At 45.9% G+C, this 140,186-nt stretch overlaps 5 protein-coding genes, 1 long non-coding RNA gene and 4 other non-coding genes across 20 annotated transcripts; 2 read left to right on the top strand and 8 right to left on the bottom strand.

Annotated features, from left to right (window-relative positions):
- The first annotated feature begins 12,857 nt into the window (after positions 1-12,857).
- RFC4 (replication factor C subunit 4) lies at positions 12,858-33,552 on the top strand. Of its 3 annotated transcripts, none has more exons than XM_002716452.5 (11): positions 12,858-13,011; positions 14,653-14,803; positions 16,549-16,627; positions 22,975-23,054; positions 26,890-27,009; positions 30,951-31,094; positions 31,510-31,630; positions 32,163-32,288; positions 33,052-33,132; positions 33,210-33,326; positions 33,406-33,552. In XM_002716452.5, the coding sequence occupies exons 2-11, from the start codon at positions 14,673-14,675 to the stop codon at positions 33,499-33,501; spliced, it is 1,095 nt and encodes a 364-aa protein (XP_002716498.1). In that variant the 5' UTR covers positions 12,858-13,011; positions 14,653-14,672; the 3' UTR covers positions 33,502-33,552. The 3 variants fall into 3 exon arrangements, with proteins under 3 accessions (XP_002716498.1, XP_051715131.1, XP_008264794.1); XM_008266572.4 differs by having other exon boundaries at positions 12,922-13,135; XM_051859171.2 differs by lacking the exon at positions 33,052-33,132 and having other exon boundaries at positions 12,883-13,011.
- EIF4A2 (eukaryotic translation initiation factor 4A2) lies at positions 33,548-40,052 on the bottom strand. 7 transcript variants are annotated; one of them, XR_518467.4, is made up of 12 exons: positions 39,625-39,967; positions 38,823-38,868; positions 38,600-38,732; positions 38,175-38,314; positions 37,226-37,394; positions 37,035-37,144; positions 36,645-36,788; positions 36,212-36,349; positions 35,894-35,983; positions 35,588-35,667; positions 35,052-35,164; positions 33,548-34,331 (listed from the first exon to the last, which is right to left on the bottom strand). XR_518467.4 is itself a non-coding variant. In XM_002716453.5 (11 exons), exons 1-11 carry the CDS (start codon positions 39,651-39,653, stop codon positions 34,187-34,189), a joined length of 1,224 nt encoding a protein of 407 aa, XP_002716499.1. In that variant the 5' UTR covers positions 39,654-40,052; the 3' UTR covers positions 33,548-34,186. The 7 variants fall into 7 exon arrangements, 3 of the variants coding, with proteins under 3 accessions (XP_002716499.1, XP_051715130.1, XP_069928557.1); XR_001794674.3 differs by having other exon boundaries at positions 35,056-35,164; XR_011388026.1 differs by having other exon boundaries at positions 39,561-39,688.
- On the bottom strand, positions 35,722-35,865 carry LOC127483075 (small nucleolar RNA SNORA4). The gene has a single exon (XR_007909041.1). It is a non-coding gene; the product is annotated as a small nucleolar RNA SNORA4 (small nucleolar RNA).
- SNORA63 (small nucleolar RNA, H/ACA box 63) lies at positions 36,041-36,174 on the bottom strand. The gene has a single exon (NR_033236.1). It is a non-coding gene; the product is annotated as a small nucleolar RNA, H/ACA box 63 (small nucleolar RNA).
- On the bottom strand, positions 36,431-36,608 carry LOC127483097 (small nucleolar RNA SNORA81). Its single transcript, XR_007909060.1, has one exon. It is a non-coding gene; the product is annotated as a small nucleolar RNA SNORA81 (small nucleolar RNA).
- Positions 38,416-38,483, bottom strand: LOC127483100 (small nucleolar RNA SNORD2). Its single transcript, XR_007909063.1, has one exon. It is a non-coding gene; the product is annotated as a small nucleolar RNA SNORD2 (small nucleolar RNA).
- A 26,326-nt stretch (positions 40,053-66,378) lies between the features above and the next one.
- On the bottom strand, positions 66,379-90,610 carry KNG1 (kininogen 1). 2 transcript variants are annotated; one of them, XM_008266577.4, is made up of 11 exons: positions 90,416-90,610; positions 87,396-87,506; positions 85,632-85,716; positions 81,908-82,080; positions 79,118-79,225; positions 75,960-76,044; positions 74,943-75,115; positions 71,921-72,028; positions 71,717-71,803; positions 68,632-68,709; positions 66,379-66,622 (listed from the first exon to the last, which is right to left on the bottom strand). In XM_008266577.4, exons 1-11 carry the CDS (start codon positions 90,608-90,610, stop codon positions 66,542-66,544), a joined length of 1,284 nt encoding a protein of 427 aa, XP_008264799.2. In that variant the 3' UTR covers positions 66,379-66,541. The 2 variants fall into 2 exon arrangements, with proteins under 2 accessions (XP_008264799.2, XP_002716500.2); XM_002716454.5 differs by lacking the exon at positions 66,379-66,622 and having other exon boundaries at positions 66,705-68,709.
- Positions 83,826-90,417, top strand: LOC103350456 (uncharacterized). The gene is made up of 3 exons (XR_007924628.2): positions 83,826-84,105; positions 86,696-86,795; positions 88,916-90,417. It is a non-coding gene; the product is annotated as an uncharacterized lncRNA (long non-coding RNA).
- Positions 90,611-96,584: 5,974 nt separating the features above from the next.
- HRG (histidine rich glycoprotein) lies at positions 96,585-107,678 on the bottom strand. Its single transcript, XM_008266576.4, has 7 exons — positions 107,426-107,678; positions 105,652-105,768; positions 104,461-104,551; positions 103,213-103,379; positions 101,894-101,971; positions 100,420-100,521; positions 96,585-97,574 (listed from the first exon to the last, which is right to left on the bottom strand). The coding sequence occupies exons 1-7, from the start codon at positions 107,606-107,608 to the stop codon at positions 96,666-96,668; spliced, it is 1,647 nt and encodes a 548-aa protein (XP_008264798.3). The 5' UTR covers positions 107,609-107,678; the 3' UTR covers positions 96,585-96,665.
- A 9,984-nt stretch (positions 107,679-117,662) lies between these two features.
- FETUB (fetuin B) lies at positions 117,663-136,613 on the bottom strand. Of its 2 annotated transcripts, XM_051859169.2 has the most exons (8): positions 136,493-136,613; positions 136,161-136,387; positions 135,715-135,825; positions 133,846-133,933; positions 131,755-131,924; positions 130,925-131,023; positions 118,947-119,030; positions 117,663-118,159 (listed from the first exon to the last, which is right to left on the bottom strand). In XM_051859169.2, the coding sequence occupies exons 2-8, from the start codon at positions 136,383-136,385 to the stop codon at positions 117,782-117,784; spliced, it is 1,155 nt and encodes a 384-aa protein (XP_051715129.2). In that variant the 5' UTR covers positions 136,386-136,387; positions 136,493-136,613; the 3' UTR covers positions 117,663-117,781. The 2 variants fall into 2 exon arrangements, with proteins under 2 accessions (XP_051715129.2, XP_008264796.3); XM_008266574.4 differs by lacking the exon at positions 136,493-136,613 and having other exon boundaries at positions 136,161-136,485.
- Positions 136,614-140,186: the final 3,573 nt, after the last annotated feature.

Genomic DNA, 140,186 nt, shown 5'->3' with positions numbered 1-140,186 from the left:
AACCCTGGCAGTCCCCGCCGCAGCTCTCCGCCGCTCTCCTCGCCTCCACTGCCCTCTGCCGACATCACCTGCGCTTCACAGCTGGCTGGTCCCAACCCTCACCCTCTACAGCTGCTGCTAACGCTGGAATCGGAAGGCGAAGGAGGGAGGGACTCAACTCCAACAGACTAGCGAAAACAGGGGTGGGAGCACAGAGCCAGGGAGGAGTGAGTTCCCACAGATGTGAGCTTCGCAGGGAGCAGCACTGTCAGGAGAAGCGCAGGACGCGGAGGTCGCTGGCTGCCATCTTGCAGGGTCGCGGTGGGGACCCCAGGAGGCGGGGTCAGGGTTGCGTCGGTGCCTGTCTGAGCCCCGCGGCCAGCAGCCCCCGCCAGGCACGGCTGCTCCGTGTCCCCGAGCCTGAGCACGTGCAGTCCCTCCCGCTAGGATGCCACCCTCCCTTCTGTCCACCTGCACGGCCGCTCGGGTGTCACCCTTCCCTGCCTGCACCAGGAAGGCTGCGTGGATCTGACTGGGGAAGGTTCCAGGTGTGAAGCAGCCAGCAACAGGAGGAGCTCCAGTGGCTGCAGCAAATTTCAGCCCAGCAATGCTGGAGGATATCACACTAACATCAGCAGGGTTTCACGGCAACAATGGCACGAGCCCCCCACGGAAGCTTCTCCCAGGCCCTCTGCAGATTGATGACATAGAGGCCATCACTTTTCCTTCTGTAGATGTCTTGTTCCATTTGGAAGTCAAGGTTGGTGCCACCTGGGTGGGCTCCTGCTGTGAGGAATTTGAGGACATCCTGCTCCTTCATTTGTAGACATCAAGGGCTCCGGACATTGTGACAGCATCCTTTAAGTTACACTGGGAATCAAGAACAATGCTGTATGGACCCCTTGGTAGGAAGTGCAGAAGGCTGGGCAGAATTTGTACTGTGCAAAGAAGAACTGCTATAGTCTACAAATTTGAAACACACGGTATCTACCAGGAAAGATAATTTGTCCTCCAGACAGAATGTGAGCATGGAAGGGTGGCCCTGCACTGTAACTCTAGGAAAGAGTCTGGATCCATTTTTGTTTGATTACTGACAGCTTCTCAAGCCCACCTCCCCAGATCTGGGACAGTTGACAAGAAGCGCACACTCGGCCCTCGGCACCAGAGAGGGAGTCCAAGCCACAGAAACTCCAGCCCTTGCAGGGCGCCCTCACCTTAAGCACAGCAAAAAACCAAAGCCCGGGGCCGAGGACGGTGCTGTGGCATAGCAGGTAAAACCTGCAGTGCTGGCATCCCATATGGGTGCCGGTTCTAGTCCCAGCTGCTCCTCTTCTGATCCAGCTCTCTGCTAAGACCTGGGAAAGCAGTAGAAGATGGCCCAAGTCCTTGGGCCCCTGTACCCACGTGGGAGACCTGGAAGAAGCTCCTGGCTCCTGGCTTCAGATCAGTGCAGCTCCTGCTGTTGTGTGTTTTTAAAAAAGTTTCTTCTTTTTTCACCTCTTCCTCCTCCTCCTCCTCCTCTTCCTTCTTCTTCTTCAAATTTATTATTTGAAGGGGAGAAAGAAAGAGAGAAGGAGAGATTTTCCATCCACTGATTCACTCCCCAAATGGCCACAATAGCCAGGGCTGGGCTGGGCCAAAGCCAGGAGCCAGGAGCTTCTTCTGGGTCTCCCATGTGGGTGGGAGGGGTCCAAGTACCTAGGCCATCCTCTGCTGTTTCTCAGGCACATTAAAAGGGAGCTGGGCCGGCGCTGCGGCTCAATAGGCTAATCCTCCGCCTGTGGCACCGGCACACCGGGTTCTAGTCCTAGTCGGGGTGCCGGATTCTGCCGCAGTTGCTCCTCTTCCAGGCCAGCTCTCTGCTGTGGCCTGGGAGTACAGTGGAGGATGGCCCAATACCTTGGGCCCTGTACCCGCATGGGAGACCAGGAGAAGCACCTGGCTCCTGGCTGCAGCCAGTGGCCATTGGAGGGTGAACCAACGGCAAAGGGAGACCTTTCTCTCTATCTCTCTCTCACTGTCCACTCTGCCTGTCAAAAAAAAAAAAAAAAAAAAAGAAGGGAGCTGGATCAGAAGTGGAAGAGCCGGGACTCAAACTGGTGCTCATAAAGGCTGTGGGTGTCACAGGTGGCAGCCTAGCTCACTGTACCACAATGCTGCCCCCCTCCCCCAAGGTCTTCTTTATGAACAAAGTAAAAAACACTTTTTATTTTCTCTAATTAAAAAAATTAAAATTTATCTGAATTTGAAAAGCAGAGAGATAGACAGAGATTTTCCATCCTCTGGTAGGCTCCACCAATGCTGCAATCGCAGGGCTGAGCCAGGCGTCTGTGTCTCCCATTTGGGTGGTAGGTACCCAGCTATTTGAGTCACCACCGCTGGTGTGTATAACCTGGAGGCTGGACTCATGCGTGGAGCTGGGACTCAAACCCCAGCAGTCCAGTATGGATGCAGGTGTCTCAAGCAGGAGCTTAACCACTGTGCCAACACCTGCTCCTGCTTTCTAATTCTAAAGTGATGTCCTTCAGTGGGATGGAAGGGAATCCTCTCAGGTGCTTGTCGGCCCTCACCATCCCAGAAACAAATTAGCAGACAGACAGCAGGCTCAGCCACATCTGTGGTGAGCAAAAATTTATAATCAGATCACCCGTAACATTTCCAAAATGAATTAAATCCAATATCAACTCTGAAGCAGAGTAACTCCAAAGCTAAGTGTGTTTGTTAGTAAGCCTTGATTTCTCAGCTTCCAGCCTACTCTTGAAACTGAGTCCCTATCCCCAGTGCCCCAGATGGAGACTTTGTCAGGCCTCAGTCTCTCTCCCTTGGCTTGCAGGTTCTCTGCTTCTGCTTTGATAGTTACAAGTCAACACCTTAGTAAAGACCTACTCACTAAATTAGGGCAAGGGTCAGGCCATCCTCATGAGACCCCAAAGACTCAATTCAGTCATCACCTCTATAGTTAGCATCCTATAACTAGACTCTATTTTGAGACGCTCCATGGGAATCCCAGATCCTGCAAAGTAATTACCAGTCTACCCAGTAAACCCCAGATGGACTAATGCCTGCATTGCCATTACAGCATCTTCAGAAGAACATGCTGGGCTCTTATCGCTAACCCACCAAAAGAGGGCCACATGCAAGCTTACTCTGCACTGCTCTGTGAGATTCACCACCCTCCCTGCCTAAGGAACCTTGGGAAGTGAGTGATAGCTGCCCGTCTCCTTGCTCTGCATTGTATAATAATCACTGACTTTGTTCCACCAGCTCAGTGTCGGTGATTTCCTTGCTGTGGGACAGGTGAGCAGACCCAGGTTTGGGGATCTAAATGCTTTTCTATGTCTACCTTGTCGTGCAGCCACACGAGTCCTTGGCCGGGTTAATGGAGGCTGGAGAAGACAGAGACATGCTTGTGTTACACTTCCTTGTGACAGAGACACACTTCCTTGTGTGCCTGGTCCCAGGGGAGCACTTCTCCAGCCACAGTTGGTTCCAGTGATGGCAGTGGGTTCTGATTTGCCATTTTCACAACACCCCCTTAACCAGCCTCATCAGGTCCCTTCACAGACACCAGCACCAGCTGGTCACGTTCCCTCCTCAGAGTTCTGCACCCATGATTCCGCATCTGGACCCCAGCCTCCAAGACCGAGTCCCCTATATCATCAGCAGTGCTTCCTCCAAGGACTCTCCCCAGCTGCAGAAGCCACCCCCAAGCTTCTGAGTGTGTGTTAATTCCAGTCTTTTCCCCTGTTCCCTTTGCTCCTGGGGCAGTAACTGGTTCTTGCAGTTGAAATCTTTGTGGTATTGCAATATCATTTGTTATTGGATTTTTAGTTCTCTAATAACTAGGTAAACATTCTTCATATTACTATCTCTGGAAAAATAATCAGCATGGTGTCTCTGCCAGTGACCGGATCCTGACAGATGGTGCCATCAGGCCTCTATATTCATGGGTTCTGCATCCATGGGTTCAACCAACCATGGATAGAAAACATTTGAGAAATAAATTGCATCTGCACTGAATGTGTATAGATTTTTTTGGTCATTATTCCCTAAATAATACAATATAACAACTAAATAGCATTTATGTGGTACTGGGTATTTCAGGTCATCTAGAAATTATATCAATTGTCTAGGAGGATGTGAAGGCTGGCTACAAATGTGATGTGATTTTATAGACGGACTTGAGCATCTGCTGACTTTGTTATCTTAGCAGGGGACCTGGAATCAGTCGCCTACAGATACTGCAGGACGACTGTGATTCTCAAACTCAGCAATCTGAAAACAAATAAAACCAACAACGAAATAAGTAAAAGTACAGGAAAATTTTTAAAAGAATTGTAAATAAATACCTCTGAAAAGAATTCAAAAATGTACAGCAAAAAAAAAAAAAGTTTCTGAAACAAATTCCTGCACATAGTGAGCAGGTGTTTGGTGCAGTGGTTAAATCCCTGCTTGGGGCACTCACATCCAGTGTTGGAGTGCCTGGTTGGATCCAACTCCCTGCTAAGCCAAACCAGGGAAGATGCTGTTTCAAGTATTTGAGTCTCTGCCTCACATGTGGGAGACCTGGAGGCAGTTTAGATCTTCTGGCTTCAGTATGGCCCAGCCCTGGCTGTTGGAGGTATTTGGGGGGAATGACCCAGCAAGATGAAAGATCTCTGTCTCTGTCTTTTGCCTTTCGATTAAAATGAAAAATAGCTTTTCTGAAAATAAAAGGCTCAATACTATTGTGTAGGTATGGCTTGAATGTGCTTTCCAGGGGTTCATGTGTTGAAATTTAATCCCTGCTGAGAAAGGCAAAGAACCTTCTTGGAGAGTAAAACCTTTACTCTGGTCTCCTCAGCTCTTGGTGGCCTGGGTGAGGGTTAGGACTCCTGGAGGCACCGTGGACCTTCCTCTGTTAAGTGTGTAGCAGGGTTTTCCTAATGTCTTGAAGTAAGATATAAATGCTAAGTCTTGACCCAGAGCACACACACATGCAGACACACATCTGAAGACAAGTTTATACAACAGTTGTAACTGTTTATTTGAACCCTGGGAACTTAATGAATGAGCAGATGAGAAGGCGATTAGCAAAGAATTTTATGGACACAAGTGAAGAGACAGAAATTGCTACACCTGATAGAGCAGGCAGGTGTCTCAGGGAAGCCTGAGAGCGCACTCCGCATTCAGACTGGGTCTTTATGGCCCCCTGCTTCTTCTCCCCTCCCTGCTCTTCTGGGGAAGTCTGGGTGGGGGACTTTTGGACGTGGAGTTCCCCTGAACAAACCCCTCCACACAACTCTGGCTATCAAAGTTCTTATCTACTGCAGAAGCAAATGACTCCTGCAGTCCAGTCGGGCCAGCTGCATCCCTCCCTCAATTCAGCGAAGTCCTTCTGATATAGGACAGGTGAGGACACCTTGGGCAGGGAAGACAGCCAAGAGGCTGGGTCCTGCTCTCAGGACCTGTTTCCTCATTCCACTGCACATGAATTCATTTTCTTTAAAACTTCACATTTTCTCCAACCCCTCGTTCACACGTAGACTAATACCTAGCTGCCTTAACACAATACCTGCCTTTGTGTTCTAGTTCATTGTTTTCAATGCTGATACAGACCCACCAACTTGCTAAAGTGTTACAGCCCACAGTTAGAAAAGCACCGTTTCAGCGCAGGGCAGGGGGAGAAAGAAGAGGAAGCGTAGCAGAGGGGAAGTGGGAAGAGCAAGGGTGAGAATGAAGGCAGGGGCAGAGTGGGAGGAGCGTCTTGTGGGAGATGGTGGGAGGTTTTGCAAATGCCTTTGAGGCATCTCCTATGACATAAACCACATTCCGCTCTGTGTGGCCTGAATCTGTGTTCTCTACTGGACTCGGAGCTACATGGCAACAGGGACAATATTTCCTACCTCTTTCTGTACACATTTCCAGCACAGGAAGTCTCAGAATCAGGCAATACTTGGAGAACATCCCTCCATGAAGACAGCTTCACTTTGCAGGGGGACTCAGTCAAATTGTTCACCACCAGTCAGAATTTGCTGATGCAGGGTCACAGGCATCAGTCTCTTATTTCCTTTCTAAAATTTTTTAAATTAATTTTTATTCTATTTTATTTACATATTTATTTGGGAGGTGGAGTTACATACAGAGAGAGGCAGAGACAGAGAGAGAAAATCTTCTGTCTGGTGGTTCACTCCCCAAATGACCCCTGATCTGAAGCCAGGAGCCAGGAGCTTCTAGGTCTCCCACATGGGTACTTGGGCCATCTTTTACTGCTTTCCCAGGCCATAACAGAGAACTGGATCGGAAGTGGAGCAGCCAGAACTCGAACTGGCGCCCATTTGTGTTGCTGGCACCACAGATGATTTTTAAATTTATAATATGTAAATATAAATGTTTTGGGAAATCTAGTGCTTAATATTTACAATACTGGGTTGTTGTTTTTCCTTACCAAGATTAGTGAATCTGTTAATAAGTGAACTTAGTACAGAGTTTAATCTTATACAGTCAGGGGACTGGCGCTGTGGTATAGTGGGTAAAGTCACCGCCTGCAGTGCCGGCATCCCACACAGACGCCAATTCAAGTTCCTGCAGCTCCTCTTCCAATCCAGTTCTTTGCTATGGCCTGGGAAAGCAGTAGAAGATGGCCCAAGTTTCTGGGCTCCTGCATCCATGTAGAGGACCTGGAAAAAGCTCCTGGCTCCTGGCTTCAGATCAGCCCAGCTCCAGCTGTTGCGGCCTTCTGGAGAGTGAACCAGAAGATGGAAGATATCTCTCTCTCTCTGCCTCTGCTTCTCTGTAGCTTTCAAATAAATAAGTAAATCTTTTAAGAGAGAAAATATTTGTTAAAAAATTATACAGTCAGGGACTGGTGCTGTGGCTTAACGGGTAAAGCTGCTGCCTGTAGTGCTGGCATCCCATGTGGGCACCAGTTGGAGCCCCAGATGCTCCTCTTCCGATCCAGCTCTCTGCTATGGCCTGGGAGAGCAGTAGAAGATGGCCCAAGTCCTTGGGCCCCTGCACCCGTGTGGGAGGCCTGGAAGAAGCTCCTGGTCCCTGGCTTCGGATAGGCACAGCTCTGGCCATTGCAGCCAATTGGGGAGTGAACCAGTAGTTGGAAGATCTCTCTCTCTCTCTTTCTCTCTCTGCCTCTCCTTCTCTCTGTATGTAATTCTGACTTTCAAATAAATAAATAAATCTTTAAAAAATTATAGTCAGAAAGAACTTTTTTGGTTATTGACAGCAAGTCATGACAAAATCATTTGCTGTAAATGTGGCTTTTTCGCTCCCTGTCCACTAGAAGGCAGAACGGAGCCACTCTAGAGGGTGCTAGGAAGTGTCGCTCCCCCTCTTCGTGGAGGAACGACACAGGACCCTGCGTTGTTCTTTTGTCTGCTCGGCCCTCCCCGGGTTTGCTGCTGGTTCTTCCCGGGTTGGCTACCGTCCCTTCCACCTCCGTGGAAGGGCGGTTCCCCCTGCCACTTTCCCCACTTCCGCGGGGGAGCGGCACACCGCCGGCCGGCTCTCTCGGGGGCTGCACAGGTGTTCCTTCAGATAGATGTTCCCCTTAGATGTTCCTGGTGCATGTTGTCTCTCTCCTCCTTTATAGTCCTCTTCCACCAATCCCAACTCTGCTACCCACATGCCGAGTACGCTGCTCTCCTCCAATCAGGAGCAGGTCCTACAGTTTATTGGTTGAACTGGAGGCATCTGTGTAGAAGCTGTTTCCTCCTCTCCCAGCGCCATATTGTGGGAGAGCAGATGCATAGAATAAGTCTTTTTTTTTTTTTTTTTTGACAGGCAGAGTGGACAGTGAGAGAGAGAGACAGAGAGAAAGGTCTTCCTTTGCCGTTGGTTCACCCTCCAATGGCCGCCGCGGCCGGCGCGCTGCGGCCGGCGCACCGCGCTGATCCGATGGCAGGAGCCAGGAGCCAGGTGCTTTTCCTGGTCTCCCATGGGGTGCAGGGCCCAAGCACCTGGGCCATCCTCCACTGCACTCCCTGGCCACAGCAGAGGGCTGGCCTGGAAGAGGGGCAACCGGGACAGAATCCGGCGCCCCGACCGGGACTAGAACCTGGTGTGCCGGCGCCGCTAGGCGGAGGATTAGCCTAGTGAGCCGCGGCGCCGGCCTAGAATAAGTCTTAATTCCAGTAACTTAGTCTAGTCCGAGTTGCTCCCAGTTGCTCCCCACAGGAAGACGAGTTTTTCTTCCAGCAGATTTAGTCAAAGTATATTTTTGGTTAAGTCCCTTCTAGACTTTTCTCTCATCTAATGGAAAGTAAAGGTAAAATTGTATATGCAAATTTCAGAGCCATTTCTAGAATGCCAACAGAGTCAGTTAGACTGGAGATTTGGAGCTCTGCTCGAAAGACTAGCACCTCGTCCATCTGAGGGCTGAATCTGGGCTGCTTCTGTTGCTTTGGAGGAACAGTGGGCCACACCACGGTGCTAACAGGAGTGAAAGGTTAATCTGGGCCAGGGCCATGCCTGGAGCACCATCTCATTTAATCCTCACAGGGAGACTCCATGGTGCTGTCTCCGTTCTGTAAAATGAAAGATTAAAAGAGCGGCCAGCACTGTGGCACAGCTGGTTAAAGCCCTAGCCTGAAACACTGGCATCGCATATGGGCACCAGTTCTAGTCCCAGCTGCTCCTCTTCCAATCCAGCTCTCTGCTATGGCCTGGGAAAGCAGTAGAAGATGGCCCAAGTCCTTGGGCCCCTGCACCCACATAGGAGACTCAAAGGAAGCTCTTGGCTTTGGATTGACACAGCTTCGGCCATTGTAGCCATCTGAGGAGTAAATCAGCAGATGGAAGACCTCTCTCTCTGTCTCTACCTCTCTCTATAACTCTTTCAAATAAACAAAATAAATCTTACTGCAGTAAGAAACAACGAAATCCAGTCATTTGCAACAAAATGGAGGAATCTGGAACACATCATGCTGAGTGAAATAAGCCAGTCCCAAAGGGACAAATACCATATGTTCTCCCTGATCGGTGACAACTGACTGAACACCAAAAAGGAAACTTGTTGAAGTGAAAGGGACACTATGGGAAACGGTGACTTGATCAGCATAGCCCTGACTGTTAATGAACAACTTAATACATTATCCCTCTTAGTAGTTTTTTTGTCTGTTCTACTTAATATGACTGATTTAATTCTGTAATTAATACACAGTTATTCTTAAGTGTTGAAATTTAACTGAAATGTGATCCCTGTTAAACATAAGAGTGGGAATAAGAGAGGGAAGAGATATATAATTTGGGACATGCTCAAGCTGACTTGCCCCAAATGGTAGAGTTAGAAACATACCAGGGGACTCCAATTTAATCCCATCAAGGTGGCATGTACCAATGCCATCTCACTAGTCCAAGTGATCAATTTCAGTTCGCAATTGATCATAATGAAAGGACTAAGAGTCAAAGGGAGCACATAAGCAAGTCTAGTACCTGCTAACACTAACCGATAGAATAAATAAAGGGGAGAGTGATCCAACATGGGAAGTGAGATACTCAGCAGACTCATAGAATGGCAGATGCCCTAAATAGCACTCTGGCCTCAGAATCAGCCCTAATGGCATTCGGATCTGGCTGAAAAGCCCATGAGAGTATTTCAGGCATGGAAAGCCAAGACACTCTGGCAAAAGATCTCTGTGAGTGAGATCTCAGTGGAAAGAACAGGTCTTCAAAGAAGGAGGTACCTTTCTCTGAAGGGAGGAGAGAACCTCCACTTTGACTATGACCTTGTCTAAACAAGATAAGAGTCGGAGAACTCAAGGGGCTTCCATAGCCTTGGAAACTCATGACTGGAGCATAGGGAGATTACTGATGCCATAGACAGGAGTGTCAATTGGTAAAGTCAACAACAGGAGTCACTGTGCACTTACTCCTCATGTAGGATCTCTGTCCTTAATGTGCTGTGCATTGAGATTTAATGCTATAACGAGTACTCAAATAATATATTTCACTTTGTGTTTCTATGGGGGTGCAAACTGTTGAAATCTTTACTTAATGCATACTAAACTGATCCTCTGTAAAAAAAAAAAAAAAAGAAACTATCAACTCCCAACTTGACTCTCACTGGGATTAAACATGACAATAGGTCTGATCTGATTTCATCATCATTAAAAAAAATCATCTATTATTTTTCACTTTATGTTTCTGTGTGGGAGCAAACTGTTGAAATCCTTACTTAATGTATACTAAGCTGATCTTCTGTATATTAAGATAATCGAAAATGAATCTTGATGTGAATGGAAGGGGAGAGGGAGTGGGAAAGGGGAGGGTTGTGGGTGGGAGGGACGGTATGGGGGGGAAGCCATAGTAATCCATTATTCGTACTTTGGAAACGTATATTCATTAAATAAAAGTTAAAAAAAAAATAAAAAAAAAATCAAGAGGAGCAGGCCTTCGACCCAGTGATTAAGCTGCCTCTCACATCAGAGTACTGGATTTGAGTTCCAGCTCTGGCTCCTGATGCCAACTTCCTGCTACGGCAGACCCTGCAAGGTGGCAGTGATGGCTCACGTAGTTGAGCTGTTGCCACCCATGTGGCAGATCTGTATTGTATTTCTGGTTCCCACCCTTGGCCCTGGCTCAGCCGCAGATGTTGCAGGCATTTGGAGAGTGAACCAGTAATGGGAGCTCTGTCTGTCTCTGCCTCTCAAATAAATATTTAAAAACAAAACAAGGGGCTGGTGCTGTGGTAAAGAGGGTTAACACCCCGGCCTGAAGCACTGGCATACCATATGGGCGCCAGTTCGACACCTGGCCACTCCACTTCCAATCCAGCTCTCTGCTATGGCCTGGAAAAGCTGGAAAAGCAGCATCAGATGGCTCAATTCCTTGGGCCCCTGCACCCATGTGGGAGACCTGGAAGAAGCTCCTGGCTCCTGGCCTTGGATCAGCTCAATTTCAGCCATTGTGGCCATTTGGGGAGTGAACCAGCAGATGGAAGATATCTCTCTCTCTCTCTAACTCTGCCTTTCAAATAAATGGAAAAAATAATTTAAAAAAGTATTTAAAAATAAAAATACTATTATTATTTGAAAGACAGAGAAAGAGAAACAGAGAGACCTTCCATCCACTGGTTCACTCCCCAAATGCCCACAACAGACAGGGTTGGGCTTGGCAAAAGCCAGGAGCCTGGAACTCAATCGGGATCTCCCTAGTGGGCGGCAGGGGCCCAAATACTAGAGCCATAACCTGCTGCTTCCAGGGTGCACACTAGCAAAAAGCTGGAATTGGAAGAGAGCTGGAATTTTTTTTTTTAAGGTTTATTTATTTATTTGAAAGTCAGAGTTACACAGAGAGGGGAGAGGTAGGGAGAGAGAGGTCTTCCATCCGATGGTTTACTCCCCAATTGGCTACAACAGCCGGAGCTGCGCTGATCTGAAGCCAGGAGCCTGGAGCCTCTTCCAGGTCTCCCACACTAGTGCAGAGGCCCAAGGACTTGGGCCATCAACCTCTGCTTTCCCAGGCCAAAGCAGAGAGCTAAATCGGAAGTGGAGCAGCTGAGTCTCGAACCGGCGCCCATATGGGATGCCAGCGTTTCAGGCCAGGGCGTTAACCCGCTGCACCACAGCGCTGGCCCCAGGAGAGCTGGAATTCTGAACCCAGGCATCCATATGGGATGCAGAAGTCCCAAGCAGATTCTTACTGCTGCACCAAACACCCGGGCCTCCACAAACTTTTTGAAGTACCTTGTATGTTCTCACACTCCGCTACTTCCTCTGCCTAACACAGATCACATTGCAGAGGGGATCTTCAAGTCTGTTCCTTGTTGTATTACAGCAGCTAGCACAGTTTGTGGGAATCCCTTAAATACTTGTTGCAAGGCAAATGAATAAATGTGAATTTGACCACGAATGAATGTCATGCTGAGTCAAAAAAAAAAAAAAAAAAAAAAGCTTGTTTTTCTTTGGAGAAGACCCAGATCAACACAAAGGACTGTGGAGGTCAAATTAAGGAAGGGTTAGGTTTATTTATTTTTTTCCCCCAAGATTTATGTATTTATTTATTTGAAAGGCAGAGTTACAGAGAGGCAGAGGCAGAGAGAGAGAGAGAGAGTCTTCCATCTGATGGGTCACTCCCCAGATGGCTGTAATGGCCAGAGCAGCGCCCATCTGAAGCCAGGAGCCAGGAGCTTCCTTCAGTCTTCCACGCGGGTGCAGGGGCCCAAGCACTTGGGCCATCTGCTACTGCTTTCCCAGGCCACAGCAAAGCGCTGGATCGGAAGTGGAGTAGCCAGGTCTCAAGCCAGCACCCATATGGGATGCTGGCACTGCAGGCAGAGGCTCTACCCGCCATGCCAGAGCATCAGCCCCAAGCGTTAGGGTTAATACGACTAAAGAACAAACCAGAGCTAAACCAAGCATGCGGGGAAGATCAAAGGGATGACCAAGTCCACAACACAACAGCTGACACTGCTAGAGGTGTGAGCCCCGTTCTACAAGAGGGCAAGGTAGGGCCTTAAAGCACACAGGAAGCACGGGGACCAGCAGGGTGCCCTCTTCTGGCCAAAGATCGAGCCCACTCTGCCTGCCCCAAGTCTTCCCGGCCGAAGCCGGTTGCAAGCCGAGCAACTGGGTCGCCATAGCAACGCCCGTGAGACGCCTCAGAGCGACAACTTAAGTTCACAGTGACGTAAGCATCCGGCACGCCGGACCTCACAACAGTGGATTTCCGAAACCTTCGGTGGCCTGCCGGGCTGCCCAGGCTCGCGCCGCGGGCCACGCATGCCGCCGGTGCCCAAGCACCCTGTCCGCTAGACCCCCATTCCGTCGGGGACGGTCGTGCTCAGGTGCCTCGCCCTACAGTCTCGAGTGGGAGCAGAGCCCAAAGCCAGGGCGACGACTCTCCAGTCCACGCATTTCTAAAAGCTCGCACGTCTGCTCTCACGTTTAAATCTACCACCGCACGCCCGGAAACCAGGGCCTCCGCGGGCGGCGCGCGCCCTGGCCGGAAGTGACGCGTTTCGTGCCCGCGGATTCCCGCGCTGCACTTCGCGGCAGTTCCGTGGCGGGAACCGAGGCTGCTCTGGGCACGGCGTTGGCTGTAAGTCTCCAGGGCTCGTTACTTTCGGGTTGCGGGGCGGAGCTGAGCCATCGCGAGCATCTCCTCTCTCGCTCCCGGATACCCCAGGAACGAGCCGGCGGCTGAGAGGCCCAGGCTGCGCCAGGTACCGGCACTGGGAAGCTGGGCTCACGTTGCGTGCTTGCCTTCGCCCTCCCCACGCCTGCCGTCGGTGCCCCAGTGCGGTCCCGGCTGGCCACCGCCTCTTCCCGCGCCTGCAGCCTGGGGAAGCGGGACTCCAGGGCGCCCTGCTGCGGGCCGTGCTCTGTTTAACAGCCCGCGGCAAGATGCAGTAGCCCAGTAAGGTTAGAAAGCTGGGCTGCTCGCGGGTCTGAGCAGTTTGCTTCGTTTTACGAGTATTTACTCATCTGCCACGCCCCGAACTACGTGTTTACCCACCTTCTTTTATTTAATTTAACTTGCCTTATGTAGTAAGCCTTAGCTTTATTTGCAGGTAGGGAAACAGACTCATGGATGCCCTGTTCATTCACCAAATACTATGAACCAGGCACTATTGTAGGCACTGGGATGGAACAGCAGTGAAATTAGAATTGCTAATGCAATAGCTAATGCTAGAGGTTTTCAGGCAAGTTATTTTGTTGTTGTTGTTGTTTGTAAAGATTTATTTGAAAGTCAGAGTTACACACACACAGAGAGAGAGAGAGGTCTGCCTTCCGCTGGTTCACTCCCCAATTGGCTGCAGGGCCGGTGCTGTGCAGATTGAAACCAGCAGCCAGGAGCTTCTTCCGGGTCTCCCACACGGGTGCTGGAGCCCAAGGACTTGGGCCGTCTTCTGCTGCTTTCCCAGGCCATAGCAGAGAGCTGGATGGGAAGAGGAGCAGACAGGTCTCACACTGGCACCCTTATGGGATGCCAGCGCTTCAGGCCAGGGCGTTAACCCGCTGCACCACAGCGCCCTGGTTTGTTTTTGTTTTTAATCCCTAAAACAGTCTGAAAGAATGTTTACCTAAATGTTAGTGGTAGTTAACCTGGGTGGGATGAATTTGTTAAACTCCCCTCACTTTCTACACTGGTGCTTTGATTTCTTCAAATGAGCAGGCTATCAGAAAAACAGCTGTTTCCATTTTAGCTCCACCCTCCCTTCCCCACAAGAAAGTCTCCGAAGGCAAGCGTTGGCTCAGCCAGTGAACTGAATGGGCCTTGAATGGGGCTGTCACACACAGAGAAATGGGCCTTCACAACCATGGCCCAAGCACTCCTAAGGGCTGGGTTCATTTCAGGGTTTGAGCTAGAGTGGGACCCAGGACTGAAATGGAAGAGAACGTAGAAGCTCAATACAGTTTGATTGTTAGTGATGTCATGTTTAATTTGCTTAAAATTCTTACAAAGTTTTTCTTGCAACTTGACTTTGGAAATTTTGCTGACTTACAAGTGGGCTTTGTTTTCTAACTGCTTCACTGTAAATAGAGTCTAAGTTCCTTAAGGATTTTGCCCTGCTGTATGTCCTGTAGTCCACAGGACAACACATTCAGAGCGTCGGGAGGTCTGGGGTGCTGTCGTTTGGTAAGTGGTTCTTGACTGCCTTTGTGCAGAATGGTTGTGCATTTAGGCTGCGCTTTCTTATGATGTTTCAGAAACGTTTTTTCCTCTTCTACCCTGCAGCTGGTCAGAGTGAAGTAGCCATGCAGGCGTTTCTCAAAGGCACATCTGCCAGTACTAAGCTGCCACCGACCAAGGATCGAGGAGTAGCTGCTAGTGCAGGAAGCAGTGCAGAGACCAAGAAAGCCAAACCTGTTCCGTGGGTGGAGAAATAGTAAGAGTGCTTACGTTTCTGTTGAAATGACTAATACGTTGCCTCTCTACCCAGTTCTCATCACTCAGTTTTTACTTTGTTTTATTTAAATGTCCTTGAAAATCACCCAGTTAGTGTAAGTCATAGGGTCTTGGAACTCACAGGTACTTGGGAGAGATGTAGTTTAATTCCTTTGTTTTATAGATGAAGTAAGATCTTTTCTACAAATAAGATCTACCATTTTAGGAGTGGGATCAGAAGTGAAGAAATCAAAGTTCCTGTAACCTGGCTGTAAGTCTTGGTCAGGGATTGTCCTTAAATCCAAATAATCTGGTCCCTTTGCAGTACTAATAGGTGGGGATTGTTGAGTTTTATTTTTATTTTTGGCAGGAGCACTTGAAGTGGTGTTTAAATTAGTATCAGCTAAGTGATTTTATGGCAGGTAATTTTATCCACTGGATGTAGCCTCAATTATTCCAAGGGTTTGCAGATAACTTGGCCAAATAAAGCACTCATGTTTTGCTTGGCGCCAGTGGTGCTTATGAATTTTAAATTAAAAAATTATGCAGGGGGTGGGGAAATGGAGATTATTTTTTGTCTTCTCAGGAGATCAGGATCACTAGGTGTTGCTCATTTGGGAAAAGCTAGGTGTCCTCAGTGTGTCACAGTCCGGCTGTCTTCTTATGCCTTACATGCTGCCTTCCTCACTTATTATCTGCCTAATCCCTGCAGCTAGATTTGAATATGAGACCCTGCTTTATAACATACACAGGATTCCCTAGAAAATATCACTGGACATAATTCCTGCCTCTCATGAATTCAGTTAATTGGAAGAATATGGACCAAAGAAAGTTTGATTAAGCTGAAAGCTTAATTTTAGTGCTGAGAGTATAACTTTGGTCTAGCTTCTCCTAAAATCACTAATGACATAAGATGAAAATTATATATTATTAACTTCATATTGGTTAAACTTGTTATTAGCTCTCCATAAAGTAAATAAGCCTTCTTTTAAGTTGGTATTAGCACAATAACAACATATTATGCATACATATTTAACTAATATTAAACAAAATAATTCCCTACCCTTTGGTTATTAAGTTTTTCCTCTTCAGCTTAAGTTTATTCTTAATTGTGTCAGAATATAATATTACTTTCTCAGCAAGTGTTCACTTTATTTAACCAGTTAGCATTTGAAATATCCTTTTGCTTAATTTTTTTAAGCATAACAGATACAGGCAACACAGATAGGAAGTGAAAAATTATTTTATTTCTAATTTTTTTAAAGATTTATTTATTTGAAAATCAGAGTTACACAGAGGGGATGCAGAGAGAGAGGGAGGTCTTCCATCCGATGGTTCACTCCCCAATTGGCTGCAATGGCCAGAGTTGCGCTGATCCGAAGCCAGGAGCTAGGAGCTTCTTCCAGGTCTCCCACACGGGCGCAGGGGCCCAAGGACTTGGGCCATCTTCTACTGCTTTCCAGGCCATAGCAGAGAGCTGGATCGGAAGTGGAGTAGCCAGATCTCAAACTGGCGCCCATATGGGATGCCAGTGCGTTAACCCGCTGTCCCACAGCGCCAGCCCCTATTTTATTTCAATATATATTTGCTTAACATAAATATGAATGCGGTTCCCACCTACTTAAAATTGTGAAAAGTTCTCATTTCATTACCAATATATAAGAATTACCATTGATATTTTAGCAGAAGGGACAGAGACTTCTCTAGCCATTGTATATGCTAAATAACCTCTCTCTGTCTCCCCAGTCGCCCAAAATGTGTGGATGAAGTTGCTTTCCAGGAAGAAGTGGTTTCCGTGCTGAAGAAGTCTTTAGAAGGAGCTGATGTGAGTAGCAGATGGTGTTCGGCATCATGAGAAATTTAAGATGCAATTTATTCACCCTCTTCCTTCTTTGTACCCGCTTGCCTCCAACAAATACCATGCTGTAAGGTCTTTTCTGACTATTCCTACATTGGTGATTAGTTCAACAAATTCTAAGCTTCCTATTCAGTCCTGTGTGGCATCGTTATACAGTATTCAAGTAAAGACCACTGAATAAGATAGACTAGATCCTCCCCTTTCTGCCTTTTTTTTTTTTTTTAAGATTTATTCATTTTTATTTGGAAGACAGAGTTACAGAGAAGGAGAGGCAGAGAGAGAGAATCTCCCATCTACTGGTTCACTTCTCAAATGGCTACAACGGCTGGATCTGGGCCAGTCTGAAGCCAGGAGCCAGAAGCTTGTTCTGGGTCTACCAGGTGGGTGCAGGGGCCCAAGGACTAGGGCCATCTTCTGCTTCTCCAGGCCATAGCAGAGAGCTGGGTTGGAAGTGGAGCAGCCGGGACTAGAACTGGCGCCCATATGTGATGCTGGCACTGCAGGCAGTGGCTTTACCTGCTATGCCATAGCATCAGCCCTACATCTTGGATTTCAGATGAGAGATGCTCATCTGCTGGCTCACTCCCTAACAACCAGACCAAGGCCAGGCTGAAGCCAGAATCCTGGAACTCCAGCTGAGTTTCCCACACGGGTAGCAGGTGTCCAAGCACTTGTGCTATCATATGTTGCCTCCCAGGATGCATTAGCAGGAAGCTGGATTGGAAGTGGAGTAGCTGGAACTGGAACCAACACTCCAGTATCAGATAGGAGTGTCCCAAGCGACAGCTTAACCTATTGTACCATAACACCTGCCCCCTTATCCTGTTTTAAGTAATTTCAATTATATGTGATATTTACCTAGATGAATCATTACAAATGTTGAATTGTTCACAAATCAAAATAATAGTATAACCTTAAAAACCAGGAAGTCTAGGGTATTTTTAAAATAATGAGTCTTATAGTCTTAAACCTTATAGGCTGGCGCCGCGGCTCAATAGGCTAATCCTCCACCTGCGGCGCCAGCATACCGGGTTCTAGTCCCGGTTGGGGCGCCGGATTCTGTCCCGGTTACCCCTCTTCCAGTCCAGCTCTCTGCTGTGGCCCAGGAGGGCAGTGGAGGATGGCCCAAGTGCTTGGGCCCTGCACCCGCATGGGAGACCAGGAGAAGTACCTGGCTCCTGGCTTTGGATCAGCGCGGTGTGCCAGCCGCAGTGGCTGTTGGAGGGTGAACCAACGGTAAAGGAAGACCTTTCTCTCTGTCTCTCTCAGTGTCCGCTCTGCCTGTCAAAAAAAAAAAAAAACCTTAGGTTACCAATGTTAGTAGTCTTCTAATTAACATTTGTCTTTGTTTCGGTTTATTCATTTATTTGGAAAATAACTAATATTCTGAGAATACAGATGCAAATAGAACAAATAAGGCTCCTTCTGGGGCCGACACCGTGACTCACTTGGTTAATCCTTCGCCTGCGGTGCCGGCATCCCATATGGGCGCCAGGTTCTAGTCCCGGTTGCTCCTCTTCCAGTCCAGCTCTCTGTTGAGGCCTGGGAGGGCAGTGGAGGATGGCCCAAGTGCTTGGGCACCTGGCTTCTGGCTTCAGATCGGCGTAGCTCCGGCTGTAGCAGCCATTTGGGGGGTGAACCAACGGAAGGAAGACCTTTCTCTCTGTCTCTCTCACTGTCTGACTCTATCTGTCAAAAAAAAAAAAAAAAGACCAAATAAGGCTCCTGGCCTTTTTGAGTTTATTATGTAATGAGGTAGACATTTTACAATTAAGTCAGCTATTCAATAGCAATAAGTAGATGCTAAATGCAACAAGTACAGCAAAGCCAGATACGAGTATAGGAGAGAAGGTCCACTTTACATTGGATGGTCAGAGAAGGCTTATGACTTGTAGTGCATTAGTTTTGGGATATTTGTGTATATGTAATGAGACAGAAGTTTGTGTATGTGTAGTCACAAGAAAGAAGGGATAGCTTCTAGGTTGAGGAAAGAACATATGCAGAAGCCAGGAAGTACTCAGTTGTTGGAGGCCATTGTAAGCTGGAGTCTAGAAGGTGAAGGAGGTAGTGGGCAGACCACAGAAGTATTCTTAATTTTAAAAAGTTTATTCAGGGGCTGGTGCTGTGGTGTAGTAGGTTAAGCCACTGCCTGTGGCACCAGCAACCCTTTGGGTGCTGGTTCATATCCTGGCTGCTCCTCTTTCAGTCCAGCTCTTTGCTTATGGCCTGGGAAAGCAGCAGCAAATGTTCCAAGATTTCAGGCTCCTGCACCCATGTGGGAGACCTGGAAGAAGCTCCTGCTTCAGATCAGCCCAGTTCTAGCTTTTTGCAGCCATTTAGGAAGTGAACCAGCAGATGGAAGACCTGTCTGTAACTCTGCCTCTCAAATAAGTAAATAAATCTTTTTTTATATATATTTATTTTTTTTTATTTTTTTGACAGGCAGAGTGGACAGTGAGAGAGAGAAAGAGAAGGGTCTTCCTTTTTTCTATTGGTTCACCCTCCAATGCCGCTGCGGCCGGTGTACCGCCCTGATCCGATGGCAGGAGCTAGGTGCTTCTCCTGGTCTCCCATGGGGTGTAGGCCCAAGCACTTGGGCCATCCTCCACTGCACTCCCTGGCCACAGCAGAGAGCTAGACTGGAAGAGGAGCAACTGGGACAGAATCTGGCGCCCCAACCGGGACTAGAACCCGGTGTGCCGGCACCGCAGGCAGAGGATTAGCTTATTGAGCCGCAGCGCTGGCCGTAAATAAATCTTTAAAAAAAAAATGTATTTAAAAGAGAGACACAGAACTTCTGTCTACTGGTTCACTCCCCAAATGCCTACAGTGGCCAGGGGTGGACCAGACCAAAGCAAGGAACCCAGAACTCAATTTGGGTCTCCGACATGGGTGGCAGAGACCCAAGTCCTTCAGCCAGCACCTGCTGCCTTCCAGGGTGTGTATTAACAGGAGGGTGAAGTCCAAAGCAGAGCTGGTACTTGAACCCAAGCAGTGCAGTATGGGGTGCAGGCATCTTCACTACTGAACAAACACCCACCTCCATGAAGTCCTTAAAGGCCATGGTAAGCAATATAGGTTTGATTGTTTTTGCTTTTCTTAGTGGAGTGTGAAACCAATAAATAGTCTTAAATAGCAACAGAGTGGTATCAGACTTGGGAGAACAACAGAGGAAGGTAGATGATTAAAGAGGAGCAAGTACACTCATTGGTTAGTTTCCTGTATGCAATAATTTCCCTCTATGAAAAAACATTTGAAGATGTAGTTTCATAGAATTTGGAGCTTAAGGGATTGATGCTGTGGCACAGTGGGTTAAACTGCCACTTGCAATTCTAGCATCTCCTATCGGAATGCTCTGTTTCTGATACAGCTACCTGCTAATGCACCTGGGAAAGTGGTGAATGAAGACCCAGTACTTGGGTCTCTGCCATCCATGTAGTAGACCCAGATGGAGTTCCAGGCTCCTGGCTTCAGCCCGGCTCAGCCCTGGCTGTTGCAGCCATTTGGAGAGTGAACCAGCAGACAGAAAATCTGTCTGTTCTCTCATGCTGCCTTTCAGATAAATAAATCTTAAAATTTAGAGCTCATTAGTACATTTATTAATCTTCTCCACATATCAATTGCCTCCTTGATGGGAGCCAAGTTGGCTAGTTTTAAGAAATAAAAGAAGGTACTTGCTTAGGCCGGCGCCGCGGCTCAATAGGCTAATCCTCCGCCTTGCGGCGCCGGCACACCGGGTTCTAGTCCTGATCAGGGTGCCGGATTCTATCCCGGTTGCACCTCTTCCAGTCCAGCTCTCTGCTGTAGCCAGGGAGTGCAGTGGAAGATGGCCCAAGTCCTTGGGCCCTGCACCCGCATGGGAGACCAGGAGAAGCACCTGGCTCCTGGCTTTGGATCAGCGTGGTGCGCTGGCCGCAGCTCACCGGCTGCAGCGGCCATTGAGGGGTGAACCAACGGAAAAGGAAGACCTTTCTCTCTGTCTCTCTCTCACTGTCCACTCTGCCTGTCAAAAAAAAAAAATATATATATATATACTTGCTTAATTTTTTCAAGAATCAGTTTTAAGAGCATACACCACAATAAGACATATGAGAGTGTGCTTCGTATATCTTACCCTTTCTGCTTCTATTGAATTCTCCGTGGTACATGCAAGTATCCTTACAGAGCACATAATCATGATGTGGGACTAGGCCTGGTGTTTAATACAAAGGTACTTCAAAAACTTTTTGGAAAATGAAATTAAAAGGTAAGTTTATTTTATTTTTAAATTTTATTTAGCTTTAAAGATGTATTTATTTATTTGAATGAATTAGGACTTCCATCCTCTGATTCACTCCCCTAGATGGCTGCAGCAAAGCCAGGCACTTCATCCTGGTCTCCCAGGTGAGTGACCCGGACCCAAACACTTGGGCCATCTTCTGCTGTTTGTCCCAGGCCTTTAGCAGGGAGTTGGGGGCTGGCGCTATGGCATAGTGGGTAAAGCTGCTGTCTGCCTGCTCCTCTTCCGATCCAGCTCTCTGCTATGGCCTGGGAAAGCAGAAGATGGTCCAAATCCTTAGGCCTCTGCACCCACATGGGAGACCAAGTGGAAGCTCCTGGCTCCTGGCTTTGGATCAGCCCATCTCCGGCTGTTGCAGCCATTTGGGGGAGTGAACCAGTGGATGGAAGACCTCTCTCTGTCTCTCTGCCTTTCTGTAACTCTGCTTTCAAATAAATAAATAAATCTTCAAAAAATAAAAATAAAGAAGTGGAGCAGCCAGGACATGAACTGGCACCCCTGTGGGATGCCGGTGTCACAGACGGTGGCTTAACCCACTATACCACAATGCCAGCCCCCCAGTTTACACCAATTTTATGAAGTACCTTTTTAGATGTTTAGTTTCCTTTTTCAGTATTTCTGTTCTTAGATCTTCAGCTCATTCAGTGTCTTGATTTATCTCCGTCAGTCCTTTTTCCTCAGCATTGTCCAAATCAGTACTGTTTTGGTCTCTTTCCTTCTTGAAACAGCTCACACCTCTGTAGAATATAAAATCTCACCTAGTCTTGAGCAAGGGAGTATGTAGAGAACTGACAGAGGCCTGAGGTTCCCCTCAGAAATAAGATGGTTCTAATTCTAGTTTTGAAAATTTCACTTAAGTAGGTAAGTTATACAAGCAAGCATAACTATTCAGTTTAAGAGATTAGAAAGACATTGTCGGGGCAGGCATTACGGCACAGCAAGTGAAGCAGTGCAGCCTGGGCTGGAGTCCTGCCTCCACTTCCGAGCCATCCTCCTACTGCTGTGCACCTTGTGAGGCAGCAGAGTGCGGCTGGAACACCTGCGTCCTTGCCACCCATGTGGGGGACCTGGATTGAGTCCCCAGCTCCTGGCGTCAGCCTGGCTCAGCCCTGGAATTGCAGGCCTTTGGGGAATGAACCAGTGCATGGAAGATACCTCTCCTCTCTGTCACTAACTAAACTTTTGAAAAAATACTTTGGGAAAAAGTGGGGGTATATGAAAGAGCAATATTTAGAACTGTCAGCCCTATGATATCAATTATATTGGACATCTTAATAAGACATGTACCGGGGCCAGCGCTGTGGCATCGAAGCTTAAGCCTATACCTACAGTGCTGGCATCCCATCTCCAATGTGGGAGACCCAGAAGCAGCTCCTGGCTTCAACCTGGCCCAGCCCTGGTCCTTGCAGCTATTCAGGATAGGTGAACCATCTGATGGAAGATCGATTCTCTCTCTCTCTCTCTCTTTCTCTCTCTCCCACTTCCTTCCTCTCTCCCTCCCTCTCTCTCTCCCTCTGCCCCCCACCCATTTCCCTCTCGTTCTCTCTGTATCCCTGCTTTTCAAATAATCTTAAAAAAAAAAAAAAAAAAAAAAGAGGCTGGTGCTGTGGTGCAGCAAGTTAAAGCCCTGGCCTAAAGCACCAGCATCCCATATGGGCACCAGTTCTAGTCCCAGCTGCTCCTCTTCCAATCAAGATCTCTGCTGTGGCCTGGGAAAGCAGTAGAAGATGACCCAAGTCCTTGGGCCCCTGCACCTGCGTGGGAAACCTGGAAGAGGCTTCTGGCTTCAGTTCGGCATAGCTCCAGCCATTGCGGCCATCTGGGGAGTGAACCAGCAGATGGAAGACCTCTCTCTCTCTCTCTCTCTACCTCTCTGTAACTCTTTCAAATAAATAAAATAAATCTTAAAAAAAGAGAGACACATGTACCCTCTCTATTAGGGAAGTCATTGAAATGTTCTAAAGATACTTTTAGTCATTATTTTCATTTTTGTGCCACAATACAATTTATTTTTTAAAAAATTTAATTTCTACAGCTCCCTAATCTGTTATTTTATGGGCCACCTGGAACTGGGAAAACATCCACTATATTGGCAGCAGCTAGAGAACTCTTTGGGTAAGTTGAAATACTTTCTCTCTCTCTCTCTCTCTCTCAGACCCAACACCACAAAAACTCTGGTCCTAGTGATTTTTCTCTAAAGATTTGAATTTAGCTTCTCTGTGGAATGATTGAATTTGTTTTTATTTCTGAATTTTTGAAATTAGTTCAGTGGGCTCATTTTGTTTCTCTTCCCCAGTAAATTAGCTTGCTGCATCTTTTATGACCTTCCTTCTGAATCTTACTCAGATGTACAGCAAGGGAAGCTGATTTTTTGTGTCTCTGTCTTCATCCTTTTGGAGTCCAAAGGCCCAGGTTTTTTCCAGTCATGCTGATAGTCTCATCACCTCTTCATGATTACGTACACATTGTGTGGCTGCATGACAGAATCTGCTGTTTCTGTTGCTCCTGTCTGCACCACTCCTCTGAGTTCATTCTGCTCTGAACTTGCTAGGCCCTGCCTTGACTGGCCAGGCCAGCGCCTTGCTCTCTAGCCACTCGAGCATAAGCAGACTGGGTAGTTGTCCATGTAGTATGTTTCCAGATACACCAGAAGATCTTCCTGTGAGCCACCTTCTTAGATTCCTCATGACTGTCTTGGCTTAGGCGACCATTCTAGAGCCCTTTACGTAGAAGTAAAAGATAGTGGCCCAGGTCTGATGTCCATGAAACATGCGCCAGTATAACAAAAGCTATCTTGAATTTAGCCGTATTTTTTGTATGAGGCTTACGGCCAGAGTGTATCTTAAAATCCTACACATGAAAACAATTAGATGCCTCGGGGCCAGCGCTGTGGTGCAGCGGGTTAAAGCCTTGGCCCAAAGCGCCGGCATCTCATATGGCCTGGGAAGGCAGTGGAAGATGGCCCAAGTCCTTGGGCCTGACACCAAAATGGGAGACCTGGAAGAAACTCCTGGTTCCTGGCTTCAGATCAGCGCAGCTCTGGTCGTTGTGGCCAACTGGAGAGTGAACTGGCGGATGGAATACCTCTCTCTCTCTCTCCCTCTCTCCCTCTCTCCCTCTCTCCCTCTCTCCCTCTCTCCTTCTCCTCTCTCTGTGTAACTCTGGCTTTAAAATAAATAAATAAAAATCTCAAAAAAAAAAAAAATTAGATGCTTCTAAAAGAACCAAATATGTAAGGAGAATTAGCGGTGCCGTGGCTCACTAGGCTAATCCTCCGCCTGCGGCACTGGCAACCCGGGTTCTAGTTCCGGTTAGGGCGCCAGATTCTGTCCCGGTTGCTCCTCTTCCAGTCCAGCTCTCTGCTGTGGCCTGGGAGGGCAGTGGAGGATGGCCCAAGTGCTTGGGCCCTGCACCCGCATGGGAGACCAGGAGGAAGTACCTGGCTCCTGGCTTTGCATTGGCGCAGCGTGCCGGCCGTAGCAGCCATTTGGGGGGTGAACCAACGGAAGGAAGACCTCTCTCTCTCTCTCTCTCTCTCTCTTTCTCTCTGCCTGTCAAAAAATACAAAGACAAAAGGAAAAACTGCTGTTAGCCTAATATTTTATTTACTTGATAGCAACTTTTTTTTTCTAATTTAAAGTACACAGAACTGCTCATCAGAAAGTTTGTGGTTAATGTATATTCTGGAAAAACTGCATGGATTTCAGATTTTTTGCACCAAAATAAACTTACCTTTGATTTTCCGTAAACTTTTTGCAGTACTTTTGTATACGTAGAAGAAAAGACTTAGAAGGAAGTTTCAAAACAGTGTTTTGAGAATATGGCAGTTATTTTTATCTTCTTTTGATTTCTCAAGCTTGTCTACCATAATATGCATGTTACTTTTAGTAACCTTTAAAAAAACTGATTTTTAAAAAATCTCATGTTCCCATTTATTTCTTTATTTATTTGAGAGACAGAGCTCCCCATCCACTGGCTCACTCCTCAGATGCCACCAGCAGCTGGGGCTGAGCCAAAGCCAGGAGTTGGGACACTCTCCAGGTCTCCCAGGTGGGCTTCAGAAGCCCCATTAATTGAGCCATGCCCACTGCTTCCCAGTGTCTGCATTAGCAGGAAGCTGCAGTCAGGAGACAGAGGCAGGCATCTGTCAAACCTGGACACTCTTGGTACAGGGTGCAGGCATCTTAACCACTGGGCCAAATACCCACTCCCTGTTCATGTTTTAATCTTACAGCTCTCTTTTCCTAAGTTTATGAACAGAGAGAGGGAGAGACAGAGATATCTTTTTTTTTTTTTTTTTTTTTTTTTTTAAGATTTATTCATTTATTTGAAAGGCTGAGAGACAGAGAGAGAGGTCTTCTGTCCGCTGGTTCACTCCCCAGATGGTCACAACAGCTGGAGCTGGGCCAGTAGAAGCCAGGAGCCAGGAGCTTCTTCTGGGTCTCCCACATGGATGCAGGGACCCAAGGACTTGAGCCATCTTCTACTGCTTTCCAGGCCATAGCAGAGAGCTGGATCAGAAGTGGAGCAGCTGGGACTTGAACCAGTGCCCATATGGGATGCCGGCACTGCAGGCGGCAGCTTTACCTGCTACACTACTGCGGGGGCCCCAACAAACTTCTGTCCATTCCCCAAATCTCCACAGCAGCGGGGGCTGGGCCAGGTCCCGGAGCCAGAGACTCCATCTTGGTCTCTCATGAGTGGCAGGAACCCAAGAACTTGGGCCATCATCTGCTGCCTCCCAGGTGCATTAGCAGGGAGCTAGGTCAGAAGCACGGAGTATCTGGGCTTGGAACCCACACTCAGATACGGCATGTGGCATCCCAAACAGCAGCTTTACCCACTGCACTACAGGACCTGGCTCTTGTAATTTTCCTTATAGCAACCAACCTATGGAAGTAATTCAAATTATACTATATTTTAACACATTTGAGCCGGCGCCGTGGCTCAATAGGCTAATCCTCCACCTTGCGGCGCCGGCACACCGGGTTCTAGTCCCGGTTGGGGCGCCGGATTCTGTCCCGGTTGCCCCTCTTCCAGGCCAGCTCTCTGCTATGGCCAGGGAGTGCAGTGGAGGATGGCCCAGGTGCTTGGGCCCTGCACCCCATGGGAGACCAGGAAAAGCACCTGGCTCCTGGCTCCTGCCAGGATCAGCGCCGTGCGCCGGCTGCAGCGGCGGCCATTGGAGGGTGAACCAGCGGCAAAGGAAGACCTTTCTCTCTCTCTCTGTCTCTCTCTCACTGTCCACTCTGCCTGTCAAAAAAAAAAAAAAAAAAAAAAACTATCTAGGGGGCTGGCATTGTGGCATAGCAGGTTAAGCCACCTCCTATATGGCTGCTCCATTTCCAATCCAGCTCCCTGCTAATGTGCCTGTTAAAGCAGCAGCAGGTGGCCAAAATGCTTGGGCCACTACCACACACATGGGAGACCTGGATGAAGTTCTTGGCTCCTGGCTTCAGTCTGGACCACCCTGGCCGTTGTGGCCATCTGGAGAGTAGATGGAAAATTGCTTGCTTGCTTTTGCTCTCACTCTCTATAGCTCTGCCTTTCAAGTAAATAAAATGAATCTTTAAAAAAAAAAAAAAAAACCTACCTAGATATCTAATAGAAGAATAAGTAAATTATGGTTCAGTCATAAGGCGGAATATTATACAGCCATTAAAATGGTTTTGTTAACATGGCAAGATGTTTATTATACAATGCTAAGTGGAAAATTGATTTAAATGTGTATGTTATGTAATAAGTGTGTGTGTGTGTGTGTGTGTGATGCATGGGAAAAAGCCAAAATGTTAACTGCCTGGCTCTGCAAGAGAGAATACAGAAGTGACTGTGTTCTGTCCAGGTTGTACTAGATGGTTTTCAAACTTGCAAATTGCACAAGTGTTAAAATGGTACATGAGCTTGGATTCTTTTTTCTACCATGTTTTATATTTTTTTCTTTTTTACATAGGCCTGAACTTTTCCGGTTAAGGGTTCTTGAGTTAAATGCATCAGATGAACGTGGAATACAAGTAGTTCGAGAGAAAGTGAAAAATTTTGCTCAATTAACTGTGTCAGGAAGTCGTTCAGAGTAAGTAAACTTGCTTTTTCCTCTTCAAAGCATATCATTATATGTTTTAAATGCATACAGTGGTTATTAGAAGACAAACTAGCCCACTGTGGTCGTGTGATGCCTTCCAACATGTTACGAAGAAGGCTGTCACCAGATGTGGCTCCCTGTCTTCCAGAAGCTGTGAAAGATGATTTTTTTTTTCTCTGTAAATTACTCAGTTTCGGGGCCGGCACTGTGGTGTAGTGGGTAAAGCTGCCGCCTGCAGTGCCGGCATCCCATATGGTCGCCAGTTCAAGTCCCGGCTACTCCACTTCCAATCCAGCTCTCTGCTATGGCCTGGGAAAGTAGTGGAAGATGACCCAAGCCCTTGGGCCCCTGCACCCAAGTGGGAGACCAGGAAGAATCTCCTGGCTCCTGGCTTCAGATTGGAGCAGCTCCAGTTGTCGCAGATGGAAGACCTCTCTCGCTGTCTCTCTGCCTTTGCCTCTCTGTAACTCTGCCTTCAAATAAATAAATTTTTTTTAAAAAAATTACCTAGTCTCAGGTACTAATAGAAATAACCATTCTATTATAATAGTGAATTTTAAGTTCTCAAGGGTTTCTACTGATAGTTTGTCTAAGAAGTTACAAGCTGCTTCAAAAAGTTTATGGCAAATAGAATTAGAATGTAAATTTGTTTTGGTGCCAAGAGATTTTGAAATCCATGCATATATGGTATTCTTTAAAAAGTTCATGCAAAGTTTGTATTATGAAAAAAACTGCATGTATTTTAAAAAACTTTTGCACTAAAAATAAACTTTTTTTTTTTTTAAGTCAAGTTACTCACAGAGAGGAGAGGCAATGAGAGAGAGAGAGAGAGAGAGAGAGAGAGATATCTTCCATCTTCTGGTTCACTCCTCAATTGGCCACAGTGGCCGGAGCTGTGCTGATCCGAAGCCAGGAGCCAGGAGCTTCTTCTGGGTCTCCCACGTAGATGCAGGGGCCCAAGGACTTGGGCCATCTACTGCTTTTCCAGGCCATAGCAGAGAGCTGGATCAGAAGAGGAGCAGCCAGGTCTCGAACCAGTGCCTATGTGGGATGCCGGCACTGCAGGCGGCAGCTTTACCTGCTATACCACAGCACCAACCCCTAAAATAAACATTTAATTCTGTTTTCCCACGAACTTCTGGAAGTATCTTTATATTTCTCAAATTTGATTGGTGGTGTGCACTCATAATAAAAATCCTGAGTTTTATAGTTGTGTTAGGAAAAAAGTTACATCTTGTTAGCTATCTCTCAATGGTATTTCGTCATTATAGTGCCCATTTAAGTTCTTACCAAACTGGGCCTCTTAGAATGAAAGGATATAATATTGAAAATTAAAGTAGGACTGTCCTGCCTGAGGTAAACAGGAATTTAGTCAACTACTTGTGCTCGTTAGGTGGCAAAGTTCCAAGATTCAGTGGTTTTTTTGTTTGTTCTTTAAATTTATTTGAAAAGTAGAGTTATACAGAGGGACAAAGAGAGAGAGATCTTCCATTTGCTCGTTTATTCCCAAAACAGCCAGGGCTGGGCCAAAGCTAGGAGCAAGGAGCTTCCTCCTGGTCTGCCAGGTGGGTAACAGGAGACCAAGCCATTGGGCCGTCCTCCGCTGTTTTCCCAGGCACTTTTCTCAGGGATTTATATTGGAAGTGGAGCAGCCAGGGCTGGGACCAGCATTCACATGGGATGCCAGCATCACAGGAAGTGATTTAACCTGCTGCGTCACAACACTGGACCCAAGATTAAGTTTTAAGTACCTGGAAATATATTTAAATTTTACATCAGAGCACATTTCAAAATTTGCAGACAGTGGTTTATTATTTCTTATATCCTCCTTGATTTGAGATAATAACAGCCTCTGCAGCACTCGATTTCCTCTTCTGTGAGTTAACTGTAAGATCTCTGAGAGTCCCTTCTGCCTTTAATATTTAAAAATCCATTTTCTTGATAATATTTTCATTTAGTTGTATTAGTGACATTTTTGGTTGGAGAAAAATTTTAATGGCTGATTATCAAAATCAGTGTACAGAAAGTGAAAGTCCACAAAGTAGGAGAAGGTATTTACAAATCATTGATCTGAAAAAGGACATACATACCCAGAATACATGAAGAGCTCTTAAAACTGATTAACAACCCAATTAAAAGATGGTCAAGGGATTGGAATAAACATTTCTCCAAAGAAGATATACAGGTGGCCAACAGCCCATGAAAAGATCTTCAATCTCATTAGCCATTAGGGAAGTGAAAATCAAAACCATGATAAGATGCCACTTTGCATTCAGTAGTATGGTTATAATTAACCAGACAGAAAACAGCAAATATTGGCAAGGATGTGCAGAAACTGTGACCTTCATACATTGCTGAGTGGAACGTGTAATGGTACAGCTTCTCTGAAAAGTTTGGCAGTTCCTCAAAAAGTTACCCTATGACCCATACTCCGAGGTACATGCCTACAAGAAATAAACGTGTCTGCTTAAAGATTATTATATCATTATTTCTGATAGCCAAAACATGGGAGAACCCAAATGTGTACTTGATGAATGGATGAATAAGATGTGGTGTATTCATTTACCATAGCATTCAGCAATAAAAAGGAATGCAGCCACGACACTCTGTACAACATGGATGAACTCTGAAAAACTTAAGAGGGGCTGGCATTGTGGCATACCAGCTTAACTGCCACCTATGATACCAGCATCCCATACAGGCGTGGGTTCTAGTGCTGCTGCTCCACTTCCAATCTAGCTCCCTGCTATTGGCCTGGGAAAGCAGCAGCAGATCTTCAGGCCCCCACACCCAGGTGGGAGACCTGGAAGAAGCTCCTGGCTCCGGACCAGAGATCAGCCCAACTCTGGCTGTTGAGGCTATTTGGGGAGTGAGCCAATGGATGGAAGATTCCCACCCCCACCCCCCACCCCCCACCTCTCTGTAAACTCTGCCTTTCAATAAATAATAAATCTTTAAAAAAAAAACGTAAGGTGCTAGCCTTATGAGATGTCAGAATAGGTAAATCTTTTGAGACATAAAATAGACTAGAGATAACTTAGAGGTGGGAGAATTGGAGGTGTGACTCCTAATGGGTACAGAGTTCTTAGCTGGAGTAAAAAGTTCTCCCAAAATTAGACTGTGGTGATGGTTACACAACTCTGGGAATTCAGTCATCTCCCTTGTTGCAGTTTGAGTTTTGCTTTTTTTATTTTTAAAGATTTATTTATTTAGAGAGGGAGACAGAGAAATCTGTCCGCTGACTCATTCCATAAATGCCTGCAACAGACATGGCTGGGCCAGGCCGAAGCAGGAGCCAGAAACTCCAGCCAGGTCTCCCACGGGTGGCAGGAACCCAAGTACCTGGGCCATCATCTGCTGCCTTTCTGGTGCATCAGCAGGGAGCTGGATTGGAAGCAGTGACGGGACTCTATCCAGGCACTCTGATATGAGATATCATGCCACAGGGCTCCTCCTGGTTTTGCTTTTTGGGGTTTCAGTAACCCACAGTCATCTAGTCTGAATGTACTACATGGAAAATTCTAGAAACATTTCATAAGCTGTCTTGGTTATCAGGTTGACTGGAGTATCACAGTGCTTATATTCAAGTAACGCTATTTTACTTAATAGTGGCCCCTAAGTGCAAGGGTGGACGCTGGCAATTTTATTACAGTATATTATACCTGTTCTGCTATCATTAGTTGTTAACCATACTCTGCCTGATTTTTAAACTGAACTTTATCATAGGTATGTCTATATATGAAGAAAATAGATTCGGTGTTGTCCAGTTTCTGGCATCCATTAGGGATGCCTGAGGTGAGGGGTTTACTGTATACTAGAAAGCACTGTCTTGTACATATAAAGTGGGTAAACTGCATGTGTATTATATCTAAGCCATGCTGTTAAAAACAACATATATGTTAGTGTTCAATTCCTGTGTTTCTCTGAATTAGTGGGAAGCCATGTCCTCCTTTTAAGATTGTGATCTTGGATGAAGCAGATTCTATGACCTCAGCTGCTCAAGCAGCTTTAAGACGTACCATGGAGAAAGAATCAAAAACCACCCGGTTCTGTCTCATCTGTAACTATGTAAGCCGGTAGGTATATCGCCCAAAAGATAAGTATTAGACAGCCTTATTTTGGTATCTTCAATTTGGAGGAGAAAAAAAATTAAATTTTTGGAGGCTGCACTTTGTCATGCATCAAATCGGGGTTTTGTTTTGTTTTTAAGATTTATTTATTTATTTGAAAGTCAGATAGTGAGAAAAGAGACAAATCTTTCATCCACTGGTTCACTCTGGCTAGGCCAAAGCCAGGAACTTCATCTGGGTCTCCCATGTAGGTGGCAGGGGCCCAAGTACTTGGGCCATCCTCCATTGCTTTTCCCAGGCCATCAGCAGGGAGCTGGATCAGGAGCATATGGGATGCCTGTGACACTGGTGGTAGCTTTACCCACTATGCCACAACGCAGCACAGGTTTGTTCCTGACTCGTTTTTTGTAATCTTTTGCAGAATAATTGAACCCCTGACCTCTAGGTGTTCAAAATTCCGGTTCAAGCCTTTGTCAGATAAAATTCAACAGCAGCGATTACTGGACATTGCTGAGAAGGAAAATGTTATAATTAGCAATGAGGTAAATACTGATTATTATTACAATTACTGATTGCTTTGATGAATGCATGAGACCCTAAAACAGTTAAATGTATTTCCTCAGTCCTGATGCTAATTCTTCAGGAAACCTAAGTTAAATGAGCAACAATAGGAATATCTAGGAATCACACGGTTTAGCTTTTGGTCACTGTTTCGAGATTTCAGAGTCCCAACCCAAAACTGAGGGGGATTTCATACATATAACACAAATTCTGCAACAAATCTCTAGTCTCCTACCTAATACTGTGCTGTCTCAAGTTATAGGAATATATAAGGCCTTAGTCATTATAAGAAAATTTAACTACGATAGAGAAGTTAGAACTGTCTTTTTGTCTCATCCCTAATCCTTCCACTGGACACATGCTTTGTCCATGAACTCAGTTACAATAGGACAACAGGACTGATGGTATTCTTCCATACACAGAAATGATGGCATGCCCCCCCCCCTTTCATTTTATTAAAGGAAAATGCCTTAATTGGCCATCACAGGTTAAAAACAACTCTTTTCTCTTCAGGGAATAGCTTATCTTGTTAAAGTGTCCGAAGGAGACTTGAGAAAAGCCATTACTTTTCTTCAAAGTGCTACTAGACTCACAGGTGGAAAGGAGGTCACGGAAAATGTAATCACAGACATTGCTGGGGTAAGAACATAGGATAATTCTGCAATTTTTAGGTGGCTGTAAGGGGATTTTCACCCAGTTAACACTGTCAAATTATACTTTAAAATTTTACAAGTAAATGTACCTTTGTGGTACTTAAGATTTTTCAGCAGATAGGTTTCACCTATTTTGCCAGAGTTGGTCATTCCTTGTGTATCCAATGAGGATTGGTTTCAGGGACCCACGGGTCCCCAAATCTTACCAATCCCTTTATACATAAAATGCTTTGTTAACTAGTTAATACTGTACTACTTAGTAAATACTGATAAAATTTGTGCATTCAGATCAGTACACACCTTCCCCCTTACTGAGCGGTGATGTAGAAGCCACGGATGAAGAGGCTTGATTTTAAGAGGCACTTCCAATTTACAGAAGTCATTTGAGTACCTGCCATACTACCTTGTACACTGTGAACTTAGCTGGGAAATGACTTGAGTAATCAGTGTTGTCGACTTTCCAGTTCCTTAGTGGCACCTTTCCATGGAGGGAAATTTGGAGAAAAGGGACTTTGTTGATTTTCACTACTGCCATGGAGAATTGTCACTGGAGTACCTCAGGGTCAATAAAAAGGTTGGGCTCCAAGTCCCCCAACCACTGGCTAGAGGAGCTGCTTATTCCTTAGACTATATACAGGAACCCCTGTGACTCAGGCCCATAGGGTTTTCAGGCTAATTCCTGCACAAGCTTCCTATTGAGTACTGCTTCTGCCAGTTAATACTACTTCAGAAACCAATGACTTTTCTAGGTAATACCACCAGAAACAATCAATGGAATATTTGCTGCATGTCAAGGTGGCTCTTTTGACAAACTAGAAGGTGTGGTAAAGGTAAGATTCGGCTCATTAACTCTGGGTAAAGGAAGAAGTGACCCATGCTCCCATCAACTGCTGCCTTTCTGTTGTAGGACCTAATAGATGAGGGTCATGCAGCAACTCAGGTTGTAAATCAACTTCATGATGTGGTTGTGGAAAATGACGACCTCTCTGACAAACAGAAGTCCATTATTACTGAAAAATTGGCTGTAAGTAGGCACTGCTTTTGCACATGCTAAGTTATTTGGGTCTACCTGAAAGAACACTAACATCTTGTTTGTATTACAGGAAGTTGACAAGTGCTTAGCAGATGGCGCTGATGAGCATCTGCAATTGCTCAGCCTTTGTGCCACTGTGATGCAGCAGCTAACTCAGAATTGTTAAATTTTGTAACAGATTTTTTGGAATGTAAATAAAGTGACCAAAAACCTTAAAGTGAATATACAATTTATTTAACATTCAAACTTCATTAAGACATGTGCAATATGGCAATTTTACTGGGAGTTTAACCCTACCTAAGATATGATTGCTTGCTGGGGCTAGCAACAGGGTCCAGTTCACACTTAGCACTAATTAAATACTTTATTGAATAAATACAATACCAAACAAAAACGCATTCAAATGCTTTCTTAAAAAAAATCAATTTCAAAGGCCTTTCTATTCAGGCTAATGACAAACACAATAAAGGCAGATATGCTAGTTTAACATAATTGGCTGATTTTATACAGCACTTATACCTTTTAGTCCACAAGTATATTATTAAATGATAGAGAACATCTAATACAACCATTTCTACAGAACTAGGAAATAAATGTCTAAGAAAGAAAGATTTTACAGACCCCATCTTTTATACCCACCCCAACAGTCTAACTCTAAAGAGGAATAAGCCAATGACTTTCCTCACAAGAGCTCACGACTAATGTCGCTTTGCTATCAAAATCTGTATTTCTGATCCGTTATGAGCATTGAGACAAGATTCAAATATTCCCAAAGAAAGAAGCACAATGCACGTTGTGATCGCCTATTCAGCAACAGCGAGCACTGCATTCAAACTATCTCATCCCAGGAATTAAATAAGGTCAGCCACATTCATGGGCATTTCCTCCACTGTAGTATTGTAGAAAGTCTCAATGTCACGAAGAATCCTCTTGTCTTCTTCAGTAACAAAGTTTATAGCCACACCTTTCCTCCCAAATCGACCCCCTCTGCCAATTCTGTGTAAGAAAAAGAAAGCAGCAATCAGAATACTTCTCATGCACTTGTGAACTATTGAACATGACGATCCACTTGTTAATCATCAGCTGCTGTTTACTTATCAAGGTTATAGTTCGTGCTAATTGGAGCACTACCTGCTAATCAATATCTAGAGAAAAAAATCTTCCTTTGCAGTTAGTGCCAAAAGGATTCAATCAAGGCTTTTCTGGCTGCAAAATGAGATTTTCAGGCATCTTGAGCATTATTATAATAAAGCAGATGACAGTACTGTGTTTGGGGTAGTGAAATTAAAGCCCATACCAAAGTGGGCCAGCCAAGAGCAGGTGTCAGCCTGGGACAGATGTAAACACCAGGGATAAAAAGAACAGTTATGTAATCCATTTCGACGCTCTTCTGGAACTGTAAACTGCAAATACAAATGCTACAAGGTTAACTATTTCCTGAAGTTTACAACTTTCTTCCAGTGGGAAAAGAAAGATTTGGTATGGTGACCCAAACTTATCACTGCTTTTTTGCTCAGTTTCACACGTTGTAACTGAAAATTACTCAAACGTGCTTACCGCCTAAACGGCTCTCTACCTTCCTTCCTGCTAGAAACCGGACAATACAAACCACCTAGCAAATTCTCCCTAATAGAACTGCTCAAGTACAAAATGCCCTGGCTGGAACAACTTAAAAATATCAAATAATCATGACAAAAGAAAAACAAATATAAATACCGACTCGCTCTTTATTCAAACAGTGTGCTGTTTCGCTTATGATTCCACGTCCTAAATTACGTCAACGCCGTTTCTGAGTGCCATCTCGTCTCATCAACTGCTGCTATCGACTCCTGTATTTTTTAAAAAGTCTTTTTTTACATCATATAACAAAGCACAATTCAATTTATTTAGGGATAAAGCCACTATAACTAAACCAGGGATCACTCAAAATGCTACCAGACGACACCAAGAAAATCCCAACTACGGAAGAATCACCAAGAAAAAAAAGCACATGGACACAAGAGCATCACTAAAAATAAGCTCAAACATAAGCTAAGACCAACAGATCTAAAACAACCTCATCTGTATCTATGTCCACAATCTGGCAACAGTTTTCCCACTTTGTTCAAACCAATCTTCCCAACACAATTTTAGATGCGTTCTAAGTTACTGTCCATTTTTACTCCATCTACTCTGATTTGGCATTACCGTTTAAACACAGAAAAAAAAGCAATTTATTAATTTTACCAAGTGTCAAAATGACATCTTCTCACCTGTGAATATAGTTTTCACGATTGGTAGGTAGATCGTAGTTTATAACCAAAGACACTTGTTGTACATCAATCCCACGAGCCTGAAACACAATGATGTATGTTTAAAATTCCCCCCACCCCAAAGACCCAAATGTACTGTAGGCCACAAGATAGTAGTGAACTATACTAAATGGTATAAGCCCACTGTGGAGTGTGGTCTTTTCTTTACTCTCCCAAATAGCCAAAGTTGGTAAAGGTTATTAACAAAACCTTCCCCCCAAAATGTTAACTTTTGGTAGATTTAGGAAGGAAGAAGTTAAGGCATACCAACAAGTCAGTAGTGATCAGAACACGGCTTGATCCTGACCGGAATTCTCTCATGATGACATCTCTTTCCTTCTGGTCCATGTCACCATGCTGCAAATAAAACCAACCTTTATTCAAAAATCACTGCTCAGGTCACTGAATTTATCAGCTTGTATGAGACCAAGCGTCCCTGGCTGCTACAGGGATAGAGCAGACAGGTATAGTAAGAAACAACCTTACTTTGAGCAGGGGGAACGACAACACAGCACTAAACAGCTATATTGTAGTCTGAATCCTGCTTCAATGTAAATACTGATGTTAAGTTAAAACACCTCTTACCAGAGCAGAAACTGTGAAGTCCCTGGCATGCATTTTCTCAGTGAGCCAGTCCACTTTGCGCCTTGTATTGAGAAAAATAACAGCCTGTGTAATGGTCAGTGTTTCATACAAGTCACAAAGTGTATCCAACTTCCATTCCTATGGGATTTCAAAGACAAAAGATTTCAAAGACAGTCAGTTCATTTTCAGTATGATCAGTCATGAAATTTACTCTCAAAAACATATTGCACCAAATTTTAAGACAAAGGACATTGGACATTAAGAAAGAGGTCCACCCCAGTCTTTACAATCTAGTGCAGTTACTCTTCTTCTTGTGTGTACTCTGCTAGCATTATTACAAAAACCAAGACATGGTCCTAGTTTCTGCAATTTTAGCACAGTGCTTATACAAGAAGGTTAAAGTGTACATTTTTATGTTTAACAGATAAATTACCTCTCTTTCAACATTAATATAGAACTGTTTGATTCCTTCAAGGGTCAATTCTTCCTTCTTAACCAGAATTCGAATTGGATCTCTCATGAATTTTTTGGTCACTTCTAACACATCAGTTGGCATCGTGGCAGAAAGCAACACAACCTTCAAAAGACAATGATGGCACTGTCATACCAGCTGGTAGCACAACTTTCACATTTCACATTAAGACACTAGAAAAACAGACCAAGTGTCTGTCCTACTATGAAATGGTAGGTAGACAGATAATTCTGCATCAAATGTTGTATAAGCAGGGGGAACAATAAAACACTTCAGTTATGTTCTAACTGCACCTGTGTTAAATCTAAAACTTTTGGTATCAGACTTAAAAGAACACTTTAGAACACTTACCTGAATACTGGTATTTAGTTTTTGAAAAATCTCATAGATTTGATCCTTAAACCCTCTGCTCAACATTTCATCTGCTTCATCCAAAACGAACATTTTGATCCATTTTGGAGCTATTAAAAAAAAAAGATCATTTGACTTCTTTCCTGCTACAACAGTTAATATGTAAAACTCTCCTAAGGGAGAATACTTACAAAGGTATCTTCTGTTTAACATATCAAATACTCTCCCTGGTGTACCAACAACGATATGTGGTGCTTCTGCCTGCAATTTTTGCATTTCATTCCTAACGTTTGTTCCACCAATGCAGGCATGACAAGTTGCTCCCATATAGTCTCCAAGTGCCAGAATTACCTTTTGGATCTAAAAGCCAAAATCGGTAATTATTATCCTGTAGGGCTGCAGTTTCTATGACTAACTGCCAAAGCATAATGGCAAGTTATCTGGTCTGCCAATAGCTTTTATGCATGCACAGCAAACTACTTCCAAGCTTAAAATGCAGACTAACTGCTTCAAGAATAAAATTCCCTGTCTTTCTTATGCCTCAAACTGATCCTCTTGCCCCAGATTATCTGCTAGGCAACTAAAAAAAAAAAAAAAAGGAAGCACATCCTATCTTATTCTTCATTATGTAGGAAAGGTGTAAATATTGATTAAATTCTGTTAATTACAGCTAGGACAAATGTTGGTCATTTTCCCCACAGGGAACTGTACCTTTTTATGATCTTGACCATAATAAAGCCTGTGGCTTTATTAGGAAGGTTTACTTCAAAGCCAATTTAACAGTAAGCTTTGAAAACATAGCATGCAACAGATGCATCACAAACTACTGAGACAGTCAAATGGTAACATGTCACTGCAGTTTTCATGTTGCACAACTGCACTTGAACGTAAGGAAAATGGATATAGGAATGGGGTATCCTGAACAGAAAGCTTCACAGCCTCAGTCTGGGGAGACAACCCTACACACAGTACCTAGACACCCAGTTCCTATGTAACCTCCAACAAAAACTCCCTGCATGCATGGACAATTAAGAGGGCTCTGACAGGACTAATTTACCCTAAATTTTAAATTCTTCACAGTTGTGAAACCTGAAACCTATGCAACACGCAAGCAGTTTTTTTGAACTACACTATCAATACCTGTTGAGCCAGTTCTCTGGTGGGGGCCAATACTAGTGCTTGGGTCTCCTTGAACTCAATCTCCAACTGTTGCAGGATGGAAATAGCAAATGTGGCTGTCTTGCCAGTACCTGACTGAGCTTGAGCAATCACATCATACCCTAAAAAAAGTAGGATACATATTTACCGATCCCACATCAAATTGTCACTTCTACTTCACACCATGTATTCCATTTGGAACATAAATTATGCCCCAATAATCAAGTGATCAGCAATGAGTATTCTGTCATTTCAGGTCAGTCCCGAAAGATGATTGCCATCATTTCACTTTAAGGAATACAAACAGGTGCTAGTCCCCCACAGGTTCCGCTCCCTTTTATGGTCCAGGTCTATCATTAACAGTGAATTCACTTTCTGTTTTTAAATGCTAGAGAGTTTTCTTTTACCTTTAATGCAAGGAATAATAGCTCTTTGCTGAATAGCTGAAGGCTTCTCAAAACCGTAAGCATAGATGCCCCGAAGAAGAGACTCCTTTAAATTCATATCATCAAAGTTATCAACAATCTCATTCCAGTTGCTCTGTTAAGTTTAAAAAGAAGTTAAATGGGATAAATGAGATGCGCGCGCACACACCTTTGCAAGGCTTCAAAATCCACACCCATTTCTCACCTCGATGACACCATCGGGGTCCATTCCCTCTGGGCCGCCATGTTCTCTGCGGGCAAGTACACAACAGCAGTTAAGACAGCTCCCAAGCCGCCGCCACCCGCCTCGCCTCGGGGCCTGCCCCTACGCTGCCCAGAGAGCAAACGCAGCCCGTGTGCGGGCCACGCAACGTCCCGGCATGTCTCCTGCGGGAGAGCCCCAACGCAGGCCCCGCCAACACCAGCCCCTTCCCCCCGGGCTCTCCCGTTTTGGCGACGAAGATCTCGCGAGAGCTCCACGCGCTGAGCTCCGCCCCTGACACTGCGCAAGCCGGGGTGATTGACGCGGCCGGGGCGGCCCGGCGAGGGCAATGCCAACGGTTCGCCCCCAGCCCCGGTGCCGGTCCAGTCCCGTCTCCTTCCGGGCACGGCGGAGTGGACCCCGCTGCCCCCACTGCCCTCAGGCTGAAGCCCGAGACCAACTCGCGCCGTTGACCGCAAAGAAAGCGTCGGCCCCTACCACCCCGTTCCGAATGCGGATTGGGCCACGGCTTTTATTTAAGATATGTACCGTGTTCCGCACGGCGAGGAGTGAAGGCCGAAATTTCTAGACGTCTTTGAAAGGGGAGACCACTCCAATTCCGTAACTCGCGTCCCCCTGCAGTCCTACCCATCATGGAAGCTTCTCGAAGGACTCGGGGGGGTATTTGTAGCCCACGAAAACACCCGTGAGCCTGTTGCTTCCTGCCCTCACAGCACTCACCACAGCCTCCCTGGGCGCCCTCTGACCTTCACCACAGAACACCACCGCCGAGAGGCCGCCATACCTGTTGTAGTCCGCAGAGCCACCAGACATGTCCGAACAGCCACTCAGCGCCCGACTGAAAAGACAGCAGCGCCGTGCCACCCGTTTTTTATAGGCTCGCGGCCGGAACCCGTTTTCCGCGGAGGAATATCGTCGCCGCGCTTTGGTTAGTCCCAAAATTAGAATCCTGGGGCCGTTCTCTCAGGAAAGATTCCTAAGGAAGTCAGTGGAAAAATTCACATGTCGTAATTTCTCGATATTACAGGGTTGCTGGAAATCCCAAAACCTGGAGGCGAACTAGGGCTCTTTGCGTGGCGGCGGAAGAATATTGCAGCAGCGGCGGCCGCACGCCGCGCTCCCCGCCCGCCCCGCCCGCCTGCTCCTACGGGGTTTCCGCGGCTCTGACGCAGAGGCCGAGCCGGGCGGCGGGCGGCCGGGAGCCGGAAGCCTGCGGCGCGCTGCGCGCTCGGTGGCCGGGCCGCGGTCGGCGGGCGGACTAGCGGCTCCTTGCCGGGGCTCGGCTCCTGCAGGGTCCCGGCGTCTTCGCTCTGCTCCGCAGGGCCAGGGTTCTTCTGCCATGTCCCGCGGTCAAGAGCCGCCCAGCAGTAAGCCCGACCGTTGGACATGCATTCAGATCTTTGGAGAGATTCCGACTAGGGAAAATGTCGGCCACCCAGCACGTCCCAGAAAATCCGGTTGGCCGGTGCATTTTGCAGAGCAAGGAAAAAAATCTTAGTGTCGTCGAGACTAATATCTGTGGTAGTAACTCCGTACTCCATCTCCACTGATCCTCTCTGGTAAAAAATCGTGCTGACGATTCTAACCTAACAGGTGTGAGGATCATTATAAACTTCTTTCAAATGATGAAAAAAAAAAAAAAGCTAAGGAACAGGAATTTTCCTTGCACTGAGGGAATGTAAAGCGGTGCTTCCGGAGGTACCGGTCTATACCTCTTTGGAACTAGATGCGTTTTGATTCCGGTCCGCATTGATCATTTTTAAAATGATTTTGAGTTTTAGTTGCCTGTGTATAGTGAAATGTTGATTTACTGAAATTCAGAGCAATACAGTCCTTGCTGCTGAAATAATCTGCATGATTCCTTAAACTCAAGACAAGTTCTCAACTAGCTGCAACGCAGGCCCCTTGGGTCGAAATAAAAACAATATATTTAATAATTTATTTGTAAAATACAATCCTATCTATAATCAAGATATGACTGCCTAGGAAGATGCTTTCTTGTCATTTCGGATCAACCTAGTCCCCGATTATTGGAGAAACTGACTCAGCTTTCTGTATTTTAGAAGGTACTTGATTCTAAATGCCACTTATTTCTTGTTCAAGACATCATCTATGTATTTGAAGATTATGGTTGTGCCGGGAACTGTGACAAAAATGAAGACTACCAAGGTGACAGCAGACCTGGTGTTCAGTCTGGTGCTGCTGCCACTTACCTGTCCCCCCGCGGTGTTCAGATCCGGAGTTGAAGTGATGCCAAGCATTTTTGGAGAATGATAGCACTTTAGAGACTACTGTAGTCTCATCTAAAAATCTAAAACTACCCTGGGACCTAAGAAACTGAAGAAAATATGAATTTAGAGAAGTGACTTGCCATTTAATTACACTTGAGTCTTAGGGTGAAATTAGTGGATGGTGGGGTGAAATCAATCAACAATTAACACCTAATTGTTGAGCGGCTCCTTCAGGGTTGTTACTATACTAGATGCTGAGGAGAGGAAATCGACAAGGGCTAACTCTATGAGTTAGGTCAGGAGTGCTGAGGGAGTTTCAAGTTAAGAACCCATAACGGAGTCACCATCCACACCTGCGGTGCCTGTAACCTTACAGTATAATTCTTTAAAAAAAAAAAAAAAGAAGATTTATTGATTTGAAAATCAGAGTTACACAGAGAGAGAAGGAGAAGCAGAGAAGTCTTCCATCCACTGGTTCATTCCCGCAGTTGGCTGCAATTGCTGGAGCTGTGCCGATCCGAAGCCAGGAGCCTCCCCGGGTCTCCCACATGGGTGCAAGGTCTTTGGGCCATCTTCTGCTTTTCCCAGGCCATAGCAGAGAGCTGGATTGCAAGTGGAGCAGCTGGGACTTGAACAAATGCCTATATGGGAATGCTGGCACTGCAGATGGCAGTTTTACCCACTACACCATAGCGCCAGCCCCATAAAATTTTTTCTACCCTTGGGGTTGGTACTATGGCACAGCAAGTTAACGCTCTGGCTTGAAGCACCAGCATCCCATATAGGCGCCAGTTTGAGACCTGGCTGCTCCACATCCAATCCAGCTCTCTGCTATGGCCTGGGAGAGCAGTGTAAGATGGCCCAAGTCCTTGGGCCCCTGCACCCACATGGGAGACCCGGAAGAAGCTCCTGGCTCCTGGCTTGGATTGGCGTAGCTCCTACCATTGCAGCCATCTGGGGAGTGAACCAGCAGATAGAAGACCTCTCTCTCTTTCTCCCTGCCTCTCATCTCTCTGTGTAACTCTGACTTGCAAATAAATAAATAAATCTTTAAAAAAATTTTTTTTTCTACCCTTCTGGAGAAAGACTAAAATAAAAGTACATTACCATACTTCAAAGCAGGAAATCTAAAGCTGTGGCATGAGTAAAAATCAGACTGTTTCTGTGTCACTCTGCCTTTCAGTCAGAAAAAAAAAAAAAAGAACTTAAAAAATAGAGGCCGCTTGGGCCCGTGCACCACGTGGGAAGACCTAGAAGAAGCTCCCGGATCCTAGCTTTGGATTGGCACAGCTCCAGCTGTTGTGGCCAACTGGGGAGCTTGTTGAGCAGATGGAAGACCTCTTTGTCTCTCTACCTCTCCTTCTCACTGATTTATCTACCTCTCCTTCTTGCTGACTTTCAAATAAATAAATTAGTAATGCTTTAAAATAAGCAAAAAATAAATAAATAAAGAGGCCGGTGTTTGGCAGAGTGGTTCAGATGCTACTTGGGACGTCTGCTTCCCCTATCCAGTGTCTGGGTTCAAGTCCCTGCTCTGCTCCCCATGCAGCTTCCTGCTGATGAACACCATGGGAGGCAGCAGACGAAGGATTAAGTGACTGGATCCCTATCACTCATGAAGGAGACCTAGATGGAGTTCTAAGTTCTTGGATTAGGCCTGGCCCAGCCCTGACTGTTGTGGATATTTGGGGAGTGAACTAGCAGGTGGGGGCTGGATCTCTCTCTGTCTTTCAAATAATATAAATAAATGATAAATCAATGGGAAGGTCTATTTGAAGTGGAAATACCCATAGTAGACTCTGCATGCCCACCCAGAACCTATTAGAATGAGTTCTCCCATCTAACATGTGATTGTTAGTCTACTGGTTAAAAAAACAATATATTGAGAAAAAAAAAACAACTGAGAGTCACATAACCATACAAAAGTGTACAAGTTTCAATAGAAAAATCACTTGTTATACCAAAAATCATGAAGATCTCAAACTGAATAAAAGACAACAGCTGTTGACTAAGATGACAGAAATGTTAGAATTATCTAATCAAACAGGTAACATAGCCATGACCAAAAAAAAAAAAAAAAATCAAAACTTCAGTGGCCAATTAATGAACATAATTGAGACAAATGGAAAAAATAAGGAAATATTTCCAAATTGGTCTCATTTTCATAATAAAAAAACTTTTTTTTTAACCGATGGCAGGTGCATTTTATTTTTTTTAAGCTTGGTTCATGGAGAGCTTTTAAGATCTTATTTATTTAGAAGAATGAGAGAGATTTTCCATCCCCTGGTTCATTTTCCAGATGCCCACAACATGAAGGAGCAGGGGCTGGGCCAGGTGAAAGCCAGGAGCCCAAAACTGCATCCGGTCTCCCATGCGGGTGGCAGGGACCCAAGCACATGAACCATCACCTGCCGCCCCCTGGGCTGTGCATGTGCAGGAGGCTGAGCTGGGAAGCTAGGCTGGAACCCAAGCACGGCAGCGTGGTGCGCAGGCGTCTTAACCCGCAGGAACGTCCGCCGGGAGGTGGGACACCGCGGACAGGGTAGGGTGCGGTCAGAGACATCGTACCGTCACTGTGTGGCCGGCCGTGCAGCAGACGATGAGCCAGGGAGCAGGCTGGCTGGTAGCTGCCAAGTCCAGCCTTTCCTGCCGGTTGCATCTGCGCAGGGAGCTAGAGATGAGGAAGGAGCCTAGGGCTGGGGAACAGATGAATCAGGAAGGCCAGGTGGCTGGTTGGCACGTTCCATTTGCTCTTCAAGGCCACAGGCCGGGGCTGCAGTTTCGGTGAGCTACAAACAGGCTGTAGCTGAGACAGGAGCCACACTTCGAAGAACACAGTGCTCTGAGCAGCTGTCTGGGCCCGCGGGACGGGATGCTGAGCTGAGCCAAGGGCGCGCGGGGCCATCTGGGCTTTGCCTACGCTCTAGGTTCCCACGAACGCAGCTGCTGAGCCCACGGGGCTCCTGGTCAAGCCCTTGGGAGCCAGATGGCGGTCTGGTCCTGCCCGCCATGCCGGGGCACAGATCGCCTGCTGGTCACTGGGCGCGCCAGGACACCAGCCGCCTGCCAGGAAAACCCTGGCTTTTGAAAGACTCAGACTGGGAGAAAATACTTGCAAACTGACAAAGCTCTAGCGCTGAGCAAGACATTTCACTGAAGTGGGTTATACAGGTGATAAGAAGCACATGAAAGGTATTTAGCATTATTAGCCATCTGAGAAATACAAATTAAAAGCCACAATGAGATAGCACTACAGTTGGACACCTATTAGAGTGGCTACGATGCGATGAGCTGGCATCTCTTCCCAGATATTACTGGCGGCAATGTAAAATGGTGCAACCACTCTGGAAAACATTGGACAGTGTCCCTAAGCATGCAACCACCATCCTATGGGCTCCAGCAGTTTCACTCTTGGGCATTTAGACAAGAGAAATGAAAATTTACGTTCCATAAAGACTTGCACTGAAGCGTTCATAGCGGCTTTATGCATAATAGCCAAAACCTGAGCACAATCCGGACGTCTTTGAACAGGTAAGAGAATGGTGCTAGGGACTATCATGCTAAAGGACAAAAAGCCAACCCCACAAGGTGACATACCGCATGATTCCATTTGAATAATATTTCTGAAATGACAAAAATCATAGAAATGCAAAACAGATTAGTAGTAGCCAGGTTTGAGGAGGGGGCGGGGGCGGGAGAGAAGGGGGCGTGGCTATAAAAAGGCAGCAGGAAGGAGGTTTGTGGGGAATGGAAACGGTTTGCACCTTGTCTCCCAGCTGAAGTCTTATGAGATGCTGCTATTGTTAGAAACTGGGCGAAGAGTACAAGGGCTCTCTCCGCTTTATTTCTTACGACTGCATGTGAACGTGTGATTATCTCAAAATAAATAGTTTAACTTAAAAAAAAAGAACCATCGCTAAATGTAACATAGCATCCGGGATTGGGTGTCGACATGATAAAATGGCAACAATGAGGTCACTGGATCTGTGTGTGCCAATATGGAAAGATGTTTAAGATGTAAACTTAAAAAGCTCCTCGAACAAGATTATATTTAGTAAAATCTTGTTTGTGTTACAAATGGATAGCTACACACTGGGTTTATACAGAGAACCACGTATTACACATAATTATCTCCATCAACGTTTCTAAAAGGAGACAGTGATTTCTTCCAGAAGGAGACTTGCTTTCTACTTGATACTTTCCTGTTTTTATGTTTTTTCATACCATGAGCATATATTACATTTATAAGCTTTAAAATGATAATTACTATAGAGAACATTCTTCGGGTTTAAGCAAATCTAACCATATCTTGCCTAGTACAAAAGGTATGTTAGAGCATGATGCTTTTTTATTACAATACTATTTTCTTTCTCAAATGACTAATATCTAAATTACTTGAAAGTAATTTCTCGAGGCTGGCTCTGTGCCAAGCGGGTAAAGCCGCTGCCTGCAGTGCTGGCATCCCATATGTGCATCAGTTCGAGACCCGTCTGCTCCACTTCCGATCCTGCTCTCAGCTATGGCCTGGGAAAGCAGTAGAAGATGTTTCAAGTCTGTGGGCCCCTGCACCCACGTGGGAGACCCAGAAGAAGCTCCTGGTTCCCGGCTTTGGGTCAGCACAGCTCTGGCAGTTGCGGCCATTTGGGTAGTGAATCAGTGGACAGAAGACCTCTCTCATTCTCTCTCTCTCTCTCTCTCTCTGCCTCTGCTTCTCTGTAACTCTGCCTTTCAAATAAATAAATGAATCTTAAAAAAAAAAAAGTAATTTCCCTCTGATTCAATTTGTGAAAGTGTGATTTTTCCCCCACCCCTCTTATCTCTTGACACTTACTTCCCTTCTTAAAGTTCACTCTAAAACTGCCCCTCCATTACACCCCTCCTAATCACTGTAGACATAAAGCCATTTCTTTCCTTCGGGTTCCCATAACCATTCTGTTGTATTGCACTTACGCTGTTATCATGACACAGCCTGTAGTTTAGTGGGTGTGTTTTATTCTCTACTAAATTGTACACTTCTTGAAAGGAGGGATTATATTTTATTCACTCTTGAGCCTCTCACAATGTTTAGCCCAGAGTCCTGATGCTTGTATTTATTTTCAGTTGCTGCTGTAATTCACAGTAGCTTGGTGACTTCCAGCAACATGAATTGGTTATCTTACTGTTCTGGAGATTGTAGATCTGAAATGGGTCTCACAGGCTTACATCAAACGGAGCTGTGTTCCCTCCAGAGATCTAGGGGGATCCATCCTTGCCCTTTCCAGCCTCCCAAGGCTGCCCCCTCCTTGGCTTGGCCACTCACTATTTCCATGGTTGTCACATCTTTGGTTCTGACCCGCCTACCTCCCTCTTAAAAGGACCGTGTGATCACGTTGGACCCGTTTGGAGAATCTAGTCTACTCTCTCCATCTCAAGCTCTTTAATTTAACCACAATGGCAAATGTCCTTTTGCTGTATGAAATAACATTTTCACAGGTTATGGGGATCAGGACATGGAAATCTTTGGGGTAGGACATTATTGTGCCAACCCACAATATTTGATCAACTGTATTGGGTTTTGCATACAATCAAAACTGAGGGAAGACAGTAAATAAGTGATTAGAACATAACAGAATTGTTCTGGAAAAGCTTCTAAGTTGTGAATATTGATTCCAAATCTTGAAAAACAATTTCTTTGCCTCTTTTATTCTTAAGTCACATTGATGGGAGAAATTCTTTCATTACTAGCAATCATTCCTTTTGCACAGAAGTAAGCACTCAGTAAGTGTTTTTGAACAAGTAGGAATGAGTATTAAGGCTACAAAGGCAAAGAGATATTATCTATTTCCTACACTGACTTGTAAGGTCAACATTATGTTTTACTTTGTTTTAGAGATTCTGCTAATCATGTTTCTAAAAAGTGATATTTTTCTGATGTTCCTTCAGCTCATATGACAGCTTTACTATTTCTAAAAAATTTATTTTTTATTTTCATTATATATAAAAGGACATACACACAGAGAGAAAGAGAGAGATCTTCCCTCTGTTGGTTCACTCCCCAACTGCCTACAACAGCTGGGGCTGGGTCAGGCTGAAGACAGGAGACAGGAACTCAATATGGGTCTCCCCCATGGGTGGCAGAGACCCAAGTACTTGAGCCATTGCTTGCCCCTTCCCAGGGTGTGCATTAGCAGGAAGCTGGATCAGAAGTGGAGCCAGGACTGGAACCCAGGCACTCTAATGTGGGATGTGGGTGCCCCCGGTGGCATCTTAACTGCGCTGCTAAATGTTTGCCCCGTACTTTTATCCCTTTGCTTCATAAACTTTCATCTACTTACTGAAATACTGATGATTTACATACATGTCTTTTTAACAAGGAACTATTTTAAACTAGGCAAAATTTAGAAATTGTTCAGAAATTGTCGTTCTACTTGTAATTTTTAAATCCTACTTTTTATTGCATAAGCAATGTTTAAAAACCAACAAAGGACACTTGAAAAATGAAATTTCTCTTCACCCGGCCACACTAAGGAGAAAAGCTCAGTGTGATAAGACAGCTCCTCCTGCCTATGCCCTCAGGAGTTGCTTTGTGGTTGTTCCTTCTGCAGATGTTGTATGTCAGTTTTTTTTTTTTTTTAAAGATCTACTTGTTTATTTGAAAGGTAGAGTTACAGACAGAGAGAGGGAGAGACAGAGAAGTCTTCCACCCACTGGTTCACTCCCCAAATGATTGCAATGGCTGGAGCTGAGGTGACCCAAAGCCAGGAGCCAGGAGCTTCTTCTGGGTCTCCCATGAGAGTCCAGGGGTCCAAGCACTTGGGCCATCTTCTACTGCTTTCCCAGGCTATAAGCAGAGAGCTGGATCAGAAGAGGCACTCATATGGGATGCCAGTGACACAGGCAGAGACCTAGCCCACTGTGCCACAGCCCTGGCCCTGTATGTCAATTTTGAATGAAGAATTTGCCCAGATTTGAAACTGAGCCTGCCTCTGGGTGAAGGTGTTCCTAGTTCCTGTCCCTGCATGTCAGGTTGTGGTGCAAAACATGTGGAAGTGAAGCAGTTCAGAGACCTTATTTCCTTGCTATAAATCCAGTCATCCTCCAGTTACTCAGACTTCATGATTTATGCCATACCCGAGTACCTTTGGACTTCTTTATCTAATTCTCCTTAACAAATAATTGTGACCACAGGTTATAATTTGCATTTACTTAGCTTCACTGGAATCTCAGGTTTAATTTGTTGTATTTTTCTGATGCTGAATAAAAAAATTATAGCTTTGTTAAAATAAATACTATGTATGGATACAGTGCATCTGAAGTCTTCTGGCTGGGACACCCAGGTACACACTGTAGCCTGTGGGACTCTGAAGTCATTAGCTAGACTGTAACAGCTTAAACATGGTGGAGAAAAGATTACCTCCGTTCTTTGTCTCACATGGAAGAAGAATTTCCTATTGGACAAGGCAGAGAGAAAAGCACGATTTGTTTAAGTCAGAGACCTCCTGGCAGAGTGGCCAGGAGGGGATCCCCAAGACAGACAAAACCTGGAGGGGCTGGTGGTGGTGGTGTTTTAAGCACAGTTTTGGGGAAGAAGAAAACTTGACCAGTAGCTTGACATTCAGTTACAAGGCAAGGACATAACCCATCAGAAGACCTGCTCTGTAATCTTATTTGCCTCTGAAGGGTGGATAGGTGATGTGTTTTCAAAGTAAACTGTGAGCTCAGAAGGATGGAATCACCACTCCCTTGCTATTCTCATAAGATTGGAAGCTCCCTAGGAGTGGGGAAGGCACTTCTGACCTTGCTAAAGAGAACTTCCGGAGGCCAGTGCTGTGGCGCAGCGGGTTAACGCCCTGGCCTGAGGCGCCAGCATCCCAAATGGGCGCTGGTTCTAGTCCTGGCTGCTCCTCTTCCAATCCAGCTCTCTGCTATGGCCTGGGAAAGCAGTAGAAGATGGCTCAAGTCCTTGGGCCCCTGCACCCTCGTGGGAGACCCAGAAGCTCCTGACTCCTGGCTTTGGATCGGTGCAGCTCCGGCCGTTGCAGCCAGTTGGGGAGTGAACCAGCAGATGGAAGACCTCCCTATCTTTCTGCCTCTCCTCTCTCTGTGTAATTCTGACTTCCAAATAAATAAATAAAGATAACTTTTGGGGAAGCAAGCATTTTGCACCCTCAATTTCCTCTGGGAACACGCTGACTGCTTATTTATTTTTTTTAAAGATTTTATTTATTTATTTGAGAGACAGTTACAGTGAGAGGGAGAGACAGAGAAAGGTCTTCCGTCCATTGGTTCACTCTGAGATGGCTGCAACGACTGGAGCTGCGCCGATCCAAAGCCAGGAGCTTCCTCCAGTCTCCCATGCTGGGTACAGGGACCCAAGGACTTGAGCCATCTTCTACTACTTTTCCAGGCCATAGCAGAGAGCTGGGTCAGAAGAGGAGCAGCCAGGACTAGAACCAGCCCCCATATGGGATGCCGGCACAGCAGGTGGAGGATTAACCCACTGCGCCACAGTGCCAGCTCTAACCCCTGACTGCTTATTAACATTCTGACTCCTCGGAAGACCATGTAGATTTTGGTTTCCAATTTTTTTTTAAAGACTTATTTATTTATTTGAAAGGCAGAGTTACAGAGAGGCAGAAGCAGAGGAAGTCTTCCAACTGCTAGTTCACTCTCCAGATGGCCACAATGGCTGGAGCTGTGCCTATCTGAAGCCAGGAGCCAGGAGCTTCTTCTGGGTCTCCCACATGGGTGCAGGGTCCCAAGGACTTGGGCCATCTTCTACTGCTTTCCCAGGCCATAGCAGAGAGCTGGATCGGAAGTGGAGCAGCCGGGACTTGAACCGGCGCCCATATAGGATGCTGGCACTGCAGGTGTCAGCTTTACCTGCTATGCCACAGTGCCGACCCCTGCAATTTTAAATTCTGATTTATGGGCTGAAGTCTGTGACTAGCAGACAAATATTGTCAGCTGTTTCTAGAGCAAATTATTTTTGGTTATGTCAACAGGACTTCAACAAAAATTCCTAGCACTGCCACTCTCCATCTGTCCCCACTGAAATACTGTGGCGCTGGGTAACTCGCTGGTACTTTCCGAGATGTCTCTGGGAAGGCCTTTGAATCTGCCCAGAAAGGAGAAAGAGTGGAGGGGTGGCTTTCATGTTATTTTCCTTTAAAACCCTTTTGGAAAGCAACTTCAGAATTTTGGATTTAGCTTGATTTAAATAAAACAAACCATAAGTAACAGTGTCGTTTAGTAACTGGTGATTCCAACAGATTTCAATCTAAGCACACCTTAAAACCTGGATTTTGGACAAAGTGGTGCTGTGATAAATTCATCTCCCAAATTCCTTTCAGAAAGCAAACTAGACGTCCCAGGCTGAGCTTCCTGAGATGCCAGAAGGTGGATTAATTGAGGGGTGAGGGGGCCTGTTTTTCTGTTTGTCTTCAGCTTGGAGTTAGCTGTTGAATCTAAAGTAGACACTGAAAGGAAAATCTATCAGTTGAACTACGTGAGGGCCCAAGGTGAAAAGGCGGAGTCAAGGGGTGCATTTCTGTATGAATTTATCTTGATCAGATCAAAGACTGTGATAAGACAGTGATTGACAAGCGTTACCTTCCCTCTGCTGTGTGTGCAGACTGAGGAATCACTGAGCGGATGCTCCGCGGGGCACAGACTGAGGCGTAGACACTCAGTCTTCCTTTGGGGCACCTATTTTCTACCTTGGCTGCGGCTTTGCAGTGGCTCTCCTGCCTAGAGGGTAAAAAGCACGGAGAGGGTTGGACAGTACCGGTTGATCTTTCTCAACCGTGCCCGCCTTTACATGCTCTGCCGGGCTGAGCTGCCGGGAGCTGAGCATTGCCTGGGGCAATCCCGTGGGCTGGCCAGTGTGCAGCGAGGTTTCAGAGCTCTCCAGGGAACTTGGAGTAGCTTGTGGGTCTGGGGAGACTTTTTCAGGCTCCTATGCATTTTTACCCTGTGTTGCCCTCCCTGCAAATAGGAACTTTGTCTTTATAGATGAAAGTCTTCATTTTTAGTTAAAATTAGAAGATTTATATTTCTTTTTTTTTATAAGGATATCTTTGATCTTTATTTATTTATTTATTTATTTTGACAGGCAGAGTGGACAGTGAGAGAGAGAGACAGAGAGAAAGGTCTTCCTTTGCCGTTGGTTCACCCTCCACTGGCCGCCGCGGCCGGCGCACCGCACCGATCCGATGGCAGGAGCCAGGTACTTCTCCTGGTCTCCCATGGGGTGCAGGGCCCAAGCACTTGGGCCATCCTCCACTGCACTCCCTGGCCACAGCAGAGAGCTGGCCTGGAAGAGGGGCAACCGGGACAGAATCCGGTGCCCCGACCGGGACTAGAACCCGGGGTGCCGGCGCTGCAAGGCGGAGGATTAGCCTACTGAGCCGCGGCGCCGGCTAAGAAGATTTATATTTCTCTCTCCTGATAGTTCACCAAAGTGCCATACAAAAATCTTATTAAAAGATTTAAACACTAAGGAAAATTAGACAAGAGACAACAGCCACAAAGTTTCTTTAGTTGGAAAGCCAATGGGAAAATGACAAGATTAGCAGACAGGACAAAGTGCAGTCCTATTCTAGGAGAGAGGAAAGCTGGCAGGCGATTTCTCATTCATGCTCAGAACAACCAAGGTTCAGGAATTGGTAGCACCATGTACCTTTGCACATGGAGGTGTGGCAATAAAACAGAAACACTCTCTGCAAATCTGTTGAAAAGCAGTTAGGGAGCCGGCACTGCGGCTCACTAGGCTAATCCTCTGCCTTGCGGCGCTGGCACACCAGGTTCTAGTCCCGGTCGGGGCGCCGGATTCTGTCCCTGTTGCCCCTCTTCCAGGCCAGCTCTCTGCTGTGGCCAGGGAGTGCAGTGGAGGATGGCCCAAGTGCTTGGGCCCTGCACCCCATGGGAGACCAGGATAAGTACCTGGCTCCTGCCATCAGATCAGCGCAGTGTGCCGGCCACAGCGCGCCGGACGCGGCGGCCATTGGAGGGTGAACCAACAGCAAAGGAAGACCTTTCTCTCTGTCTCTCTCTCTCACTGTCCACTCTGCCTGTCAAAAAAAAAAAAAAAAAAAAAAAAAGCAGTTAGGGGGCTGGCGCTGTGGCACAGTGGGTTAAAGCCCTGGCCTGAAGTGCCAGCATCCCATGTGGATGCTAGTTCGAGTCCTGGCTGCCCCACTTCCAATCCAGCTCTCTGCTATGGCCTGGGAAAGCAGAAGTGGAAGATGGTCCAAGTCCTTGGGCCCCTGCACCCACGTGGGAGACCCGGAAGAAGCTCCTGGTTCCTGGCTTCGGATCAGCGCAGCTCCAGCCGTTGCGGCCATCTGGAAGACCTCTCTCTCTGTCTCTACCTCTCTCTGTAACTATGTCTTTCAAATAAATAAAATAATATATATAAAAAAAGAAAAAGAAGTTAGATGTCAGGAATTCCTCCCCTACCTTCTGCAGTCAGGCAGATTTTCTTCCTTCACTATGGTTAGTCCAGAAGTCTCGTCTTCACACATGGGGACTAGCAGAGAAAGGTCTCTTGACCGAGTGCCCTTGTGACGGCGCATTGGAGGTTCGGTGGTCACATTGACGCTGAGAGCCACAGGTTTGCCGCTGCACATTATTCGACTTGGGGAAGGGCCGAGTGCACCCCGGGGTCTACTCTACCTGCTGTCCTACTGGGGGCTTCCAGCCGCAATGCTCTTCTCCTCTGGTCTGTCTGCTGCAACAGTTGGCACCTAACTGAGAGTTCTGTTTGAGCCATATTAAGTTTGACATTCACACTGGGATGTTGTTGTATGTGTGAGTCTAAGACCCAGGAGGGAGAAACCAGCTTGGAGGAGCTCCATCTGGGAGTCGTTGACATATCCATGGCATTCAAAATCACTGGATTAGATGGCATTACTTAAGGTGTTAGTGCAGAACTGAGACTGGGTACTAGACCAAGTCCAGAGGACCCAACATCTGAGGGTCAGCAGAATTGTGGACGTCCATCACGTAAACTGAGGAGAGGCCAATGAAGCTGGGGGGAGGAGAGGAGAGTGCAACAGATCAAAGGGATGGTTTCAAGGAGGAAGGACTCCCCTGCTCCACTGGCTCTGAGAGCTAGACTGTATGACAGGATTGGCCACTGGATTCGTGAGAAGGGTGTTATTGGTAATGTGGGCTGGGGCAGATTCAGTGGTAGGGCCGAAAGCTTGATGATGTGGATAAAGAGAAAGTAGGGAATTAAAGCTCCACGTGTACTGAACCAATGTGACTTGAAAATCCACCAGCAAGAAACTCCCAGAAATGCTAGGTACATCATAACACAAATTGCTTTAGATTCATAGCAGAGCTTCCAAGGAAAAAGGGATATTCCAAATGAAGCAGGAAGTAAAAACAGGACCAGGAGTATATGAGCTGACTACAGTTACCCAGGGGCTGAACTGTCTTTAGCAATATAAAGGTCTTGTTTTGTCTTTTTATTTTGGGATTTTTTTTTTTTTTGAAAGCCAGAGCTACAGAGAGAGAGAGAGACAGAGAACTTCCATCCACTGGTTCACTCCCCAAATGGCTGCAACGGCCAAGACGGGGCCAACCAGAAGCCAGGAGCCAGGAGCTTCATCCAGGTCTCTCACAAGAGTGGCAGGAGTCCAAACACTTGGGCCATCTTCCACTGCCTTCCCAAGTCATTATCGAGGAGCTGGATTAGAAGTAGAGCAGCCAGGACTTGAACTGGTGCCTAGAAGGGATGCTGGCATTGAAGGCATTGGCTTAACCCACTATGCCACAACATTGGCTGGCCCCTATTTTGACATAATTTTAAGCTTGCAGAAGAAGTGTAAGATAATCCACAGAGTTCCTGATAGCTTTATATTTTACTTTTTTAAAGATTTATTTATTTGAAAGAGTTACACAGAGAGAGGAAAGGCAGAGAGAGAGGGGTAGAGGTCTTCCATCCGCTGGTTCACTCCCCAGTTGGCTGCCAGGAGCCAGGAGCTTCTTCCAGGTCTCCCATGCAGGTGCAGGGGCCCAAGCACTTGGGCCATCTTCTACTGCTTTCCCAGGCCACAGTAGAGAGCTGGATCAAAGTGGAGCAGCCGGGTCTCCAACCGGCACCCATATGGGATGCCAGCACTGCAGGCGGCACCGCACCGGCCTCTCCCGATACCTTTCACTCAGTTGCCCCACTGTTAACATCTCAGCTCCTCATAAGGGTTTAGAGCTGGATTTTTTTTTAACCAGTGGAGTCCCCCCAAAATCCAAACTGAGAACCTCACATCAAAATGTGTTCCAGCGCAGTGGCATCTCAAGACAGTTGGCAGAAGTTCCCGGAGAACAGATCTGCCAGGGCTCTTTCTCAGAACACAAAGGATTCTCTCAGCAAAAAGCAGTGGAAATCGTTTCCTGTGCATGAGAGTCGGTGCCAGCAAGGACGGTCATGAACTTAAGAAAATTGAAGGAGCAGCTGAAGGAATAGCGACGCTGAAAATGCCTGAGACATAGAAACACCGAGGATCTAAGAAAAGAATAAAATACTGCGCCAAAAAAAGCCAAACGTGGAGGATGGGTGGGGAACAGAGCTCCTCCTCCTCTCCCCCCTCCTACCCCTCTTCCTCCCCCATCCCCCTCCCCCCTCCCCCCCTACCTCCTCCCCTCCTCCTCTCCTTTCTCCTCCTTCTCCTCCCCCTTCTCCTACCCTTCCCGGCTTGGACCTTGGTCCTTGGTCCTTGGTCCTTGTCTCTCCTCCTCCCCCTTTCTCCTGCCCTTCCTTTTTTTTTTTTTTTTTTTTTGACAGGCAGAGTTAGACAGTGAGAGAGACAGAGACAGAGAGAAAGGTCTTCCTTTCTGTTGGTTCACCCCCTCCAAAAGGCTGCTATGGCCGGCGCACTGTGGCCAGCGCTGCGCTGATCCAAAGCCTGGAGCCAGGTGCTTCCTCCTGGTCTCCCATGCGGGTGCAGGGCCCAAGCACTTGGGCCATCCTCCACTGCACTCCCGGGCCACAGCAGAGAGCTGGCCTGGAAGAGGAACAACCGGGACAGAATCCAGCGCCCCTGGCCGGCGCCGCGGCTCACTAGGCTAATCCTCCGCCTAGCGGCGCCGGCACACCGGGTTCTAGTCCCGGTCGGGGCGCTGGATTCTGTCCCGGTTGCCCCTCTTCCAGGCCAGCCCTCTGCTGTGGCCAGGGAGTGCAGTGGAGGATGGCCCAGGTGCTTGGGCCCTGCACCCCATGGGAGACCAGGAAAAGCACCTGGCTCCTGGCTCCTGCCATCGGATCAGCGCGGTGCGCCGGCCGCAGCGCGCCGGCCGCGGCGGCCATTGGAGGGTGAACCAACGGCAAAAGGAAGACCTTTCTCTCTGTCTCTCTCTCTCACTGTCCACTCTGCCTGTCAAAAAAAAAAAAAAAAAAAAAAAGAATCCAGCGCCCCAACCAGGACTAGAACCTGGGGTGCCGGCGCCGCAGGCAGAGGATTAGCCAAGTGAGCCACGGCACTGGTCCCTTCCTTCTTTTTAACTCCTATAAATGTAGGAGAAAAGCCAAAAATTCTTTTCCAGCTTAATTAAGAAAATTCACAAGTAGTTAGATATTTCAGGAAAAAAACCAATAACGTCAGTATGATTACCAGACCCCCACTGTTGCTCACCTCTTTGCCATGGGCAGTATTTTTGGCTGCTTTAATTCAGTTTTAAAAAATTATTTGGGGGCAGTGTTGTGGTGCAGTGGATGAAAGCCCTGGACCGCAGCACCGGCAGCCCATATGGATACCAGTTTGAGTCCCAGTTGCTCCACCTCCGATCCAGCTCCCTGCTAATGTGCCTGGGAAAGCAGCAGAGGATGGCACAAGTGCTTGGGCCCCTGCATCCATGTGGGAGACCCAGAAGAAGCTCCTGGCTCCTGGTTGTGGCCATTCTGGGGAGTGAACCAGCAGAAGGAAGATCTCTCTTTGTTTTTGCCTCTCTCTGTAACTTTCAAATACATAAAATAAATTAAAAAAAAAAAACTGACTAGTGGGTTAGTGCTTCCTTCATTTTTAAACTTTCTTTCCTTATTTTCTCCCCTTCCTTTTTCTCTTCCCTCTTTTCTTTATGACTACTAATTCGAATCTTAATGTCAAGATACCTATCTCCATTCTATAGTTCGTATAAGAATTATATCAGCTTAATCAGTGCAAGGTAAATTTTCCATTTTCTCATCTAAGAACAACTCTGAGAATGTTTATGCTAGGTAATAATAGGATAACTATGTAAATTTTATTAATGACTTAGTTATATATTTAGTGATTTAGATTTTTTTTTTTTTTTTTTTTGACAGGCAGAGTGGACAGTGAGAGAGAGAGAAAGGTCTTCCTTTGCCGTTGGTTCACCCTCCAATGGCCGCCGCGGCCGGCGCACTGCGGCCGGCACACCGCGCTGATCCGATCAGGAGCCAGGTACTTATCCTGGTCTCCCATGGGGTGCAGGGCCCAAGCACCTGGGCCATCCTCCACTGCACTCCCGGGCCACAGCAGAGAGCTGGCCTGGAAGAGGGGCAGCCAGGTCAGAATCCGGCGCCCCGACCGGGACTAGAACCTGGTGTGCCAGCGCCGCAAGGCGGAGGATTAGCCTAGTGAGCCGCGGCGCTGGCCTAGTGATTTAGATTTTATACCCTACTTTGTATATTTTGCATGTTATTTTGATCAGTTTTAGTTTCAATTCTCATCTGAACTTGAACGCTTCTACTCAGTAGCAATCTTCTCCTGGTCTAAAGCTTTTTCTGGAGAAGAGCTTTCCTTCAGGCTCAGTGACTCGCTTTTCTTCATAACCCTCTTAGCTCTCCAGTCTCTTGAATCCAACCCTGGGAGCCCCAGGGAACTCTCCAGCCTTTAGTTCTCATTTCCTGCATGGACGAGGTATCCGGTGGAGTTCAAAGGCCTATTGCAAGGGAGCTCCTGCTCTGTGCCGCCGTGACACATGCTCGCCAGCCCTCTAGGAGTACGCCTTGAGCTCCAGGTCTCAGGAAGCCCAGTGTCCCTTGAGTGTCCTGGATCCTCTTAAGTACATATGGACTTTCAAGGGGAAAAAAAATCAAGATAACAAAAGACATCAGAAGAGTCTCAGGTAAACTGAAATTACCCAGAAGCCCTTTAAGAATGAGAACACGAAGGAGAGAAATGCCTTCATTAGGAGTGCACGTTCTCGCCAGCGTCCCGAGCCCCTGGTAAGCACCGCCACTCAGGCATTCGTCCTCTGGGGGGCAGCAGTTCCCCGGAAAGGAAGGCAAGCAGGCTTGGGAAAGGAGTTCTGAACCTTGGGCCAACACTGCCTCTCCCACGGTACTATGGAGGAGGAAAAAAACTCCCGGGTACCCCAAGCTCATAGCGAATCCTTGCACACCTGATGAAAGACGAGCACTTGAAGCTGAATCACCTCTGAGATATGAGGACACTTAGTTCCTCTTGTGAGTCAGTTACTAATGACTCACAGGGGACACTCCACCTGTTTTATGGCTCCAAGCCTTACAGGGTGGCCCCAGGGCAGCACAATAACCCCGAGGCCCAACACCACACCTCCTGAATCCTCTTACCAGTGGCACAGCTGCCCTAGTGGATCGCTGTTGAAAGGTCTTCGAGTACTTATTATAATTACAAAATCATATATGGAAATCAAATCTCAAGACACATGAAAACCATCACAGCATATACTGAATGAAAAATAGAGATCGCATATTGTATTCCTGGAGTAGCTGTTTCTGAAGTTATCACCAAAATTTCAACAGTAGTCTCCTTTAGCCAGTGAGATTACAATAGTGTTTATTTTCTTCATGACATTATTATCTAGTTTCCACATATTCCACACTAAAAAAAGTTTGTACTTTTGTAATATAAATATATGATTCATATAAAGTTTGTAATGTAAAATAGTATATACAAAGAAAGATTTCAGAGAAAAATCAATAACGAATTCCAGCATTTAAATGGCTATTTAAATTAAACTAGCCTCCATCCCACATTTTCCTGGCTTATTCATGTGCATCAAACTAGCACAAAGTTGTTTGGGAAGGGTGAGATTTCAAGACCCAATGGTGGTAAGCATTAAAAAAAAGAGAGAAAGAGAGATTAAAGGCAGAAAAAGAACACATGCTCATTATTGTTTCAAGGCAACTCTGAGCAGCTGTATCTTTCTCCTTTCCTTTTGGTCCTGTGTCAGGTCTTCACAAATGAAGCAGCGGTCAGGGTCAAGGTTGCCTTGGACAAAGGTGGCTGCAACAGCCATCTGTTCTAGATTTCCTGTCTAGCTCAGAAATTCTTCCTACACTAACTCTAATTTGCTGCCTCTACTGCAGCACCTCCAAAGGCCATTTAGCCATTTGCCTGCCTTGGGAACTTCTCATTATCCAATATTCAAATCAAGTGCACTGCGTCTGTGAGGCCGAGGAATGTCATCTGGCAGTGTCAACACGGTCTCTGTTGTCAGAGACCCAGGAACCTTCCTTCCTCACCATTGCTTATGTGGCCATGTCCAGCTGACCTCACCTGTTAGGAGGGCTTCGTAGGTGAGATAGTGTTGTTAGAACTTCAGGTGATGGCTGGTACAGAGCAAACAAGCAATGAATGGTAATTACTACTCTTGCTCACATCATTGGTTTCAACCTTGACCTACGCATTAAAATCACAAACAGGTGGAGCCGGGTTTGATGCAGTGGTTAAGACCTACTAGGTATGGAGCCGGCGCTGTGGCTCAGTGGGTTAAGCTGCTGTCTGCAACACGAGCATCCCATATGGGCACCTGTTCGAGTACCAGCTGCTCCACTTCCGATCCAGCTCCCTGCTAATGTGCCTTGGAAAGCTGTGGAGGATGGCCCAAGTGCTTGTGCCCCTGCGCCCACATGTGAGACCTGGAAGAAGCTCCTGACTCCTTGCTTCAGCCTGGCCCAGCCCTAGGCCGTTGTGGCCATTTGGGGAGTGAACCAGTGGGTGGAAGGTCTTTGTCTCCCTCTGCCTTTCAAATAAATAAATAAGTTCTTTTTTTAAAAAAATTATTTATTTGAAAGGCAGAGTTATAGAGAGAGAAGGAGAGGTAGAGAGAGAGGTCCTCCATTCACCGGTTCACTCCCTAATTGGCCACAACAGCTGGAGCTGTACTGATCCAAAGCCAGGAGCCAGGAGCTTCTTCCAGATCTCCCATGTGGGTGCAGGGGTCCCAGGACTTGGGCCATCTTCTACTGCTTTCCCTGGCCACAGCTGAGAGCTGGAAAAGAATTGGAGCAGCCGAGACTTGAACCAGCACTCCAGATGGCAGCTTTATCTGCTACGCCACAGCGCTGGCCCCAGCAACTGGCTTTTAATAAGCTACCAGGAGATTATGATGACCATGAAGATTGTGAACAACTGCCTTAGACTGTAAGATGAACAAAGGCATAAACAGCATCTACTTGTTCAGTGATGCCTTCCTTGGGCTTAACACTGTGCCACACACAAATTCTGTTTAGCTCATTTCCGTTTAAAAAATACTTGCTGGGGCCGGTGCTGTGGCGTAGCAGGTAAAGCTGCTGCCTGTAGTGCCAGCATCCCATATGGGCACTAGTTCAAGTCCCTGATGCTTCACTTCTGATCCAGCTCTCTACTATGGCCTGGGAAAGCAGTGGAAGATGGCCCGAGCCCTTGGGCCCCTGCACCCATGTGGGAGACCTGGAAGAAGCTCCTGGCTCCTGGCTTTGGATCAGCGCAGCTCCAGCCATTGTGGCCACTTGGGGAGTGAACCAATGGAAGGAAGACCTTTCTCTGTCTCTCCCTCTCACTGTCTGTAATTCTACCTCTCAAATAAATAAATAAAATCTTACAAAAAAAAAAAGTAAAGAAAATCCACACTCTGAAAAGATGGACACAGCACCTCCAAGCAAGGTCCAAGGTGGAAAGGAGTGCTCACTCCTAGCCCCTTTTATTGCCTATGTGCCCAGGTCCTGGATGCAACAGATGCATGATGGGAAGATGGGTGCTTTGATTGACAAGTAGGAGATCGCTGGGGGCAGGATATGGTGGCTTGTGACTTGCAGCTCCACAGACCTAACTAGCTGTCTGCCTGTTTAACCCACATCAAAATCATAGGGGAAAACAGCTGGTGTGTCAATTAGATTTGACGAGGGAGGAAGATCTGTGCCTACTAAGGTTTAGGGGACTTACCTTAGGGACTGGATTTTCTTCCATGGTGGGAGAAGATAGGAAAGTAAGGTCCAGAGAAGGGGAGTTACTAAGAGCAGAGAAAAGTAACTAATCAGCCTTCTGCAGGCCTTGGTGCTGTTGGACAAGTCAGAGCTTTGGGGGGAATCCATACAGGCAAATCCAGCTGCCAGAGGGGGTTCGTGAAGAAATCTGTGGGTCTAGCGTGGCTATTAGGTCAGTATGGCCAGAAGAGCTGTGTGCAAAGCAGGGAGCATGAGGGCTGGCCTTGAACTCGACTGCCTCCTTGCAGCGGTCTCTCACTGCACCTGACCCCAGTGACATTCAGAGAGTGTGAATGCTTGCCTCTTCATTTCACCTGCCAAATATCACACACATTTCTCCTTTGTATAATGCTAACCCAGAACCATATAGGAAATGGTCTCCTTTTACAAAAATTTTTATTTTTAAAATGTACTCATTTGGGAGTGGGTGCTGTGGTGTAGTGGGTAAAGCCACTACCTACAGTGCTGGCATCCCATATGGGCACCAGTTCTAGTCCAGGCTGCTCTATTTCCAATCCAGCTCTCTACTATTGCCTGGGAAAGCAGTGGAGGATGGCCCAAGTCCTTGGGCCCCTGTACCCACGTGGGAGACCTGGAAGAAACTCCTGGCTCCTGGCTTCGGATCGGCGCAGCTCTGGTTGTTGTGGCCAGCTGGGGAGTGAACCAGCAGATGGAAGACCTCTATTTCTCTGCCTCTTCTTTTCTCTCTGTGTAACTCTGACTTTCAAATAAATAAATAAATCTTAAAAAATAAAAAAGGATTCATTTTTCATTTTCACTGTATTTGGAAGGGAGAGAATGACGGGTGGGACGGAGGAGAGAAAGAGAAAGAGAAAGAGAGAGATTTGCCTTCTATCCACAGATAGAACTTCCCAAATTCTGATTCACTTCCCAAATGCCCACAACAGCTGGGGCTGGCCTAGATCAAAGTCAGGGGCCTGGAACGCGGTCTGGGCCTGCTAGATGAACGGCAGGGACCCAAGTACCTGAAGCATCACCTACTGCCTTCCAGGGTGCACAGTAGCGAGAAGCTGGGTAAGAAGTGTAGGAGTTGTGACTTGAATCAGGTGCTCCGATCTGCCATGTGGGCTTCCCAGGCAGCAGCTCCACAGCTGTGCCAAACGCCCACTCTGGCAGGGGTCTTTCTACACATCTAATACTTCCTGCTGGCACAGTACAGAATCACCCAGCCAGTGAATATTACTTTCCTTAAAAACTGGTACTTGGGGCGTGTTTGCCATAGTGGATTAAGCTGCCGTCTGCAGCACCAGCATCCCATATGGTCACTGGTTTGAATCCAAGCTGCTCTGCTTCCTATCCAGATCCTTGCTAATGTGCCTGGGAAAGCAGTGGAGGATGGTCCCTGTGCTTGGCCCTGCACCCACATGGGAGACCTGGAAGAAGCTCCTGCCTTCTGGCTTTAGCCTGGCCCAGCCCCAGCTTTTGTGGCCCTTTGGGGAGTGAACTAGTGGATGGAAGAACTCTCTCTCTCTCTCTGTAACTCTGAATTTCAAATAAATAAAATAAATATTTAAAAAACTGGTTTTTGTATTTTTCCCCAAGAACTACTATTTCATCCATTTATCCTAGGTATATTGAATAGTGTTATTTACACACAGTCAATATGGTACCATCTCTAATTACCATGTAGAGTAGATAAAAGAGAAAACTTGTTAGAACCAAAGTCTTTTGCTAGAGTCATATTACACATTCGGTAGCAGATACAGAAGTTAGGATTACTTGTCGGGAAAGATTACTCTGTTCTTTTTATATGATAAGGAGTCTTGTGATTACAGTTTTCCATTCACCTATGCCATGGGTATCTAATGACACTATTCCGTTTGTGTGCCACAGAAAACAGAGAAATTAAATGACTGACCATTTGACTCTGATCAGTGTGAGCTGGGGCAAACCAGAGTTTTATATGTCCTTTGTACATAGATTTCTTGCTGTTATTGAAATGCTTTTAAAATCTAGTTCTTAAACTTTAGTTATTTGAGAGGGACAGAGGAAGGGAGTGAGAGCGAGAGTGAGAGAGAACGTCTGTACGCTGACTCACTCCCAGATGCCTGCCAGGCCAGGCCAGGCTGCAGCAAGAGCTGGGAACCCAGTCCAGGTCTCCCACTGGGGTGCAGGAACCCAGCTACTTTAGCCATCACTGCTACCTTCCAGGGTCTGCATTAGCAGGCAGTTGCACTCAGGAGATGGAGCCGGTAACCAAACTCAGGCACTCACTCCAACGTGGAATGTGAGCGTCTTATCCGGCATTTTAACTGCTGGCTAACCACTTGCTCTTGGAATGTTTTAAATTATGTGCACCTTAGGTCAATCCGTTTATTAATGAATTACTAGAAAGTACTGACTGGCTTTCAGTTTCCTTGCCTGCAGTGCTGGCATTCCCATTCTCTTACGCACCTAGATTGGAAAGCTTTTGGCTACTTTGCTTGATTCCTGCCCTTTATTCTTCTTTCTCACTAAGTCATTTGTTTATGTCTTTCAAATGACTTTTGTACCCATCTTATCCCATGTTCTTGTGATAGTCTCGGTCATGTAATACTTAGTCATCTGCCCAACCACCCATTCTTCCACTCATCACTCATGAGTTTCATAATTCTATGTCTAAAAGATTTGAGGGCCGGCGCTGTGGTGTAGGGGGTAAGCCGCTGCCGGTTCGAGTCCCAGCTGCTCCACTTCTGATCCAGCTCTGTGCTATGGCCTGGGAGAGCAGTGGAAGATGGCCCAAGTGCTTGGTCCCCTGCACCTGTGTGGGAGACCCGGAAGAAGCCCCTGGCTCCTGGCTTTGGATCAGTTATCTGGGGAGTGAACCAGCGGATGGAAGACCTCTCTCTCTCTCTCTGTAAATCTAACTTTCAAATAAATAAATAAATCTTTAAAAAATATAAAAAATTGAAAGGGTTACTCAAATGGAACAATGTAAAACTGAGTCATTAATATGCGGAGAACAGAGACAAAATCAATTGTTCTCACGAGTGAACATTGATGTGCATTGGCATCAGTGAAGAATGTCTGAAGAATACTGATACTCAGACTACCCCCGGAGGTTTAGATTCAAGTCATCTGGAGCTCTCTCGGTTATTTTAATGCACAGCCAAAGTTGAAAACACGAGGAAGAGGAAAAGAGGGAGTGAACATGACCAGCCACCTGACGTGGGCTGATAGCAACAGCTGAATCCTGAGTAAGGCTGCAGAAGCAGAGAGGGATGCATGCTGTGGTAAACACATAGCATTGTCTGGAGAAAAAAACCAAAACCACTTTTTCGTCAGAGTTAAAGTCTGAAAGTCACATACCGTGTATGTTGCAGTAATACAATAATAGCTACCTTTTACTGAGTGCTTACCACGTGTTAAACATTATGCCAGTTAAGGAATTTATCTCTCTTAATCCTCATAACATGCTTAAGGGTGAGTATATTATTAACCTAATATTTCTGATGAGGAAGTTAGAGCTTCGAGAAATTACTTGTCAGCTTTTGGACGCAGGGTATCTAACCCCAGCACCCTGGTTCTTAACTACTTCACAGTTCTGCATTGAATGGAAGCATACTGGGCAACAAATGCCTCCTCTTTTTTTTTTTTCTTGACAGGCAGAGTGGACAGTGAGAGAGAGAGAGACAGAGAGAAAGGTCTTCCTTTGCCGTTGGTTCACCCTCCAATGGCCGCTGCAGCCGGCACACCACGCTGATCCGATGGCAGGAGCCAGGTACTTATCCTGGTCTCCCATGGGGTGCAGGGCCCAAGTACTTGGGCCATCCTCCACTGCACTCCCTGGCCTGGAAGAGGGGCAACCGGGACAGAATCCGGCGCCCCGACCGGGACTAGAACCTGGTGTGCCGGTGCCACAAGGTGGAGGATTAGCCTAGTGAGCCGTGGCACCGGCAACAAATGCCTCCTATTCAAGCTTTGCAGAAGACAGACGGTGTTCAAACGGATATTCTTGTAGAATCCAGGTGAAATAATAGTTTTCAATAGTTTAATGAAAGCAGAGTTTGTAAGATACTGAGATGACAGTTTGCTGATAACCTAACTCACTACAGGGAGAGACAGTGGAGTTTCTGGAAGAGGTGCTGTTCACGGACCTGTATCTACAGGGTGTTCTCAAGTCTTCTCATGGGAGCCTCCAGAGGCCCTGCTTCTACCCAGGGAGGAGGCACACAGCACCCGCAGAGGGGAGCATGGATGCGGGACAGACTGGAACGGGCTCACAAGCATGTGTCTTCTGGAGAGTTAAGGCTTTGGAACCAGGCTCAGAATCCGGCAATGGAGAGTGGGGTGAAAAGCCAGTGAGGGCCTCCTGCTTAAGGGGTGGGTCCTAGACAATGCAAGGAATGTGGGTTAGGTAATAGGCAGTCCCTGCACTGAAGATAAAGCTATGTGGGTCCAGAGCCGAGGTCATACACAGGGGTGTGCCTTTGGCTGGGGAGCAGAGGGAGGATGCAGGTAATTAAACAGTACTGGGTAACAGGGTGCATGAGTACCAGCGTTATCTAACAAAGGCCTGAAAGGGAGCTCCTCCCTGCTGCTGGGACAATGAGCATGCTGGGCTGTGTGCTAGCCCTGAGTGGTCACACATGGGCTGAAACGTGGTCATCTCCAACAGTACCCTGACCTCGGTCTCGTCTCACTGTCATCCACACTGCCCAGAGCCTTAGGAACAACCTGTCTCAGGGACTCTTAGTCTGTCAAGGACTATAGAAGGGATTCCGCTGCCTGCTACAATTTCTGCTCCCCGCTGGGCCTGTCTGCCTCCCAGGCAGGCCCCGGCTTCTCTGCAACATCTCCTGCCATTGTTCAGGACTGCTGCCTGCTCCACAAAGCATCGGGGCTTCATTCATTCTCCAGCTGCTTTCGTCTTGATATCCCAAAGGGATGAGACTCTCTTTCAGGGAAAGGATTCATGTCTTTCAACATTTATTTCTTGTCTCAGAACCTGGTGCTAAGCAGATGGTAAATAGTGGATGGCCGCTGCTTGGCACGGTCATGGTTCACCCTGAGCAGGTCTCAGCAGCACAGGCCACGGGCGAGATTTAGGAGGGAGTTTTTGTATTGAGACAAGGATCCTCTTGGAGTTGGAAATTATCCTGGTATGTTTTTTGTGGTTACAGCATTGATAATAAAGCCTCAAAATGAATGGTGTAATGGGGTTCCAAAGGTCTGATTCGAATGCCAGTTCTGTCACTTACTGTGTGACCTCGGGCAGGGCCCTCTGAGCTGCAGTTTCCTCACTGTAAAGAAAGGGTAGATGTGAGGATTAAGTTTCGTGCCAAAGATAGATTGTCCAGCACAGTAAATGTCTATATATGGTACTCAATGAATTTTTTTTTGACAGGATGAGTGGACAGTGAGAGAGAGAGACAGTGAGAAAGGTCTTCCTTTGCCGTTGGTTCACCCTCCAATGGCCGCTGCAGCCGGCACACCACGCTGATCCGAAGGCAGAAGCCAGGTGCTTTTCCTGGTCTCCCATGGGGTGCAGGGCCCAAACACTTGGGCCATCCTCCACTGCACTCCCTGGCCACAGCAGAGAGCTGGCCTGGAAGAGGAGCGACCGGGACAGAATCCGGTGGCCCGACGGGGACTAGAACCTGGTGTGCCGGCGCCGCAAGGCGGAGGATTAGCCTAGTGAGCCACGACGCCGGCAATAAATGTTTTTGTTATAGAAAATTTAAAAATTAAAAAGTTGAAAAATTTATTTTGTTGTTATTTTGTTGTTTGCTATTCTCTCCTTTACACTGATCAGAAAGATAATGTCAAATTTTCTTTAATGTTTTTAGGAGTTAGATATTTTCTGATCATGGGAAGTGGTAAACATCATATTAACAAATAAGATTTTTTTATAATTAACTGTATTATAACAAATCATAATAAACCAGCCAAGTTATTCTGAACTTTGGTCTGGGAATCAGAAGATGACAAAGGAGAGAGAGAGTCCTTGGATTAGTGGTGGACACGTGATGGGACCCATGATGAGGTCTTGGTGGCAAGGCCACCTAAGGGGTTGCTTCGTTGGGTAGATGGAGTGTCCCAGAGCTGGGGAGGAGCCTCTGTGACTCTCAGGCCAACTGCAGTTAGCCTCAGGGTGGGGACGGCTAAAAGAAAACTACTGTGAATTAAACAGGAGTGAGAATGTCAAATGGAACTTTATTTCACCCAGGAACAGAATGATCAAGATGGCCTTCTTCTCTATTTAAATGTTATCCCATCTTTCTTCTCGTCCTTGCACTCAAGGTTGCAGGCAGAGGTTGGTGGGCTATTGTGCCAGGCGTGAAGAATCTGCCCCCTGGTCAATAGACCTCAGTCTTGGGTGTTGGCTCTGCACCTGCCTTTGGGGGCCGGCCCAGGTACTCACAGGACTGTAGGTGCCTCTGTAAGTATAGTGAAACTCTATTAATCTGATGTCATCATTTGATTTTTCACAAAGTAAAGCAACCAGTTGACAAGGTGAGATTTCTTTTCCTGACATCATTGGTTCTTTATTTAAAAATACAGACCACATCTGAAATGAAGTAAAAACTCATACGCTTGAATGCATCCAACAAAAGGAAGTAGCTTTGACATCCACAGGTGCGTGTAGCAGTTTAAAGCCACATCTGGTCTCTCTATTATAGAAAATAATGGAAATACAGCATGGGTCATACAATATTTGCTTTTGTTGCACTATAAGGCACTGAAAGAGGATTCTCTTTTGCAAAAGCCAATGGCCTTCAATGCCATAGCAGAAAGAAGATGTGATTATAAAGTGAGGCTAGAGAGCAGTTTTCTGACAAAATTTCTGAACAAAGTTTGCTTCATATTCTTTTGAATTGAATATCTTCAATATTCTCTTGTCAATTATATATATATATATATATATACATATATATATATATATATATATAGGTTTCCTTGGCAAGTCTGTTTCTGTTTTCCATCCTGATGGTTCAACTCAGGACTTCTGCAAACTAAGGATTACTCAATCTAGCCTAGACAAAAAGTAAACAGAAAACTCCTATTTGAAAGTCCTGTTGCACAGAGTGGTTAATGAGTAAGCAGAGGATATTGACTTGGAGGAAACACTCTCACCTAGAAAAGGAATTATCAGAACAGCCTTGTCAAATGGGAGTACCTATTGGATATAATTAGCTCAGATTGGAAACAGAAAGACAATGAATGAATTTACTTCCCCCTTCCCTCCCTTTGGCCAGCCCATTGTCCTTGCTATACTGCTTTGGCATCTAGAAGTTCTTCTTGTGATGTTTACCCCATGAATAAGGCCAGCATTTGGTCTCTTGCCTGCCCTGATTTTCCATGCATACAAGGACCAGGTGCTAGTTGATTTGGAACACCAGGAATCTGTGTGTGAAAATCATGACATGTTTTAAGATACGTGTTTGTTATCAGAGAAGCAGACTGCAGTAGGCCAAAAGGCACATGAGTTTGTGCATTTCCTGTGCTAGTTTAGAAAACCCACGAAGGAGTTAGAATAGTGTCATGTGGTTTTTTGTAGTCCATGGAGATTGACAGCGTCCCCATTGAGAGTCTCACTGCTTCCTTCTAGGCTATTCTGAGACATCATGGTTTTTGTGTTTTATATCAGGATACTTATGTTTGGACGATGAAGAAAGGGGATGATAAAACATTAAAGAAATATCCCTTGCTACACAAATTAATTAAGAGCTTCAGAGAGATCAAAATCATGAAATTCTTTTGTTTCTGTGGATGGACCTGCTCCATTAACTGGCTTCCAGGGTCGTCCAGGACATCTGGGGGACGTTGTTTCTGGGAAGTCAGATATCAGGTTAAAGGAAGGGATAGTTGGTTCTATCCGCACATCAGGGATCCAATCATCAGCACTCTCTGTGGGAGCTGGTGCTGTATTAGGCATCAGAGCGTCAATGAGATCAAAGTCCTCCAAGTCGGAGAAGGTGGCAGCTCTATCTGCCTGCACTAAGGCTGCTGGCCCTTCTGTCTTCTCTTGCATCTCTGCAGAGGCAGTACTTTCTTCAGATGAGCTTGCCAAGTGCTTTCCATGTTTTTTGTTTTTATTTTTATGTTTTCCATGGCCATGATCATGCTTATGCTTACGTCCATGGGCTAGGCCACGTCCCCCTTGATGTCCATGATCAGGGCCATGTCCCCCTTGAGGTTCAAGATCATAGTCAAGTTTCTGTTGATGTCCATAGCCAGGGCCATGTTGTTTTTTATGTCCATGGCCAAGGCCATGTCCTCTTTTGTACCCATGGCCTTGGTCATGCTCATGTTTATGGTCATGGTCAACGCTATGTCTTATTTGCTCTTCAAGGTGCCAGCCATGCCCATGAATGGATCCTTGTTCTTTCTCTGGGTCCTGCTCTTCATCTTGTACAGGTGTCATGGGAGTGTGGGGTACACTTACAGTTGTTCCTCCTTTTGTTCGCTCCGTAAGTACTGATCGGAAAGGCGAAAAACCTGGAGGTCTCTTCATCAGTGAGATCTAAACAGGAAATAGTAAGATGAAAATAGATTAACTGTGCAAACCACAGTCTCAGTGAAGAAAAAAAGAGACTGAGATCCGGCAGTGCTATCTTGGTTTACAAGGGGGAAGGTCTTTGCCAGATTTTAAGTACTGCATTAGTATTCCAGAATAGGTAATATTTGTCCTCTTTTGATTGACATTAAGATTTGTGGGCATTGATCATTAATACTCTAAAATAAGCTGCAGGGTTTTTGTTCCATCTGGGAAAGCTGATTGGTTCAACTACACACTCTCTAGTGGAGTGGAGAACGTTTGGCTCGTGGGCCATTCAAGCCCTGCAAAATTCTTTGGTCTGGCCCTGCCAAGGCAACTACAGGCAGAACTCAAAATTCAATAAATCTGCAGTAGGCTAAATTTTAAGTTGATAATTTTATATGGCCAATGAATGATGTTATAAATATCCAAATGGCCCGTGGCAGGAAAAAGTTTCCCAATCCCTGTTAGAGTGTCACCAAGCTTGTAATGGTGCAAGTATGTGGCACACTATTCATTAATTGATACCACTTTTATCATCACCATTACTGTTTTATCCTGAAAGACTCTGAGTGGCTTTTTGCACTGAACACAAAGGGAGCAAATATTCCAGATTACTGTCTTGGGCCAAAACACGTTAGGACATGATAAAAGCTTGGCGTGCAGCCTTTGTGCACCATCTGTGTTAGGCTGCAGATACACCAGGCCTGACAAAAACCCAAATCAGAGAAGGAGAAGAGGCAACTTGCATCAAAGATAGGGATTTGTGGGTTACTTCCATCTACACTTCTACTACCAGAGCAAATGTCACAGTTGGAAGCAATGTTTGGTGGCACAAAGAACACAGCTCTGGAAACAAGCCAGACACTCCTTGTAACCATCGTCATGGTGAAAAGGGAGGGCATTGATTAGTTCTAGATTTGCATCCAAGTGCCACTGGTTTCATTTTTTCCCTTTATAAAATAGGAATAAGCCAGCGCCGTGGCTCAATAGGCTAATCCTCCACCTAGCGGCGCCGGCACACCGGGTTCTAGTCCCGGTTGGGGCGCCGGATTCTGTCCCGGTTGCTCCTCTTCCAGGCCAGCTCTCTGCTGTGGCCAGGGAGTGCAGTGGAGGATGGCCCAGGTGCTTGGGCCCTGCACCCCATGGGAGACCAGGAGAAGCACCTGGCTCCTGGCTCCTGCCATCGGATCAGCGCGGTGCGCCGGCTGCAGCGGCGGCCATTGGAGGGTGAACCAACGGCAAAGGAAGACCTTTCTCTCTCTGTCTCTCTCTCACTGTCCACTCTGCCTGTCAAAAATTAAAAATATATATATATAAAAAATAGGAATAACCTCAGCTCCTGCCTATTAAGGTTATAAGGAAGACTAATGGAAAATGCGGACGAGATGCTTGGTAATCTTATTGTTATTCACTCTGAGAGTGCAGAGTCTGATTTTTAGGGTCTCATCTTTGACAATAGGGAAAGTGGTCCCTCCCAGGATTCTTTTCAGACTTAAAAAGAAGAGTAGGTGCCAGCATTTGGCACAGCAGTTACAATGCCCCTTTGGTTGTCCATCTCCCATATCAGAGTGCCTGCGTTGGAGTCTTGGTTCTGCTCCCAATTCCAGCTTCCTGCTAATGCACACTCTGAGAAGCAGCAAGCAATGGTTCAAGTAGTTGGAGCCCTGCCACTCATATGGGAGGCGTCGGCGCTGCCCAGTCTTGGCTGTTATGGGCATTTGAGGAAGTGACCTAGCGAATGGAAGATCTCTTGTCTGTATCTGCCCTTGTCTCTCTGACTTTCAAATAAAATGAAAGATTAATAAATTTTAAAAAATTGTAAACTAATGCTTCTCTACCTTGGATCACATGTATGGATCTCCAGCGTGGGGCAGGGAGATTTATTAAGATGAAGATTCTTATTCATTAGAACTGGAGTGGGGCTGAAAGTACATCCCTGACAAGCTCTCCAGAGGGCAGTGGAGAGATGTAGCTTGCCTCAGGCACACCTTGAGGGTATGTGGCAAGTGTTAATTCTCCCAAGCACTTCTCAAAGACAGCTTCCAGAAGCTTCCATGGGTTACTGATCTGTATGAGAAGTGATTGTGAGACTTGTTACTTTCACGTCTAACCATTAAAAAAAAAAATCAGTGGAGAAATGTGAGATTTCACTCACTTAAAAATGATACTCCCTCAATTCCTTTCAGTAATGGCCCATTTTAACCCCAAAATATAATTACTCAGAATGAAGAGAATTGAACATCAAGCTGACTATAATAAGAATGCTGGCAGGTGCCATGGCTCAATAGGCTAATCCTCCACCTTGAGGCACCGGCACACCAGGTTCTATTCCCTGTCAGGGCACTGGATTCTGTCCTGGTTGCCCCTCTTCCAGGCCAGCTCTCTGCTGTGGCCCGGGAGTGCAGTGGAGGATGGCCCAAGTCCTTGGGCCCTGCACCCGCATGGGAGACCAGGAGAAGCACCTGGCTCCTGGCTTCAGATCAGCGCGGTGTGCCGGCCGTAGCGCGCCACCGCGGCGGCCATTGGAGGGTGAACCAACAGCAAAAGGAAGACCGTTCTCTCTGTCTCTCTCTCTCTCTCACTGTCCACTCTGCCTGTCAAAAATTAAAAAAAAAAAAAAAAAAAAAAAGAATGCCATTCAGGGTCAGTGTCGTGATAAGGCAGGTTAAGCTACCAGCTGCAACACCAGCATTCCATATTGGACCACTGGTTTGAGTTCTGGCTGCTCTGCTTCAGATCCAGCTCCCCATTAATGTGCCTAGGAAAGGAGCAGATGATGACCAAGCCCAAGTACTTGGGCGACTGCCACCATGTGGGAGACCTTGATTGAATTCTTGGCTCCCGGCTTCAGGCTGACCCAATCCTGGCCCTTGTAGCCATTTGGGGAGTGAACCAGCAGATAAAAGATCTCTTTCTCTCTTTATCTTTGCCTCTATCGCTCTGCCTTCCAAATAAATAAAATAAATCTATTAGAAAAAAAGAATCCTACCATTCCTAGTGATTGACACTTGACAGTAGGGTAAATTTTTTTCTCCCAAGGTATCACGTAAACGTCAGCATTGCAGTGTAGACTTTGCTGTCCATGAAAACAGAAAAGAGAGATCACTGTTATTAGTGAGATACCGAAGCAAATAAGTCTTAACACATCAACTAGGTTTCCAGTGAAAAGGTGGGCAGCGGTGTTAGTACTCACACCAGGACTTTTGATCTCACAACTTTCCGTCAACTCTTCATTACTTTCCTTGGAACATGAGGTCTCACTGGCTGTGAACTCAATAGCGAATTTCTGTCCAGCCACCACCTGGAAAATTAATTAGCACCAACTAAGTGCTTAATAAATGCATGTATACTAAATTACATGTATTTTTTTCTCTAACGAATTTTAAGGGAGAATCTTGAGATTTCAATTATACACTGACTTGGAGATTTGCGCACAAGAAGTGCAAATGCTTCACAACAAAACTTTCAGTTTGTATGCATATTTAAACTCCTTGGTAGGTGGGTGCTTCACCTTAAGGCTAGGAGCCCACATCTCCTAGCTCTGGCTTCCTGCTGATGCAGACCTTGGAAGGCGGGGGTGATGTGAGTTATTGCCCCCAGGTTTGGCCGCCCCGGCCCAGACCTGCCTGTTGAGGGCATCTGGGGAGTGAACCAATGACTGCAAGATTGCCCTCTGCCTCTCTGTGTTTCAAATGAATAACTAAGTAAATAAAAGCATAAAGGGATTCCATATGAAAGCAGAAATGAAACGTGAGAGGTGAAACTGACAGAAACAAGCCATGGTGAGTTTTCATCCCCATTAACTAATCATAGACAGGTCATGTGACTGCAATGAGGGGGTGACAGTAGGGTGGGCCCCAGTGGTAGAGAAATCAAAGTGTCCGTTTTGATCAGTATTGCTCTCTGTACATTTTTTATAACACGATTGGAACATAATATATACTCAATTGTATGGCTCCTTTTTAACACTGACTATGAAAATAGAATACATTTCCTATACTGAGATTTCTTCAAAAGGCACTTTAAAACTGCTGCCCAGGGGCCAGCATTGTGGTGCAGTGGGCTAAGCCTCTGGTTGTGACGCCGGCATCCCACATCAATGGTGGTTTGACGTGACTGCTCTGCTTCTGATTCAGCTCCCTGCTAATGCGCCTGGGAAAGCAGTAGATGGTCCAAGTCCTTGATCCCTGCTGCCCATGTGGGAGACCTGGTTAGAGTTCCTGTCACTTGGCTCTGGTCTGGCCCAGCCCTGGTTTTTGCAGCCATTTGGGGAGTGAACCAGCAAATAGAAGATTTCTCTCTCTCTCTCTCTGCAACTCCCCCTCTCTGTTGCTCTGCTTTTAAGTAAATAAATAAATATTTACTAAACAATGGCTACTTAATGCTCCGCTATAAGGCTATGCCATGTTATTGATGATTTCGACAGTTTGCTATTTTTTGCTCTTTCATTAAAACTGCAGTGAATATATTTGTATATGTAGACTCATATTTTCGATTCTTCAAAATTCAATTACTGAGTCAAAAGTTTGAGCCTGGGGCGGCTACTGTGGCGTAGCAAGTAAAGCCACCCCCTGCAGTGCCGACATCCCATATGGGCGCTGGTTTGAGTCCCGGCTGCTCCACTTCTGATCCAGCTCTTTGCTATGGCCTGGGAAGGCAGTAGAAGATGGTCTAAGACCTTGGGCCCCTGCATCCCCGTGGGAGACCTGGAAGAAGCTCCTGGCTCCTGACTCCTGATCAGTGCAGCTCTGGCCCTTGCAGCCAATGGGGGAGTGAACCAGCGGATGGAAGACCTCTCTCTCTCTCTCTCTCTCTCTCTTTCTGCCTCTCCTTCTCTCTGTGTGTAACTCTTTCAAATAAATAAATAAAAATCTGCTCTAACAGTTGGATTCTATTTTGGTTACTTCTCTTTAGCTTGTCTTCAGGGAAGCCCAGTTGGAGTCCCTGTTACAGGCATCCAGCCACTAACAAATACGTTAGTCCCAGACCTCTGCTGGTGGCAGGGAGTTAGGCTCTTCAAATCCAGCCACTCATTTTACAAATGAGGCCAGGGAGCTGAAAAAGCTTCAGGTACCACCCCGGCTCCCCCAGGTCGTGCTTGGCTGGTACTGTGGTAGAGCAGGGTCTCCAGACTCCCAGAAGAGGGCGCTGCTAACCCTCTGTTGACAGGGAATGGAGAGAGAGATGCCGCCCGAGAGGGTGCGGTCTCTTCTTTGACCAAAACATAGCGTTTATTTACATTTCATTGATGTTCTCTCCTGTCACGTTCCCCCTAGTGATGTGGCATCAAGGACTGCATCCAGGATACCGCATCACACGTGGCCGTCCTGTCTCCCTAAGTGCCTCTTGGCTGCGACAGTTTCTCCGCTATTCCTTGCTACTCACGACTGACAATTTGGACAAGTACCCCGATCTTTCACAGGGTAGTCCCTCAGCTGGGGTTCGAATGTCATTTAAAAACACAAGCTCAACCATAACGTTAAGAATTTCAACATGGAGACAACAGACCATTAAACCAAAGGCAGAGATCTTCCGGGCGAATGCGTGTGTGCAGCTGCCCAGGGCGCAGCTTTCGGTGTGCTGCGGTTTCTAGCATTGTGGAGGTGCTGATGCCACTGCAACACTGTGGAGGGGCTGTCTGTGCAACACCCAGAGGTGCAGAGGTGGCAGTAGGGGGGTGACCTCCCTCCAGATGTTCCTGACCCAGCCTTGCAGGCTCTGACCTGCGCAGAGTGCTTTGACAGAGTGTGCCAACACCTGAGGGTGCGTTTCTAAGAAGAAAGGGAACTGCAGGCAGAGGGAGCTGGGGGAGAAATGTCACGGAGAAAAGTGTGGAGAGATGAATTGATGAACTGACTGACGTGGCTAAGCCCACAGCACTGGGTGATACTATGATGGGAGATGAGATTTATTGATTATGTAGTACTTGCTAGTATTCACACAGCATTTCAGAAGTTGCGAAGTCATTTGGCACACATTACCTTTGCTATTCCTCACCCCAGTCCTTCGCAGAGAGTAAGCAGAGAGCATGGCCTAAGAGGCTTGTCCACGATCACACACCAAGCACACAGCAAGCTGGGGACTGGAAATTCAAATCTACCAAATCCCGAGCCCAGACACACGGTTTCCCAATCCTGAGCCGGGATCAGTGACACAATCAGAAGCAACGTGCACCCAGGCTACAGCGTCACTGCTTTCGCTCACCACATACAGACCTGGACGGTTGCTCTTTTCACGGTGTCAATCTTGAAGAAGAAAGTTTCATTATTCTCTGCATTGAGCTTTGCCACGGAATGCGTCAGCACCTCCTTGAGCATGGGGCTGTCAACAGGTAGTTCACGGGGGCAGCCAGCGCATATCTTGGTAGGTGGTTGGACAAAATCCTCCCCTGAAAGAGTGAGATCTGAAGTAAGTGTGCACACCAAAAGGGCAGCCTGGCCTAACACCTGTCCTGCACAAGATCCAGCCTGCGTGTTAATAGAGTGCTGCGTGGTAGCCTAGCCCACTCTTGAGTGCGTGAAGGTTGTCCGGATGACCTTCATCACTTGACTCTCTTCCTGTTGGAGCATCGGAAGGAAACACCTTCAATCCAAAGTGTTAATGATTCAGTCAATACTATATTACTTTTTTCCTGACCTTGCACTTTTGATGGAAACTAAAAGCAATGCTTAAATTAAAGGAATTACTTTCTAATGGGAAATTTTTAAGTCCTGGTAAAGAAACCTTCAGTAAAGCTGCTGCTTCTTCTCATGGAATATATACAATGTGAGAAAAGCCAGCTCTTGTTACAATACTGAAGTGATCGGAAACTCATACTAACTTCCTTTCCTCCCATTGGAACTTTCCAGGAGAGAGAGAGAGAGAGAGAGAGAGAGAAACCCCTTGTACTTGAAAGTGTTTTATTCTGGTGGTTAAAATGGGATACATTTCTCTCTAACTTTTAATCACCCCACTGAAGGACAACTTATACACAGGAAGATCAGCTGGCTTTGAACTCCAAGGCCAGCCTTGCCCAGAGGACATAAAACTTTCCTTCCGTCACCACATCCCCTCTGGCCACTCCTGAGCAGTTTCAGCTGCACCTGCTGCAGCCCAGCCAGGCAGGGAAGGGGCCCAGTGTTCTCGGCAGGGGCTGTGGATTACATAGACTTTGCGGCATGTCAGTTTCCACGAAAAGATGCAGCCGTTGGGGCACTGTTCTGCCAGTGCGGTGCCAGCGTGTCAGGCCTCACCTGGGAAGAGCTCGCAGTTCTGGGAGAAGGAAGCTATTCTTAGCTGAGGGTCCACGTACGCATTATCTCTGCACTCACCAATATCCTGATGTTTAAAAAGCATATACATATATGAATTAAAAATACGTTTGAGACTCTAAATGGCTGTACAATTTATAAATAGGATATCTACTTCCCACATTATTGCCTAGGAAAAAAAATAACCAAAACTTAGTCCTACTGCAAAAGACAGAATGAACAACAGGTAATAACATCAAAACCAACATCCATAGACACAAATACAGATTTATTTAGAAAACGTGAAATAAGATGACAAGAAGACCTTGTACAGAAATAGTAACTATTAAAGATACTGGGTAAAATTTTCTTTCAAAAATGTAGAACTTTCAGGTTAAGTTCAAAATAATATCAATCTGTATCAGCTTCAAGAATCATACCTTATAATAAAAAAGGTAATATGGTTTAAAAATAAAGGATTAGCAAAGCTATGTAGGGCAATATAAACAAAAAAGGAGCCAGAGTATAATCAATATTGGATAACGGAAGATTCAGTGTAACAAAAACTCATAAAGTCAGTAAAAAGATTATTTTCTAAGATATAGACTAGAAGGCAGGAATCTAAATAAACAGAAAATGTTAGGTATATGAATAGAAATAGATATAAATAATTGTGGAGGAGAAGCAATGTACAACCATAAATCTAAAACAGGGCAAATGAATAAAAAATAAGATCATAGAAGACTTGCGTAACCACAAAGATTGATTTATTTTCATTTTATACTGTGAGACCTGAGCCTGGATCAAGGTGTAACTATTTTAAATTAGGCCTCCATCTTGTAACTTGGGCCTGACCAGGCCCTGAATCCTAAGCCAGAAGCTCCTAAAAGTAAATAAATGAACTCCCCTTGCAATAAACTCTCCTAGCAACAGCCAATTAGCAGATAACAGAGAAATACCTAGAGTTCCTGGTGTCTTCTCAGGGCAGACAAGGTCATTAATAGCTTCCTGAGACCCTGCAGTTCGGCAGGTACACCCCAGCAGCTCGGACCCGGATCCTGTGCTTCGGCCAATCAATTCAAAAGGCATCAACCCCAAAGCCATCCAACCACCTTTAGCAGGTCCGTTCCAGCCACTGGATGCACTAATCAATTCTAGGAGATGTCCTTTTGAATTTCCCGCGGGATGAGATGATTTGCTAAATGGTACCATGATGTATAGAATGTCTCTGAAAACCCTATAAAAACCCTGTTAACTGAAGGGTCGGGGCTCTCAATTCAGACCTGCTGCATTGGTGTTGATTGAGAGTCCAGGCCCAGACCTGCAATAAAACTCTCATGCGCTTTACAGCGGTATCGGCTCCTTGGTGGTCTTTGGGGACAACTGAACTGGGCATAACAATGCATGGATTTTGAATGATACTTTTGTAAATATCAGGCAAATATTTTTAGTTGCTTTTACACTAGGTTATAAAAAGGTTCCATAAGTTTTGCAAAGCAGAAATAACATAGGTCACATTTTTGGACAACTTCAAAAAAGGGAAAACAAGATCCCTAAAAATTAGCACCATAAGCTGAAACAAACAAAGCACTGTACTTGGAAACATAAACACACTGGCCTGAAAAGTTAGGGTCTTCTTTGGATAAGGAAGAAATGAAAAAGCAACAAAGATGGGAATTCCATTTCACCTGCAGGAGAGCCTTCGGAGTCGACTCATGGAGTCACATGATGTCACAATTTGAGAAATGAAGCAACAACAACAAAAAAAACCAAACACCCCAAAAAACCCCAAACCTAGGTGACTGTTTCAAGAAATTGGGAAAAAAATAGACAAGGAAGACAAGAAGGAAGAAACAATGAAGACAGAAGCAGAACTGGTGAAATGGAAAGCAGAGAGCACTAGTTTTAATAAAATATCCAGATGCACTTTCTTGGAGTAAGAGAAAATAATCAAATGTATAAAAAGGCAACGAGCAACACATACAAAGAAATATAAAACTGTGAGAGAATATTATGAACAAGTGTTTGTAATTTAAATCCCATGAAACAGATACTTCTCTGGAAAATTATGAATGCTCAACACTGACTTAAGATCAAGAAGAAAACTTGAAAGGACCAATGACAAGAGGAGTCAGCAAATGCTATCATAACTCTCAATTTGTATCACTTCTTAACTACAGACTTTTTTTTTTAAAAGATGTATTTATTTATTTGAAGTCAGAGTTACAGAAAGAAAGGGTTGGGAAAGAGAGAGAGAGAGAGAGAGAGATCTTCTATCCCCTGGTCCAGATTGAAGCCAGGAGCCAGAAGCTTCATCCAGGTCTCCTCTTGTGGGTGGCAGAGGCCCAAGCAATTGGGCCATCTTCTGTTGCTTTTCCCAGGCCATTAACAGGGAGCTGGATTGGAAGTGGAGTGGCTGGGACTTGAGCCGGCACCCATATGGGATGCCGGCATTGCAGGTGGTGGCTTAACTTACTATGCCATAGCTCCGGCCCCTACACAGATATTTTTTAAAAATTTAGAGTGGCCAGCATTGTGGTGTAGCAGATAAAGCCACTGTTGTTCCACTTCTATACAGCTCCTTATTAATGCACCTGGGAAAGCAGTGGAATATGGCCCAAGTCCTTGGGCCACCTGGGCGACCTGGAAGAAGCTCCTGGCTCCTGGCTATGGACTGGCTCAGCTCCAGCCGATACAGCCATTTGGGGAGTGAACCAGTGGATGGAAGACTTCTCTCTCTGCCTCTGCCTCTCTGTAACTCTGCCTTGCAAATAAAATAAATAAATCTTAAAAAAAAAAAAAGCTTGAAGTGAGGAATTATGCCAAGTAAAGCTGGGGACAGCCATGAGGGCACTGAGTACCTGGGGAAGAAAAGAAGGTAGGACAGTGTGACACGAAGACCACCTTGACAATGTCGTCAGTGCCTCTGAGGCCCTGGCAGCCCCCGATTGTTCTGTAAACACGCATTGCTGGCCAGGCAGACTCTTTCAGCAGTGGGTAAGGCAGTGACTTGAGCTGCAGGAATTCTGAGTGATTGTGACCATGAATCACTGGATGTCAGCTAAGATTGTAGGGATAAGACTGTCCTGTATCTTTCCCATGCCTGTAAATCCTGCAAGCAGAATGCCAAGAGCTTTACACTTAAACTTTTGCCTACTTACGCCATTCAAAAGGGACTTGCAATCTGGAGTCAAGAAGAGAAAGTTCTCCTTGGAGCAATTAGTCTGTGCAATTGTATAGGTAATTTGAAAGTTCCATCCAGCCACCACCTGAAACAATTTTGGGTTGAGGAGTTAGAGGGCAGTTTGAACATTATTCACTATGTGATGTAAATGGTATGCATTTAAGACACTGCCTGGCATGCACATGTTCAAGAAATAGCAACTTTTATAATTCCTAGGCAACAGCTATTACTGAATAGTACTGAGGACCCTGAGATACTCACATTCCCCACACAACACACACACCCACCCACATACCATCCATCCGTTAATAAAATGTAATATATAGATGGAGTTACCATATCCTTAAGTACAGCCTAACAATAGTTCCTAACCAGGCTGCAGAGAGAAAATTTGTTATTGAATTTCATGAAATAATAGCGCTCTTCTAAGGACAGAAAACTCCGGAACTGGAGTGGCCTTTCCCAAGGGATTCTGAGGTTCTCAATCTCCTAGGTGGTAAGATCTCTCCAGCTTCCTGGTACCTGGATAGGAATGGAACTGAGTAATACCTGCAGGTCGCACAAAGACATGTTGTAAGATCTTTTTTAACAAATGTGAAATATATACTTTTGTTAGTTTATTTTTATTTATTTGAGAGAGAGATAGAGAATCTTCCATCTACTGGTTCACTCCCCAAATCCCTAATTGTCCACAATAGCCAAAGCAAGGAGCCTGGAACTCCATCCGGGTCTCCCATGTGAGTGGCAGGGACCCCAGTACTGGAGCTGTCATCTGCTGCCCCCTAGTGTGCATTATCAGGAAGCTGGATCAAAGGCAGGGGTGGGACTCCATCCCAGGTACTCAAATACATGATGCTGACATCCCACGTGGCGGCTTAACCCATGGTGCCTCCCCTATATGGCGTTTTAATTACAGGGAAGGTTACTGATCAAAATGAGTCACTTGTAACAAGATGAAATACAAAGCACCCAGCCAACTATCAGAAAAGATTTGGGCTGGCGCCGCAGCTCACTAGGCTAATCCTCCGCCTTGAGGCGCCGACACACCGGGTTCTAGTCCCGGTCGGGCCACTGGATTCTGTCCCGGTTGCCCCTCTTCCAGGCCAGCTCTCTGCTGTAGCCAGGGAGTGCAGTGGAGGATGGCCAAAGTCCCTGGGCCCTGCACCCCATGGGAGACCAGGAGAAGCACCTGGCTCCTGCCTTCAGATCAGCGCGGTGCGCCGGCCACGGCAGCCATTGGAGGGTGAACCAACGGCAAAGGAAGACCTTTCTCTCTGTCTCTCTCTCTCACTGTCCACTCTGCCTGTCAAAAAAATAAAATAAAATAAAGAAAAGATTTGATGAACTGAGCCAATAAAAAGATCAGATTGGGGGCCGGCGCACACAGCGGGTTAACGCCCTGACCTGAAGTGCCGGCATCACATTTGGGTATTGGTTCAAGTCCCGGCTGCTCCACTTCCAATCCAATCCAATGTGGCCTGGGAAAGCAGTAGAAGATGGCCCAAGTCCTTGGGCCCCTGCACCCATGTGGGGGGCCTGGAAGAAGCTCCTGGCTCCTGGCTTCAGATTGGCACAGCTCCAGCCATTGCGGCCAATTGGGGAATGAACCATTGGATGGAAGACCTCGCTCTCTGCCTCTCCTCTCTCTGTGTAACTCTGACTTTCAAATAAATAAACAAATCTTTAAAATAAATAAATAAAATATCAGATTGTTACTTAGTTACTTTTATTCCTTCAACATGTCAACCTCTTAAGATAAAATTTAACATTTTGGAACCGTGTTTAACTCATGATAGCAAGATGATGACATAGTTCTCTCTCTCTCTTTTTTTTTTTTTTTTTGACAGGCAGAGTGGACAGTGAGAGAGAGAGACAGAGAGAAAGGTCTTCCTTTTTGCCGTTGGTTCACTCTCCAATGGCTACCGCGGCCGTCGCGCTGCAGCCGGCGCACCGCGCTGATCCGAAGGCAGGAGCCAGGTGCTTCTCCTGGTCTCCCATGGGGTGCAGGGCCCAAGCACTTGGGCCATCCTCCACTGCACTCCCTGGCCACAGCAGAGAGCTGCCCTGGAAGAGGGGTAACCGGGACAGAATCCGGCGCCCCGACCGGGACTAGAACCCGGTGTGCCGGCGCCTCAAGGTGGAGGATTAGCCTATTGAGCTGCAGCGGCAGCCTACATAGTTCTCTTAAAACTGTAAAGCCAGGACCCAGCGCTGTGGCTCAGAGGGTTAAGGACGAGCGCTGGCATCCATTGCAGCTCCCTGCTAATGCACCTGGGAAAGCTGAGGAAGATAGCCCAAATCCCTGGGTCCCTGCACACACGTGGGAGACCTGCAAGAAGCCCCTGACTCCTGACTCCAACGCATTATTGCAGTCAGTTGGGGAGTGAAACAGTGGAAGGAAAATCTCTCTCTGTAATTCTGCCTTTTGAGTAAATAAATCTTTAAAACAAAGCAAAACAAAACAAAAGACTGTAAAGCCAGAATGATTTTCCATTTCCCCATGGGTAGGACAAACGTGTAACACTAATGCCCATTTGCTTGCTGAGAGCAAATGGCAAAGGAAGTGGATCTGATCATCCCCCTTCCCCCCTGCATGTAGCGACATCCTACTCACTTTGCTCCACTGCTGGAAACGTAAAAACCCAGAGTCTCTGGCTGCCAGCCACGCAATCGTGGCTGCTGGTTTACTTTAGGTAATGAAACCCTAAACAGAAAGATCTAACATTTTTATACTACATTGTGTAACATGGAAGATTAAAGAACAAACCTGTCGTTGGGCCCCTTTTACTTCTTTAAGAGCAAACAGGTAGGAATGGTCGGTGCGGTTGTTAAAATGTTGAACGGCATGGCTCAGAATGGGCTCCAGGTCAGGGCTCTTGGTTGACACAGGGTGCACGCAGCCCAGGCAGTTATACTGAGCTGTCACCACGGGGCCTTCGGCTTACAGAGAACAAGAAAAGGGCCACGTTAATGACAGAAACATTGCTTGAAACAAAGAAGACCATTTAGAAAGCCTTGATAAATAAAGTTCCCAGTAAATCCTAGTATGCGTTAGGAACAAAGAGAATACAAGACTTTTGCAGAGAGGGGAAAAAAACTATCATTCACTCAAGGGCATCTTATAGGCACTATATCGTGCATAACTATTTTAACTTTTTTAAGAGTAAATTTTGATTAAGAAGTCATGTATGAATTCATCATCTTTTTAAAAAATTCAATTTACATTTCAGTGATAGGGAAAGCTCCTTGAAGCCAAGCTTGGGGCTTCACCTTTTTTGTCTTAACTCAGCCTGAGGAGCATGTATGTTGCACCGGCTGTCACATACTAGGCTCCTCAGGGACATTAATGTGTTAGTGCTGGTCACTGCTGTAAAGGAGATGACATGTGGGAGAGTCAGAGCTGTAGGCAGATCATCTCAATGTGAGGGCTTGGGAGGCAGGAGCCCAAGAGCAAGGTCCGGGAAGATGCCTGGGCTAAGGACAGAGGTGACCTGAGGCGTCCCAGTAGGGGTGAGGGCACAGGACGTGGGGGGATTAAGTGCATGCATGGCTCCTGCTGAGGCGGATGAGAGACATAGCAGCATGGGATGTGGCATGCATACGTTTCCCCCGAATTTCAAGTGTGCGGTAGGGGAAGGGTCATCAGTGTGTAAAAGGTGGGCAAAGAGGACCCCGTGCACTGGCGCCTACCTTCACCGTCCAGGCCAGGGGGTTACTGACCCTATTCGGAGGTTACTAACGCAGTTCAAAGGGGTGTGGGCTCCTTGATGAAGCCGATGAAAGCCGGAGCCCCCTCCCCAGGCAGCCACACACACCCTTGCAAATGCAGAGTAGGAGCCCCTGAAGTGGATGGAGAGTGGGGTGCTGTAAGAATGGGCAACCCCTGAAGGCTTTCCGAGAAGATCATGCAAAGGATTTGAAAGGGAGCTGTCCGACGTCACCCACGAACGTTCACTGATCATTGGTCGGTGTGGCAAACGCCATGAAGAGGGGGAGGTAGCTGCAGGAGTCCAAGACTTCCTCCCCCAGGCGCTGCCCTGCCTGTAGCCGAGCCTGCGCGCCGGGAGCCAGACGCAATCAGGCCAACAGCTGAACCGCGCTGCCCCTCGGTTCTTAGCAGCTCAACCCAATCTCCCCCAACTGTTTCTGGCATTTCTCTCCATCAAGATGCGGGGCAGGGAAACTTTTGCAGGGCGAATACGTGCAACTTTCTCCTTTCTCTCCTTTCTGAAGTTCTGGTGAATCAGGGTAGTGGTTGATGCTAAAGACTGGAGGCGAGTTCCACGGGTTCCAAAGGTAGAATTACTGAGCACAAAAGATGAGCACAAGAAGCGGCAGGGGAGACGGAGAGAAGGCGGGGTGGGGGTGGGGGGCTGTTTGCCGCGCCTCAGAGCCAGCTTGTGCAGAGATTTGACGGGGACGAGCGGAAGAGAAAGAGCAACCACGGAGGGTGAGGGTGAGGAGAGTAGGAAAGATGCTCACTCAGTTTTGCCGGGTGACAGAATGATTTTCCACCCTACCGCCACTTTTCTAAACATTGTTTAATGATTGAAGATTTTGAACTACTAGAGATTTCGTTTCTGTTTGGGGCTGTTTCCCTTGGAATGCCACTTCCTGCAGGAATCAGAAGTCCAGGGATAGAATATCTGTGGGTTCCATCCAGATCGCTAGGGCTGTTGTTCACAACTGCTGCGATGGCAGTGTTCCACAGGGAGGCTGAGCTGTCCCACCCTCGCCTGCTCCAGCTCTGTCTCGCAGAAGGCCAATTCCAGGAAGGCTTTTGTGAGTCACATCACCTAGGTGTGCCCGCTCCTCTGTACACGGCGGCATCGCCCCTGTACTAGGAAAGAAGCTAGTAGGAGGTGCACCTCTTGATCTGTTGCCCCGTAATTATAGTCTTAAGGAATTTTGTTTATTGAGGAGTCACACTCCCACCTCCACTACTTACTGGCTGTGGGATCTTGGGTAAGTTTCCTATCTGCTCTGGGCTTCAGCGTCCTCTTTTATAAAATGAGGATATTGGTTTCTACCTCTTGGAGTTGAAGTGAGGGTTAAACAGGTTAAGGCATGTTAAATGTTTAGAACTATAGCTGCCACAGAAGGACTCCATAATGTCGCTATTTGTTTTATTCTGTTGATCATCAATATATTATTAAGATTAGTAGGCATTGTGCCTTTGACCCTCCCCTCAAAGAAAACAAAACTTCGCCTTGACTAAACCTGAGTTGATAATAATCTGCAGATAAACAGGAGGCAGCTTACTGGATTAAGAAGACAACTCAATGGCTAACTTTTCATTAAGACGTTGCGAGTCCTGGGGTCGGCATTTGGCCTAGTGGTTAAGCTAAGCCAGTTAGGGTCCCATATTTGAGTGCCTGGGTTCAATGTTCTGGTTCTGGTTCCTGACTCCAGCTTCCTGCTACAGCACACCCTGAGAGGCAGCAGGTGATGGCTCCAATCGTTGTGTTTCTGCCATTCACCTGGGAGACCTGGACTGAATTTCCAGCTCCTGGTCCTGATCTGATCAAACATCAGCAGACGCAGGCATCTGGGGAGTGAACCAGCCATTGGGAGTTTTTTGTCTGTCTGCCTCACAAATAGATAGTTTTTAAAAAATTAAAACAAGGAAGTTGCAAAGTCCCGATCCAGCCATGGCTGGTTTGAGGAACCTGGCACAGCTGGCAATGGTACCCTCACCCTCACCTTCACCTTGGTGAAGCTCACATCCCCTGCTGGAGTTCAATCTCCACCCACAATTGCACATGGACTGCAAGCAACACGCGTGAGAACCTGGTGGGCACTCGTGCCAGCTCCCTTTTAGATATTCCAGAATGTCTCTGAAGCTTACTATGGATGACTTTCCTGGAAGTGAGCCCGCTTCAACCTGTAACTCCTCGCTCTTTGGAGAGCCAGGGTTTCGGTCAGGAGATCGTCTTGCTCCTGGATTAGCCAGTTGAGCCTTATCCCTCTGTGCTCACGGCCCACATGGTTGCCTGTGTGTTTGCACTGGCCTCTGTGCCATGTGCCAGACAGGAACCCTCCCATTCCACCTCATTTCAGTCTCATGGCCATCCGGGAAGTGGAAAGTCCAGCCAGCTCCCTTGTCTGCACGAGACAAAGGGAAGCCAAGAAGGCGAAGAGCTCTGAACGATTCCAGGTCGGGTCTGAGCTTAGTCTGTGCTTCCCAACAGGGTCCCACCACCAACTGAGGGCAGGTCTTGAGTCTTCTCACTCTTAGGCAGGGCCCTGGCACACACCCGATGCAATGCGGCCCACTAAAGAGGATAATTCTGAGAGCGGATGCCTGGCCCAACTCTGGTACTCTGGCACTTCACCCCACCCATGCCCACGTGCCCCCCTCTGCTGCCAGTGGCATTGCTCCTGCCCGCTCTGGGAGGGGAGAGGGCCCAGTCTGGGCTGTGCAGCTGGTGCACAGCAATGGTTCACCCCACCCCACCCCCCCAGGGCAGTGCCGTGGGTATATCAGTTACCTGGGGTAATCTGGCAGGTCTGTGTCGCCACAGAGAATTTCCCGTTGCTCCTCTTCCCCACGGTCGCTGTGCACTCTCCTGTGGCCTACGAAGAACAGAAAGGGAGCATTCACCCTAATCTGTTGCGTGGAGGGGCCCACCCAGGACTCTGCTAAACAGGGCTTTCTCTAGGAAACACGGACACCTACAGATTTGCCCGTATTTTTTCCTAAGAGAGTTTTGACCCTCGAGAACGCGACAACGCGTGCTTTTGTAGCCTAACGATGATTCTGCACAAGTCACTGAGATCCGTGAGCGGTGGGTTTCCAAGCTTGTCTTTGTTTCCAGCCCTGCGGAGCCCTCTTTTTCACCAGGTGTTCCATACACAGTACCTTAGAACCAGCCTGCTTAGAACCGTCTCCCGACTCACCTCTCCATTTCCCTGGATGAATGCGATTCTCACGAAGCTCAGTTTAACTCACGAGAAAGAGCAAAGACTTGATGCCCACGTGTCTTCTAGTCCCTGCCCGGCCACTGGCTAGCGGTCACTGCCATCAGGTACCGTTGTGTCTCGGAGTCTCAGGTTCCCCTTCTTGTAGGAGACACGCCATGTCTGTCTCACAGGCTGCGTGAGCAATAAACGTGCAGACGCAATGGAAGTGCCTAACAGAGGCTCGTCCCAGGAGGCACTGGCTGGGTGGCAGCTGTTTGCCGTGTTGAACAGTGGCTTTTGTTGTGTCTTGCCTCGCCATTCTTCAGCCACATCCACAGGTTCTCAGGCTCTCTATATCTCCACAGCCTTTGGAGGCATGGCCCAGCAGCCTCCTGTCCCCACTTTCCAGAGGAGATCATTGAGGGCTCCTAATTCAGAGCCCACTTGGAACTGCACTGACGGCTATGCTTAATCCACCTGCAGGCTGCGGGCCATCCGACATCTGAGAGGTCAGCCCACTGGCTGAGGAAGAGGTTTGCGCTGCGGCTATCTCCCGAACAGCCGTGCTGTGCCAGGCAGCAGTTAGGGGTTTGGTTGGGATGGCCTATTATTTACAAGATCATTTACCAAGTTACCTCCTTTCATTCTCTAGCAACCTCTAAGAGTCAATTCCACCTCCCTTTTGCAAGGGAGAACACCATTTCAGAGAGGTCAGCCAACCTGCCTGCGGGCACCAGCTCATTGGAAAGCAGGTGGGTGCACATTTGTTTTCAGGACTGTGCGATGGCAGCCCTCACACTCTTCCCTCACCAGCCCTTCAGCTCCCACGTGTTGCTCCGTTGTTCTCCCGAGGCTGACCCTTGATCATGTACTGGCTGGTCACTAGAGCCCCCTTCTCATGGGTAGGCTTTCTCTCTTTTTTTATTTTTCTATTTTTTATCTTTTTGACAGGCAGAGTGGACAGTGAGAGAGAGAGACAGAGAGAAAGGTCTTCCTTTGCCGCTGGTTCACCCTCCAATGGCCGCCGCGGCCAGCGCACCACGCTGATCCGATGGCAGGAGCCAGGTGCTTCTCCTGGTCTCCCATGGGGTGCAGGGCCCAAGTACTTGGGCCATCCTCCACTGTACTCCCTGGCCACAGCAGAGAGCTGGCCTGGAAGAGGGGCAACCGGGACAGAATCCGGCGCCCCGACCGGGACTAGAACCCGGTGTGCTGGCGCCGCTAGGCGGAGGATTAGCCTAGTGAGCCGCGGCGCCGGCCATCTCTCTCTCTCTAACTTCTGGTTTCTCCATGATTTTTTTTTTTTTTTTTTGACTGTGCAAGCAAAACAGTTTAGCAGGTGCGACACTTACGGCTTCCAGAGCTTCCTTGTAGTTACAATCCTGCCAAGTTTTGTCACTTTGAACCGGACAGTCGCCCTCCTTGATTTGGTACTCTAAGGAATAAAATACGTCTGTGCCAACCTGAAAAAGAAACCAGAGAGAGTTATGGTGCATTCAGCTCCCGGGGGGCAGCCCCCCAAGTGGGTCCTGGTGTGGTCAGGAGGACTGATGTACATGTGAGCCAGGGACAGCAAAGCCTTCCTTAGAATTACAAGGATTTGCAAGTGCGTACTTACGTGGAAGAAGGTACATCAAATATTATACATTTATGTTCAGAGGTTACAAGGAAACATCCATAGAATTAGCCCATTTTTGAAGATTGTTTTATATGTCCACAGATGAAGATACTTCAAAAAGTTTATAGGAAAATGGAATGAAAGCTAAGTTTATTTGCACCAAACACACTTTTGAAATTCATGCATAGTTTTTCATTATATGCATTGTCCACAACTTTCTGCAGATCCCTTGTATGCCTTTAAAAAGGCTAGAAAGCAGGCAGGGTCTGTGGCACAGGGGGTTAGGCTGTTGCTTGTGACGCCTGTTTGAATCCCTACTGCTCTGCTTCCAAGCCAGCTCTCTGCTAATGCACCTGGGAAAGCAAAGAAAGATGGTTCAAGTGCTTGGGCCCTTGCTACCCACGTGGGAGACGCAGATGGAATTCTGGGTCCTACTTTTTTTTTTGATCTGGCCCAAACCCAGCTGATGTGGCCATTTGAAGAGTGAATCAGCAGACGGAAGCTTACTCTCTCTCTCTCTCTCTCTCTCTCTGTCACTCTGCCTTTCAAATAAATAAGTCTTTAAAAAGATACAAAGATTAGAAAGATATGTAGCAAACTGTTAAAATGCATGTCTCTCAGTGAGGAGCTTATAATTATCTTTCCCTTTCATCTTTAAACAAACATTCCTGCATCGTCTGACATTTTTTTTCTAATGCACATGAATTCCTTTTGAAAATTTAAAAAACCAAGCAAGGCACCTTATTTAAAAAAGAAATGTGAACAGCTATCTTTGGATGGTGGGGTTAATTTGGGGGTAATTTTAGCATTTTTATTTGTTTTGTTATCTAATTTTTCTTCTTTTAATATTAAATAGATGTATCGAGATACAATTCACCCACTCATATATCTACACTTCAATGTCCTTTAGTATTCTTAGAAGCATTTTATCAGCCCTGAAAGAAACCCTGTGCCCACCAGCAGTTACTCCCATAAAAATTCCTCCTCGCCTCTAGCCCCTGGCAACCAGTAACCCACTTTCTCACTCTGTGTCTGCCTGTGCCGGGCCCTTGCTTCCAATTTGAGTCTATGTGTTTTTGCTGCCAAAGCAAGCACTTGGCCACTCGCTATCAGTGGGCCGTGCCGCTGCTCACTGTGTCTGGCTTCTGTCATTTTGCATGCTGTGTTAAAGCTAGCCATGTGGTAGGGTGCATTCAGTATTTCATTCCTTTTATGGTTGGTCTACTATTGTTTCACAGAACACTTTTCTTTCAGTACAAAGGTGCTGCGTTAGGTGGGCTTTCAGATCTAAGGGACCTGGAACGTGATATCCTGCAGCCTCTGTTCGTAGCTGACAGCAGGGACGCCCCCGGAGGGCGGGGTTCAGGAGCAGAGCCAGCTGCAGCCTGCTTGGTCATTAGGAGAAGACAGTCACCCAAGACAGTCTCCAAGGTGCCTTCCGCTTTGGCGATTCGGACCTGTGACACGAGGTGGCAGGCACTGCCTGCACTTGGCAAAGTGAAAATAAAAGGACGGTGCAAACATTTCAGAGCAAACTCTACAAACATCAACCAGGGAAGACACGAGAGGCAGACTGTGGTGTCGGGAGCTCCGCACACGTCTGCACCGGACTGGCGCGATTCTACCTTCAGGAAAAAACAAACAAACAAAAAAACCCCAACCTTCCCACTGTGGTTTTCTTCTTTAACTTTGTGATGTCACATGGTTGGACTTTTTTTCCCCCTCACTGGAGTTACCAGTTGCTTAACTACCCCAGACACATAGTTTTTTATATGAAACTTATTTAAATAAATCCGTGAAAGTTTACTTCTTTGGATCACACACCCTGCCAGGATTTGTCTGCTACCCAAGTGCAGTGCAGTGATTAAAAAATATTACAGGGGCCAGTGCTGTGGCATAGTGGGTAAAGCTGCCGCCTGCAATGCTGGCATCCCATATGGGCGCCGGTTCGAGACCCGGCTGATCCACTTCTGATCCAGCTCTCTGTTGTGGCCTAGGAAATCAGTAGAAGGTGGCCCAAGTCTTTGGGTCCCTGCACACACATGAGAGACCCGGAGGAAGCTCCTGGCTCCTGGCTTTGGATCAGTTCAGCTCTGGCCATTGCGGCCAATTGGGGAGTGAACCAGCGGATGGAAAACCTCTCTCTTTCTCTCTCTCTCTCTCTCTCTCTCTCTCTCTCCTTTCTCTGTGTAACTCTGACTTTCAAATAAATCTTGAAAAAAACATTACAAACCAGCTAAATCACGACTGTTAGCCTGGACACCTTCATGCATCTGGACTTCGCAGTAGGTATCTTGTCTAAGCAGTAGACCCAGGCTTATCTCGGTCCAGCCTCCGCTTGAACAGATCTTTTAAGGGCTCCATCTCACTTAGAGCCCACAGGGCTTTCTATTTTCATACAGTCCCAGAGACCCAGTGGATTCTCTTGCTGCAGCCTCCCTGGGTTCCTGAATTCTCCCGCTTTGCAGAGCCCCTTTCCGATCACTCCACCTCCTTTTGTTTCATTTCACCCTAGATTTTGTTCTCAGAGCAACTGAAGGCCAACCTAGGTGGTCCAAGGACGAGTCACACCCTGCCTTCCCTCCCAGGCCAGAGAGTGGAGCTGATCTTTTCCAAGAGCTGTGAGACTCTACCTTTAATATTAGCGGTGTGTGTGTGTGTGTGTGTGTGTGTGTGTGTGTAGGGGCAGGTGCCTGGTCTCTGAGTGTCAGCACAAATCCCAAATGCTTCCAAGGCGAAACACAGCCCACTTACCGTCTTCGTGACCTCTGTTACGCGGTGCAACACGAACTGGTTGCCACTTTTGTTTCTATCATTGTATTTGTTCAGAGCAGCATCCACAGCCTTAAACACATCCTCATCATTGCAGTCAATTTTCTCAGAGAGCGGTTCCTGGGTTCCGCCGGGCAGCAGCCTGGAGCAGAGGAAAAGGATGGCAATCAGTCTCATGATTTACCATCCGTCCTCTCCTTCACCGAGAGTCCGGGGCCCACTCGGATGCTGATTTCAACAGTCCCCAGCCTCTGTCTCTTCTGTCGTCTTCTCTTCTACCTCCACACTCGGGGGACTTGGTTGGATTCCTGCTTCCATATGCTATTTGCCCTTATTCCAAAAGGACAAATGCCTCTACTTGGTTACCCAAGTAGACTTCTGGCTAGAACATTGTGACCCTGGGGTTGTTGACATGCCCAGTGGCCTTTGAAAGTGTGTGGGAGCACAGATCGTATTTACAGTAGGCGATTGCACCACTTTGCATTGCAAATTACAGCGGAATCCAATACAGGAGGAAAAACCACCACCAACTAGCTCTGTTATTCCCTGATGACTTTCCCAAAGCCATTTACAGAGGTTACTACATGTGCACACAGTGCAGCAGAGTACAAAGTGCAGTCCCTTTGCTGGGAAACTTTCTAGGCAGCTCATCTGTTTGCATAGATGCAGGCTGCCACCAGCTGATATCCATGTCCGGGAAGCCCTTGCACAGGGGGACCAAGTGAGTTCTGGGAGTCCCACCCACAACACTGGCACAACTGAAGATAAAATATGTGCAGTCGAGCTGGTCTCTCTCTTTCAGTTCAATTGCACTGGTAATGTAAAGGAAAATTTGTGCCAGGGTGGAAGAGGCAGGAGACGAGCATAGAAGAAATGGGTTGAGTGCAGCCCTGAAGTTCTCCCCCTTGTTTCTGGTTTGGTGCCTACAGGTGTCATTCAATCACCAAGCCTGAGTAACTTTTTTGATAGAATTAAACCAAAGGGGGGCTGGTGCCGCAGCTCAATAGGCTAATCCTCTGCCTTGCAGTGCCAACACACTGGGTTCTAGTCCCGGTTGGGGCGCCGGAATCTGTCCCAGTTGCCCCTCTTCCAGGCCAGCTCTCTGCTATGGCCCGGGAGTGCAGTGGAGGATGGCCCAAGTGCTTGGGCCCTGCACCCGCCTGGAAGACCAGGAGAAGCACCTGGCTCCTGGCTTCGGATCAGCGCAGTGTGCCAGCCGCAGCACGCCGGCCACGGCGGCCATTGGAGGGTGAACCAACTGCAAAGGAAGACCTTTCTCTCTGCCTCTCTCTCTCACTGTCCACTCTACCTGTAAAAAAAAAAAAAGAATTAAACCAAAGGGGAGAGGAGGCTGTAAGTTAGGTTAAAGATGTGGGTTAGCCCTTGTAGATACTTACCTTCAGGTCTTACCAAAACACAGGTTGAATTCTTTGTTGCTGTTGATAAGATCTCCAGCTTGGCAACTGAGTTTGCCTGACTCCCCCCACCCCTTAAGGAAGAGGGGTCGGTGGGGGCTGAATGGTGACGGTAGAGTGGTGTAGCAGGAACACAGCAGTGAGGTCAACCTGTATTCCAGTCTAGCTCTGCTACTTGACAGCTATGTGACCCTGAGCAAGGAGGGTTTGTGTAAAGATTTTTTTTAAAGATTTATTTATTTGAAAGTCCAAGTTATACAGAGAGAGAAGGAGAAAGAGAGAGAGAGAGAGAGAGAGAGGTCTTCCATCCACTGGTTCACTTCCCAACTGGCTGCAATGGCTGGAACTGTGCCAATCCGAAGCCAGGAGCCAGGAGCTTCTTCTGGGTCTCCCACATGGATGCAGGGACCCAAGGACTTGGGCCATCTTCCACTGCTTTCCCAGGCCACAGCAGAGAGCTGGATCGGAAGTGGAGCAGCTGGGACTCATCCCATATGGGATGCCGGCAGTGTAGGCAGCAGCTTTACCCGCTACACCACAGTGCCAGCCCCCTCATCCTATCTTAAAAAGATTATTCGGGGTTGGGATTGAATGAAGTCTTACGCGTGCAGGACCCGGTGCTTGGTTGTTATAAATTGTGTCTAATGTTAGAGGGAGATGGTTGGGAATCTCTGACTTACTGAAGCAGCTTAAACTGCATGCTGATGGCAGGAGATAGATCCTAATGGGAGATGTAGGAATGAAATTAAGGGTACAAGACAGTTGGGCAAGCTGTCAGGCTGAGAGGAAGGAGGAGACAGAAGAGATGGAGGAGCTGAGAGCTGGGTGGGTGAGGAAATGAGTGAGTGCACATCCGGGAGGAGCTGACGGGGACAGTCAGCACCAGCATGGGTGTTTCAAATGAAGGCTCTGGACCAGGACCTGGTGGTGAGTTCAGGCAGCGCAGCAAATAAAGAGCAACGAACGTGGATGTGGATTTCCAGGAGCACAGTAAGAGTCCTTTATTTTTTGAAAGATTTAGTTATTTTATTTGAAAGGCAGAATTCCAGAGAGAGAGAGAGAGAGAGAGATCAGTCTTCCATCTGCTGGTTCACTCCCCAAATGGCTGCAGTGATCAGAGTTGGGCCAGGTCCAAAGCCAGGAGCCAGGAGCTTCATCTGGGTCTCCCACTTGGGTGCACCAGCCCAAGCACTTGGGCCATCCTCCACTGTTTGTCTCAGGGGCATTAACAGGGAATTGGATCTGAAAGTGGAGCAGCCAGAACTCGAACCAATGCCTGTAGGGATACTTGTGCCAAAGGCAGCAGTTTAACCAGCTGTGCTACAGTGCCGGCCCCTGGAAGAATTCTAATCCAGTTCCACGAATTACTAATTGTAAAGTCCTATGCAAGTAATTAAACTTCTTTGGGCCTCACTGTCCCTCTCTAAAAAAATTATGTGGCTGCCCATTTTCCAAACCTATTTCCCTTTTCTTCTTGGAATACAGCTGGACTTCACCTCCTGATTTCCCTTGCATTCTTTTTTTTTTTTTTTTTTTTTTTTTGACAGGCAGAGTGGACAGTGAGAGAGAGAGACAGAAAGGTCTTCCTTAGCCATTGGTTCACCCTCCAATGGCCGCTGAGGCCGGCGCACTGCGCTGATCCGAAGCCAGGAGCCAGGTGCTTCTCCTGGTCTCCCATGCGGGTGCAGGGCCCAAGCACTTGGGCCATCCTCCACTGCACTCCCGGGCCACAGCAGAGAGCTGGACTGGAAGAGGGGCAACCGGGACAGAATCCGCTGCCCCTATCAGGACTAGAACCTCATGTGCCGGCACCGCAGGCGGAGGATTAGCCTATTGAGCCGCAGCGTCGGCTTCCCTTGCATTCTAAGTATGACCACAAGCCTGAGTTCTAGCCAATGAAATGTGAACATAAATTATGCTGGCCACTTCTAGGCCAGACCCATAAAAACCACCTTCATGATCTTCCACTCTTCCCCCAAGTAGGCTGGGTGCAGAAGATCTAGGAGAAAATACAGGGGCTCAGAGGGAGGACAGAGCCAGAAGGCAAAAGAAGCCTGGGGCCCTGAATCACCATGTGGATGGCCACTTACTGATTGTTATATGAGAGAGAATTGAATCCTGTATCCTTAGGTTTATATATTTGTTAAACAAGCACTCCTGCAACCCCTCACATGTGCTAGACACTTTGATGAACAGAGTATGTGCTGGCATAGTATTCACTGGGGATAAGGAAAAGGGAAGACACGATAGCTATTTCTAGTCTGTAAGACTTAAAAAATGGTAGTGCTGTGGACAGAAGGAGTAATGGCAGGAAGTAAAAGAAATGATTGGCTAAGAGTGAGGAGTTTGGGCTTTAGACATTTGAGAAGGCACTAAGTAATATTCTGTTGTCCAGTTCACAACACCTTTGAAAGTTGATAGAATATTTCCACGTTAACCTTGTGGGGAGCAACTCGGACTATACTGTTACTGGAATTAAGACTTATTCTATGCATCTGCTCTCCCACAATATGGCGCTGGGAGAGGAGGCAACAGCTTCTACGCAGCTGCCTCTTGCCAACTTGAGTGATGACCTCCAGGAGCTGATCCTGCTCCTGATTGGAGGAGAGCAGCGTACTCGGCGTGTGGGCAGCCGAGTTGGGATTGGCGGAGGAGGACTATAAAGGAGGAGAGAGACAACATGCACCAGGAACATCTAACAGGAACATCTATCTGAAGGAACACCTGTGCAGCCCCCGAGAGAGCCGGCCGGCGGTGTGCCGCTCCCCTGCGGAAGTGGGGAAAGTGGCCAGGGGGAACCGCCCTTCCACGGAGGTGGAAGGGACAGTAGCCAACCCGGGAAGAACCAGCAGCAAACCCGGGGAGGGCCGAGCAGACAAAAGAACAGTGCAGGGTCCTGTGTCGTTCCTCCACGAAGACGGGGAGCGACATAATGGTGCCGTGACTCGGATGTGAAGCCTAGGCAGGGTTTAGTGTCGTTCCTCCACGAAGAGGGGGAGCGACAAACCTGTATGTGTTTTTTAGCCATCATGACAAAGAGTCTAGAAAAGTAACAATCATTGGTATAGTGTCTAAAACCAGAGTAGAATGTCAGCTCCTACCTCATAACTCATCTGCAGCAACTGTGCACATAATGAATGCATCTACTTGAACTGAGAGCTTTCAATCCCTATGTTTTCCAAGACTTTTGTTAACTCAAGCAATGTTGCAAAAGTACCATCATGGGCAGGAAACCTTTTTTCTGTAAAGGGCTATTTGGATATTTACAACATCATTTGCAGGCCATGCAAAATTACTAACTTAAAAATTAGCCTGCTATGGATTTATTGAATTTCAAATCTCACCTGTGGTTGCCTTGGCAAGGCCAGGCCAAAAGATTTCATGCACCTTATATGGCCCACAGGCCAGCTCTTCCCACCCCTGTTAGATGATAATTGCTTCTAAGTAGAACAGCATTTTGAGTTATGCACCTGTGTATTTTGGGGGCTCCCTGGAGTTCACCTCTCTGTACTCCTCACTCCAGCAGCTGACCTCATGCCTCTGAGGAGGACCAGGACCCTGCAGAGTGACAATCAGCTGGTGCCCACCACCGTGGCCACACTGGCCGTGCATGGCTGGCAACCCTTCTGACTGGCTGATGTATCTGTTTATTCAATATTTTGAGTACCACCATTGTGGCTGAAGAGAGAGAGACTCTGAAATCTTATCAGCTTGCTACTAAATGCTTACTCCCTGATTTGGGAAGAAGGGAGAAGAATGGGATTACAATATGGGAAAAGCCTTCTGGAAAAAAAAAAAAAAAGGATCAAGTAACGTCTGGACTAGAAAAGGAGGCCTTTGCCTGGGGAGGAGAGAGGAGAACAGCGAGGTCTGGGCTCTGAGGCAGAGGAGGACCTCTCTCTGCCTTGGTTCCTGGGCATGCAACCTGGAAGGTGTGTGACCCCAAGGAGAAACAGCTGTGTGGACGCGGTGGCAGTCAGCACCCTGGGCTGTCTCACAGTCCTCTGTTTCCCCAATTTTTACAGAAGTGGCTGATAAGCTGGACTCAGAGAATGGCATCAACAGGCAGGTGAGATCCCTCAGCGAGGGGCTTGGTGCATCCGTCATCAAGAGCCAGATCTCCTTCTCATTCTCACCCCAAACACCTTGGCACTGAGTGAGCTTTGGGAACTGTAGTACAGTTTGCATGGGGAGTAGCTGGGTGAGGGGACACCAAGAAGTACTGGGGTTATGCTCCCTAGTGCTACATGAGATAGAAATTAATTTACTCTGAAAATAAAGTGGTATTTCCATGCACCAAAATGTATGGTCATGATTCATGCCTGCAACCATCTTTGCAATATATAGCCAGAGTTTCGTTCGCTTCATAATTGAATTTAGAATTCACTTTTCCAAAAGGAAACGTAGATGACTGTGAATGGCTATGGGAAGAGAATTTGGGCCTCTTTTATAATAATACTCATTTAAATGATAATACATGCCTTCTTACTGTGCCCAGCTGTAGTGGAAGCAGTAAGAGACAGTACAAAATAAGAGGAGTTAAGTCCAAGAAAAAAAAGGAAATTCTGAGGATCAGAAATTTGCCTCCAGGGACATACACCAGTGGCAGAATGACCTACTGACTACAGTGCCAAGACCTTTCCTCTCCTCTCCCGTGTCTGTCTCTTCTCACAGTCTCTCCTCCCCTACTCACATTTTCCCTATTCAGGGCATGAAAGTGAAGTTCGAAGAACTGGTTTGCATTCATCATGGCCACATTTTATTTATGGTTCTAATACAGAATATCATTCATTGTTCCCCATCAAGGAAATCAGATTTCATTTTGGAAATGTAGATGGGAAAAACTTGGAGAGTTGTGCAAACTCACCATTGAACTCCTCTGGACATCGCTCAGAGGCTACCTGAGGGAAGGGCTGGATCTCGGGCTTTAGAGGGTGGGTGTGGTTCTGCAAGGAGAAGCTGGGGAAATTGGCTTCGGGAAGGGGAAGGACTTCACCTTTCTGCAGTGGGGGCAGTTGGTAAACAGACCCAATTCTTCTCCAGTGGAAGGGAAAGTGTCCTTTACCTGGACCTCTCTTTCCTGGGTGCTTAGGTGGTGGGCCATGGCCATGCTGATGGAGGTCTTGGGGACCTTCTTTATGGGATGGTGGGTCACAGGGTCCATGGTCATGGAAACCATGGCCATGGGGAGGATGTCCATGGGGAGGGGGCCCATGGGGAGGATGTCCATGGGGAGGGGGTCCATGAGGAGGATGTCCATGGGGAGGGGGTCCATGGGGGGGATGTCCATGGGGAGGGGGTCCATGGGGGGGATGTCCATGGGGAGGAGGCCCATGGGGAGGATGTCCATGGGGAGGGGGTCCATGAGGAGGATGTCCATGGGGAGGGGGCCCATGGGGGTGATGTCCATGGGGAGGGGGCCCATGGGGGTGATGTCCATGGGGAGGGGGCCCATGGGGGTGATGTTCACTGAAATTACGATGATGAGGGAACCGATGGGTTTCATTGGTGCCAAAAGGGCGATGACGACATCTTGGCCCTGAAGGGGGAGAGAGTGGGGGCGTTCCACCTTGAGATGGTGGTCCTTCCGAGAAATCTTCCCCTTCTTGGGGAGGTGGGCATCCAAACTTATGTGGCTTGTGAGGATGATGATGATCTCTGGATCCATCAGTCCCAAGTGGAGTCTTGCCCAAATGGGGTCGAAAACCACTGATGTTTCCATGTTCCTGGTAAAGGACAGAGAAGTCAGTGTCATCGTGTGGCACTAAAGGAGGAGTTAGGTGTTTAACTTCATTAGAACACTGGTTCCCAAACTTCTGAATTTTGCACATCAATTTTTTTAAACAATCATATCTGTAGTTTCTTGTTGTTGTTGTTGTTAAAGATTTACTTTTGTTATTTTGAGAAAGAGAGAAATCTTCTATAAGCTGGTTCATTCCCCAGATGGCCACAATGGCCAGAGCTGGGCCAAGCCAAAGCCAGGAGTCAGCAGCTTTCTCCGGGTCTCCCACGCAGGTGCAGGGCACCAAGCACTTGGGTCATCTTTTACTGCTTTCCCAGGCTATTAGCAGGGAGCTGGGTTGGAAGAGGAGCACCCGGGACTTGAACTGGCACCATATATGGGATGCTGGAGCTGCAGGTGGTGGCTTTACCTTCTATGCCACAGCGCCAGCCCCTCACAAATCAGTTTAAAAAGTGCGTTACCTGGGGCCAAGGCTGGCTTCAGACTGGCCCAGCTCTGGCCATTGTAGCCATTTGGAGAAGTGAACCAATGGCTAGAAGATCGCTCCCTGCCTCCCCACCTCCCAATTCTGCCTTTCAAATAAATAAATCTTTTTTAAAAAGTGGGTTACCAATTTTTTAAACTTTTATCCAACAAAGTTGACATCTTAAATATAAACAAAATTTGTCACCTACCACCAACAGTATTTCACCAAAGGAGTAATATTTTGGCAAAAGGAAGGAAGGAAGGGAGGGAGGGAGGGAGGGAGGGAGGGAGGGAGGGGAAATCTCAGCATAAAGGAGAGTCTTTTAGATGGAATAAATATTATATCACGAAAAGCTTTATTCTCCTTATTTTTCTCATTTTAGCAGAAAGTGGAGAAACTATTATGGGATGGCACCTCTCTGTAGACTAACATTTGGAAAATGAGTATCTTATCATTGGTATTCTTAACATAGTTCTGTGACTTGATGATATCAACCTCCTTTACTCCTAAAGAATGAACACTTGGTTTTGTCACTCTCTGTCCAAATTTTAATTAAAAAAATAAATCTATAGAGTCATTCCATAGGGACAAAGTTTCCCTTTCCTTTATTCACTTGGAACATGGATGCTTGGATTATTTTCAGGTTGTTTTGCTGATACAAAAAATACTGTAGAGGTGGGCTTTTTACCCAGTGGTTAAGACAAAGGTCAGGACATCCCATCCCACAGTGGAGTATCTGGGTTTGACCGCTGGCTCCAGCTCCTGACTCCAGCTTCCTGCTAGTGCACACCCTGGGAGCAGTGGTGATGGTTCAAGTAATTGGATTCCTACCACTCATGTGGGAGACCTGGACTGGGTTTTTGGATCTTGGCTGCTTCTGTGGCCAGGGTCTATTCTGAGCATTTGGGGGACTGAACTCACAAATGGAAGCTCTCATTTCCCACCCCACCCACCAAATAAATAAAAAAGTTTAAAAAGTTAAAGTGTTGTACAGACTAGCTTTGTGGTCACCTATAAAACAGAACAAAACTTTCTGGGGTATATGTAGAAATTGTTTTATATAACTTTAAAAATTTTATTTTATTTATTTGAAATGGAGAGGGGACGGGGGAGGATGGTATCTTCCCTCTGCTGGTTCACTCAGCCAAGGCTGGGCCAGGTTGAAGCCAGGAGCCTGGAGTGTGGGTAGAAAGGACCAAGCTACTTGAACCATCACCTGCTGCCTCCCAGGGTGTTTGTTATCAAGAGGCTGGACTGGAAATGAGGTCAGGACTTGAACCCAGGCACTGTTATATGGACGGTGAGTGTCCCAGGTGACAATATAACCTCTATGCCAAATGCTAGTCCCTTTATATTCCTTTAAGTAATAAAATTGAGGCTGATTAATTTTCTTTAGGTTTTACACCTAATAATAAACATTAAAATTACCAAGTCTCAGTACTGATTACAAGGAACATTTTCAAATTCACTCAGGGCAGCTTTGAATTGGTTATGATTTTAATTCTCTGCCAAATCTTTTTTTTTTTTTTTTTTTTTTTTTGACAGAGTTAGTGAGAGAGAGAGAGACAGAGAGAAAGGTCTTCCTTTTTCCCTTGGTTCACTCCCCAAATGGCCGCCGCGGCCGGCACACCGCGCTGATCCGAAGCCAGGAGCCAGGTACCTCCTCCTGGTCTCCCATGCGGGTGCAGGGCCCAAGGACCTGGGCCATCCTCCACTGCACTCCCAGGCCACAGCAGAGAGCTGGACTGGAAGAGGAGCAACCAGGACAGAATCTGGCACCTCGACCAAGACTAGAACCAGGGGTGCCGGTGCCGCAGGCGGAGGATTAGCCTAGTGAGCTGCGGTGCCAGCTCTGCCAAATCTTTTTCTTTCTTTCTTTTATTTATTTATTTTTTTGACAGGCAGAGTGGACAGTGAGAGAGAGAGACAGAGAGAAAGGTCTTCCTTTGCCGTTGGTTCACCCTCCAATGGCCGCCGTGGCTGGCGTGCTGCGGCTGGCGCACCGGCACACCACGCTGATCCGATGGCAGGAGCCAGGTACTTATCCTGGTCTGCCATGGGGTGCAGGGCCCAAGCACTTGGGCCATCCTCCACTGCACTCCCTGGCCACAGCAGAGAGCTGTCTGCCAAATCTTATCCCTTCTAATTCTTAGAATTTTTTACATACTTTTATGTTATGTTAGCAATTTCACTCCTTTGCCTAGAGGCCTGTTCTCTCTTTATTTCTCAGTACCCTCACCCCCAATCCCCACCTCCACTCTGCTGCGCCCACAGAGCTATAAAAACCAAATACCCTATGAGTGAGTGTGAAAATATCACTTAGTCTGGCGCTGCTCACGACGACGGCTACATAGCAACCCACCTCAAAGTTAAAGACTTCACAGCTTATAATAACGTCTTCTGGGTTTTCCAAGTCCGAGGCTTCTACATCAAAGGACAGATCTGCTCTGCAGAACCCAAAGGCCTACGAAGGAGAGAGATCCTGTTAGTGTGTGTGTGTGTCCAGCTAGAGGCATAGAATTCCAGATGTTCAGGAAAGAAACAGGAGCTTTGGAAAAATCAGGGCAATATCACATATCCGCTCCTGTTATTTTGCAAGCTTTCCTAATCACACTTTGGGGAAAAGTGCATGTCCCAAGGGATTCATTGCAAGTACACTAGCCCTGGGCTTCCCCGCGGCAGGTGGACAGGGATTCCACGTCGCTGCTGCCTGGCCTTTGAGCCAAGCCTTCTGCACTGAATACCCAGTTCCAAATTGTGTTGCACCTGGTTTCACCATTTACCAGCTGTGTGGATGCAGACAAGTTTCATGAATTTCTGAAAATTGTTCTTTGGACATTGGGCATCATGCTATCCACTCACAGATTGTGGGAGGGCCTAATTCAATGAGATAATGCCATGAAACACTTTGCCCTGAGCCTCTTCGTGTCCAGCCCCACAGCTCTGCACTGGGTTGTCATCACCCCCACCAAGACAGTCAAGTGTTTATAGGGGGTCTGGGGGAGGGGAGGGAGGTATCATTTCCAGTGGCCCTAAGCAGGATTCCAGAACTGGCTCAGGTTGAAAATTTGAAAAAGCAAAAAAGAATTAATGAATGCTTCCAGTCAGAAAGAATGTCTTGTTAAACCTCAGAGAAGTCCTGAACTTGAAACTATCTCACCTCCTGACCCTCGCTAGTGAAGTGACCTGGGGCAAATGGCTACAATTCTAAGACTCTGTGTCCCAAGGAAATCCAGGAGACATTTCCTACTTCTCAGCAGGGTTGTTAAGAGGCTTCTACAAGGCAACAATGTGTGTGTGTGTGTGTGTGTGTATGTACGAGCACACAATGGGTGTTGTGTAAACCGTAATTCACCACACAAATGTCTGGTATTATTAAGATCTTCCTGCAGGTGCATGGGTAGCAATTTGTATATGATTGGGGGGAATCCCACTGGTAGGGACATGAGAACTGAATTCTATTCTCCCTTCTTGGCTACCTCCTCATTGTCTGGTGGGATCCCAGTGGGTGTCAATGAGACGGGATGAATGAAGGCACCTGGTGGGCAGGGTTTTCACACAGGCTGGCTGTTAGCTCAGCTTTTGATCCCCATGGGTTCAAAACCTCAGGTTTAGATTTTGGCACATGTGATGTATATTACAAAAATTACATTCTTGTGATTCACTTAAGGCTCTGTGCCTCAGTTTCTGCATCTGCACATCAAGGTTTCAAAATAGCACATGGCCTATAGGGCGGCGTGAGGGTGAGGAACATGTGTGAGGCACTTGGAAGGATGTGGGGTGGGGTGGAGGCTTCTCTGGGCGCTCCCAGGGTTTCAGATGTCTCTTGTACTCACGGGGTGTCTGTGGAAGTGAGACCTGGAGCAGTTCCTCACGGAGAAGTCCACATAGTAATTGGTTCTCTCTCCTCCTTTCTAGAAAAACATGGCATCAAGACAGCTTCAGAACAGAAAAAAGTAAAAGGAAAAAAGCGCAGATCCCCACATCCATCTAGTGTATTTCTCCTTCCAGCCTTTCCCCAGATATGCTGCCCCATAATGTGTGCATCTAAGTCTTTAATTTCCTAGGTATTGTTCTGTAACCTGCTCTCCCCTGTTAGCAATACATCTCCAACTTCCCCCAACGCACATGGGTCCACAGCACTCTTTTTAACAACTGCATTGTATTCATTCCATGGCTCCTGTGCTCCTTAATCTGTTTAACTTTGCATTTGCAAAATGTGTGATAAACATTAGCAGTTGTTGCATATGGCAACTGTGGCAGGGAGGTGCTGCAGTCCTTGGGCTGAGCCATAGGGAACAGTCTAGCTCTGGCCCATCACCAAGTGTGGAGAGGTAATTCCTCCAAGCCTCACTTTTCTATCCTGCAACGAAAGGTCTTTCGGAAGGTGATGGAAAACATGTAATACAGAAAATGATGCATGAAAAAAAAAAAAAAAAAAAAAGGCCAGCGCCGCGGCTCACTAGGCTAATCCTCCACCTGTGGCGCCGGGACACCGGGTTCTAGTCCCAGTCAGGGCGCCGGATTCTGTCCTGGGTGCCCCTCTTCCAGGCCAGCTCTCTGCTGTGGCTGGGGAGTACAGTGCTTGGGCCCTGCACCCGCATGGGAGACCAGGAGAAGCAGTGGCTCCTGGCTTCGGATCAGTGCGGTGTGCCGGCCGTGCCAGCCGCGGTGGCCATTGGAGGGTGAACCAACGGCAAAGGAAGACCTTTCTCTCTGTCTCTGTCTCTGTCTCTCTCTCACTGTCCACTCTGCCTGTCAAAAAAAAAAAAAAATGATGCATGCATTTCAGAACTTTCTTGCACACAAATAAACATCATTTAATTCCATTTCCCATAAAATGTTAAAGGTATGCAGAGGGCTCACATAACCCTAATATGTTCTTGTTTTTCCGCTTTTCCTTTTTGGATTTTTTCCTCCTGTATGTCAGAAATCTGCTGCCCTCCCTAAGCCCCCCGCCCCCGCACCGGCAAAAAGTGGAAACCTCACAGGGGAGCAGTGCTTTGAGACTTGTGGTCCATCATACCCCAAAGGCTGCAAACATCTAACAGGCAGCTGTCAAGCGGAGCAGTTAGAGAGGATGTGTTGCCCGGCTCACACCTATCAGGTTGGAGCTGGGGCCCTGGGGCTCCAGCTGTGCGCAGTGGAGACTCACCACCCTTGTGACTCTCTCTACCCGGTCCACTCTGAAAGAGGCATACGCCTCGCTTTCACTTCTGTACACCTCCAGGGCTTTGTCCGCGGATTTTCTGAAGGGCTCCGTGTCCTCGATGAAATCAAAGAGAACAGGACTGTCTTTAGTGTTGGCCAGGGCTGAAGAGACTAGAGGAAGAAAATGGCAGAGTCTCACTCACTGAGCCACAAACCTGGCAATGGCAACGCTGGGCCGCAAAATTCTACAGATAGACCACCTAAGGGTTGGAGAAGCTTAGTTAGTAACTTGTTCAAGATCCATTAGCCGACAGGAAGCTGAGCTAACTGCCCAAGTCTCTGCTGTGACCCCTGTTCTTGGTGCACCCCCATCCAATGCTCATGGAGCGCTAACATTTTAACGAACTTCTCCTGTCTGCCAAGGAGGTGGAAGCGTCATTCACGCAAAGTTTTGCCCAGAGAAAGAAGACACAGTTGAATCTTTTTTAAGGGTGTTGAATTTTTAGCTATTGAGTCATGTTAAGATTTGCTGCTGTGTGAAGGAATTCTGAGATGACTTCTTTTGCAAAAGTAAATCAGAAGAGCGTAGGACTGAGAGTAACACTGCCACGCTGGTCATGTCTTTGCCCCATCTTGGCTGTGTTGCCAGACCAAGTCATTGGACCTCTTTGAGCTTCACTTATTTTGTCTCTAAAATAGAAAGTAGCCTGATCTTTACGTCATAGCCCGCAGTGAGATTGAGATCATATGTATAACTGCTTTGTAAACTGTTCAGTAATACATCCCATTCAAATGTTGAAGTCAATGCTCATTGAATGCTAAGTGCTCTGGGAAGTGTGGATCATCTTATTTAATTCTAGTAAGAACGCTAAGACCTAGTACTATTATTACCCTTATCACCCTCATGTTACAAAGAAGGCTCACTTAAAATTTTAAGTAATTTGCTCCAAAGACCACTATTTAATGATGAGGCTGGAATTCCAACTCAAGCAAATCTGGCCTCAGGGCCTGTTTCCCCACTGATGTTACACTGTCTCCTACAGATCTTCCTTTTTTTATATTGAATTTCTTTCAAGGAAGGTATTCCAGTAATGGGCAAACTCTCTCCCTTCTGTTCTCAAGAGAGAGAGATAACAGGACCCGTGACGGCAGGGTCTCTCTGACATGTACACTGTGGGATGTATTGAGTGCCATTAGATGACTGAATTCTAAATTGCTCTAGAATGAATCAGCCATGTAATAGATGACCTACCGGAACTCGTGGTGCAGTTAAAGTCATTCAATCTTAGAGTCTGATATTCATCCGAATATCTGGTAACTATCACCTTACATTGCCCAATCACCTGTAAGAAAGGGGATTTTGAGTCATGGCACAATTCCTTCCTGATGTTAATAGAATGGAACAAGGAGGGGATGCAGTGTACTCCTACTATCCATTTAAAATGTGCTTGGGTTTTCCTTCACCAAAGCCTGTCTCGAGCCTACATTTTTTTTTTTTTTGACAGGTAGAGTGGACAGTGAGAGAGAGAGACAGAGAGAAAGGTCTTCCTTTGCCGTTGGTTCACCCTCCAATGGCCGCTGTGGCCGGTGCACCGCGCTGATCCAATGGCAGGAGCCAGGAGCCAGGTGCTTTTCCTGGTCTCCCACGGGGTGCAGGGCCCAAGCACTTGAGCCATCCTCCACTGCACTCCCTGGCCACAGCAGAGGGCTGGCCTGGAAGAGGGGCAACCGGGACAGAACCCGGCGCCCCGACCAGGACTAGAACCTGGTGTGCCGGCGCCGCTAGGCGGAGGATTAGCCTAGTGAGCCGCGGCGCCGGCCTGAGCCTACATTTTCTTAGTCAAACCCTCATGAAAACCAGGGAGAAATTGTCTAAATGGATCATGACCATATTTCAAGAATTTTCAAGGGGGAAAAGCTACTTAAAACTCCCAGATGTGTCAATCTCTCTCTTCGCAGAAGTGAAATCTTATATCTGGGCTTCTTGGTCTTTGTGTTGTCCATCTGGGGCAGAGAGCTGGTACCTGAATATCCTGCCCAATGTGCAGAGCAAGACCATGTCCTTGCTGCAGCTAATCCTTTTGGCCATCGCGGTGGATGGGACCAGTCTTCATGGGACACAATGACAAGTTCACTGTTCTCAGATCCATTAACTGTCAGCGATGGAAAGGATGTTAGAGTCCATCTACTCCAAATCCTTTCTCCTATCTTACAGTGGAGGAGATTGAATCTGGGGATGCATGGTCCCACAAGACCACAAACCCTGCTGACTTGTCTTGAGCTGGGTTCCCAGGGATGGCTCTCATGAGAGCACCCTCAAGGTCAATTTCTTGAGTCTCAGGGAATATGCTGCTCTTATTCTTTGTGCTGGATTAGCTCAGGAGTGGCTACCTGGAGGAAGCAGAGTAGATGGATGGAGGGGTATGGCACCCTGTGTACTTACGTCAAGAGATGGACGTTTAGTAAGATCTGGGTCACAGTCTTCCCAGTGTTTCCTGGATAGCACTGAACAGTCAGTCTCTTTCACATCTAAGACTAAATAGTAGACAGTGGCAGATTCCTGAGGAGCGCAAAGAGAGTAACAGGTGAGTAGCATGTGGGAGCCAGAGATTTTTAAGAATAAATGCAATTTTTCTATTTCTTAAACAGAATTCTTGTTCCTTGCCGAATCTTGGCTGATATCCTCCCTTTTAGTCCTTTGATCTGTTTGTTCAAATAAATAGCTACAAAGAGTTTTTCCCAAATATTCTTTTCAACAGGTCATGATGTTTCTTCTACCCATGAGCTTGAAAAAGCTAGTCACTAAATGGTAGCAGGGGTTTGGGTGGAAGTGGTGAAGATACACGCCCAGAATTGCAAATAATGACAGCCACACCAATGCCTCCAATCTACACTAGCAGCTGTGTCCGCTGGTCTGGCTCTGTTCCTGATTTTGGATTTCCAGCCTTGATTTCAACTCACCCAAAGCTAAGTCTACTCTCTTCTCTTACAAAGCAGCTGCCTCTCTCAATTCCCTTGTCTTTGTCAATGGCACCCTTAATTACTTAATGCCTTAAGCTCTAGCTTAAAAGATGTACAGCAATCTTGATTTTTTTTCTTTGCTTTGCTTTTGGTAACCACTGGACAGCAGTGAATGGTGACTGGTCTTTCATGTCTATTCCTCATTGTTAGTGCCCTGATTCTCACTGCCTGGCGCTTGCCCTCATTTCCTCATTTCTGAATGCATGCATCTGCTTCCTAATTCAGGTCTCTGCCTCCATCTCCCCAGGGCACATGGTGCACCAGCTGCCCACCACCCCCTGCTTTCCCTCCCCCACCAGAGAGTGCTCGACAGATTCCCCGTCTGTGCTGCACCTCTGCTAGAGAGCCTGGAATGGGACTGACGCTCACTAAGTTGTGGGTTAAATCTTAAGTTCCTGTATTCCTGTTCTCTGCCACCTGCAGTGCCTCCCTCTATAATACTTTAACATGGTGATTATTCCATTTCTCCCAGTAGTATGCCACAGTCTGGCCTCCCCGATTTCCTGCCATTCCACCGAAGAGAGGGTAGGTTATTTTGGGGCAGGGTTGAGTGGAGATTTCAGCACCCCTCCAAAATCTTTGTCAGCCCAAGTTCACTCCAAAGAAGCATAGAGCTGAGTGAGAACAGTAGTTTGCTTGGCTTTCAGATAAACCCACAGTCTCTCTTGCACCCTCTGGCTGCTCCAGAGCCCATACCACACTTCTGGATTGGGCCTGATTAGGTTCAATTCCTTCTTCCTGACCTCCCACCCACCCACCCAGAGACAATGTGACCGGGACTCATCTTTACCCAGGCCTTTTTTCCTACTCAAGTCCTCCCCATTCTTCAGCATGCAACTGAAGCATTCTCCCACCCAGCCCTCATGACACTGCTGCACAGCTATAGCACACTCTTGGCACTAGAATAGCTCTTATACAGTTTGCCTATGTGTGCCAGCAGATTATTACTCCCTTGAAGGCAAGGCCCACGGTTTATTGTAACTTTTCTCTGCACAAGTACTTGTAAGTACTGAGGGATTGACTTATCCATAAGGACATACGAACAGCAAGCATAAATTTGAAGGAAGAACAATCTAGAGCAGCTACAAAGCTAAACAGAAAGCCATTCATTGTGCAGAGCAGCAGGCTTGGGGGCCAGAGTCACATTCGCCTGGGTATGATCTCCCAGCTGAGCTCTGCCATTGGTGATTCCTCACCGCTCCGTCCAAGTGGGCATCAGCGACTCGCAGCAACTGGAAAAGGTAGCCATCCCGTCGCCATTTATTGATCAGGTCTAGAGCTTTCTCAGCCAAGGGCTTGGTAGTTTTGCAGTCAGTGGGAGTCAAAGCCCACGAACACTGCAGTGTGGCCAAAAGCAGTGCTGCAGTGAGCGCCTTCATTGTGTTAAACCATCCTTTGATGTGATCTTCAACAGCAGAGAATTTTATACAGGCTTTCTGAAACCCACACCATGTGCACGCACGCGCGTGCACACACACACACACATACTCATGTGACCAAAGTCTTTCTACATTTTGTTGTGTAACTGGGGCTGTTCACCTTGACCCCTGGTTCAAATACTCATCAGCAGGCTGTAAATGATTAGTGGGTCCCGAGGGCAGAGAGTTGAGCCACAGGTGAAACTGTGACCTGCACAAATCTGGATACTTCCGGCTCATAGTGGATCCAAAGTGTGCTTTTGCCTACAGCACTGCCTGTTGTGGGTATGGCGCCTGGAGTACGAATAAAGTAGCCTTCTTTCTGTCTTCTCAGCTGGGAATGGTCACTGTGGTTCCCCTCTTTGGATTAGGCACCCACACTCAGTGGAGTGCAACTGTGCTATTTAATGGAGGGCCTAGACAATCAGCATCATGAAGGGAACTGACTTCAGGTGGGGCAGAGTGACCAGAGGCCCTTGCTTTGGAATCCAATCTGAATTCCCACCCCTGAGTGCCTTTGGAGTGTAGGGTAGTGGTTCCCAGCCTCGGCTTCATATGAGAGTCCTAGTGTCCAAGACTCTCTCCAGAACAGCTAAACCTGAGTCTTTGTGGGTGGACCTGAGGCCTGAAAGTTTTACAGTTCCCAAGAACCTCCAGGTAACAGTCATATTTGAGCACTACAAGAACTCCAGCCAGAACCGAAGGGAAGGAAAAACCTTGAAGGGAGGAAAAAAAGGGAGCAGGTAATGAAAAGTAGACAATCCTCTCAAGAGTCACATGTTGGTTTTGTGAGTGCTAAAACGGAAAAAACACATTCTGAATACTGTTTGAGAGTGAACCTTTTTCTGAAATATTTACTTTGGGGCCAGCATTGTGGCATAGTAGGCTAAGTCGCCACCTGTGATGCCAGCACCCCATATGGGCACTGGTTCATGTTCTGGCTGTTCCACTTCTGATCTGGCTCCCTGTTAATGCACCTGGAAAGTGGCAGAGGACTGCCCAAGGGCTTGGGCCCCTACAACCACATGGAAGACCTGGAAGAAGGGGTCTTCCCTTGTATGTATGAAAGAGATCTCCCAGGAGGAAGGAAGCCAGAGAGATTCTGGGACCAGGTTTGCTCTTTTTAGAAAAACCCACTTTAAAAAAAAGATTTATTTATTTATTTGAAAGAGTTACACAGAGAGAGGAGAGGGAGGGAGGGAGAGAGAGGGGTTTTCCATCCGATGGTTCACTCCCCAATTGGCCGCAATGGCCGGAGCTGTGCCCATCTGAAGCCAGGAGCCAGGAGCTTCTTCCGGGTCTGCCACTTGGGTGCAGGGGCCCAAGGCCTTGGGCCATCTACTGCTTTCCCAGGTCATAGCAGAGAGCTGGATGGGAAGTAGAGCAGCTGTGCCTCAAACTGGTGCCCATATGGGATGCCGGCACTGCAGGCCAGGGCTTTAACCCATTATACCACAGTGCCAGTCCCAGAAAAAGCCACTTTCTCAGGAAGTAATCAAGCTCCCACCAGAACGCCGTTAATCTTCTCTGGGGCTGATGACCTAGTGACCTAATCATCCACCACTTGGCCCCACTTCCTCCTTTTAGCACCCCTCAGTACAGCGGCAATGGGGACCAAGTTTCCAGCAAAGGAAACTTTGGGGGACATACCCCACATTCAAACCATAGCTGCTGTAATTGCTGTACCGGCTACACCTGATGTGGTCCCCTGGGCAAAAATAAATAAATAAATAAAAATAAAAAATAAGTGGTGTACACCAGGAGGTGGGAATACGGGCTAGATGGAACGAGGCGCTAAGAATGAAAATGTACTTTCCATCTGCCAAGACTTAGAGGTACCTGTGGGAGTCATGCAACCTCTTAAAAGAGATTTATTTATTTGAAAGGCAGAATGGCAGAGAGAGAGAGAGGGAGAGGGAGAGGGAGAGGGAGAGGGAGATTAGAGATATTTTCCATCTCCTGCTTTGCTCCCCAAATGGCTACAACAGCCGAAACCGGGAAACAGAAACTCCATTAGGGTCTCCCACATGAGTGGCAGGAACTCAAGTGCTTGAGCCATTGCCCACTGCTTCCCAGGTGCATTAGCAGGGAGCTGGATCAGAAGCAGAGTAGCAAGGACTTGGAGCAGCACTCTGATATGGGGTGCTGACATCTCGAGTGGTGGCAAAACCTACTGCGCCATAACGCCTGCCCCAACTTTATCAAATCTTAGAGACGGTGCCAACGATGCCATCTCAGTAACTAGGTAGCTTCAGGCGAGTTGTCTCAGAAAGCCTATTAAGGTTGTGATGGTGATGGTCGGGAGGAGGCAGAACAGTGGGAGAGGAGAGAGATTCTGTCTTGAGGAACTGCATGATGATCTAGGAAGTCATGTGTGACTTGAGGGACGCTTCCTGGGCAATCCCGAGCCAGAGAATGGCCTCAGATGTGAAAATGGGAAGGGGATGGTGGCTTTTCCTCAGATGGTATCCGGGCCCCCCTCATGTGGGTAGATCTTTGCTTCCTAGATGGCCTGACCACAATACCAGAAAGTCGGCTAACAGAATCTTTACCCTTAAAATGTTTTTACTCAGAATAGAATGTATGCTCGTTACGAAACGTGGAAAATACGAGAAGTGTAAGGAGAATTCACCTCTAAATCCATCACCATGAGAAAAACAACTATGTGTAATACATAATTTCTCTCTCTTTTTAAAAGGTTTATTTACTTATTTTGAGAGGCAGAGCTACAGACAGAGAGAGGGAGAGACACAGAGAGAGGTCTTCCTTCCACTGGTTCACTCCCCAAATGACCGCAGTGGTCGGAGCTGGGCAGATCCAAAACCAGGAGCCAGGAGCTTCTTCTGGGTCCCCCACACCAGTGTAGGGGCCCAAGCACATGGGTCATTTACTGTTTTCCTAGGCCATCAGCAGGGAGCTGGATTAGAAGAGGAGCAGCTGGGACACAAACTGGTGCCCATATGGGATGCTGGTGCCACAGGCAGAGGCTTAGCCACAGTGCTGGCTCCTTCCTCATGTTTGTTAACTTGACTACATCCCATGTGTGTGTTTGGCATTGTTGGACATATTCTATGTAGACAAGTGCTTTGTGTACCTCCTCTGAGGCTGAGTATTTATTCACTTACAACCTCTAATTTTTCAGGTATTAATCAAAATCACATGGCTGTAGACATCAGAAATGCTGTTTATCTTTTGTTTTAGGATTTAAAAATTTTGAGTTGTTTTAATTATGCATATTTTAAACATAACCATAATCCCTGCACAAAATAAACAAAAAACAGAGTCTTAGAGAATATTATAAATAAAAATGAGGTCTATCTCCATTAACTCAAACCCTTTCCCAAAGACTTTGAACAATCCCTTGTTATATATGACTTAAACTATATTTTCCTTTGAGGTTAGATATTCTTCAAAAAGACTATTTTCAGCGAGTATGTGGTATTTTGTGCTGTTTGAGTGTTCACATATTTAACATTCTCTTATTCCAGACCATGTATGTTGTTTCCAGTCATTTGGTCTTATAAGTAACACTGCAGTGGACATCCTTTCAAATCTCTCATCATTTCTTTGGGAGTCTCCTGATCAGTTGACAGAATTTTTATAACATTCAAGATTTTTCTGTAATGGGAGTCACTTTGTAAAAAAATATTCAATTTTTATCAGATATATAAAGAACCTGTGTTATTAATTTATTTTTTAAAATAGTCTCCTTTCATAGAGCAGTTTTAGGTTCACAGAAAAATTGAGTAGAAAGTACTGAGAGTTTCCATATCCCTGCCAACTCCCCCACACCCAGGGACAGCCGCCCCCACTGTAAACATTTGAATGAGGACACATTTGTTGCAATCAATATAACTACAATGACTCATCACTATCACCCAAAGTCCACCGTCTACATTGGGGTTCACCCTTGATGTTTACAGTCTGAGTTTTGACAAATATCTCATGACCCGCACCCACCATTGTAGTATCATGCCGAAGGTTTCACTGCCCTGAGTACCCTCTGTGCTCCATCTGTCATTCGTCCCTCCCATTCCTCTGGTGCCTGCAAACCACTGGTCTTCTTGCCGATTCATAGTGTTGTCTTTTCCAGATTCACACTGTATGGAGCCAGGCTCTGCGTAGTCTTCTCAGAGTGGCATAGTCCATTTAGTCATATGTATTTCAGGTTCCTCCATGTCTGTCCAGGGCTTGATAGCTCCTGGTTGCTTTTTTAAAAGTGCGGTAGGGAAGTTCCAACTTTCCCTTTGCAGGTTGGTAACTAGAGTCCATTGAAACAAACTGACAGTAGACAGATTAACAGGAGAAAAAACATGCAAATTATTAATGTGCATATGTGCATGGGAACCATACAAAACATGAAACCCATATAACGGCCAGGTGGTGGTGAGACTTAAATACCCTCTTCGCAGTAGGGAGGGAAGTAGGTGGCCAAGGGCAGTTTCAGAGGGGGAAGTGAATGATTTTTAGGGGAATTGAATGGGCCAAAGAACAGTGTCCTGGAACAAAGCTCCCTGGGCTCTGGGTGTATCGTGTGGTTTTCAGCCTCTTCCTCTCTGACAGGAGTTTAATGTTCCTGGTTTTATAACATTTCAGCAAGGAGACTTGAAGGCAATTGGGTTCCTGTTTGGCAGACTGGTCTTTTGGAAGGTGGGGACATAGGGAACACCCTTGCCTGCATTTGCTGCTTCCTGGGGGATCTCAGTTTGAAGTCCGTGGTGACATATGTCAGGGTTTTGTTTTCTGAGCTGAATTACACCGAATACTACATTATCTGGATGGCCTACAATCTATCTATTCACCTCCTATAAAACACTTTGTTGCTTTCAATTAGGGATAGATCTGCTATAAACTTCCATGTGTGAGTTTTTGGGGGACATGTTTCAACTTATCTGAATAAAATCTAAGGAGTCTGATTGTTGGATTCTATGGTTAAGAGTATTTAGGTTTTTTTTAAATATTTATTTATTTATTTGAAAGTCAGAGTTATACAGAGAGAGGAGAGGCAGAGAGAGAGAAAGAGAGAGAGGTTTTCCATCCGAGGGTTCACTCCCCAGATGGCTGCAACTGCCAGAGCTATGCCCATCCAAAGCCAGGAGTCAGGAGCCTCCTCTGGATCTCCCATGTGGGCGCAGGTGCCCAAAGACCCGGGCCATCCTCCACCACTCTCCCAGGCCATAGCAGAGAGCTGGACCAGAAGTGGAGCAAACAGGTCTTGAACTGGCACCCAAATGGGATACCAGCGCTTCAGGCCAGGACGTTAACTTGCTGTGCCACAGCGCCGGCCCCAAGAGTATTTAGTTTTGGAGGAGGTGGCCAAAGCTCCTTGCAAAGTACTGTACCATTTTGTATTCCCATCAGCGATAGAATGGGAGGGTTCCTGTTGTTCTAGGTCCTCACCAGCATTTGATATTGTCAGTGGTTGGGATTTTGAATATTTTAACAAGTGTGTACTTGCATTTTATTGCTTTAATTTGTATTTCCTTGATGACATGTGTGCAATTTCAGCATCTTTCCGTATGCTAACTTATCATCTTCCTATCCTTTTTGGTAAGGTTCAGATCTTTTGTCCATTTTTTAATTGGGTTGTTCATTTTTCTATGGTTTCAAAGCTTCATCAGTGCTAATTCTTAACGCCACCTGACTACAAATGCTGAACTCCTAAAGTTTCAGCGGATTTGTGTTAGCGAGTTGTAAACAACTGATTGATCACTAGGGCTTGAAATTGAAGGATGTGGGTTAGCTTGTTAGGACCGACAGTTAGGGAAGTGGCATCTGAGAGCTGAGCCAGAGGAGAGCAACCTGATTGGAGACTGAAAGGGAGGGATGAGAGATGCAGGAGAAAACCCCGAGGACGTGGGATGACGTCCACTGGTACAAGTTCACAGCACAGGTAAGGGTCAGCAGTGCCTTATGGTTTACCTTGAGCCAGAATTTAATATTTTGGGCTCTTGCCATTTACTTAGACAAGAATTCTAAGCACTGGCCCAAACAAGACACGCAACATGGTAAAGTTTAGGATTTATTTGGAAAGTGAAAAAAATACACAGGAACATGGGGACTTTGTTGGGGGAAAGTGGGTCAGAAAGAGTAAATGGGGCGTTCCATTCCAGCCTCTTCCACGGAGCAGCGCAGAGACTGCAAGCGAGAGGGGCAGTGGGCAGAAGAGTGGGTGGGCGGGTAAGCAGGCAAGAGAAGAGGCAGAATGGGGGCTGGCTCAGCGTGTTCCAGCCTCTTTTCTACTTCCAAAAGGGGAGTGGTTATGTAGTCTGATTGACAGGTGGGTGGATACAGGTGAGATCATACAGGGGACAGGGGGCATGGTCTCCAGCTCAGAAGCCTAATTCTTTTTTTTTTTTTTAATAAATATAAATTTCCAAATTACAGCTTTTGGATTACAATGGCTTTTTTCCCCCCATAACTTCCTTCCCACCCGCAACCCTCCCATCTCCCACTCCCTCTCCCATTCCATACACATCAAGATTCATTTTCAATTATCTTTATATACAGAAGATTGATTTAGTATATATTAAGTAAAGATTTCAACAGTTTGCACCCACACAGAAGCACGAAGTGTAAAGTACTATTTGAGCACAATTAGTACTATTTGAGTACAATTAGCATTAATTTACATTGTACAACACATTAAGGACAGAGATCCTACATGGGGAGTAAGTGCACAGTGACTCCTGTTGTTGACTTAACAATTGACACTCTTGTTTATGGCATCAGTAATCACCCTAGGCTCTTGTCATGAGTTGCCAAGGCTATGGAAGCCTTTTGAGTTTGCCAACTCCGATCTTATTTAGACAAGGTCATAGTCAAAGTGGAAGTTCTCTCCTCCCTTCAGAGAAAGGTACCTCCTTCTTTGATGGCCTGTTCTTTCCACTGGAATCTCACTCGCAGAGATCTTTCATTTAGTGTTGTTGTTGTTGTTGTTGTTGTTGTTTGCCATAGTGTCTTGGCTTTCCATGCCTAAAATACTCTCATGGGCTCTTCAGCCAGATCCGAATGCCTTAAGGGCTGATTCTGAGGCCAGAGTGCTGTTTAGGACATCTGCCATTCTATGAGTCCGCTGTGTATCCTGCTTCCCATGTTGGATTGTTCTCTCCTTTTTAATTCTTTCAGTGAGTATTAGCAGACACTAGCCTTGTTTATGTGATCCCTTTGAATCTTATTCCTTTCATTATGATCAATTGTGAACTGAAACTGATCACTTTGACTAGTGAGACGGCATTGGTACATGCCACCATGATAGGATTGAATTGGAATCCCCTGGCACGTTTCTAATTCTACCGTTTGGGGCAAGTCAGCTTGAGCATGTCTCAAACTGTACATCTCATCCCTCTCTTATTCCCACTCTTATATTTAACAGAGATCACTTTTCAGTTAAATTTAAACACCTAAGAATAATTGTGTGTTAATTAAAGAGTTCAACCAATAGTATTAAGTAGAACAAAAAAAATACTAAAAGGGATAAAGTATTAAGTTATTCCTCGACAGTCAGGACAAGGGCTGATCAAGTCACTGTTTCTCATAGTGTCCATTTCACTTCAACAGGTTTCCTTTTTGGTGCTCGGTTAGTTGTCACCGATCAGGGAGAACATATGATATTTGTCCCTTTGGGACTGGCTTAATTCACTCAGCTCGATGTTTTCCAGATTCCGGAGCCTAATTCTATCTCCCTGATAGGTAATGTAGCCAAGGAAAGAGAAAGGAGGGACTAGCCGGAAGGAAACACATCCCCCAGGGTGCTTCTCCACCCTTTTTCAGTACAGAAGGGCATTCTAGAACGCTCTTGGGAAAGCTGCCAGGGGCTTGTGATGGTTGCCCTTTGACCCAGATCCATCCTTTTTGACTTTCTCTGCCTGGTCTCGGGTTGAATAACCCAGGCTCTCCTACTGGTTAGATCACGGTTGGGTTCACAAGGCCAATGGGCAGAGGCGATTGGAGGAAGGGAGAAGGGAGGGGTAGAGAGGCAGGTGTTCCTCCCCTGCTCCTTCTCCCGTCAGTAGCAGGTTCCGCAGCAGCTGCGTCCTCCACCTGCTGGCTCCTGCCATGCAGTGCCTCCTTCCTGCACCAGCTGGTCGGTCAGCCTCCTCCTCCTGCCTCCAAAGACTGAGGTCTGAAGGCTCCTTGCCCTTGCTGCTCGCCATACGTGCCAGCATCCCTTGTCATCCTTGTATTTCTTTTGACCCAGCCTACAGGCTACGTGTAAAGTTCTTTTACCAAAACCCTTTCTGTTGAGCTATCTGAGTATCATTCCTCTGCCAGGCCCTGAGTGAGACAGGGTATACGATCCCACATGGCACCCTTATAATCATTTCTCCATCTTATGGGAAGCAGATAGGAGTACTAGAGTGTGGATATTTTCTTTTTTCTTTTCTTTCTTTTTTTTTTTTTTTTTTTTTTTTTTGACAGGCAGAGTGGACAGTGAGAGAGAGACAGAGAGAAAGGTCTTCCTTTTGCCATTGGTTCACCCTCCTATGGCCGCCACGGCTGGCGTGCTGCGGCCGGCGCACTGCGCCGATCCGAAGGCAGGAACCAGGTGCTTCTCCTGGTCTCCCATGGGGTGCAGGGCCCAAGCACTTGGGCCATCCTCCACTGCCTTCCCGGGCCACAGCAGAGAGCTGGCCTGGAACAGGGGCAACCGGGAAAGAATCCAGCACCCCGACCGGGACTAGAACCTGATGTGCCAGCGCCGCTAGGTGGAGGATTAGCCTATTGAGCCGTGGCGCCAGCCCAAGTGTGGATATTTTCTATTTCCCTTTAGTAAATTATGCCAAAGCCCGTGTGCCTCGTCCAAGACGTGGTTGCCAGGATGGAGGAGAAGTCACAGCTGTGAATCCTGCCAAAATGTCGATAGTCCTGTCTTTAATGTGTGCCTGTGCGCATGAGCACATACTTACTTTTAACCAAGGGGACGTTTGTCCTAAAGTTTTTAAAAATTTATTAATTAATTTTAGAGGGAGATAGGGGAAGGGAGAGACAGAGCTCCCCCCTAGACTTCCTAAATGCCTGCAACGGCTGGGACTGGACTGGAAACCAGGAACCGGGAACACAGTCCAGGCCTCCTGTGCAGGTGGCAGGAACCCAGTCACTTGTGCTATCGCTGATGCCGCCCCGAGTTTGCATTAGCAGGAAGTCAGAGCCAGACTCTGGAACCAGAGCCAGATGTTCTATGGAGGTACTCTGATGTAGGATGTGTGCATCTTTTATTCTTTAGAGTTATTTATTTGAAATGAATGAGAAAGAGAGAGAGAGAGAGATCTTCCATCTTCTGGTTCACTCCCCAAATTGGGTCTCCCACATGGGTGGCAGGAGCCCAAACACTTGGGCCATCTTCCACTACTTTCCCGGACAAGGTACCAGGGAGCTGATTGGAAGTGGACTATCTGGGACTCCAGGCTCACAAGCCACAGCCAGATCTATGGTGCTGCAATACTGGCGGCTGATGCAAGCATTGTCGCTTGTGTGTTAACTGCTAAGCTAAATGCCCACGCTTCACATGCTTTTAAATATAGAAAAAAAGGGCTATGATTGAATGTCTCGAAGGGCCTTTAGCACCTGCACTGAGGGGAAGTGTGCTAATGAGGAGGCTTATTGTGGTTTGGGGTCACCGCAGTGCCCGGCACAGGCCACAGGTGCACGTCTGCCACGTGTCCCGACTCTGAGGGGCCTCCCTCTGGAGGCCCAGAGACTTTCAAACAGATGAAAAGAGACAGAGGGTTGGCAATGCTACAGATAATACCTAGCTAAACTGGATCTTGTCATGAGAGGATGTAGAGAACGGAGTTGCTGGGCTTTGCTTCGCATATCCCTTGGTATTAGAGAAAGTGACTTTGCTCGGGGAACGCTTTAACACAGAGACTCTAGAGAAGCCGGTATCCAAAACAGGAGACTGCGCTGTCTAGGAAGCAATCTCCCGTTCCATGCGATGCACTGCGCATGGTGCAGCCCGAGGGGAGGGTGTGGGCCCCTTATTTCCATTTCCAGCCAATGTGTTGAGATGAAGAAGAATCAGAAAACCACACTTTATTAGGCTTCTCTGCATCTGAACTCACTCCCTGTCCCTCTTCCCCCCAGCCTCTCATCTCGTGCAGAGCACCACACCCCCGTGGAATCCACTGGGTCTCACGGTGGGAGGATAAGAGGGTCGAAGTTCTGGGCCGGCCCTGGGCACTGGCCAGAGTGTTGGTCTTCTTTGGGGAAAGGCAGGATGACCAGCTTCACCTCTATGGGCTCCAGGAAGAGGAAGGAGACATCCAGGAGTTCTCCCTGGGGATTTGTGGTTAGCTCCAGCTGCACGGGAAAGGCCTCCGGAGGGCCCTCTCCCTGGGAGCCTTCGGGCTTCTCATCATCCAAGTCAGGGAGGTGTTGGACAATTCCCGTCGACAGCACTTTGGTGGGGGTGTCAGTAGGTGGTGTGATTTTCTGCTGGAGCTCTTCCACCTTGGGGAGGTTTGAAGGTCCCTGGTCACCAGCAGGGCTTTCAGTTCCAGGGGCAGGAGCCTGAAATAAGAATGGTTTCCAATGCAGAGTTCTGTAAGGAAAGCTCTGTCATGCGAGGTACCAGGCTGAGCTGGTCTGTGAGCTTCTGGTAGGAGGTTCCAAAGGAAGACTAGCTAAAGGGATGGGCTTCCTGGTGAAAAGCTTGACAAGCAAAACAGGTAAGGGCCAGAGCGACCAAGCCCTGTTGAAGCTTGGCTGCAAATCTCATGATGCCAGAGCTGGACAACAGCCCAGAGAAGTTCAACAACTTGCTCAAGTCCCTAGAAAGCTGTCTCCCTGTTCTCAACTGTGGCACCAGCAGCTGCCTTCTTTTGATTGTGTGCGTTGTGCTAGGGTTTGTACAATGCCCATCAGCACTTGTTTCTCAAGGGTCTGAATAAGGTGGAGTTGCAACACCTTCCTCTAGGACTCAGACAGTAAGGGCATGTCCATGATCACACAGCTCACAGGTGACAGAGCAGGACTGGAGCCCAGGTACCTGGCTTCAACCATCCTGCCAGCGACAGCAAGCTGCCTCACAGAAAGTGCTCGATAAGGGCTTCTGGAAACGACTCCCCCACTGTGGTTTGGGGTAAGGCTTCTTTGGAACATGGAATTTAATGCCTCAGAGAAAAGTGGAACAGGCCTTGGACGAGTTGCTGTGGGGGCGTGGCCTTAGCCTGAGTAAAGTGGTGATCATTGGTCTTGGGAAAATCAAAGGAAGGGGTGGGGTGTCAGCTAAATACAGAAAATCAGCTCTGCCCCGCCCCCTCAACCCCAAAAGACAAATAATTAGATTGAAAAGTACCTGTTGTTCAAAGAAGTCACAAGTCACCGTGACACGCTTCTCTAGTGGATTTTGAATCAGAGTACCTTTGCAAAGACCAACGGGCTAAACAAAAGAGAAAATGCACTGTCATGGATTAAGACTATCAGTGATCATACGTGGAAATCGGCTTGCTTTCTGCTGGTGTAGACCCACAGCCGATCAATGTTTTTTATGATGATGGGATAGACAGGCTTCGATCTAATTGTCTCCAGTCATCCCTACCACGAAATCACACAAAATAGGCCAACTTGCTCCTGGTGATGGGAAGCTCATTATTCCTTCAGGAACAAAACTCTGATCATTGGGAAGTTATTTGTATTGAGTAGAAAGTTGTTTCTGTGGTATTTCTACTTCTGGGCCTTGGTTCTATCCTTGGGTCAGTTGGAAATTTGTTTCCATCTTTCATGAAACAGCACTTTTTTGTGTATGTTCCACTTGAGCTGTGTCTGCTCCTACAAAACCACTCTCAGCTCATTCATCTTCTATTTGGAAATAAAATAAATTCATTTTATTACAAATGTAATAAATAGTTGTCTAGACTATAAGCAATAAGAAAATAAAGACCTATGATTGCATGAAAAACACTTGTGATGTGCAATGTTTTGATTTCTTTTCTTCCATGCTTTTGTCCCATGCCTAAACATTTTTATACAAAATACAATTTTATCGCAATATTATTTTATAACCTATTTTGTCACTTAATGTGTTTTATAAATCCTTTTGTGGTATTGAATAAACTTTTATGATTTTCTTCATAATGGCTACCTAGCATTTCTCTGTATTGTTTAACAAACTCTCTTTTGTTGGACAGCTAGATTGAATCTATTTTTGTTGTTGCTGTTTAGATTTCAAAGCTGTATCTTTCCAGATATTCCTAGTTACTACTAGAAATCTACTTGGGTAGATTTCTAAAAGAGAAATTTTAGGATCATAGTATATGTATATTTTTAAGTGTAAATACAATATTATAATAAAATATTGCCTCATATTCAAAGACAGATCTGTTTTCCCTGATTTGCAGTAACTAATAGAATACCTAAAATGTAATGTATTGGAGTGAACTGGACATTTTGACATTCGATGACTGTTCACAGCCCTTGTCTCTACTATTGAGGAATAGTTTCTTCATGCTATGTTCCTGAATCTATATATATGAAATACATGAAATTTGTATACCTTACATAACATTTAAAAAAATTGTCTTAATTTCTGAAGAAGAGCTCTTAAGTGTATTCACATAGAATTTACTAAAATGTGTCTAAACAGATAGCCTGAATATTACTTATCACCTGTTTCCAGAACATATTAAAAAATACTAGAAACTCCTTAAGGTGGGAAAGTCTATTACTCATGAAGCCCTTGGGGAATTGTGCTCCAGTCTTTCTCATCACCAGGTCACAAAGGGAGGGTTTGTAAGACCCTCTGGAAACTAGGTGCGTGCACCAAGTACAGCCAGGGCGCTTGTACCCTGCCTGGCATCTGCTCACCTCCCCAGATTCACAGGCCCAGCTGTGCTGACACCAGACTGGAGCACGAAGGGGAGCCTGTGTGTGCACTTGACAGGCAAACCTCAGAGGATGTGACACACAGATTGGAAAGGAAGGAGTAAAAGGATTTCTGTTTGCAGATGACTTAATCTGATAAATAGAACATTCTAAGGAATCCGCTAGAAAACTATCAGAATTAATAAACAAGTTCATTCAGTTTACAGGATACAATGTTATTCATTCTAAAATATCAGTCGCATTTATTTATACTTGTAATGAAATCAAGACAATCTCATTATATTAATAATGAAGAAAATAAAATATTCAAGAAATTAATTCACCAAGATGAGTACAAGGCTTGTACAGGAGTTTCCCCTTATCCATGGTTTTGCTTTCTGTGATTTCAAGTGCCTGAAATCAGCTGCACTCAGAAAATATTAAATAGAAAGCTCCAGGCCGGCGCCGCGGCTCACTAGGCTGATCCTCCGCCTTGTAGCGCTGGCACACCGGGTTCTAGTCCCGGTCCGGGCGCCGGATTCTGTCCCGGTTGCCCCTCTTCCAGGCCAGCTCTCTGCTGTGGCCCGGGAGTGCAGTGGAGGATGGCCCAAGTGCTTGGGCCCTGCACCCCATGGGAGACCAGGATAAGTACCTGGCTCCTGCCATCGGATCAGCGCACTGTGCCGCCAGCAGCGTGCCGGCCGCGGCAGCCATTGGAGGGTGAACCAACGGCAAAGGAAGACCTTTCTCTCTGTCTGTCTCTCTCACTGTCCACTCTGCCTGTCAAAAAATAAAAAAATAAAAAAAAGACTAAAAAAAGTAGAAAGCTCCATAGATTAATAACTCAGAGTTTTAAATTATGCAGCATTCTGATTACTATGATGAAATCTCACACTATCCTGTTCTGTCCCCTCTGGGACACTAATCATTCCTTTACACAATGTAACATATCCATGCTGTATAAGTTACTTGCCATTAGTCACCTAGTAGCCATGTTTGTTATCAGATAGACTGTTGCAGTAGTATAGAGCTTAAGAGTTTAAATAAGATTACTAGTAGCCTAACCTTATGCAACAATGCCTACATAATTTACCTCACTTCATCTCATCATGTAAGCATTGTGCTATTTCATAAAAAGAAGGTAAAGAGTGAATATAATACAATAAATATCAAGAGAGACCATATTCATATAACTTTTATTATAGTATATATATTATACTTATTCAATTTTATTATTAGCTGTTATTGTTGATCTACTACTGTGCCTAATTTATAAACTAAACTTTATTATAGTTATGTATATACAGGAAAAACAGTATATGTAGGGTTTGGAGCTATCTGCAGTTTCAGGAATGCACTGGTGGTCTTAGAACTTATCCCCTGCAAATAAGAGGGAACTATTATACATTAAAAACTATAAACTATCATTGAAAAAAATTAAATAGGCTCTAAACAAATGGAAGAATACCACATATGCATCGATTTGAAAACAATGTTGTTAAGATGACAGTATTCCCATGTTGTTCTACAGATTCAATGCAGTCAAATGGATTAAATTTCCAACTGCCTTTCTACAATAGAAATTGGTGAGCATATCCTCAAATAATTATGAAAATGCAAAGAATCCAGAATGTTCCAAACACTCTTGAACAGGACGAACAAAATAGGACTCACATCTCCCAATTTCAAAGCAGTATCAGTATTGGTATAAGTTACATTAAAGGTTAGTGGACCTTCAATAAGCATGCCAAGACAATTAGACTGGGGAAAGATATTCTTCAACAAATAGTCCTGGAACAATTGGATCACCACATGCAGAAGAATGAAGTTGAAATCCTACCTCACACCACATATAAAAATTAAGACAAAATGAGTCATAGACTTCACTATAAGGATTTATTTCTTTACTCCCAATTTCTATTGTTCTATAGATTCTTATACCAGGACCTCACCATCTTGAATATTATAGCACTGATGTAGGTTTTGAGGTTGGGAATTAAGAGTCCTACAATTTGCTTTTCTTGTTGAATATTATTTTGAGTATCACATTTTCATACCTGTAAATCTTAGTGACATTGGATTAGGCAATGGTTTCTTAGGTATGATACTCCCCAAAAAACATATTCAAAAAAAAGAAAGAAACATATACAAGTAGGAATTAATAAAATTTAAAATATTGGTACTTCAAAGAACATCAACAAAAAAGTGAAAATACAACCCAGAGAATGGAAGAAAATTTTTAAGAATTATATATCTGACAAGGACACTGCATTCATTAAAAACTCTTAAAATTCAACAATTAAAAGATAAGTAGCTCAGTTTCAAAACTGGCAAAGTATTTGTGTAGATAATTCTCCAAAGAATACGTACAAATGGCCAGTAAAAAGATGATCAAAAGTATGATGCTCAACAGTATTAGCTATCAGGAAAATACAAGTAAAAGCCACATGAAATACCAATTCATATCTAGTAAGATGTATATAACCAAATATTAAGATAATAGTAAATGTTGGCAAGGACATGAAGAAATTGAAACCCTCAAGCACTGCTGATAGGATGAGAAACTGGTGCAATTTCTCTGGAAAATAGTATGACAGTAAGTCAAAGGGTAAAACATAGAGCTCTCACAAGACACAGTAACCCTACTTTGAGGTATAAACCCAAGAGATATGAAAATACATGTCTGCCAAAATTCATACTTTATAGCAAGAAACAACCCAAACATTCATCCGTGGATGCATGGATAAAGAATAAGCAATATTCATGCAATAAAATCTTATTTGGCCAAGGAAGAAGTACAATTATTTCTATGTAGAGAAGAAGAAACACTGAAAATGTCATGCTACATGAAAGAAGCCACACAAAAGGTCATATACTGTAGGATTCCATTGAAATGAACTGTCCAGAATAGGCAAAGTCATAGAGACAGAAAGCTGATTAATGATTTTGAAGGGCTTGTAGGAGGCAACAATGAGGAATAACTGTTACTAAGTATGGGAATTATTTTGGAGACTGATGAAAATACATTAAAATAAGAAAGTACTGATTGTGGTATAATTGTGAATATAATAAAAATCACTGAATTGTATTCCTTAAAAGGATGACTTCATTGGTGTGTGAATTACATTATAATAAACTGTTAATATTTAACAGTAAATAGGGAGAAAAAAATGGTGAATTTTGCCCAATGGTGCTCTAACACATTGTGCCAATTTATATTCCTATCAAGATGTGTCATGTGGTTTCAAAGAACTATCTCCATCTTGGAAGCATTCTTTGAACGAAGGCTTGTTTGGCTCTGTGCTTTTTTTTTTTTTTTTAAGATTTATTTATTTATTTGGAAGTCAGAGTTACAGAGAGAGAGAGAGAGAGAGAGAGAGAGAGAGAGGTCCTCCAACCAATGGTTCACTCCCCAATTGGCTGCAATGGCTGGAGCTGCGCCAATCCAAAGCCAGGAGCCTGGAGCTTCTTCTGGGTCTCTCATGTGGGTGCAGGGGCCCAAGGACTTGGGCCATCTTCTACTGCTTTCCCAGGCCATAGCAGAGAGCTGGATTGGAAGAGGAGTAGCCAGGACTAGAACCGGCACCCACATGGGATGCCAGCACTGCAGGCCAGGGTGTTAACCCACTGCACTATAGCTCTAACCCCATGGCTCTGTCCTTCTTAAAGAGTGATCCAAGAGAGGGTTTTCAAGATGGCAGAACAGGGAGGGAGTTTATTGTTCTAGTCTAGGGGGAAGATAGTTTTAAAAAAGTGGAGAGAGTTCAATCTCAAGGAAGAGTTGGGGAGAAAACTCCAGAGGAAACTCCACACAAATTAGAGGGACACTGTGGACCTGTGTGGAGGGTGTGGATTCACACAACTCAGAACCCCAGCAGCCAAGAGCCTCAGAACCAGCTTTGGAGTGAGGTGAGACCAGACTGCACCAGCCCAAGCTACGGGTGATAAAGCTGCAGGAAGAGCCTGGCATGGGCCCAGCTTGGAGCCCTGTGGGGGACAATGTACCTACCAGACTAGAAGAAAGAAGGGGGGCCATTTTTCTCTCCCCAACTACCCTGTACCAGTGTCCTGTAATAAGCCTAGAGAGAGTGGGTGCCATTTTGGACATATGTAAGAGCTGCACCGGCTTATGTCCATGTACTCAAGAACCAGCCAAACGGAGACACCTGAGTCTAGCTGGGAGCTCTGATAGGGGGCTGAGTACTTTTGACTGTGGGAGGCTTGTGTACCTGGAATGTGAAAATACTGTGGCTGCGTAGAAGGGTGCAGGGTATTGCTAGGACTTTGGGCAGTCACTGTGGGTGGCTCCACATGCTCAGGGCTCCAAATTACCTAGTGAGGGACATTGCTGTGGGATCTGTGTGCACACCAAGGATTGCATAGATCCTTTGTGTGGTTCCTGGGGGCATGTGGGTGAATATTGTACCCACTGAGGCTAGTGCCCAGGCACTGGTCTCTTGAGGAGAGGAGGTGAGTGTGAGACTATGCCAACAAAGCAAAATAAACCTACCTCTGGCTTAAAAAAAAAAAGAGGAGATTTACCATGCCTAACCTGAGTGTCATCTTGGACACTCCTTTCATGCTAGAGCACTAAACAGAGCTCCCTGACCACATTCCCCACACGCCTCTGGGTATTCACTGGAAAAGCAGACACTCCACTAAGCCACAGAGGAATAGTTCAAACATAAAAACCATCACAGGAAAAAAAAAAGACAAAAAAGAAACCAACAAGAATCTCTGTAAGTGTTGAATAGTAAATGTAGCAATTCAAGAAACAAGAATAAGGAAGACAACATTACCCCCCCCAAAAAAAGAACACACTTCAATACTACAATATGAAGATAAAGAGATTGAAGAAATGCCAGAAATGGAATTTAAAAAAATTGATCATAAGAAAATTCATGAACAAATGAAATCCATACATGACATGAAAGAAAATTTCTCCCATGAAATTGAGATCTTAAAAGAGAAATCAAAATGAAACCTTGGAAATGAAGAATTAAATAGAACAAATAAAAAATGCAGTGGAAAGTCTTAACAACAGACTCAGTGAAGCAGAAGAAAGAATATCTAGCTTAGAAGACAAAGCACAGAAAATTAGACCAAACACAAGAAGATGAAATCAGAAAACCAAAAAACACTGTTAGAGAGCACAGAATACTATCAAATGACCCAACATATGGGTCTTAGGAGTTCCTAAAGGAGTGGAAAGAGAGAATGGATTAGAAGGCCTTTTTAGTGAAATAATTACAGAAAACTGCCCTAATTTGGAGAAAGAAAGGGACATCCAAGTACAGGAAGCACACAGAACTACTAATAGATATGACCAGAAAAGATATTCACCATGACGCATTGTGGTCAAACTCTCCACAATAAAACATAAATAAAAGATTCTAAAACATGGACAAGAGAAACACCAGATTACTTTCAGAGGATCTCAGTTAGACTCACAGTGGACTTCTCATCTGAAACCCTGAAGGCTAGGAGAGAATTGTAAGATACATTCCAAGCCTTAAGAGAAAACAACTGTCAACCCAGAATATTGTACCCTGCAAAGCTCTCTTTTATGAATGAAGGGGAAATAAAGAACTTCCATAACAAACAGAAATTGAATTTGTCATCACTCATCCAACCTTACAAAAGATGCTTAAGGATGTGCTACACACAGAAACATAGTCATCACTATGAAAAGTGAGAGCAAAAACTCTCCTAGTAAAAGTACAAAGGAAATCCAAAATAAACAATAGGAATATTTATGGGAAAATGGCAGGGCCAAGTCATTACCTAATAGTCACCTTGAATGTAAATGGCCTCACCTCTCCAGTTAAGAAACACAGACTGGCTAAATGAATTAAAAAGCAAAACCCATCTATTTGCTGCTGACAAGAAACACATCTCACCAACAAAGATGCATGCAGACTGTAAGTGAAAGGATGGAAAAAAATATTCCATGCTAGCAGAAACCAAAAAAGAGCTGGTGTAGCCATTCTAATATCAGACAAAATAGACTAACATAAAAACTGTTAAAAGAGATAAAGAAGAGCACTATTTAATGATTAAGGGATCCATTCAACAGGAAGATGTGACTATTATAAATGCATATGCAACTAATATCAGGGCACCTGGCTAAGGGAGGCATAGACTCCAACACAATAGTAATAGAGGGCTTCAATACCCCACCTTCAGCAATGGACAGATCAACCAGACAGAAATCAGCAAGGAAACAACAGAGTTAATCGACACTATAGACAAAATAGACCTAACAGATATCTACAAAACTTTCCATTTTACAGTTGCAGAATACATGTTCTTCTCACCAGTGCACGGAACTTTCTCTAGGATAGGCCAGGCCATAAAGCAAGTCTCAGCAAATTCAAAAAAATCAGAATCACACCATGCATGTTCTCTGACCACAATGCAATGAAGCTGGAAATCAACAATTCAAGAATTTCTAGAACATATGCAAACACATGGAGACTGAACAATATGCTGCTGATTGAACAGTGGGTCATTTAGGAAATCATAAGAGAAAGAAAAAAAATTCTGAAAATGAATGAAGACAAAAATATGGCATATCAAAACTTACAGGATACGGCAAAAGCAGTGTTAAGAGGAAAGTTTATACAATTGGTGCCTACATCAAGAAATTGGAAAGGCACTAAATAAATGAGCTATCAATGCATCTCAAGGACCTAGAAAAATGACAGCAAACCAGACCCAAAACTAGAATGAGAAAATAAATAATTAAAATTAGAGAAGAAATAAACAAAATTGAAACAAAAAATTAATACAAAAGAACAACGAAACGAAGACTGGTTTTTTGAAAAAATACAATTGTCACACCATTGGCCCAATGAACCAAAAAAAGGAGGGAGAAGACCCAAATCAATAAAATTAGAGATGAAAAATCAATGTAACAATGGACACCACAGAAATGAAAACAATCATCAGAAATTATCACAAAGAGCTGTATGTTGGGACTGGCACAGTGGTGAAGAGGGTAAAGCTGCTGCCTGAAGTGCCAGCATCCCATATGAGCTCCAATTTGAGTCCCAGCTGCTCCACTTCCTATCCAGCTCCCTGCTATAGCCTGGGAAAGCACTAGAAGATGGCCCAAGTCCTTGAGCCCCTGCACCTACGTGGGAGACCCAGAAGAAGCTCCTGGCACCTGGCTTCGGATCAGTGCAGCTCCGACTATTGCGGCCATCTGGGGAATGAACCAGTGGATGGAAGACCCCCCCACCCCGCTTCTCCTTCTCTTTCTGTAAATTTGACTTTCTAATAAAATAAATCTTAAAAAAAAAAAAAAAACAGAGCTGTATGCCAACAAATCAGGAAACGTAGAAGTAATAGATTCCTGTACACATACAACCTACCTAAATTAAGCCACGAAGACACCTAAACCTAAACCATGAAGAAAACCTAAACAGATCAATAACCAAGACAGAAACTGAGTAGTAATAAAGACACTCCCAACAAAGAAAAGCCCAGGATGAGATGGTTTCACTGCTGAATTCTATCAGACATTTAAAAAACTAACTCCAAATCTTCTCAAGCTATTCGAAACTATTGAAATGGAGGGAATCCTCCCAAACTCTTCTATGGAGCCAGCATCACTTTAATTCCTAAACCTGAAAAAGATACAACAGAGAAAGAGAACTACAGGCCAATTTTCCTGATGAATGTAGACCCCAAAATTCTCAACAAAATACTAGCCAATCAAATCCAACAACACATCAGAAAGATCACTCACCTGGACTAAGTGGGGTTTATCCCTGGTATGCAGGGATGGTTCAACATTCACAAATCAATCAATGTGATACACCACATTAATAAACTGAAGAACAAAAACTATATGATTATCTCAATAGATGCAGATAAAGCATTTGATAAAATACAAGACCCTTTCATGATGAAAATCTTAAGCAAATTTGGTATAGAAGAAACAGTCCTCAACACAATCAAGGCAATTTAAACAAAACCATGGCCAATGTTTTATTAAATGAAGAAAAGCTGAAAACATTTCCACTGAAATCTGGATCCAGAAATGGATGCCCACTCTCACCATTGCTATTCAATATAGTCCTGGATGTTTTAGCCAGATATATAAGGCAAGAAAAAGAAATCAAAGGGATACAAATTGGGAAGGAGGAAGTCAAACTATCCCTACTTGCAGATGACATGATTCTATATATAGGGGATCCAAAAAACTCCACTAACAGACTATTGGAACAAAGAAGAGTTTGGTAAAGTGGCAGGATATAAAATCAACACACAAAAATCAATAGCCTTTGTATACATAGACAATGCCACGGCTGAGAAAGAACTTCTAAGATCAATCCCATTCACAATAGCCACAAAAAATCAAATACCCTGGAATAAATTTAACCAAGAATGTCAAAGATCTCTACAATGAGAATTATAAAACATTTTAAAAAAGGACATAAAAATGGAAAAATCTTCCATGTTCATGGATTGGAAGTATCAATATCATCAAAATGTCCATACTACTAATAGCAATTTATAGATTCAGTGCGATACCGATCAAAATACTGAGGACATTCTTCTCGGATATAGGAAAAATGATGCTGAAATTCATATGAAAACACAGGAGACCCCAAACAGCTAAAGCAATCTCATACAACAAAAACAAAGCCAGAGGTACCACAATACCAGATTTCAAGGCATAGTACAGGGCAGTTATAATCAAAACTGCCTCATTTTGGTACAAAAATAGATAAGCAGATGAGTGGAATAGAATAGAAACACAAGAAATCAACCCACACATTTACAACCAACTTATCTTTGACAGAGGAGCTAAAATCAATCCCTTGAGCAAGGACAGTCTCTTCAACAAATGGTGCTGGGAAAACTAGATCTCCATATACAGAACTATAAGGCAAGACACCTTATACCTTACACCAAAATCCACTAAAAATGGATCAAGGACCTAAATCTACAACCTGATACCATCAAATTATTAGAAAGCATTGGGGAAGCCCTGCAAGACATTGGCATAGGAAAAGAGTTCTTGGAAAAGACCCCAGAGGCCCAGAATATCAAAACCAAAATTGACACATGGGATTACATCAAATTGAGAAGCTTCTGCACTGCAAAAGAAACACTTGGGAAAGTGAAGAGGCAACCAACAGATTAGGTGAAATTGTTTGCTAACTATCTAACTGATAAAATCTTAATAACCAGAATATGTAAAGAGATCAAGAAACTCAACAACAACAAAATATACCACCCAGTTAAGAACTGGGCAAAGAATTGAAACAGACATTTTTAAGAAGAGGAAATCCAGATGGCCAACAGACACATGAAAAAATGCTCAGGATCACTGGCCATCAGGGAAATGCAAATCAAAACTACAATGAGGTTTCACCTCACCTCCGTTAGAATGGCTTTCATACAGAAATCAACAAATCTGAATATAGACCTACCATATGACCCAGCCATCCCAGTCCTGGGAATTTACCCAAGGGAAATGAAATCAGCATTTAAAAGAATTATCTATATCCCCATGTTGATTGAAGTTCAATTCACAATAGCTATGATATGGAATCAACCCAAATGCCCATCAACTGAAGACTAAATAAAGAAATTATGGGATATGTACACCATGGAATACTACACAACAGTAAAAAAAAATGAAATCCTGTTTGCAACAAATGGATGAAACTGGAAAGCATCATACTTAGTGAAATAAGCCAGTCCCAAAAGGACAAATACACTTTGTCCTCCCTGATCTATGATAACTAATATAGCACCTAAAAGGTAATCTGTAGAAGTGAAATTGACACTCTGATGCAATGACTTTGAATAGCCCTTGTCTCAATTGTTGAGGAAGAGTTTTTTTCTTTCATACTATTTGCTGAACTCTTTACATAATGTAGAGTTAATCATATATGTATAAAGTTAATTGAAAATAGATTTTAGTAAAAAATAAGAATGGGATAGGCGAGGGAGGAGGAAGAGAGGTGGGGGAGGTGGGTACGGTTGAAGAATCCCTATGTTTCAAAAGTTTTACTTATGAAATACATGAAATTTGTATTCCTTAAATAAAAGGTTCCTGGATGGGGGGACACAGAAAAAAATAAAGGTGATTACAACACTTTTCAGTTAAAATGATAATAATAATAATAATAAAGAGTGATGTATTCCAAATGTAACCAGATTTATTCAGATCAAGTAGGTTCATCACCAACCACCAGGAGAATTATCTGTGTTTTTGTAGTCCCCATGATCATTTTTTGCAATTAAATCACACTGATAATGAAAATCATCCTTATAACAGAATAAAGCCATATTATCATACCTGGCCTTCATTTTTCTACACAGTTACTTCTGGAGGGGAGGAAAAATAGCTCTTGCTTTAGAACACCTCACACATAACTTATTGTCAACAAATACTTAGAAATAATGTTTGAACATACATCTTACATTATGAAGAAATTCAAGAATACTCACAGAGTCAGAAGGCTGAAGGGAGCAGCTGCCAGCCTGGGATTTGGTGCATGGTGACTCTTGGATTAAATACTCCACAAAGTAAGCCGGGCTGCCCATCCACTGTTAGGAGACAAGAGTCAAGACATGAAAACCGAACCTCACATAGGGGAAGCCTCAGACTTGGCAGCATCACAGTCACAGAAATGATCCCTTCCCACAGGCATTGTCAATTCCACAGCCATCATTCCTGCCAGTCCCCACACTGATCAAACCATCCATTGTTATTTAGAAAACACAATCATCATATCCTTCTTGCTTTCTTAGAGATTTGAATGGGACCTACTTACCTTCCATTGGTGAACTTATTTTTCCTCTTATATATTCATCTTTTAGATTAGTTTTTTTGTGTGTGTGAGAGAGATATCAATCCAATTACAAATGAGTTTCCATTTTGCCTAACCCATAAGGCTCAATATCAACTCCAGGCCTTGATATGGTGTGAGAATTGTCTTGCTATATGGTCCATGGTCAATTAGAAAGGAAAATAGTAGCAGTAAGAAGTAAACCAACACAGAATCCCTCAAAGACATTGTGAGTCAATTTCTCTCCTTGCCTTAGGGTTGATGAGGCAAAACTGAGACACATGACTCTTGTGGAAATGCCATGAAATCATTCAGAAACTGAAACATGACTGAAGGTGCATCAGGTCTATCAAAATCGAGAATCCAGAGAAAGGCTATTGGGTTCCAATCGAAAGTAGTGCCTTGATACACTCTTCTCAGCCTAGGAACCTCTAGCAGCAATTATGAGACACCTTGCTTGTGTAACTGGCCCAGACATTTTAACCTTACCTGGCTAGTAGCTTTGGTGACTTTAACAAGAGAATACTGCTTCGAAGTGCTCTCACGGTTGAATTTTGCAAGGGACTCAACGGCAGCTTCCAAGACCCTAGGATCTGACTTATCAATGCGGCTGGGGCTCGGACAGTCGGGGCATTTAGAGTGAATCTTTCTTCGAGAAACTGTTGGTGACAATGAAAGTAGTTTTAAAATATTATCCACTACCGACCCTATAAATAGTCATACATTGTATGACTGTAGCAGAGGCGAAGGTTGAATAAGAAAAGATATTACATTAGTGTTGGCAAAGATGGGTTAAGGAAGACATTTTCTGGAAAGGAAGTTAGCTGTTGGAAGTGAATTTTCTATAATGGGCTGTTTCACTTTCATACTTAAAAATCAAATCAAAGCTAGATATTTTTCACTTCACACAAATGTATTTACTCTAGGGATTTTATTCAAAAACACATAGTATTGTATATAGATATAAGACCTTCTCCTCCCAATGATTTCAATATCTTTTCTCATCATTGCCTCTGTAAAGTAGATTGAGTGCTCTACAAGGTTGGGAGTCCTTACTGCCAGGTCTTCTTCACCTTTCAGCCCCTAACACGCAGCCTAATGCCTAACACATCGTAAGTGCCTAGAAGATGCTTATAGAACGAATGGCTAAGTGAAGGACATAATGGAAGGCGGAAGCACACCCTCTTTGGATACAAAAAGCAAGTGATCCAGAAAACAGGAAATCATCGAATCTTTGTGTGATCAGACAGAATGATCATCCTAATGGCACAGCTGGACTCTCTGGGAGGAGAGCTGCTGACAAACCTAGTGTGAAAGGGTAGAGAACTTGTATTTGAAGCGGTTTTGTGCAGAGAAAACACATTGCTTTGATTAACTGTGTTTATGTGTGTGCTTCTGGGGACTGAGGGAGGTTGAGGGGGGCTACATCCAAGGCTTGGGACTCTGCCTCCTCGTCACGTGTCCCTGCCTGACCTCCCGCAGTCCTGGTGCCTAGGACTTCCATTTAGGCACTAAGACTACTTCCAGCTGCTGGTCCCTAATTTGTTTTAGCTGAGTCTTGGACTTCAAAGCCAGGAGCCTTAAGCTGTGGCTGCTGAAATGTTTGCTCCGTTGTCTGGTTATTCAACGAGTTAGTAGTGGTTTAACCTGGAGCTGGGTAGGTATGCAGGTTTCAAGGATTAGAACCTGCACTTTAACTAGACTCACCAAAGGACTCACAGGCAGATAGCACTTGAAGTAGCCATCTTCTATCTTCCTATGCTTCTCTATGTTGACAGAAGCTTGCTTTCCAAGGACTTTCCCTTGGAAAAGGACGATCCAGATTGAATGCATATGCCTCTTTCAAATGTCCTTAGCTTCAACTTCATATTTAGGCCATTAACTCATTTATTTAACAGAAGTAATGACTCCTTACACATGAAAGGGACTAGGGGAACATGTATCAGGGATAAAATATTCTGGGCAACAAGACATATGATTCCAAATCAAGGGAGTGCAGGCTCTGTGCTCCCTGAGTGGTTTGGCCAGTTTTATAGGAATGTGACTATGACAGGAGAGTGTTCTTCTTGTCTTAAACAGAGGACATTGTGGAAAAACCAGCATGGCAGTGGTCCCTCAAGAGTGGGTATGGGTTTGAAGGGTAGAGGTCATTGGGGGAGAGGGCATGCTCAGTGGAGGGAGAGACAGCAGCAAGAAGCAGAGGTTGCAAAGTGCAATATGTGTTCAGAGAACTGGCATCCAGTTGAATGGAGTATAGAGGTGATGATGCCAAGGCAGTAACGGCAGAGACAGTAGGAAGCGAGCCAAGGGATCAGTCGTACAGGTCTGGCCACTTATGGAAGACTGAACACTTAGGATTTAATGCAGGACACAATGGAGAGCTATTGGAGATGATTTAGGAAGATTAACTGAAAGATGAGAGGTGTATGTTGACATTTAGTGGGAAGGCAAGTCCTAGAAAGATTAAGCAACTGGTATTGGAATGAAGATGAAATAAACATGGTAGAAACCCTAGCCACGCTTGACAAAACTCTGGTTAAATGCTCTTTTCCCTCTTTTATTAAAATTAACATTTCTTACCTGGGCGAAGAGTACAGTTATAAGCAATTGAATAGAGGATTCTTCTTGGCTTATTAATGTAAAACAGTGCTTTGCACTGTCCATAAACCTGTAACCAAGAAATACATTATGTGACACTATAGAATGAACTACTCCTGCAATGAAACTTGTATACTTTTAAGTAATGAGAAACTTAAGATGACGTTAAGGGATTTGGAGTGGGAGGAGCTGCAGTGGATCACCACCCAGCTGTTTGACCTCTTCTTGGGCACACACATTTCCAAGCCTCCCCCATGATTAAGTGTGAGTATAAAAAGGAACATCAAAAAAGTTTGTGAAGAAACAGAACTAACAATTAAGTTTATTTTGGTGCAAAAATTTTTGAAATCTATGCATTCAAGGGGTCTTCAAAATGTTTATGGAAAACATATATTATGAAAATACTGTGCATGGATTTAAAAATTCTCTTTCCATAATGATGCAGAGCACTGTGGAAGCCATGAGTTACAGGTGGCAGTGTCTTGGACATGAACTTCTCATGAGTGGGAAGCAAACTTCTACCACGTGATGTGAGTGCATCCCTGTCCATGCGCGTGCTCCAGCAGTTAGCGTCATCTTAACAAAATCCACAGCAGGGAAATCGACTATTTGCTTTTCAAAATCAGTCCATGCAGTTTAACAAATTTGGTTACATGATTTGAAAAGTTTTCTTTCAAAGACGTCATTATCAGGTACTCAGGTTACACAGTTCATGTCAATTAATGTTAATCCCAGGATAATCGAGAATCAAACAAAACTATTCTTTTTCTATTCATCTTTAAAAGGATCAATTCTGAGGCCATTGAGATTCTATGATTGAGGAAATCCTTCCAAGGTACCCCTAAGGGCTCCTACACTGTAAGCCATCCCTTTCTCTAGCCACAGCCCTTGCATTAGCATTCATTAAGACAAAACAAAGCAAATATAAAAGAAGTATAAAAAGCCCTCCTTCCATAATTTCTGCACTCCTTAACTCCACATCCAGAATCTTTGCCTCTGGTTTTTTGCTTCCAATGTAAACAAATGGCTGAGAGCTACAGGAGGATCTTGAGGTAGAAAGCAATTCTGGGAAAAGAATGAAATCCTATGCAGACCCTGAGGGCCAGTGGCGAGGACTCAAGCGACTGGGTTCCTGCCAGTAGTGGGAGACCTCGTGGGAGACCTGGATTGAGTTCCTGGCTCCCAGACCTGGCATCCAGCCTGGGGCCACTGGGAGCATTTGGGGAATAAATTACTAGATGACAGCTCTGTCTCTTTGCTCTAAAATTAAATTAAATTAAATTAAACCCTGACATAGCAAAATGGATAGAATTGGAGGGGGTTATGTTAAGTGAAAGAAGTTAGACACAGAAAGACAAATTATTGCATTTCTCTCCCATACGTGGGAGTTTAAAAAGTTACTCTGACCTTAGAATGGTGATTACTACAGGCTGGAAAGGGTGAGAGGAGGGGATAACTGCCCGATCTGCTCTATTTACACTACCTGCATGTGTGGAAATAGTGTACCATACCCTGTAACAGTGCACGGTATTGCATGCTAATGAATAACAAAACTAGTATATAAAAAGAAAAATTAAAACAAAACCAATTTGGGGACACCTTTTCAATTCTGGGCAGCATGACCCTAGTGGAACTTTCTAGAAACCCCTCTGATGGGTTAGACTTGATTCTGTCTCCAGCATGAAAATAAGCATGTGGGCACCCTCTCTTCAGGCTACAAAGAGGGCCAGTTAAAGCATGCAGACAGCAAGCCACCTGCACTTGGAGAAAGAGGGCAGACAGCAAACCACCTGCACCTGGAGAAAGAGGGCACCTAGTCTCTTTCCTGGAGCCCCGAGAATGAGTACTTACTGAGGTGTGCAAGGTCCTCACCGCACAGTCTTGCCACGCCTTCTTGCTGAGCACATGACAACCAGTCTGCAACACGTCCAACACGAGATAGAACACAGACCCTAGGTGATCCTGTGGGAAGGGGTAGAGAAACACATCACATCCCACAGGGAGCTGGAACTCAAAGACTGGACAAGTCTCTGCTTTTTGAGACAGCCAAAGGATATGGTGTTTGTGGCGACACCTTGAAAGTTATGGCCCCTAGACAAATGTCAGAGTAGGATCTCTGCACTGGCTCTTGATCACAAGAGAATAGTAGCATGCCTGGTGGAGAATAGAATGTTGTCAGGTTCTCGGCCAAGTTCCCAATCTTGAAAGTACCTGCCAACCTGTCTGAGGGTTCCCAGCCACCGGCCAGCCTCTGCAGCTGTCCAAATGACTGCCTGAGTGCGGACAGCATCACTTGCCTGTGTGTGCTCCCAGACGCGGCTCACTCGGTTGAGGCTCAGCACGTAGCCGTCCTTTTGGTCTCTGTTGATGTCCTGCAGGGCGAAGCCTGAGACCGACAGCACATCTGAGTCATTGCAGTTCCGGGAGAGCAGAGGTGTGTCCTTGAGGAACGGCTGGGGTACAGACACAACCCCGCAGCATGCGGCCAGGGCGCAGAGCCCCAGGATTCGGAGCAGACCCATTCCTAGGGGGAAACAAGGGTGTGGAGCTGCAGAGATGGACTGGCTTGTGGAGCGCCTCAAGGTCAGGCTTGAGTGGTTCTGGCTGCCAGGTTGTCCCATTTTATTACCTTGAATTCTAAACAAGGATCTCCTGGAGTCAGTACTTTGGATGGGATCTGTCGATATGTGTAACCATCAACCCCTGAGTAATCTCATATTCGGGTGGACATGTAAACAAAATAAAGTTTCCCAACAGTTTTCAGTAAATCCTAACAAATATTTAGTCAAGGCCCTTAGGAGATCATGATGGATTCTGACTTGTGTCCAGTGTACACCAGGAACAAAATGGTGGTGGTGGGAATAATCACCTTCTCCCCAAGTGCCTCTGACTGCTCTCCTTGGCCACACTGCTGAACTTAGGCAGGAGCACGGGGCCAAGGCTTACAGCAGTGCTCGGTGAACTCACACCTCCCCTAGATCAGGAAGGAGGCTGAACCCCTCAGTCACCTCCCAGAAGCACCAGTGGGCTTCCCAATACATCTCGGGCATGTGGCCGAGAGAGTGTCCCATTCAGCCTCACTTCATTCTTTTGAAGCAAGGATTTCATGGAATGGAAAAGCAGTTAATGGGACATCAAGAGTTCTCACATCATACTCCAAGTCTATTCTCCCTTCTACGGAGCTGTAGGGAAGCAAAGTCATGAAGAGACTGACACCTCTTCAGACAAGAGGAAGATACTAAGGCTAGTGCCATGGGAAAGTCACCACCTACAACACCAACATCCCATCTAGGTGCTGGTTCATGTCCTGGCTGCTCCACTTCCAATCCAGCTCGCTACTAATGTACTTGGGCCCCTGTACCCATGTGGGAGACCTGAATGAAGCTCCTGGCTCCTGGCTGCTAGCTTTGGCCTGGCCCAGCTCTGGCTGTTGTGGCCATTTGGAGAGTGACCCAGCAGAAGGAAGACCTCTCTCTCCATATTTTCCTCTCTCTCTCTGTGTGTGTGTAACTCTCTCTCTCTTTCTCTCTAACTCTGCTTTTCAAATAAATACAAAATAAATGTTTTTTAATAAAGGAAGACAATGATGGGCAGGTGCATGCCAGAGACACATTGGTTGGGACTCTGGTTTTCCTTTTTCCTCTTCTGTTTGGGGTTCAGGAAATTTCTACCATTGGGACTGTATGAAAGAAATGGCCTTTTAAAAGCTTTCTATTTAAAAACACACACCGTCGTTTATCAGGAGAGAAGAGGCTGGGTGTGAAGACAGCACCGAAACAGGCTTGTCAGCGAAGGCGTTCCACGGAACCCTGGACCTGGAGTGAGAGCAGCTCCAGCCCGCCCACCCTCATCTCCCACGTTCTGTGTTCACACACGTGTAGGAACGACTGCACGCAGGAATGCAGCCTCTTGTGGAGTCTCAGCACGTGCTGGCAGGTGTTTTAGGGTGAAGAAACCCATTTAGATCACATTTTCCTACACTTACTGGGCTATAAGAGAGTTTTTGGTTTGTTTTTAACTCACAAATACACTTTTGGACCTGCTGCGCTGGGAGATAAGAATAACTGTCTATGAGGGTTTTCTTCTTTTTTTATGACAAACTGCTCAGAAGGACTGAAGATTATTCTAGAAGTAAAATCTTCTAGAAAAATCTTCAAAATGAATTGAAAGAAACGGCCCTCTGGCCTGAACAGAAAGGCAGGGTGGAGCCATCCCTGATTGGTGACTGTGAGCGAACCCTAAGCAAGGCAAATAATGTCTCTACTGTATCTAAGACTTTAACTACCACTTAATGTTAACATCAAATATGATGATTTATGTTACTAGTAGCACTGTGATTACCTACTATGAGAAAATTTAAATTTTCATTAAAAAGTTGAGTGGAAAATATTTTTTCTCATTTTTTTTAAATGGAGAGTTTGGGGGATTCGTTCTTTTTTAGTTGAAAGGCAGAGAGACAGACAGAGAACATCCATCTGCTGGATCACTCCCCAAATGCCCACAACAGCTGAGCAACTGGCCCAGGCTGAAGCCAGGAGCTGGGAACTCAGGCCAGGTCTCCTAAGTGGGTTACAAAGACCCATGTACTTGAGCAATCACCTGCTTGCTCCCAGAATGCACCTTAGAAGGAAGCTGGATTTGAGAGCAGAACCGAGACTTGAACCCAGGCACTCGGAGATGCAGGTGTTCCAAGTGGCAGCTTAACCATTACACCAAATGCCCACCCTGTTATTTCTCATTTGGTAGCCATGCTCATAAACAGCTAGCTAAGGCTTGGTATTGTGGGTCACTCGGTGACAGCGCATAAACCCACTGAAAAGTACTATTAAAGATAATCTAGTAATTCTAACCCAACAGATTCCCCAGGTAAGAAAACTGAGACTTAGGAAGGTGGAGTGTTAACACAGAAATCAGAAATGACTTAGTGGCAAAGACCAGTGAGTGCAGAAACCTTCTAGTTTAGAATTCTTCTCATCAATAGCCTAATTGTAGTTCTTCTAATTACCACCTAAATGGATTTGGGAATTCATGTAATTGCTGCAAGACTCAGTAGCCGTATATGTAAAATGGGCTAATCATGGCAGTTGCTTTAGAGATCATCAATGTGGAGGGCCAGACCAGTGCCTGGCACACAGTGGTAGCTGTTGTGTAATCATGGTAATTACTTGTAACCCAACAGGCCCTTGTTGAGCAAGTCCACAATGCTGGGAACCAACGTAGGCTCTCAGGAGTCAAGGGTTACTAAGACTGGCATGTGGTGGAATGAGAAGACCATGCCAAGATGGCCACTGGCAAGGGAGTGTCAGTTACTTAGGAATGGCTTCGGAACCCACCTGGCAAAGGAGCTCATCTGGCAACAGGCAGTGATTGGTTACGGCATAAACCACCCCATTGACCAGATTGGCTGCCTCGGCTATATAAGCTGCTGCACCAACTGAAATAAACAAGTCTGCAAGCTGCTCGCCTCTAGCCCGCTTTCACCCGACTCCCAGGGTCTGTGTGGTGACTCCGCACTTCTTGCACCACCACGCTCCTCCTCCCAGAACCAATCCACATCAGCACTGGTATTGCTTGAACTCGTTCCCAAAAGTTCCTGTATTAGACGCTTAGCTCTCACAGCAACAGTGCTGAGAAGGGAACCTTTAAGAGATGAATAGGTCTTGAGGCCCTGCCTTCATGAATGGATTGATGCTGTTATCAAGAGAGCAGGTTCGCTGGAAAAGCAAGTTCAGCATCCTCTGTCCTTTTTTTTTTTTTTTTTTTTTTGACAGGCAGAGTTAGTGAGAGAGAGACAGAGAGAAAGGTCTTCCTTTCATTGGTTCACCCCCCAAATGGCCGCTATGGCCAGTGTGCCACGCCAATCCGAAGCCAGGAGCCAGGTGCCTCCTCCTGGTCTCCCATGCAGTTGCAGGTCCCAAGGACTTGGGCCATCCTCCACTGCCTTCCTGGGCCACAGCAGAGAGCTGGCCTGGAAGAGGAGCAACTGGGACAGAATCCGGTGCCCCAACTGGGACTAGAACCCGGGGTGCTGGCGCTGCAGGCGGAGGATTAGCCAAGTGAGCTGTGGCGCCGGCCAACATCCTCTTTCAATCCCACCTTCCACCTTCTGCCCCAGGAGGATGCAGCAAGGGACCCCCACCTGCCACAGACCCCTCAGTGTTGGACTTCCCAGCCCCCGGAACTGAAGAAAATAAGCCTCTGTCTGCATAGGTGACCCAGTCTCAGGTCTCCTGTTACAGCAGCACAACACAGACTGAGCCAAGGACTTCCGGAGGTGAGGTGAATAAGACACAACCATAACTAATTTCTGGAAGCAAATAAAC

This window comes from Oryctolagus cuniculus, chromosome 4 (assembly GCF_964237555.1).
Source record: "Oryctolagus cuniculus chromosome 4, mOryCun1.1, whole genome shotgun sequence".
Taxonomy (NCBI): Eukaryota; Metazoa; Chordata; class Mammalia; order Lagomorpha; family Leporidae; genus Oryctolagus; species Oryctolagus cuniculus.
The sequence above is the reverse complement of the archived record's forward strand: the minus strand, read 5'-3'. Positions and strand labels throughout refer to the sequence as shown.

What these genes read in the sequence shown, in the direction of transcription:
- HRG (XM_008266576.4), bottom strand. Translation starts at nt 107,608, where the DNA reads ATGAAGGCGCTCACTGCAGCACTGCTTTTGGCCACACTGCAGTGTTCG. An exon ending in TAGAGAGAGTCACAAGGGTG is followed by an intron (nt 101,972 to 103,212) that starts GTGAGTCTCCAC and finishes ATGTTTTTCTAG; the next exon opens with AAAGGAGGAGAGAGAACCAA. An exon ending in CTCACTTCCACAGACACCCC is followed by an intron (nt 100,522 to 101,893) that starts GTGAGTACAAGA and finishes TCTCCTTCGTAG; the next exon opens with GCCTTTGGGTTCTGCAGAGC.
- KNG1 (XM_002716454.5), bottom strand. Translation starts at nt 90,610, where the DNA reads ATGAGACTGATTGCCATCCTTTTCCTCTGCTCCAGGCTGCTGCCCGGC. An exon ending in ACAAGGAAGCTCTGGAAGCC is followed by an intron (nt 85,717 to 87,395) that starts GTAAGTGTCGCA and finishes TGTTCTTCGTAG; the next exon opens with GCCACAGGAGAGTGCACAGC. An exon ending in AGTGTCAATCACTAGGAATG is followed by an intron (nt 68,710 to 71,716) that starts GTAGGATTCTTT and finishes TTTCCTGTTTAG; the next exon opens with ATCTCACTGATGAAGAGACC.
- FETUB (XM_008266574.4), bottom strand. Translation starts at nt 136,484, where the DNA reads ATGGGACAACCTGGCAGCCAGAACCACTCAAGCCTGACCTTGAGGCGC. An exon ending in TCACCAAAGCTACTAGCCAG is followed by an intron (nt 131,024 to 131,754) that starts GTAAGGTTAAAA and finishes GTCTCCTAACAG; the next exon opens with TGGATGGGCAGCCCGGCTTA. An exon ending in GTGACTTCTTTGAACAACAG is followed by an intron (nt 118,160 to 118,946) that starts GTACTTTTCAAT and finishes TTCTTATTTCAG; the next exon opens with GCTCCTGCCCCTGGAACTGA.
- RFC4 (XM_002716452.5), top strand. Translation starts at nt 14,673, where the DNA reads ATGCAGGCGTTTCTCAAAGGCACATCTGCCAGTACTAAGCTGCCACCG. An exon ending in AGTCTTTAGAAGGAGCTGAT is followed by an intron (nt 16,628 to 22,974) that starts GTGAGTAGCAGA and finishes TAATTTCTACAG; the next exon opens with CTCCCTAATCTGTTATTTTA. An exon ending in ATCTGTAACTATGTAAGCCG is followed by an intron (nt 31,095 to 31,509) that starts GTAGGTATATCG and finishes AATCTTTTGCAG; the next exon opens with AATAATTGAACCCCTGACCT.
- EIF4A2 (XM_002716453.5), bottom strand. Translation starts at nt 39,653, where the DNA reads ATGTCTGGTGGCTCTGCGGACTACAACAG. An exon ending in GGCTCTGCGGACTACAACAG is followed by an intron (nt 38,869 to 39,624) that starts GTATGGCGGCCT and finishes ACTTGCCCGCAG; the next exon opens with AGAACATGGCGGCCCAGAGG. An exon ending in ACTTCACAGTTTCTGCTCTG is followed by an intron (nt 35,984 to 36,211) that starts GTAAGAGGTGTT and finishes TTTTATTTGCAG; the next exon opens with CATGGTGACATGGACCAGAA.